Consider the following 124,346-nt stretch of genomic DNA (forward strand, 5'->3'; position numbering starts at 1 on the left):
GGTGTGTAAGGTGGGTAGTGGGGGAGTATGTAGGGAAACTTTGGTGTGGTAATCAACACACTTTAACCATGACTTTCAATGCAAGGCTTATTGTTGCCACAAATGTTTTTTTTTTTCCTTACGGTTATTTAATAAGTTTTATAAACTTCCATGTTTAACCTGGTATTGTTTTGGCTGCTTCATTAGGGCCTATGACTTTCGGTGGGTTTCCAAAAGCAGTTTCAAACAAACACAAACAAAAGGCACCATACCCAGTCACCTTCATGACAATTGAAACACTACGTCAAGTATTAACATCCAAGTTATTCTGTTTTTAGGCAAGCAATTTTAAATAATTGCTTGAACAGGTTTTTGTTTAAAACAAAACCTGTTTAAGTTAACAATGAAAATGAATGGTTCTTATAAGGCACAATCTCTGATGAGGACTCAAAGCGCGTAAAGCACGAAATTTACAAACAAACATAAAAACAATCAATTTATAAAGATGTTTAAAAACAAAAACCTGTTTAAGTTAACAATGATAATGAACGGTTCTTATAAGCCACAGCGTAATATAATGTTTTGTCAAAGAAAGTTTTGTTTAAAATATTGCCCAATTGCATGTAAGCCTTCGGGCAAAGTTGTTTTGAGGAGAAGCAAATTTCAACACATTGGTCCGAATCACTCACGTGATGATGAAATATCCTCATCGTGCTATAAACATGATCAGTATAGGAGCGCTATTAGGCCTGGGAATTTCGTTGCTATATTGAAGTTCTGGCAACACTGTATCATGCCGGTATTCCTATTAAACCCAGGTATATCGATCCACAATGCTAGTATTATTAGCCTTATATTTCACGCGTTGATTTTGAAAAAATTTCAGCCGGTGAAAAATGGTGAAATCAAAACGTGAATTCTGACAAAACTATGATATATCGCTCACGGTGATGTGCGTTAGAAAGTTGGGAAAAATCCTTCATTAGCGTACTATATTACTTTGAAAAGCTAAAAGGTTGATCCAAGAAAAGGAACAAGGGCAGAGTTTAAGCCTATCAAAATCGAAAATCTTACACGAAATGACTGAATTTCACGCCTAAGTTTAACACTAGGATTTGAAAAAAAAAAAAAAGTATCAAGCACTACAATTTGACCTGACATTTACTGAAAAAATGAAAATGATTGCATTTCATTTGGCGAGAAAATTAATTTTACATTGAAAAGGTGTAACTCAAAATTTAGCTCGTTTCAACACCAAATTCGATCGTTTGTATTGCCACATTAAATGACTGAGTGAGCCTTGCTAAACAAAAGAATCGGTTGTCCAGGCTGCTAACTGAATAAGAGTCCTCGAGACAAACGAAATTGGATCATAATTTGTATGAAAAATGAATAACCTCAAAATCATGTGAAATCATGGGTCAAAGGTACAAATTTTGGAAATAAGATTTGAAGCATATTTATATTGGACTGTGACCTAACGACCCCTCGTAGGCACCGCAGGGGGCATAAAAAGTGGAAACAATTGAATTATCATTTCAGGTTTAAGGATGTCAAAGAAACCATTAGTTTCACGAATGTAGCATGAGAAAACCCCAAACCCATAGCGCCATGTACTATTAAACAGATGCCACTTTTCAAGAAATTTCCTGAATTCAGGAAATTTTGAAAGAAATGTACCAATTTCAGGAAATTTGAACCCTACCCTTCCTGTGCAAAAGGATAGGGAAAAGTGCATTTCCAGGATTTTTGACCCTGTATGATCTCATTTCTTTTATTGCTCAAGGGTGCCCACTGATCATGTCATTTTTGACCGCTTCAACATGTTGCGCATTAAAATGTTAGTCATACACAACAAAAGACATCTACTCGACTATGGCCTACGTTTCCATAGTTACACATAAAAAGTTACACAACACAATCAGTTTGTTTTGATTTCAATTTTTATTTTTACATGTTTTTTTTAAACGTTTATCACATTGATGCCTTCTTTTTGGGCATATGCATGGCAAACATGTACATGAGGGCTGGTACACCAAAGCAATTGGTTCCCAGTGATACTTTTTTTAAATCTCTCATAACAGAAAGGTGTACTTTGAATTCAGGTTTGTATCAAGAATACAAGTTTGTTATGGTTTATGCCACAAGTTACCCATATACTATTTCCACCACTGTGAACCCCATTTACTACATATGTATCTAGTTTCATGCTGGCAATTCAATCTCATCGGTTTAAACAGGGTCAGAATTTCGGCGAGATTGATTCTCGCATTGTGAAACTAAATTCTGACCCTGTTTAAAGGATGGGGTTTGAACAGTATTTATTGTGGGACATTAAAGCACATCAGACATCGACTTCTGATATCAAATAATTTAGAATTTTTGAAATTCGCAATGTAATACACATTTTATGGCAAATGATTAAAAATTTATATTTTTGATATTTAACAGTACTCGACAGTAAACTTTATAAATCATCAGATTTATACTTGTAGGTGGAATGAAAAGCCGACGATCAATTGAAAATTTTGACCTTTCGTATTGAAGATATGGATTTTTTTCCCCAAAACACACAAAAAAAATTAGGTCTTTTGGGACAAAAATCCATATCTTCAATATGAAAGGTCAAAATTTTCAATTGATCGTCGGCTTTTCCTCCCAGCTACACACACTTTAAGAATATATCATTAGATTTATGAAATTTACTTCGAGGACTGTTATATATCAAAAATGTGAAAAATATTAAATTTTAATAATTTGTCATAAAATTTGTATTATATCGTGAATTTCAAAAATGAAAATTAATTGATATCAGAAACACATTCTTCGTATTCAGAATGCAATTCAATATGTCTGATGTGCTCTCATGTCCCACAAAAAATACTGTCGAAAAGCTCAAAACGCTCATTCCAGAACCCTTAAAGCTCCTTGATAATAGAATACTGTGTGAATAATGCATGGATCCACATACATTGGACACATTTTAGATAATAACAAAATCTGAAAAACATCTTGAGCCTCAAATTTCAGAGTCAAATTCAATGAGCAAAATATGGGCTTTCCTCATACACCAAATACTCCACATTGATGGGAAAAAGTGAGGATTACGGAGTCAATCAGACTATACTTAAAATATGACCCAATAAAATATGATCATTAAATGATCACCACAAAAAGTTTACTGTGCCACATATAGACAAATCCAACGAGCCAAGTCATGGTCAGGATTTGGTCGGCCATTATTGGTTCCCCGCATGCACCAAACAGGTGTTGTGACTGCTCAATTGGGTCGATTAAAGCCGCTTAAAAGTCGATATTTGATTCTTTTGTGTTGTAAACTGTCATCATTCTTTTGTCTACGTGTAACACGGTTGATAGAATGCAGTTTAAAATACCCTCCAATATCATTTCACATTTTAGGTGTGATGGAGCCGACGGGGACCCAACTTTGGCTGCCATTGAGGTGTAGGAATGTGTGAAATTGGATTCGTCTATACTATCACTTCAAAAGTTGCCAAGTAGTTCTGTAACAATTTTGCTGTAGATTTCCAGGAAGCAACTTATCTATTTCTTCTTAACCTGGGTTACTCATCATCTACATGTATTCTTCCATGAGACCCATGAGACAGAGGGACATCCCACCCGCCCCCACCTGCAGCACTTTATGCCCAAAAATACACCAGTCCCACAACAAATTGAGGTATAAACCATAACAAGGCATGTAAATGGTCAGATGTACACCCTTCCGTCATAATGTAGTTTTCTTAGCAAAAGAGCAAGTTCATTGACAACAAGGTATTCATGGTGCATTTACTACTCTATAAATATAAAACCTAGCTATAGATGCTATCTGCTCCTGGTGGTACATTATGTATTGATGAGTGAACTGAAAACAGGCAACTGCTTGGAAGAAATTTACAAGCAAACAGAAAATAGAAGTGATTGAACAGATTCATCAGGATCGGTATAGTATAAAATTGGTTAACAAAGTTCTTTTTAACGCCAAGATTAACGCTGGAACTACTTCTAGCGTCGGTTGCCATAAAGTGTTGATAAAGACAACAGATGTTGTTGAAATGTACACAAGTAAGTGAACATTCTGGATCAGATACAAAGAACTTGGTTAACCAGAAAATAAAAGTTCTTTATAACCAGGAAAATGTATACTGCACATTTTCATACCTCGTGGAATTCCATGATACATCATACATGATGATTTAGGTTCAGAAGTTGTCCATCTGTTGATGATTCCTTCAAATACCAGGTTTAAATTTGATGGACAAAATCATATAATTATATTCCCAATCTAAAAATCTGGATGCTGACAAGACCAGATCCACTTTTGCCAGATTGTGCATGTGTGTTCCTTAAAACTCCCAAATTTCTTGGTTTGCACAAACTCGTACCTTTACAAATATCTCCTTTTCATTTCGGAAACTCTCGTCTCTTGTCGCCATCTTGGATTGTCACTCATGGACATGCCTCAAAATAAGCCAGAATTTCTTAGGGCCATTTGGGCCCTCGATCTTAAATGTTTGAGGGTCCTCACAAATTTTTGTGGGCCCAAATTTGGGCCATTGGTTTTAACCTATGAACCCCACAAAAAAGTGAGAAAAATTGTTATTTTTTTGCGGGCCATTTGGGCCCACTGGATGTATCTTTTTTGCGGGCCCTCAATAATTTTCGAGGGGGCCAAGGGCCCTTGGGCCCTCCTTATTTCGAGCCCTGCTCATGGAGGCCACTAAATGACCTCCTGCATTTATTGGCAAGAACGCAAAATCAAACTATAATTTGCATCTTTTAGTTTGAGCGTTTCAAAGGTTTGCTCATTCACACACTGTGAATCAAAGTTTGCCGGGCGCAAAGCGAAATAATCCAGAGGTACATTAAAAGTGGCCTCCATGAGTGACACACAAACATGGCGGAGTTTTTACACTTTGATTATCCAGTTCTAATAACATGTGAAATGTATGCTTGGGAATGTAAAACATACTTCTTGTTGTCAGGAACTTCATGTTAAGGTGGTTATGGAGGCATTTTCTAGAAATTAGAAAATGCTTTGAGCATGTTTTAAACAGATTAATTGAGTAGGGTAAAGTACACTGATCAATATGCCTTTTGTTTGGAGCAAATCGGACATACAGTTTCCACAATACATCAATTTATATTTTCTTTGTATCCTATTGTTTTTGTCAATAATCAATATAGTTAATGAGCTAAAAGGACTGCAAAGGGTAATTTTATTTTGCATACTTTTGCCCTGAAACTTGGTCAAAGTGTTTCTAATATGTTCTAATGTATTATATAGTGAACCTGCCCTCTAATTAGCATATTTGCATAATTAATGAGCTAATTTGCATAAATGCTAATTAATTATGCAAATGAGCTAATTTGCATAAATGCTAATTAATTATGCAAATTAGGGGGCGGCTTCACTATATAATACATTAGGACATATTAGAAACACTTTGACCAAGTTTCAGGGCAAAATTATGCAAAATAAAAGTACCCTGAACATTTATGCATGGATTTTTAGCAAAATATTGACAAAAATTATATGTAAATGAGCTTCTCCAGTCAATTTAGCTCATTAACTTTATTGATTATTGATAAAAACAATAAGATACAAAGAAAATATAAATTGATATATTTTGAAAATCGTATGACCGATTGACTCAAACAAAAAGGCATATTGATCAGTGTACTTTTGCTCTACTCAATTAATCTGTTTAAAATATGCTCAAAGCATTTTCTAATTTCTAGAAAATGCCTCCATAACCACCTTAACATGAAGTTCCTGACAACAAGAAGTATGTTTTACATTCCCAAGCATACATTTCACATGTTATTAGAACTGGATAACACAAACTCCTGATAACAAGAAGTAAAATTTGAATTCCGCACAACTTCGTGTTAATGAGTCTCCACTGTACCTCATTGGTTGAATCACATACATTATAACAACCTATCGTGGAATAAATGGCAAAAGAACAGTAATGTGATAATGGGTCTAGTAATTTTTCCTACATAGTAGCTCATCATAGCGCCATCTGTAAAATTTACACTACCATGAAGCAATGGTCAGCAGGGTAAGACAAGATCTGTGCAAAGCGACATCAAATAGTGTGTCACACATATTATATAACAGCCACATAATATACACAATAGTGTTTGTTCACAGCAGCTGATAGGTGTATCCCATCATGCTCTGCGGTACCATAGTAGAACTTTACATGCCATAGAAAGTGTACACAAAATCCCTCACTTCAACGTTCAATTACTCGCTTATATCAGAGGAGCTTAGACTTTTGTTTGACAAAATATGATCTCTAAAGTATTGTGAAACTATCCATAGCTCTCAATATTTAAGCGGCTCTTACTTGTATTTGGTATGAATTTGCTATGGTGCAAGCAGATAGACTGTAATGCATGATGGGATACTCCCTTCAGCTGCTGTGGTGTTTGTCACCCAAACATAGTACTTTTGTTATCTCAACAGAGGCGCAAGTTTCCAGCATAATATTTCTAATCAAAGTCTATGTCATCAGGGCTGTCAACTCTCACGCATTGGCCGTGAGTCTCACGCATTGGGTCACTTTCTCACGCCAAGGTAGTATAATATCACGCCTAGGTATAAATCTCACGCAAAAAGCTGGAAAATGAGTAAAATCTCACGATCGTCATGAATAATTTGTTGCTCGACTTCGCTTTTCACATTCCCGAGCATTCAAATAATCATGGTACAAAACGAACATTGGAGTCGGCAAATCCCGGTACGCCTCTGTCTCACGCCAAGCAATTCCAAAAAGTTGACAGCCCTGATGTCATTCTGAAAGGATCAATTCTACACTTGACTAGATGACTAATCTTCATTTTTAAATACATGGTGTTCTGTTCTCAAAACATGTGCAAAACACCATGAATTCTCAATCTTAATTGACTAGAAGTACAATGATCTAAACTTAGCAGTTTTAGCAATGTAATATAGACCTGTACTAGAGTTTCATTGTGTATAAATTATGATAGTTGATATTCCAAGCTATATATTTTTTTAAGTCTACCTTCTACCCATACTTTTGCTTTTTACCTACATGCGTACAAATGTACAATAGAAATCGGTGTTAGGCATTCTGGTTTTACATTTTTTTTCAAATAAATTACTGTAATCATAAATATATTCTGCATGTCACCACACTTTAATGAATAAAAGTGTAATCTTCTTTAAAATCTGGAAACAATCTTAATCAGAAAACAACCCTCTCTAGCAAGCAACCCATACGATAGTTGAGAGAGGTTGAGATTTCTTAGGCCTTGGTGCTAACGCAGGCCTATAGCCAGGATTTTTTTGCTTGTGATCCAGAATTTATGAAAAGCGTAACCTTTTCCTACATATATTCGCTAACATACAAAAAGTGGACGTAAACCCCTAAAAATGGACCTTTTCTGGCCAACTTGAATCCCTATGTTATAATTTGACCCTTCTTGTATTTGGTATGAATTTGCTATGGTGCAAGCAGATAGACTGTAATGCATGATGGGATACTCCCTTCAGCTGCTGTGGTGTTTGTCACCCAAACATAGTACTTTTGTTATCTCAACAGAGGCGCAAGTTTCCAGCATAATATTTCTAATCAAAGTCTATGTCATCAGGGCTGTCAACTCTCACGCATTGGCCGTGAGTCTCACGCATTGGGTCACTTTCTCACGCCAAGGTAGTATAATATCACGCCTAGGTATAAATCTCACGCATAAAAAGCTGGAAAATGAGTAAAATCTCACGCATCGTCATGAATAATTTGTTGCTCGTACCCCCGCTTTTCACATTCCCGAGCATTCAAATAATCATGGTACAAAACGAACATTGGAGTCGGCAAATCCCGGTACGCCTCTGTCTCACGCCAAGCAATTCCAAAAAGTTGACAGCCCTGATGTCATTCTGAAAGGATCAATTCTACACTTGACTAGATGACTAATCTTCATTTTTAAATACATGGTGTTCTGTTCTCAAAACATGTGCAAAACACCATGAATTCTCAATCTTAATTGACTAGAAGTACAATGATCTAAACTTAGCAGTTTTAGCAATGTAATATAGACCTGTACTAGAGTTTCATTGTGTATAAATTATGATAGCTGGTATTCCAAGCTATATATTTTTTAAGTCTACCTTCTACCCATACTTTTGCTTTTTTACCTACATGCGCATACAAATGTACAATAGAAATCGGTGTTAGGCATTCTGGTTTTTACATTTTTTTTTCAAATAAATTACTGTAATCATAAATATATTCTGCATGTCACCACACTTTAATGAATAAAAGTGTAATCTTCTTTAAAATCTGGAAACAATCTTAATCAGAAAACAACCCTCTCTAGCAAGCAACCCATACGATAGTTGAGAGAGGTTGAGATTTCTTAGGCCTTGGTGCTAACGCAGGCCTATAGCCAGGATTTTTTTGCTTGTGATCCAGAATTTATGAAAAGCGTAACCTTTTCCTACATATATTCGCTAACATACAAAAAGTGGACGTAAACCCCTAAAAATGGACCTTTTCTGGCCAACTTGAATCCCTATGTTATAATTTGACCCTTCTTGGTATAATTTTCACCTGAAAATGGACCTTTCTGTTAATTTGGAGGAGGTGCATTGCACCCCCTGGCTACAACGTCACAGCCTGGAGAATGATATTGAATATATTTTGATGTACGTAAGCCCCAATGCCTAATCTCAACCTCTCAATTATCAGGGGCAGAACTTTGGTGATGTGTGCCAGTATCAAGTTGTTTCAAACATGTGACAGTCTGGTGAAATGATTCTCACCTGTTACGTGTTGAACAAAGTTTATATGTTCGAGACATTTCCATATCAAACTCGGGATTAAAAAAAGATAAGGGGAAAAATAATTATACAAAACCTGTGGCCATAGCCTGTAAATGGGCCATATACCAGTTGAAATGTATACACCCCTATGGAAGACATGACCTTAATCTCCCACACAGAGTGTGAATTTCTAAATGGGGTTACCTGAATGGGTGACATCATTTGAAATCTACACTACCCTGTATGTGGGAGATTTCAAAAGGTCACAACCTTGTGGGTTACATTACCGTAATGGGGCGACACCATTGATAGCGACAAAATTGATATCTACACCATCCCCTGTATGGGTGATTAAGATCATGTCTTCAATAAGGGGTGTATGGATTTCAACTGGAATATCCCAACATTGACCTGATGATTGTTTGGTATACATTTCAATGTCATCAATAAACCAGAAGTCCTAATCATGTGCATATAAGAGTGACAATACAATGATCAATAGGTTCTTATGTACAATGTTACATGACATGGGTGGCATACACCACATACACAAAATTGAAATTATTATAAGTAGTTGAAATACTACCAGTTTCCAAATAAATCATAAAAATTACTCAAACATAAAATGATACGTTATTCATAACACATTATCTTATTGCAAAACACAAAGAACCCTGGATTCTTACATTTCACAAAAAAATAATGGGCTATTCCAGTTGAAATCCATATAGTATTTCAAATGGAGTCACCCATTCAGGTATCCACATTTGTGACATGATCAAGGGGAATGAGTCACATGTCGACCCTGGCAGCCCTCGATATAACCCACGGCACCCATGGCATTTTGCCGTGGGTGCCCATCCCCACTGCCGTAATGCCCTCAAAATATGTCCTTTACCCAAGGCAGTCACTTGCCGTGCCCTCTAATGAAGTTGCCGTCGGTGCCTCAGCCCTGCCCCTTCATTATAAAATTATCTATCTATGATTGTGTGTGTTTTCTTCACTTTTGAGAAATTGCCTCGGTGCCCTTCTCAAATTTTCAACAGTTGCCATGATGCCCTCTTGAAATATTACAAACTGCTGTGCTGCCTTGCCTTTTCAGTGAAAATCCAAGGCAATTATCAACTTGCCCTAAAAAGTTGCCATGCCCCTTCAGATCCTTAATTCGAGGGCTGGACCCTGGTCCAAAATTAGTTTTACACATGTTTCTAAAGAGGATATTTAGGGCTTTCAGAAATTGAAATTCCCATGTTGATACGACTTTTCTTTGTGAAGTTACATTAATTTATCAATCGCTGAAAACAATATAAAACAAAAGAATTTTAACACTTTCTTTGCCAATATCTCAAAATTAATATTAGCGACATCCGACTCATTTCCCTTGATCGTGTCACATTTGTGTGGGACATTAAGGTCATGTCTTCCATAAGGGGTGTATGGATTTCAACTGGAATAGCCCAACAAACTGTAAAACAAATCAGATTTGTGAGTTTTGCCGATTTGCAATTCTATGCCTGTTTCTTTCTAGGATCTGTGGCCTGATATGACATGCTGAATTTTCTCATAAATCCATTTTGAGATAACCAGAAAAATATGTTTAACTCTTGCAGTTCATTAGGCTAATGGAAATCATAAGAACCCCAATTGCCTGCCTGCATCATATGTAATGACCAAATAACATGTACTTTTTCTTTACAGATTTGGGGTACCTGTATAAAACTCGGCAACCCTCATGAAATAAACAAATATAATGTGTTTTACAGTAATTCAACAATAAAACATGTCTATGTTAATAATAAACTTAATGCATAGACTGGTTTATATTAGTTCCTGGGATATAATATTGGATAAACTATAACATATTAAACATTACACTGTAAATGGGAACTTTACACAAAGATATTAGAAAGCACTATATTGTAATGAGTCCTTGTTTGTGGTTACCTCTTCTAAGCCTCAGAAGCTTTCAAAACTTTGCATGTACCAAATCCCGCGGGGCGTATACACACATGTGAAAGGGCGATTTGTCCGTATGCTGGAGACACAACCGTGTAACATGGTGTTACTCTCAACTTGAGATGAGACACACTATAACCTGCTGAATATATGTGTACATCCATATCAAAACGATGCACTTGTCGGCTGCTACATGCGTCTCATAACTCTCATTTCACATAAAAGCTAGGAATAAATACCAGACTCATCTCTGAATGTAGGTCACTTCAAATCATCCCAAGTCTTAGGAATACAGAGAACATTCCTTATACAATTTGACTTGGGGATGATTTGAAGTGACATACACTTGATATGAGTGTGGTATTTATTCCTAGCTATTATTTGAAATAAGACACATGTAGCAGCCGACAAATGCATCATTTTGATATGGATGTACACATATATGCTTAAGTACATAGTCTATCTGAATATAGCTTAAACATGCAAGTACTGAATGTCATCATTAACCCTTGATATCAGCAATATATAGATCTTGAGATCAAATGATTAAAAATTGATATTTTTGATATTTAACAATCCTCGAAGTAAACTGTATAAATCTAATGATATGTACTTAAAGTGTATGTAGCTGGGATGAAAAGCCGTCGATCAATTGAAAATTTTGACCTTTCATATTGGAGATATACATTTTTTTCCCCAAAAAGACCTAATTTTTTTTGGTGTTTTGGGGAAAAAATCCATATCTTTAATACAAAAGGTCACAATTTTCAATTGATCGTCAGCTTTTCATTCCAGCTACATTGTTCAATATCAAAAATATCAATTTTTAATCATTTGCCATAAAATGTGTATTATATCGCGAATTTCAAAAATTCAAAATTATTTGATATCAGAAGGACATTCTTCGTATTCAGAATGCGATTCGATATGTCTGATGTGCTCTCATGTCCCACAAAAAATATTGTCCAAACGTTCACACCCCGCCCCTTAAAACAACCAGCTGTGATTGAACACGTTCAGTAACTGACTAGTTCTTTGTATTGTAAATAAAAATTACATAAAATATATTTATAAAATCATATATATCAACATGCCGACACTTGGATTCTATGTCAAAAATTGGATAATACACTTTACTATGCTTGAAAATTAACTAAATTAATTCACAAAATATATGTTTTACACACAAAAAAATCTTAAGATGGGCTGGTGGCAAAATCTTTACCTATAATTTCTACAAAATTACAATAATTGTATATAAAAATAATGTACCAGAGGTTCCCAAATATTTGACAAATACGTAAATAGTGGTGGACGTATCACACCTATAACCATACAGGTCCTATATGACCTACGTGGTGGTTATGTAATAATCGGATTAACTACCATAGCAATAGGTGAAAACAATTTTTGAATAAATCACGCTGCACTACAAGCAGGTTGCACTCATCACCTGTGTATGTCTGCAATCATAGATTGAATACAATACTGGTCTTTTCAAAGATACTAATCTTACAGTTGTGAGTGATCAGCATGATATGGTTCAATGCAGAGGTACCACATGAACGTACTAGTACAGCGCGGTATATTCAAAAGAATTTTTCACCTATTGCTATTGTAGTTAATCTGATTATTACAAGTACATCACTTAGCCAGTGTATAAAGATGCTCCATGTCTACATATCGTTCAGTATATCCGATTTGCATGAGGTTTTCAACAAATCACATTACACGATAGATCAGGATCATCTCATTGGCCAACAGTTTCATTGGCCAATATGCATAACCATTGCAGTCTCTTTTTATTAGCACTTGCATATAAGGGCCATCAGAAACTGAAAGATTTTGACATAAACATAGTATGGGAACTCTTAATGTTATCAATATAAAATACAAATATGCTATTCCAGTTGATATCCATACACCCCTATGGAAGACATAATCTCCTACATGGGGTGTAGATGGAGTCAACAATAGGTTAAAGGTCATGTCTTCCAGAGGGGAGTATGGATTTCAAATGTAACAGCACAATAATAAGTAGAATGGTACAAGTAAATCTCTCCAACAAGCATCCATAGTTAACACTTCTTAAATTTCCAAAAACAGCTTGTGTATTAGTAGTTCCCTACTGACTGATTCAAAACTGGTATCATATTTATAGACGAATCCAACGAGCCAAGTCATGGTCAGGATTTGGTCGGCCATTATTGGGTCCCCGCAAGACCAAACTGGTGTTGTGACTGCCCAATTGGGTGGATTAAAGCCGCTTAAAAATCGATGTTAGATTCTTTTGTGTTGTAAACTGTCATCATTCTTTTGTCTATGTGTAACACGGGTGATAGAATGCAGTTCGAAATACCCTCCAAGGCCGCATCATTTCACATTTTAGGTGAGATTGAGCCGACGGGGACCCAGCTATGGCTGCCATTGAGGTGTAGGAATGCATGAAATTGGATTCGTCTATATCTGGACAGTTGCTTGGGGACACAAAAAATAACCGATGCCATGATAATATAATATCTTGATTCATCGTTATTACTTTGTAGGATTTCTGCACAGAACTGTTTTTACTCTCACAGACCCTTTCTTTCTAACTTCACACTGGTTTGATGGTCTGATTTTCACTCCTTTTTTGGTCTATATCTCAAATTCATTATTGCCAACTTTGAATTGCTCTAATCAGAACAAGTCGCATGTGTGTTTCTGCAAAGTGCCAACTCACATCACATACATAATAAATGTTGACATTTATACACTGCCTTTTACATGTATCAAATTATTCCGCTGTTGTTAGAATATGTCAGCTGCCATACAATGCCCAACGCATGCTCATACCTTACGGCGGCACTCAATGAACAATATCCATAAACTGCTCCACGTTTCACCCCTGGGTAGAGAGAGGCAAGTGAGGTAAAGCACCTTGCCCAAGTGCACAACACAATGGCACCGCTTAAGCTTGAACTCGCAACCCTCCGATTAGAAATAGAGCCTGTACCACTGTGCCACCACTTACAACCTGGGTGCTTGATGGAGAGAGAAATACTGGACAAAACTATATATCATAATATACAAACTGGAAACAAATTCCAACATGAACAATATTCAAAAAAAGGAAGGCAATAGATGTATTCAAGTCAATATATTTTAAATCATACATACACTTTGGTCACTCACATAAAAAATATTAACAATAATTCATCCCTTGAATTCTTGATAATAATTACAGTGTTTTTAAGAAAATAAAACTGAAATGTTTAATGATGATTTGTAGCAGGTTTTTTTCACATACTTCGGAAGCAATGTTCTTACAATGTTACTATTTCTTCGAAAGAGGGTGGTATAAAAGGCTAGGGATAACCATGCTTGCGAAACATGAAAATGGGTGTTATCACAATGAAAATGAACAAATTCTGCAGATGAAATTATGAACTAACCTTACCAGTGACACCAGGCCTACAATTTTACAAGTATGTTTTGATAAAAAAAAGAAACAATGAATTAGCGCCAAAGAGATTAGATTTAAAGGTTGCTCCAGATTATTACACCCTACGCACATCAAATTCTGTGCTTGTTTGCATGCCATGCATTGTGCCATTGGTGCCTGTTGAGTGCTATACCATTTTTCACCCTGATGTGGCAGTGACGTCAGTGCGCATTACATTGGATGCAGCCTCAAATCGCTGGCATTTGCTCAAAGCATGTTTAAAGACGCCGCAAAGATGCACAAGCGAAACAGCTGCTTCAACGCATTGACATCACTGCCACGGCAGGGTGAAAAATGGTATGCGCAAGGTTTAGTAATAATGCACAAGCTTAAGGCTCAAATTGGACATGCTTGTTTCCCTGGAAAACAGCAGACCAGACCATTGCATACCTGCCAACCCTAAAACCTCAACAAATAGGGACAAATGGGAGAAAATATCTGAAAATAGGGTAATTCCTGAATTTCCTATACATTACATGTACTACAGTCATATTTTTGCAAAAATAGGGACACGTGGTAAAATCGCTCTCTTTTATGCTTTTTGCTTCAGTAAAAATAGGGAGTTCCTATTAAATAGGGACAGTTGGCAGGTATGCCATTGTCAGATGGTAACATAGGTATATTTCACCGTGAAGGAATGGATAGTCTTGCATATAGACCTTTTCCGTAATTGCCCACCTTTCGCCGTAGATGGGGTATGTCACATGACAAAAAATATTGAAAGCGAGGGCAAATTCCATGTTTACTCCATCTACGGCGAAAGGTGGGCAATTACGAAAAATGTCTACATGGGCTTTACCCTGGGCCACTCGAGATGCAATGAACTACTAGGACTACAACTGTCCAGTTTATGCTCTCATTTCCACATCAGTCTGTTCTTTCATTCTGTGCCTATTAGTATGCAATTTATTGTTCCAATTTTGGGCTTTTGCCAATAAATACTGGAGGCATACATCTTGGTGTACTTGTGTGACAAATAAATATGATGGATTTACCATATCAATAAGTACACAGCTATTGGGAGTCTGTACTCTTTAAATCTAACCTCTTTGATCAGGGCAGAACTTGTAAATATTAACATGTCACCAGACACACTGGACTTGAGTTGTGTATATGAAAATTAAATTTTTACAATTCTTTTGGCAAATTTTAAGTTTTCAGTTGTTAGACAAAAATAATTGTCTAATAAACAAAGATTTTATACAACTTTAAAAATGTTCAGATTTTTGTGCAAGGTTTGACATACCAAGTACGCTAATCTCAAACATGTCTTCTGTATAAACCCATGGGCACTACCAGCCCAATTATCAGTCTCTAAAAACAATTTTGATTGGTTACAAAGATGGTAATACCATGTATTTAGCCAATCAGAGATATGGTAAGAATAGTCAACAAGGTGATTTAGCTTCACACTGCTCTGGCGATCTAAAAGCTCAAATTTGATTGGTTACTCAAATGATTATACCATGTAAATAACCAATCAGAGATACTGTAACAATGGCAGTAGTGCCCACAGGGTTAATGCATTGGCTGAAGATTCAAGAGAATAATCCTCAAACCTACAAAATAACCAAATGGCATCCGAACCTGTCATACCCCATACTACATGTATTAAATAACATTATTACAAGTTTGTTTTTTAGTACTTTTTTATCCTTTAAACCAATTCCAATAAGTTGGCTTGATCCACTGTTCTCTCCACTTTACAAATCATATTAAACATATACAAATAATATACAACCAAAATTAGGTTGGAAATATAATACACATAATTAAATGTTGTATCTTTATAATAATCATCTTAAACATTATACATACAGAAATGTACAAAATCAAGTTTGGACTCTAGGCCTATTTTCATACAAAATAATTGACACTATACAAACAGCTGCTTAGTGGGCTGTCTTGCAGGTTGCCTCAGGAAAACAACACACTTAACTTTGGTCATGATGTTTACGGGAGCATGTCTTTATTACGAAAGACTGTTATTCCGAAAGGTCATTTTTGTTAATCCGAAGGACTAATCCTCCAAAGGGTTGCTACTCAGGAGGATCATTACTCCCCAATTTCGGAATAAAGATCCACCATAAATTCGGAGTAATGACCCTTCTGAACCTTACTGTAAATTCAGAGTAATGACCCTTCTGAGTAACAAGCCTCTAGAGTATTGACCCTTCGGAATAATAAACCTTCAGAGTAATGACCCTTCTGAGTAACAAGCCTCTAGAGTATTGACCCTTCGGAATAATAAACCTTCAGAGTAATGACCCTTCTGAGTAACAAGCCTCTAGAGTATTGACCCTTCGGAATAATAAACCTTCAGAGTAATGACCCTTCTGAGTAACAAGCCTCTAGAGTATTGACCCTTCGGAATAATAAACCTTCAGAGTAATGACCCTTCTGAGTAACAAGCCTCTAGAGTATTGACCCTTCGGAATAATAAACCTTCAGAGTAATGACCTTTCTGAGTAACAAGCCTCTAGAGTATTGACCCTTCGGAATAATAAACCTTCAGAGTAATGATCCTTCTGAAAAACGACCTTTCAGAATAACGAACCGCAACCAATGTTTATTATCTTGCTATTGGATGCGTAATACCAGACACCAGGGGCGCATTTCACACAAATTTACAATGCATCTTATTCGCTGTCGTAGTACATGTTAGTAACCATTGGTTACTGCTCCAGGCCTGGGCTCATACACCTGTTCCGAATGTTGATAGGCCATAGGCTTTTGTATTATGATCATTTCGATCAGTGGTTCATAACAAAGAAAGATTCAGTTGACATAGCAACAGTCATATTCTAACGTGCACTACGACAGCGAATAACTAAACCCAACCCAAATACTAACCCATCGGAAGTGTTCCATATGATTTTTATGTTAGCGTTCCCATTGGTTTGCACTTACGATGCATTTTAAAGTTTAGTAACAGGCACCCCTGGTCAGGTAGGCTGTGAAATAGCTACACACAATGCAAGCATGACATGTAGTGAAATAGCTACATGTGACACATGCATGACATGTAGTGAAATAGCTACCTGTAACACAAGTGTGTCATATAGTGAAATAGCTACACATGACACAAGCATAACATATAATGGCATGCTTCTGCATCACATCTACTTGGTTAAATCTACATACACCACACCTGAGGCAAACTGCAATGCTGCATCCCAAATAAGAGAAGAAATCAGGTTCTCCCCACCTTGTATTAACACTTTCTTTGTTCAGCGCCGACAGAAAAATCCAACTCCTTGCTCATGGTGAATGGCACATGCTCATAGCGGCCCAAACCACACACAAACCCTCTGATCACCACAGGTCCTAAGACTGCCCTGCCCTTCTCTCTGATCGCAAAATATTTAGTGACCGCTGCCAGCCATATCTAATACAGCTCAGAGAGGGTAGGTCATGGTTTTAACATTGATTTTTAAGATAAGATCTTTATTGAGCACCCATTAAGGATGAGAAGCAGAGCTAGTCTTTCTCCACCTGGAGGGTTGGATCGTAATTAGAAGTAGACTAAATGGTGAGTTTACAAAAAAAATTTAATATTGATCCACGTTTAACCAGATGAGAACTACCTGCCGCTTGGCCAAAAAGAAGTTTTTAATATCAATTGGACCAATCAGCAACATTGTTAGAATAATTTCACCATGCACAAAAATTGGGGTGAATTATTTGCAAAGCTCCATTCTCATTGGTGATTAAAGTGAATATATCATGTAATTGACCAATCGGAGGCAATGTTAGATCAGATTATTATGAACAAGAAAATGGCATGCTTCACCAGGGGCACTTCCCTGGTCTTACAAGGCTAATTTGATTCACTGAGGTAAATTAACCTGCCACATGGACATGGTTTCTGGAAAGAGCCCGATTTCTTCTCTTATCCCAAATAGTTACATTATTATTACATTGTTTTTGAACATTTTTTAAATCCATCACATGTAGCAAATTGCCTATGTACAGGAACACATATACACACACATTGAGTTATTGAAGTGTTGGTTATCTTCCAATGTAAGGACAAAATGACGACAACAATGGCGGCGACGACGACAATTGAAGAGCTGTGCTGGTTACACCACAATTCACACAATGGATTACAGTCTTATAACACCAATATGAGTTCTGTTTTTTTAAGCAAGGTTTATATCAACATTTGTGAGCAATTTTAAAACCCCATGAGAACTACCTGCCGATTGGCCAAAAAGAAGTTTTCATTATCAATTGGTCCAATCAGCAACATTGTTAGAATAATTTCACCACACACACAAAATTGGAGTGAATTATTTGCAAAGCTTCATTCTGATTGGTGGTTAAAATGAAGATATCATGTAATTGACCAATCAGAGGCAATGTTAGATCGGCAGGTAGTGCTCAGGGGGTTAACCTACAGACCAATATAAACATGTTGCAAAAACACATGAAGTTTTATTGATTGCATAAGTTCATACATTCACAGCTTAATTTTGGACAGTAATATTGGAAACATTTCTTTTAAATATGTCATGGTTTAATAATGTCTAATTGGTATTAAATGAGTCGCATAAGTTGTTTAGTGAAAGCATTTTCAAATTTCTTGTTAAAATATTGGTGAAAATTGCGATTGCCCAAACTTTTGTAACCCACACATTTTTGTTGACCTTACATAGCTATTTATTATGTCAAACAAAAAAATCATGGTTAAAGTACAAAACAATAGTCTGCAGCATATGCTGCAAGTATGAATCAATATAAATCAGATGATCTGTGAAACACTATGAATTAGTAGCAATCTTTTCAAACATGTCTCATGGATCATCCTCAGGGCCAACATACTAGAAATAACAAATTCACTGTGTGATGTAAAGTAATGTCTGCCTTATGGTGAGAAACGTTTAAGGCATTACTGACAATGTTGCACAGGATTTAAACAGCTTCAATGACCATACCTGTTACAGTTCACGGTTTCACTGATCACGACTATTACGCTTCCTCGCATTAACACAACATGTTTGTGTTGAAATTTTATAAAACAAATTTGGTTTTACAAAGGCATAAACTCAGTGACAAACATTTTTGACAATGTTTTTGACAAGGAAGATGCTGAATACAAGCAAAATATCTAGCATTCTGTACATGTACTTCAAGTGCTGGCCAGCCAGCTCCATTTAAGTAGATCAAATTATTGCTAGAAATTATCTTCTTTTTATCAAACATACTCATCTACGACATACGACAACATGTGCGCGGTTTTGTTTTAGTACTGACTCTAGAAAACTTTGCCAGATGTGATGATTTTTGGAGTTGAGTGTATGCGTAAAGAGCTAACTACTCAGTGACTGAATGGACACAAGTTGTTGAACATGTTATAGTTTTCAGCACAGTACTTCAGCAGTCTGCTAATTTAGCACATTTTATGGCGTACACGTAAGTGGGGTTCTGATTGGGTAATTGAATCACGTCATCATCACATCGGCACCTCATTCGCTGGTCAAGCTGCGTAGCATCGCATGACCTAATTCTTTTTATGCGGTATTCAGACAGAGCAGATGGACACCGCTGAAGTAATTTGCTTCGTATAGTAAACCCACTGGAGTACTAGTGTGACATACCATATAAATCAGTAATGTTTGTGTTCACCCCTACATGTATGCCATTTCACTACACATTGGCAAGTTCTTTCAATTTTTGAATTAAGTATAGTCAAAGAGTGTACTGGTTGGCCCATGGCCATATACAAAACCCAAGTCCAAGTCACCAATTCAGCATGTACTCCAAACTTGTCCCTGTATCTCAGTTTGTCACTATTTTTACACCTCTGAGTTCAAATCTTTACAAATTAACTTATATTGGTCTGCAGATTGTATGCTCACATAAAAACAATCAAATACAAAAGCACTGGGATTGTGAGTTTTGTCAACCGCTCAAAGGTCGAAGGTCAACCCGCACTTTTTCGTCCAGGCTCAGCATACCGACGGTTGGATAGAAGCCACCAGCGGGAATCTGGACGTCCCTGCGACCGATAGTTGTACCATTTCTTGTGAAAAACACCTGTTGAAAATTATACAGAAAAAAGCAATTCATACACTTGTTTAATATTAAATAGACGTTGTTGAATGGTTTATAATATGCTTATGGTGCAACCCTAATTTGCATAAATGTTGCTTTTTGGCTGCTACAAAATTGATATTTGCCAGATTTTTTTTTCATGATTTGAAAATCCTGATCATACAACTTACTTGTACTTTGGTTCCAGTTTGTACTTTATCAATATACTCCTCCAGTTCTTCTTCTTCATCTGATAGATACTCCTCGTACTCGTCGTCGTCAGGGAAGTCATAGATTCCCACGTCAAAGTTGTCATGGGCTAATCTGTGCTCCAATTGGTTAAATCTGTTAAACGGTCCCCTGTCCTGCCATTCTTTGACAATTGCTACTTCATCATCGCTATCTCCATCATCGCTGATATAAAATATGTCAAAATAGATAATGCATGAAATGTGTAAGGCAAGGCAGCAAAAAGTAAATGTAATATAAATGCTTTTGTCTTTATATTTTACTTCCTTATAATGCAGATAGGGTGAATCAAGATTAACTGTCAACTAGGGATGCCGCTTGACACAAAAGAACCATGTCACATTTAGCAATTTCACTAAACATGTACAGGAACAATGCTAAATATGTCCCTAGAAACATGTTGTGATCTGTTCATTTTTATGCTGATGTATGTTAAGAGATTGTTCATTCACCGATCATGCCTTAAAACAGCACAGAGGCCATATACCTTTTATAAGTTTGTGCACCAAAATCACTGAATGAGCACTGTAAAATATTAAGCAAGATAATTATTTCAGAATAACTGAATATGTGACCATCCATCTCAAACCGCTCGTAAAGTCGGCAAATTATATTTCGAGTTACAGTCCAAAATGTGCATAAAGCTTGTATTCAAAATGTACCTAAATAATTGTCCTACAAGTTTCTCATTTCAGTCCAGTCAAATACCAATCTTTAATCCTATTGTTGAAGAGGATAATAAGCTTATACTTATAGTAAATAGCTTTAGTCTTTGTTTGCTTTGGCTAAATCCTGTTCAAGTGGTGGGTTAACCAACAATTAACAATGAGAGGACATTCCTGAACCTCCTTGACTTGGGGATGATTTGAAGTGACTGCCAATTATGACCATTTGATATTTAATACCAGCAATCATAGAAAAAGAGATATATAGAAAAGAGATATATTGAAGCACCAAAATAATGTACCTTTTTACTGAAGGAGCAAAGTTTAACAAGCCATAACTCCGCTTCTGGATATCGTTTGAAGTCAAATGATATATCATTGTAATGCTTATGATATATATTTTCTAAACACGGAAGAAAACAAAATTGACCAAGGGGCCGACATTACGAGCATTTCGATGTGGATGGTCACATATATTATTATTCAGAATAATCATCATAATTTTATTGTCATTAAGCTTGTTGACAAGAGAGATATGAGTGTTGTGATCTGTAACCATTTCTGTTTCATTAGCTATGACCACTTTTTATCCACATGTCCCCTTGGTTTGTAAGGAACAATCCCTTAATTATTATGCATAAGACTTACCTGTCCATTTTATAGTCCCTTGGAAACATGATGCCGCATCCCATGATATCACCTTTATGACACCGAGGACCAAATGGGTCACCTACACCACTACCTTTGAAGATTTTACCATCATCTGGGCGATAAAAGTCAACAAAATCAGAAAATTATTTTCAATTTTGATCTATACTATATTGGATTGACAATTTCATCTCTCACATGCTTGTTCACTCACTCACTTAAAATGCTTACTTTATTTAATTACTCACTCAATCTCACACAATCACTCACTCATTCCATGAAAATTAAAAAAAAAATCTTTTACAATCAAGGAAAATGTTGCAACACTCTGGCATACTATTAAATGTAAATTGCCCCCCGTCCCCCAATTCAATGTTGATGAAAGCACTTTTGCCATTGGGCTCTCCAGTCTTCCCAACATTGATTGAAGGGGAATGGGGAGGGAAGGGGAAAGAGGAAAATTTGTACATCTCATCAAACTAAGTTATACTAATTTCACTGAACTAAGAGTTACAACATATTGTCAAGGTTTGCCAACTATTTTTTTCCTTGATTGTAGATCATACCCTCCTTCTCTTTTGCATGATGACTCCCACATACACTTACTCCCTCTCTTACTCACTCACTAAATAAGATTACTTAGTCAATCAATCAATCAATCAATCAATCAACCAATCCCTACCTGCATGGTAAGCAATGGATCCAAAGTTCCACCCTGGATGCCTTTTCTTGGGGTAATCTTTCTTGGCAAGTCCTATGGCTATGTAACAATTCTTCCCTGGGTCCACTATCTCTAACTCAAAGTAATGGTTGGTAGGACTGAGAGGTTTCTGTGCTTGTGCTAAACCAACATCTGCTATGGTCTTCCCTCGACCTGCATAGGCTAGCACCTGTTGATTGGAGGATAAAAGTCAGCAGAAATAAAAGGCAATTAATCAGTAGGTTAACTTTAAAAAACTCAAATTCCCTTTCACAACAGTTGGAGAATTCTCTTGTAAATTAAATCTGTTTTGTATACATGACTTGATAAGCTAAAATACATGCCATATCAATGTCTGTCAATTACATTCATAATCTACATACTCCTACTCCCTACGTGTAAGTATCTATATTGCTACACATGCAATCATACAAAATCTATCACCTTCACTTTTGTCAAATGGACTGCTGCACCTTGAAGCTTTAAAACTCAAGGACTTTCCAAGGTCCAAAAGCATGATTTTCAAGGACTTACCACAACTCAAAAATCATGATGCCGCTCTCCATGCGGCACATATTAACGAAAGTGACAGCTCCTCTCCACTCCCCAAATTTGGTCAACTTTAGGAAAAATTCCAATTTTCAAGGACTTTTAAGGACCTTGTGCAAATTTCCACGACTTTCAAGCCCTTGAAAAGGCATTGTCAAATTCAAGGACTTTCAAGGACCGCAGGAACCCTGGTCAAGTGTTGGACTGTGCTGTTGTGTCAAAATTTACCTTTTGACTGTGTTATTGCAGGCATTGAGTTTTGCAATGTGACAGGTGTGCTGTAAATCGCACGCCTGGATAACCCGAGGTGTGCTATTAGGTGACAAGTGGTTGAAGACAGCTTTGCGTCCTATTGTTATTGCATTGGATTATAGAAGATTACCTCACGACCACAACACTTCTTATCAAGTCCAAAGAGCTATGATGTGCAATTGTTCAGAGTTGACATGACACATGTCGATCGATCATCGATTCTCTGCATTCACAATAACTACTTCGCATACCAAATAACTTCTGTGTGGCCTATGTAAATGTAGCTATGTATGAATGAGCCGACTGTTGTACAGAATATCCATTACCAGACCGGGTTGGGCAGGGTAATCTAATCATAATCTATGAAGCATTGAACTGAATATGTTGTCCTAAATTATAAGCTTAAAACAAGCTTTCAACTTACTAAACATAACAAAAATATAACATAAATAAACAAACAACTATGATTAAAAGTTTTCTCACTAGTTGTGAAAACAAATCTTTCTGGAGCACAAATTTAAAAGTATTAGTAGGCAGTTGCATGCAAGTATCGCGTGATATTTAGGCACGTGGCCTACAGCATGGATGAAAAAATATTAACTTTCCCGGGAAGCGAGCTAAATTCCCTCACAATCAATAGCATGTTTTTATATACAAAAAAGACACACTTTCCCTCCAAATTCCAGCCCAAAAACTAAATTAGAACTTATGATAAAATAAAAAGTCAGAGAAAATGTTTTGTTAACCATGTTCACTTGTTGAACCGGGTGTTGAACTTAGGCCTATGATTAAAATCTTATACAAGTTACAGATAAAAACTTTTTCTATAATATTTCATAATAATTAATATAACACTTAGGCCTATTGATACTACTTGAATAGACCAGGAACACATATAGGGGGGCCTACATTTTATTTTTTTACTTGGCCTTAATATAGGCCTATTGTTACATATCAATTTCTAAATAAATAAATAAATAGAGTTTAAATAGAGTATAATGTTGTGAATAGATTAATATTAAAATATTAAATAAGTAACTCGGAATACAAATAAATAAATAAATAGACATAAAAAGATAAATAAATACAATCTAATTTGCATTTAATGTTTTATTTATTATATTTCAATTTAAACTTTATATGACACCCACACATCCCCGGGATAAAACAAACAACAAATAAATAAATAAATAAAATAAGAAAACAAATTAGTAAAATAATAAATAAATAGGAATAGGCCTAAATAAATAGGCCTAGGCCCCTACATAGGAATAAATAAATATATTTATAAAAATAATAAATTAGTAAATAAATGAATGAATATAATAATATCAGGATAATCATAAGCCTGCAAAATGTTTATAACAAAGTAAAATACGGATTTACAAATAAGTAGGCCTTAAACATGTTAAAGTGAAAAAGAATATAGGCCTACAATTTTATTATAGCCGTGACCCTGGCCTTGTCAGGTCACGTCTTGACGCATAAAGCTGTGCACTCATGCACTGTATATCCGGGACTTCGGGTATCGATTATAACGGTGTTGCTGTGAATGCTAGAACCATTAACAATCGATTGACTTGATGTATCTATAATCCAATGCAATAACAATAGGACGCAAAGCTGTCTTTAACCGCTTGTATTAGGTGTGCTGCAAATCGCACACCTAAATAAACCAAGGTGTGCTTTTTTCAAAACTGGTGTATGACTATGATTTCATTTTCAGCTAAAACTTAGCAATTGTGACAACATACATGTACTTTTTTTAAATGGCCATGGTAAAAGCTCTGGGGTAATGAATGGTGTATACTGCATAGATGTCCCTGGACTTTGGACTTATTGCTAGTGTCATTTGTAATTTTTTTTTTTAATTAGTTTTTTTTTTTTTGGATTTAGAATGTCCCTAGAATGTCCCTGGAACTTTAGAATGTCCCAGGAATTTTTTTTTTAATTAAAAAAAAATTACAAAAAGATTTAAAAAAATTATAAATTCTTGTTTAAAATAGGCAAATTTGTAAATTATGTTCACATAATAATCTATGAATGATTTTAAAATGCATTTGTTTTGTATGCTTCTTTACTTCATAAATAGGTTGTAATGTGAACATCAATTATAAATTTGCCTATTTTAAAAATAAATTTATAATTTTTTATAATATTTTTAAAAAAAAATTAAAAATATTTCCAGGGACATTTTTAAGTTCCAGGGACATTCTAAATAAAAATAAAAAACTTAAAAAAAATTAAAAAAATAAAAATTTTTTTTTTTTTTTTTTTTTTTTTTTTTAGGTGTGCGAAAAATCGCACCCCTCGGCGTATTTTCAGGCGTGCGGCGCGTGCGAATCGCACTCGCACGCCTTAAAACTCAATCCCTGTTATTGAACACATATTTTTAGAGTGCGATCTTATCACAATGGCACTTTCTAACGACGCGGTACACAGGTGATGCTAGTCATCCGTGCTATGGTGCACAACCAAAGACACGCAAGAATATTCTCATTGAGACCAACACGATACGAATGGTAAGTTTTTCAATCATCACTACGAGTATAACACAAATACAAATATATACACAGTGTAGATGACTGATGGATTTAATCTAGTTGACAATTACACCTTCCATCTTTTTTCTTCTTGTTTTTGGCAAATCAAAAGAAACCTAACATCCCACTATTTTACGATTTGAAATTACTTGGTACTCTAGGTCGGTAAAAATGAGCAAGATTTAATCTTTCCTAGAGAAGTCCTTTTTGGAAGGCTGAGCTTTCGGAACTCTAGCGAGTGCCATCTTCAGAGCAATCTCAGCCCTCTGAAAATGACCGCGACTTCTCTAGGGAAAGATTAAATCTTACTCATCCCACTATTTAAATCTTACTCATCCCACTATTTTACCCAATTACCAACTGAATATTCATAAGGCCAAAAAAAAAAAAGTTGTTTGTTTGTCTTCCACCGTCCACTCCTCAGTTTAAGGCCTGACCAAATTTTTTTCTTCAATTTTTTTTGGAATAAATAAAAAATTCAATTGTTTTTTCAGATTTGGAGTATCTCTGGACCTAGCTAGAGCTAAATGCTAGGATCTTTCAAGGTTGAAAATAAAAAGCCCCCAAAACATTTTGTGTCTTCAATATGCAAAGTTATAATTTGTGTTCATGTCATAGTCTATTATTATTAATGACTTCAAAATACATTGGATTTATATCCATTTTGAAATCATTAAAGACTATGACATGAACACAAACTATAACTTTGCATATTAAAAAAACAAAATGTTGTTTTTTTAAGTCACCGTGAATGATTGAAGCTTTTAGCTCTAGCTAAATCCAGGAATATCAAAAAAAATTAAAAAAAAAAAAAAAATTCCGCCCACCCTGCACCTCCTCTTTCAAAGCTGTGGAGGACAAACAAACAATTATTTTTTTGGCCTAATCTATGCCACCATCCCTTATTACCTGTCCATGTACTGTTACATCATGCAATCGTCCCCAGTCATCTTCACAGCTGTCAATCACCATTTCTTCTTCTTGACTCGTCCAATCAGAGCGGGCTTTACAGCGTACTATTTGGCCGGCAGCACACATGCTCACGGCTGGACACATGCCCCTCGCAGGAATAGGTATGACCTTCTTCATTATCTGAATATAACAAACATAATTTATATAGTCTAATGTTAGTTCATACATGTTAGTCGTTAACAAAGTTTAAACTGACTTTCTGCACAATAAATTCAAGTAACCTTGAATTTCCGATGTGTGACACAGTAGGCATGTTCACGATGTTATTATCGTCTATAATGAAAATTTATCGCGATCGTGATAATAGTTTCACAATTTGATGGTAAAAATGTATCTTCAAATGAAAACCGAAAAGCAGGCAGATGACACAGAAGACGACACCGAGAGTTACCAACCCGACAATGGCACCAATGACAATAGCAGCAATAGCGCCACCAAATACAGACTATATATAACAATATTTAACAATATTTTCATGATTTTTCGAAACAGAAAATTGGTAAAAAAAATGTTTTTAAGCTTCCCTCATTATCGCCATTATCGATTATCACGATAAATTTTGCTGGCGATATATGATATTGAAAAAGTGGCGATGAACATGCCTATGACACAGTCACACATCTTCATCAGAAGAAGTCCTATGACGTTGTGTTAGACTTGCCCTGTTCAATTACATTACAATGCCCTCATATGACCAAAAATCACCAATGGTCAAAACAAAAGTCCAACACAACATCATAGGACTTCTTCTGATGAAGATATATGTCATACATATAATTCAAGGTTATATTAATTGATTTTATTGTACTGAAAGTCAGTTTAAACTTTTACAATATAAAATATTATTAATATTGAATGGTAATGAGTAATTGTAAGAATATTGTCATGAGGTGAAATATGGACTGTTCAATTCAACATAGATTTGGTGAGTTGAATTGAACAATTAATATTTCACCAAATGAAAATAATCTTTCCATTGAACAAACTCTTTTTTCTTTTACTTGATTTTATAAATTACCAGGACAACAAAAAAATAAAGAATATCTAATCCATGTTTACTTAAAAAGGAAATGCCCACACCTGTTATAGGTGAATTGAGGTTTTTGAAACTTTTTAGCATTGCCATCTTTGAACTTAAGTTTGGGTGTACCTGTGGGATCCATGGATGGCACATTTTACAAGTACGGTTGTGTATGTTTCTAAACACTGGCAAATGAGGACACATGATAAATCTCTGTAGCAGTGGACGCACAGGAACCGTGGGTGTCCACTGCTTCTTGGACAGTGTTACTAGATTTAAAATAAATTCAAAAGTGTCTGTCCGCAGCTGATGGTGAAAACTCGTATAGCTGTCCACTTTTGTCAGTGGCTATACATACATGTGTGGGGGTGGGGTGCGTATGTGGGGGTGTGGGTGGGTGTCTATGTGTACCTCTTTCCCATTGAGCGTGAAGAACACAGGGCACTTTTCAGTAATGCCTTCATCCATGACTTCTTCCAGCCTTATGCCAACGCCAACACGGTCTCCATTCCTACATGCTTTAGATGCCGATGCAGCACCATTGAAAAACCTGTAAGTAATCAGATAAGAAATGATCCATAAAATGATGAGAGCATGCATTATGATGGGGATGACTGATTATTATAATCATAATAGCCTACATTTTACAAATGCTTAGTGCGAATCTGTTACACAATATTATATAGCACTATATATTTTCTATTTAAATCTCATTTTTTTAATGCTTTTGTGTTTTTGTGCAAAGAAAAGCGCATAACAGGCATTTTCTAATCGTACAATGTTATGTTTTTAGGGAACAAACCAAAAGATCGATGACGTCCTATAAACGTAACTAGTTTCGTTTCTCAGACCGATGTTATCAGACCGATGTTTTTGTACAAACGTAATCGAGTATTTTTACCCCATCCCCCCCTAAACGAAACTAGTTTCGTTTATAGGACGTCATCGATCTTTCGGTTTGTTCCCTTAGCCAAACAAAAGTAAAATAAATTAATATTCAATATAAATTGCATTTTTAGTGCTAGACTTGTTAGGGACTGCACAGATAAGAAATTAGAATTTATAACCTCAAATGGGTTCTATCATAAAGAAATGAATTTTAACTACGATTCATAGCATCAGTATTTCACAAATCATACCTAATACAAAAAGTCTCCTGAACATGAAGCATTCTTTATGTTATACAAATGTGTAGTCTTAGACCAAACAAAATTGAAACAACACCAGCAAATTTAGCTACTGTAACTTATTCATACACTCCTATATCAAAGCAGCCAATCAGAAAAGCTGTTAGAAAAGTATGAAACATGCATTGATTGTGTATATTGTGCACTCCGCGTACTACTCGCAGTGTTTCGTGTGCGTTCGCGTCACGTAGGATTGATTCATTTTTCGGGCGGGTTGATGCATTTATATTTGGTTCTGTTTTCCAACATTTTTAGTGATAATTTGTTATATATAAAAAAAGTAAAAATCATGTGTTTTTTTCTTCTTGTGTATGAAATAGATTAATAAACTTGTATTACTTATTGCTCGAGAAATTAGACAAAATAATGCACTTGCGCTGATGTTGATGCGTCTATTGCACTCCCCCTTCGGGGCTCATGCATTAGACGCATCAACATCAGCGTGCGTGCATTATTTTGTCTAATTTCTCTCCCAATAAGTAATACGCGTTCATTAACCTAGAAACAACACATTATCATTATTAATCCATACATGTGCATTTAAAAGGGCATGACCAGATTGTGGCCTGATTGTAACATGTTATGTTTTCTACCTCCCATTCAGTCCCATCATTCAGGGCTGTCAACTCTCACGCATTGGCCGTGAGTCTCACACATTGGATCACTTTTTCACGGTCTCACACCAAGGTAGTATAATATCACGCCTAGGTAGTAAATCTCACGCAAAAAAGCTGGAATATGAGTAAAATCTCACGCATCATCATTAATAATTTGTTGCTCCTACCCCCCGCTTTTCACATTCCCGAGCGCCGTGGCTCAAATAATCATGGTACAAAATGAACATTGGAGTCGGCAAATCCTGGTACGCCTCTGTCTCACGCCAAGCAATTCCAAAAGTTGACAGCCCTGCATCACTCAAACATTCTTATTCCATGTTCTCAAGCGATTTGGATTGTAGAAGCAAAAATGTGTATCCTAAAGCATTTTCCACCCTGATGTGGCAGTGACGTCAAAGCATTGAGGCAGCTGTTTCGCTTGCGCATCTATACAGCGTCTTTTAAGCGTGTGCATGTGTACGCCAGCACTTTGAGTGAACACTAGCGTTTTTTAGCTGCACCCAATGAAATGTGCATTGACGTTACTGTCTCATCAGGGTGGAAAATGCTTTATTTAGTGGCCCACAGAATAGCACACAACTCACGGGGTGGCAACCATCAAACTACCATAATTTTTTTCATACCGCTAAAACAAAACTTATTCCAGGCTTACAATTTTTCTAGAGTTACCTGAAAAAAATTAAACTTTTGATGGGGTAAAGTGGGGGGGTTGATGCTGTTAATCTGGTCACCCACCTTTAACAGAAGATGTCATACTTACAGGCTTCCCTCATTGATACAGAACCCAACTGAGTTGCCTTCCTCCCCTAGGTGACTATCTAATCTATGGTCTATGGAGGCTAAACCAATCCGCAATGTGTCTTTACCTAACCCAACATTGATAACCTCAACCTGAAAAAAAGAGGAAAAGAAGAAAAATGATCAATAGAGGTTATCCGTGTTCTATAAGCTGCATATCCTATCAGCGACTGCTATACCTTGTTTAGGACTTTCAAAAGAAGTACCTGCATGTGCAACCATGACTGTTTCAAAATAGCCCACCAAAGTCATGCAGGTAACTCCGAGGTTGTGTATTGAATTCCTTTGAATGAGGAATACTACGGGAATCAGCGTCTATTGTTAGAAGTCACACATGAGTGAAGTGGATAACCTCTATTGCTATGTTGTTGTTAATAATAGTATTTGGTTATGAACTTCTCTCTATCTCTCTGTGTCAGGTGATGCTCTGTAGCGCTGCTGTGGTCTTCACAAGAGTCTTGCATTCTTTCAGCTTCACATCATTATGCTGGTTTCATACTTTCTGTCGCTTGCCGCTGAGCGGCTTGACGCTTTATCATGCCGCTTGCAATTGTCTGCTTGCAGAACGGCATACCGCTGAGCGGCAGCGGCGTGACTCTGAAAGCCACTCTTGCCGCTCAGCACCGCTCAACATTGCGAGATGAAATTATGACAATCCAATTTCAAATTGCCAGCAATTTCTAGCAATGGTTTATGTGCATAACATTACTATCACAAACAAGTAAGTACGGTACACATTCAGCGAAAAACGAAATGCCATTTCCTATGCCCTACATCTACTCATTCCTACCTCACATCATTATACACACTTGAGTGTGGTACAATGCTAAATAACTCGAGCGCTGTATAAAACAAAAGTACATTTGCCAGTCAATAGAAATACTGGCAAGGATCAGGGTTGCCAAAAGATTTCAGCCTGAATCGCGGGTCAAATAATCGAAAAGTCACCCAATTTTTCTCTTTACCATTGGTTTCTATGGGGCATGAAACTATCAGAAATCGCGGGAGCCAATGTTGAAAAGACGCCCAAATTTTTTCTTAACCATTGGTTTCTATGGGACAGGAAATTGTCAAAAGTCGCGGGAAAAATCTTCAAAAGTCGCCCAATTGGGCTACCAGATCGCGGGTTTGGCAACCCTGGCAAGGATCACCTTGGATCATGTATTATGTAAGATCAAATTCTTGGCAATACCCTATTTCCTACTGATTGATCCTGGTCTATAAACAGTGCAGTCAACTTTTTTTTTTTTTTTTTATTTTACAGCAGTTGGGCATTTCCACAATAAAGTTAGGGCTGTGCAATAATTATGAGCCCTGGGGAGGGTAAAATTGGGGGGGCAAGAAATTTTGGCGAGCGAAAGGGGGGCAAGCAATTTTTGGCAAGCCGAGAGGGGGGGAAAGCGATTTTGGCACACATTCATGGGGCGCCTTTTTAATAAAACGGTCTAAAAAGGCTTAGAAATACAGTACGGAAACGCTTAAATATGCAAATTTTCCTGCTTGCTGCGCTCGCAACATACATCTAGACCATTTAAGGTTTGCAAATTGGGATCCCAAAAATTTGGCATGTTCAAGGGGGGGGGGCAAAGAATTTTTGGCGAGCCGAGTGGGGGGCAAGCGATGTTTGGCGGGCTGAGGGGGGGCCAGCGATTTTTGGCGAGCCGTTTGAAATTTTACCCCGGGGTAAATAATTATTGCACAGCCCTTACATCTTGGCGTCAAATATTCATCCATGGGTAATTTTTCAATTTTTTCCCAATAAATTTACTAATATCATTTACATGTACGTGCAATTTCAAAAAACATTGATCATACTATTACCGTATTCATTCCAATAAGCACCCAGGGTGCTGAACAAAGTCATTTTGGGTGGGCGCTTATTTTTTGCCTCGTTTACCTAATTTTTTCGTCAGGGGCATTTACTAGACGAATTTACGTATGTTATAAAAGGGTCCTGAGATGTTCTAATAGCTTTTCTGGGTATGCAGAAAATGTATTGCAAGTTTACGCAGGACTTGTAGTCCTGCAGCTATTTCACTGTATCGACATCTATCTGTCACTTCAACATTAATGGTACCCTTTAGCAAATTGAAAATACCCTGGGTGGGCGCTTATTGGGGCATGGGCGCTTATTGGAACGAATACGGTAATAGTTACTGTATTTTTTTTGCTACAAATTTTACAAATTGATAATGACTTTGGTCATAGGCCTGAAGGCCTATGCTTTGGTCCGGTCCATCAAAACGTTCCCTTTTTATGTTTATGTGCAAACTTCAAGTTTATTTGCAATGGTCACACCATTATGTTAACTCCTGCGTATTTGGGCCATATGGAAGAACAGAGCAATATACTTAAATTTCTCTCTGAATTATGCTCCTTGCTGGACTTGATCCAATTTTGTCTGGAAAATAAATTTGATTTGATGGCTGAGTGGCATTATAACCAGACTTTGGGGGCAGCAAAAAGGGAATCATTAGGGGGTGGAGCCGGGGGTGGAGCAATGCATTTTAAAACGTTGACAAGTATTGTTTATTCTTTGTTGGTTTCTACCTTGGGTCCATATTAAGCTTCCCCATTTGATTCCCTTTTTGCTGCCCCCCAAAGTCTGGTTATAATGCCACTCAGCCATCAAATCATTGATTTATTTTCTAGACAAAATTGCATCACGTCCAGCAAGGAGCATATGGGAATAAATTGACAAAATAAACTGGAACAAATAGATTTCTATTGATCATCTGTGAAATTGGACAGATAACCGGACTTGGGCAGTTTGTTTAATATTGAGAGATAGGAAGTAAATTAAGTAAGTTTTTTTACACCTCAATAAATTTTGTGTTTCTACGTGTGTAGCTTGAACAAAATTATTCAAAAAAATAACAAAATACTGATAAAGTACATAGTATGTGTAAAAAAAACCTGAATTGAAAATGTGAACAAATACTTTGTTCAAACACGTATGATCCAGAAAGTGTCTTGAAAAATAAAAACATGAGAAAACTGATGCACAAAAATTGTACTAAATGAAATTGTTGTGGTTAGCCAAAAACCTTGTCCTTTTCAGGATCTGGTCAAATTACAGTTGATATGTGTCTGACTTGAGAATTTAATACGATATTGGCTGGGTTAAAGCATGTTGCTATCATTGAATGTTACTTATTTATATAAATCCTAGTGCATCATTGTTTTAGTAACATTATCTCTATCCCTTACCCCAAACCCTAATCCTGAACTTGGTCCTACCAAAGTCCTTACCCAATTTTGGGCAATATACCGAGAGAAAATTGCCCATTTGGGGCAAAAATTTCTAATTTCTAGGAAAGCGTTTCCCAATCCCCCCAATTTCACTTTACCCCCCAAAAAAAAATCAATTCTGGTGCCGTAAAATCCTTACCCTATTTGTATTTTATTATTTAAACCTTCATATTTGTGACCATGTCAAGCGAAACAAGGACCATATATATGGGACATTGTTGTTTTTGAGTTTATAATGAACTGATATTTACCAATCAAATTTGTATGTTTAATTACCCCTTTAAATATCCGAAGGAGGAAATCTTACATCATTAATGTCATAATGTATGATTTTATAAAATAAAATTGGTTAATTTTTTCAAATCTTTTTTTTGGTCATATTTGTAATGTTTACACATGTCCAAACTTACACCTAAATGGAATCAGGCAGATTTGTTAGTGTCTGTCAGGTCAATAGAGTAATTTTGACATAATGTGATAATTTGCCCATTGTAAAATAAGTCCGTCCCCACATATAGAACTCCATGTTAAATGTCCAAAATAGCCAGTGGAGCTGCTTTCACTTTACCTTCTTATTTCAGTTTAAAATGGACAGAAATATAATAAATAAATGAATGGAGATATTTATTTGGCGGTATATGTCGTAAACAGCCTCAAAGCACTTTACATTTATTCCGCCGTCATTAGAATGTCGGAACCATGTTTGCTGCCTACAAATGGTGCAGGGTTCATCAGTACAACGACTGGGACTACCCCTAACAGCTTCCCATTGCACCTGGGTGGGGTGAGGCAAGCAAGGTAATGCGCCTTGCCCAAGGGCGCAACACGGTGGTGGGACGGGGACTCGAACCCACGCACATGGAGCAAGCTCTCAGATTATGAGTCCAAGGCAAGGCCGTAACCACTGAGCCACTGTGTCCTCTAAACCTTTCCTGACAATTATTACTAATATAATTTTGGCAATATACAAAACAACTACCGTATTTCGTCAAATAAACGCCCCCGGGGGCGTTACATTTTCCCAAGGGGGGGGCGGCGTTTATTCAAGGTCAATTTTAGAACGATAATTCCCGTTAAAATCATTAGGTATAAAAGTAAAAACACACGCGAAAATGACGAACTATGAACTAGAAACACTGACTTCTGGCTCACTTCCGGGTTTCTGATCCAGATTTTCGCCAATTATTGACACTATTATCGACCATGTGCGCAACTTGGTATGCTTACTACACAAGATAGCATGGAAATATTGGCATTTTTGAAACATCTTGGTTGAAAAAAGTGGTGGGGGGGCGTTTATTTGAGGGGGGGCGACTATTTGACGAAATACGGTATTTGATGGATATTATGACTGAAAAGCAAATATGAAGATTCATTGTAATCTTAATACAGGGTTTCTGAACAGTATTACTATTCAAATGAGAAGGAACAAAAACACATTTAAAATGTTTTTGTTTTTATCACGACATTTTCATGAGCAATACATGAACCATTCAATTACCATTCATGGAAACTGAGATTGCCAATAAAGCCACAATGGACGACGTCACACAGTTTTCTATGTTAAACCATGAAACCAGGATACATGTAATGTCTATCCACACTAAGCATGCAACCTTTGGCAATGTGACTGAAAATAAATGAAGCCATGCAGTTTTGATTTCATGAAGCATCACTGTCTCTCTCACTGCTGTCAATAATGGCCAGGGGTAAAATCTTTGTAATACTTTAACTATGAGTTATGCAATGATATTAAATGGACTGTCATATGTGCATTACTTCATCTAATTCTTGTGGTTATATTAAAGGTACACTATGGTCTACGAAAATAACATACATTTGTTATGTTGTTGCCCCTACAATGTTCATGTAAATAAACATTATTTTTTGTAATTTACCTGAAAAAAATTAAAAGGGCAAAAAAGAAGAAGAAGAAAAAATTTAAAGTAAATCATTATCCCAACCATATCATGTGCCTATGGGGTACATCAATGTTGATGTATTTCATTGGGACATGCTGCCCTAAATGGGTCTGTTCAAATCCCTAGACATGGGGGTACACTTTTTCACTGAAGACAAGGGTCCATATGCATTGAAAAAATATCCAAAGACAGGGTATTTTTTTTACAAAAAATCCTTATGGGTCAAAAATCACCCTAGGAATGAAAGAGTATTTTGAAGCAAACCCCATCCCAAAATAATTAAACTCCCACCTCCTGATGTTAAACTGGTCCATATATTTGTGACACTTATGTGTAAAATTAGCCCCCTCGCCCCCCCCCCCAAAAAAAACCCCCACCAAATTCTGGTACCGCCACTATCAGCTAGCCAACATCAATTTCACCGACTGCCCCACCCCTTATTTCCAATACCGGTACTCATGAGACATTTGTAAACAAAAAAACAAATAAACTTAAAATACTTACTTCAAAGTAGTTCTGTCCCAGGGAAAGTTGAGGTTCCATGATACACACACCCGGTTTCCCTGACCCATCTGGGACATACACCATGGTATCATCACGCCATCGTAGCAACACTCTCTCCTGCCACACGTTAAGCTGATGCTGGTTGGCGTGCTGATTCTGTCGTATATCGTAGGCGTTCATGAACATCGGGGGAATGATCTGAGGGCGCCCTCTGCCCTTGTACATTTGTCGTCGTATATTGAAGGGGAATGGTGGGATCGGTGGCTGACCGTCCATGCCACTGTCAAGAGAAAATAAATAAATGAAAACATTTTAAATTAATGAAGTGTATTTAAAAGTGTAAACCCTGTAAAATGAAATTTATTTCAATTCTATAAAAGTGTAAACCCTGTAAAATGAAATTTATTTCAATTCTTTGTCATTTGTTTCTGGAGAGTTTTAAAATGCTCATTAAACTTTCATAGTATATATCACATAATGACATAATTATCAAAAATTATCATAGTTTTTAACAACTGATGAAAGGATAAAGGAAAAGTTGAATTATTTTAAGCAAGTTTGTGTACAGATAAGATAAATATTTCGGAGTTTTAATTTTAAATTCAAATAGCTTGTTTTGTAACTTAAGGTTATTTTAATTATTTTAAACTGTTGTTATTTGGTAGTTCACAGCATCTTACGAATGGTAGTGAGCTTTGGCAAAAACTGCATTGCTCAATTCATAGCGAGCGTGTAGAAGAACTAAAATATCACAGATATACTATTATAGGCGCTGCGGTTCTTGAGTTACGTTGTAAAGAGGGATAAAACAACAACACTTTTGTAAAACGTACATAACTTATTAACAAAATGTAATAACAAACAAACAAACTGTACAAAAGTATCCATGCATTTGGTACACAAATATTTAAGTGTGATGTACTTTTTTTTTTTAAAGAAAGATATTTTCATATTTATGTACAGTATGAAAAAATAAACAAGCCTGACATTAGATTAGCAAATCATACAACTTAGAGGAATGAGTGAGGGGCCTGGAAAAAATGTTTAATTTCCCAATAAGCTAGGCAGAATTTCCTTCCAGAATGACATAATTTCCCTCCAGCATGAGTTATTTCCTTATTTTTTCCTCCAAATCATGAAATTTCTCGGCAAGGAGATTCCCGGATTCCTATTTTTTCCCAGGCCTGACTGAGGGTGATTACATGTATTTAAAAGCCTCCATTTTATGTAACTTGAACATGGGTTAGCTTAGAGTCCTAAGTTTTCTGTTTTACGGAAAACAGAAAAAATCACGGAATCTGAGGTACAACACAGAAAATGACATTTTTGTGTGACAAAATTAGTTAAAGATCAGAGAAATTAACGTTAAAAACAATCATGAGTTGTGTGTGTCAATTTTCATGATAAAAATACTGTTTAATAATACCGAAATAAAGTTATATTACCAAGCCATGAACCCACTATATCCCTCCAAACATCGTAACAGTCGGCCTATTCTCGTGAGAATATGCCAATCAGAGCATTTTGATCGCAATATTTGAACACTTTATTGTGACATTAATATCATTGTTTATACATTTTAAGCTTTATTCATGACACGGATTGACAAATTTTACAACACAGATTACAACACAGAAAGTGGATTTTAGAAAACGGTAAACAGACTCTAGGTTAGCCTCTTTCATGATAATGAAATATCATGATGCAAAAAATATCGTGCCAGAGCTGTCTAGGCCCATGTACATCTGTACTATTTTTAAATAACCAATTACACTTTTACAAAAGCAAAGTACTCGCATGGTCTGTGGGACAGGTGAGAACCACTGGACTATTCCATTTAAATTCCACACTACCCCTGTGGAAGATTTAGTTTTAATCTTCCGCAATGGGAGTATGAGTTTCAAATAGAATTGACGATTGGGTAACTTCCATTTGAAATACTCACTCCAGTTGTGGAAGATGTAGGTGAAGCCATTTACAGTGGGAGTATGGGATTCAAAATGATTAATCCTGACCAATTATATTTGAAAAACATACTCCCCCTGTGGAAAATATTTCCAAAATCTTCCACAGGGGTAGTATGGATTTTAAATGGAATAGCCCATTTCTCTTGCCACCAGAATTAATTTAGTTTATGATACTAGAGGCATCTCGTGGGAAGGCAAATGGCTTATATTAAATGTGTTTGATATGATCAAGCAAATAAAAATAAGTCTGATGTCGTGAACATTGATTTTGAAATCTGACTGAAGCAAATGCAATCTTTTTGTTTTCTTCTATGTACATGTATGAAATATAATTATTAGGCCACATCAAATTAATTTTTTGGTTCTTGTACACAGGGTTTTGAAAAATTAATGAAGGAGGGAGATCCCCCCCCCCAAAAATGGGAATGCTTGCACTAGCATTTGCAAAATTGCAATCCTTTTGACGCTTCCTTAGAAAACAATAAGGTACTTTTTATTTTAAGGTTCTGAGGGGTAGAGAGTATTATAATATTGCCTGATCAACTTTTACCATCACTTTTTTCTGGAGCTTAATAAAAAAAAAAAATTACACCCTGAATCTTGGGAAAAAAATGGACTCAACTCTAGAAAATGATGCAGGAAGTGATAAAAACCAGAAAATTAATTGTGTGTGAACTTAATTATGCTTATAATCCAATTTTAATGTTATTTTAGGTAAAATATAATATTTACAAAAATTATGTGTAAATTGATCATGATAAAATGTCACAATTCTCGCTATTCGCAATAAGGGCGCCGGATTTGCGATGTAATCGTGATGTATCATGGGAAAATCGTGATGTATCATGGGAAAAATTCGACATCAAGTCAGCATAATCTGAATATTACCATGCTATTACATAGGAACACGTGACAATATTTTTAGTTTGTCAATATAACGTATTACACGCATAAATCGATAGAGGAAAAATTAATTGTGCACATTTCAAATCACATTATTAAGTATTATTGAGTATCGATTCGCGTGTAACACCTTTATATTGACAAACTAAAAAAATATTGTCACGTGTTCCTAGATGTAATAGCATGGTAATATTCGTATTGCGCGGACTTGGATGTCGACCTTTTCCCATGATACGTCACGATTACATCGCAAACCGCTGGCGGCGCCCTTATTGCGAATAGCGAGAATTGAATACCGTTGACATTTGACTCATAATATTTTGCTTGATCACGTCACATAAATGGTTGGATGGCTCGCACCTAAATGATTGATGATATCTCCTCCCCTGTAATCGCACAGTAATGACACAGATGAATACTAAATTAGGTATCAACATCAACTCGCAGACAATATGGCCACTTTTAAGTGGCTATTTCGTCTGCTGCTTCAAAAAGATGCAATTTCCAGAATTTGTTGAAAAAAATACAATTTTTGCTTTACCTTTCTATATTCTTGTCCAGTTTATGTTTCATAATTCCTAAAAATCATATTGAAACTAGAGTTATTGTTCCAGAGATTTTAGTTATTTTATCTCGCTGAAAATGATGAATTACAAAAGAATTTGAATGCTTGTTCTGGCCGTATTTCAAATCCAGTCTCTGTGACAAGTGACTCCTTTCACTGCATCGCATTATTACATATGGCTGGCTAGCTCAATTGATTGATGCTGTCTCATCTTCCTCCAAACTCACATTGATGATACAAATATATTCAAAATAAATGCGCAGTATCAGTTCCAACACATTATGAACCAACGCTCTTGACATAAAATCCATAAACAAATCTAAATGCTCAAATGAAATCTGAATGTCAGTCTGAAACAAATCTGAAAGACCAGTGAAGTTAAAGCCAATTTTGAGACTTTTTAGTATCAATAGGTCAAAATACAAAACCTGCAATTGCAAATTATTATTTTTTTTCATTGATTTCACTGATAATCTAATGAAGCATGATACATCTATCTAGTGTTCTGTTTTCATTTTCATACTCAAATTCAATTAAAATGTAAACGAACATAAAGTTGACTTATTAAATTTACATTAAGCCTATATCTGTAACAGATGTATCATTTCACTTGTATTGTAATCAAATAAACACAGAAACAATTCAAAACATTCAAACATTCAAAACTGTAGATCCTGTTATGATGAACGAGGTCTACATTAATTAATTGATTCCATTAATGATACTAAATATGCTAGTCAAGGATATTAAGAACTATTCAAAATCAATGCAGGAAATGAGCCCCTGGTATCATTAACTTAATTATCCAACAACAACTGTAATTAAACAGTTAATGAGGTAATCAACATATGTGCACAATTTTGATTCTGACCTTTCTAAGCTAATAGGTTTTAGTACTTTTCAAAACAGCTAGCATATAGCAGGAACAGTGGCGTGCGCAGCACATTGAAAGTGGGGGGGGCAGGTTGTTCAATTCCCCGAATGGAGTCTGATTAGGAGCAAATTTTGATGTTTTAACGTTTTCCCCCCAAATCCCCCTAATGACCAACAAAAGTAGGGGGCCATGGCCCCCCCCTTTTGCACACGCCATTGAGCAAGAAACATTTAATTCAATCCTATAGTATGTACTATATAGAGCTTGTTCCAGTTCATCAAGGGGCGGGGGTGGTGGGGGGGGGGGAGTGGGCGCAAAGTGACCAACAAACAAGATTAGGACTGGTGGATTTTGTAATGTGGTCCCCTAGCTATGCCTTGAACAAGTGCTAACCTGTACTATAATAATCAAAATATCTCATTCTCGCGATCACCTGAACCCACTCGGTAGTCGGTACGCACAGATATTTGCGTCAAGCGTACAACACAGTGACCATATACCCGCCCATGTGAGTCAAAATATGCTAAGGTGTTATAAAAGTGAACACAGGGGTCAATTTCTAAACTTGGTTATTTTTCTCTGCAACTAACTTCATATGATAGTGTACATAATTAGCTACAATGATATAGAAAGCAAAATATAAGTTGTTGTACATGAACTTCAGATTTTATTTTTTTCGGTTTGGAACTTCAACCTTGCGTACGTCAGATTTGACAGACAAAATATTTCAATTTTTGTGGCATAAATAATAAATTTATCATCAGGAGGTACTCTTTTGCACTTATTTTAATGTAACAAATATAGTTCTTATGAATAAATGTCAAAAAACAATCCAAATAAATAAATAAATAGTTCTAAATGTCTTTGAAAATTGGTTTGTGGTTCATACGACTTACAAAAGGTAAGGTACAACTACAATTAACCTCATTACAGCCACTGGATATCAAAGAATATTTGTAAATTTTTGAAAAAGGTTAAGTATAACATGTTTGCAGAGTTTAAATGAAGTTTAAAGATAGAACATAGTAAATAAGAGGATTAATTCAGATGTGCTTGCGTGACGTCAGTTTGACTGGACACACATGTAAAAGTCGTCAGATTTGACGGACACACATGTGCGTACGTCAGATTTGACAGACAAAATATTTCAATTTTTGTGGCATAAATAATAAATTTATCATCAGGAGGTACTCTTTTGCACTTATTTTAATGTAACAAATATAGTTCTTATGAATAAATGTCAAAAACAATCCAAATAAATAAACAAATAGTTCTAAATGTCTTTGAAAATTGGTTTGTGGTTCATACGACTACAAAAAGGTAAGGTACAACTACAATTAACCTCATTACAGCCACTGGATATCAAAGAATATTTGTAAATTTTTGAAAAAGGTTAAGTATAACATGTTTGCAGAGGTTAAATGAAGTTTAAAGATAGAACATAGTAAATAAGAGGATTAATTCAGATGTGCTTGACGTACGTCAGTTTGACGGACACACATGTGCGTACGTCAGTTTTGACGGACACTTGCACAATTTAATATCACAAAACCTGGCCAATATTAGAAAAGACATTGAATTTTAAAAAGTGCAGGTGTGCTACAAATCCCTTGCTTAAAAGGAGCTGTATATAGTGTGATTTGGCAGATTTACTTGAATTTTCTAGCCTAGATCTGCAATTTACAGTGGGCAATAAATCTGTCCTCCTGATTCTATATGTGATCGCACTCCTCCAAACTCAATCCCTTTTCAATGACCAGCTTACAATAAGTGTATTTGCCTTTAAATTCGAGTATTACATGTAGATGTACATTGCATGGTAAATTTCACAAGTTTGTTATTACATAATAAGAATTCTTAACATATAAGAATTAAGAATTCATGCTTTCCATAGTCAATTTTTTCAGAACCTATCGTGCCATAGATTGCTGACTGGACATGTACATGTAGGTAAGTTATATCATCCAAGTTGCTCCATTTTGCAAACAATACAGCCAGCTACTTTAACACCAATCTAGAATCACCATGAAAATGTGGTTCAAGTTGTTCCAATAATAATAATGGAATTTGTACAATAACATTGTTTGGTTTTAACTTTTTTTTTTCTTTCTTTTTCTTACACAGATAAGTCAACTGTAAAACAAAGAAGACACTCGCTGGTCACAACAATATGAGTGCATTCATCAGTCATAAGAACAAATAACTTATTTACACATCTATGTGCTATAGTTAGCAAGTCAAATTTACCCAACCATTTAGGTGTATACAACTAAGCACTATGTTAAGCCGTGCATGGCAGTGTAATTTAAAGTTCTGCTGCAAACTTGAACTGTCCTCTGTTGCTGATTGGGAATGGGGCAGAAAGAGTTCTTACAACCTTGTGTGATTCATACCAAAGAAGATCTGCGGGATCTGGCCACTTCCAGAACTTGCCAGCTTTCTCTAGGCAATCGATTTCTGTTTCATCTCCTACAATTTGTTTGACTATCCCAGGATAATACATTCCCTTATATTCGGCTAACACCCAGTCACCAATTCTCCACTGCTTATCTTCATAATCTGAAAAATGCATGAAAAATAATTGTAATATAATGTACAATATAATATTATTCTTATACTTGTAGAGAAAATATATATTTTAAGTGTACATTGATATGAAATAAATGCATGTGTAGTAGTACTTGTCATAAATATGTCAATCTAAGATTACTGAAGACAAATCTTACCTCAGCATCTACTTAAGAAAATGTTTCATGCATCTTTGAACTTTGTAATCTAAAGTTATATAATAAGCATATATTTCATAAAGGTTCCTCAAACAGACTTGTCATAAGTAGATACTCATTATATCACAATATGAACCAACTTTTAATCACAGGGTGTACAAATTTACCTGTCTTGTGATTCTGCACTTGATTAGTGAGAGATGCATCCAGGTCTGGCTCAAATTCATCCGATTCGTCACGTTCACCTGAAATAGAGCAAACATTAAATGCCAAATAATGTTACTTAAGCAGGGAGGGTTGATAGCATACTGTAAGAAAGAAATATACTGCAATTGTGATTAAAAGTAACATTAAGTTAAGCACAGGAAAATGCGCGATTTCTGAGAGTAAAATCGCGCCAGTTTCTGAAAATGTGCTATTTTGCGTAATTTGCACATTTTTTAACAAAATGCGCAATTTTTCTCCCCAAAAAGTTCAAATACATGCAATATTAAAATTTTTATTCTTTTTTCCTTCTATATTTTTATGAATTTTTTTGCGACGGCCTATTTTCTATACTTTAAATAGCATGGATTGTGTTGCAGGTCATTGTGGATTCTTTGATTTTTGTAAAAACTTCAGGTTTTTGCAAAGTTAGTACTTGAAAAATGGTTATTTTGGTAAAATCTTAAAATTTGTGGTCGGACCCAAAATGCGCGATTATACCCAAAATGCGCAAATTCCTGCGTTTTTTGTGCATCACACATTTTCCCTGTCCTTACATTAAGTCTTTGCATTTATAACGCATTACACGCGTTTTTTTGTAGGTCATGATGTTATCAGCAATTTTGTATTAACAAGTTTCCACTTTGTAAATAATAAATTCAACATGTACTGTTAATGACATTGAAAATAAAAACATTTCTGACATACCTTGCAACTGTCTGAACAAGTCTTCAATACTTTCTTCATCAGGGAAGGCTTATCTGCACCAGGGAAGGCTCATCTGCACCAGGGGAAGGCTTATCTGCACCAGGGGAAGGCTCATCTGCATCAGGGGGAGGCTCATCTGCACCAGGGGAAAGCTCTTCTGCAGTGTCATTTGGGGAAGGTTCTTCTGATGGTTGGTTTTCATGAGAAGTGGGTATTTCACGATCCATCTTCAATACTTGTCTCTGCCACGGGTTAACGTAAGTTGCATTGGCACAGTTGGTTGGGGACTTGAAATGCACCCTTCACAGAAGCACCCCAGTAAACGACTTTTTATCACACCTGGCGACACACACTTGATGGCATGAAAGGCACGGGTTCCTGCTACTGGCTTCTTAACTTCTCGTTTTCTTTCTCTTTGGATTTCATTTCTTCTGACGAAGAAGAACGTACGGCGTTGTCCCTTGCAACTTTCTCTTGACAGTTCTTCTTTACAGTAGGTGTACATTTCTTCTGCTGTATTAATCACAGCTCTTCTCGAAACAACGGCTCTCCTGACTGCACTTTTTACCACCCCTGAAACCCCATCGCTTGGCCCCTTTCCATGCCTTGATCCGAAATATAGTCTTTCAAAGTCGTCGAACCCCATAATCCTCTGTGGCATAGCTTATGTCACCAAATGGGCCATGGGATTTATATTGACAGCCGCAGCCGTCCGTGTACTCAACTATGTGTTCCAAAGGAAGTCCCCTACTTTCCTTGAGGTGCTTTACAGCGACCTCTTCGAAATGATGCACTGCATGGAAATCGTGCCCTAAATCTTCGCTTATGAAAACCATCGCCTCTTGGACTATGTGGGACTGAGTTGCATCAGAGTGCACACAATTATAATAGCCAAGCGATAGGGTGAACAGTCACTTGTTGAGTCGCCCAATGTGCAGACTGTATTTCATCTTGAGATAGGCATCCATAATTTTCTGCAAAATCCAGTACCAGCAAGGCCCAGTTCTGTGGGAGCTTTGTACTAATTTCTGTAAACATGTCCTGCTGCCAGTTAGCAACAAATACATGCTTGGCTAGAGTTTCGGTTTCATTCAATAGTTCTTCCACCAGCTCGGATATGGTCTTTCTCTGTGTGATCAGAACTTTTTTTGCTTTTGTTTTCCCATTGTGTTCATAAGTTTGAAGTGCCCACTTTCGCCACTGTACCATAGAGTCACCATGAGCTGCTATCAGTGGTGTAAATCGGTTACTGCAGCTTTTCAGTTCCACATTCTGGGCAACTCCTGTTTATGCAGTCAGGTTTTGCATAGTTGTCACCGTCGTTCTTTGGGCACATTGATAGACCAATTAGCTCATACTTATTTTTGACTTTTATGTCTGGCATCTCATACACCTGAGCAGCCCTGTTCAATGACTCCAATTTAAGCAGAATATCAGTACAGTACACAGAGACATTGATTAAGTTTATTTCTGTGTTGAAGGAGGACATTTTCAGGTCTCAGCTTTTGAAACAACGAAAAGCGACTAACAACGGTAACATGATCTGGGTGTTCTTCCTTCCACATTGTGTATGCCTGATCAATAGAGACTTCCATAACCCTTCTCTGTGTCTGCTGTTTCACTGTTCTCATGTACGGCAATTCCCTCGATACCTTCGGTAATCTGTAAAATGACTGTATTTCGTTAATCACCTCCATGCTTGTAGCATCGCTTCGTCTTTTCCGCGACTTTGACATCATATCCTCATCAAGTGATTTTGAAAGCTCCGACAGGTAATTGGGGCGCACATCCAATTGTTTGGCTAAGTGACTTTGCATACGGTATTTCTTACTTATTAGATTTGCTCTCACCAGTAGTCGTCTCTCTTTAAGGGAAGCGGAATCTTTCTTTCTTCAGTTCTTGGACTCTCCTTTTTACACTGTCTGTCATGCACTTTCCTAACTGTAGGGTTCTTTTTGCACTTAATACACCAATACCACGTCTTTGCAATGCAGCTTGTTTCCTCGGTGTTGTGTGCTTTCCTGACACAAAGTCTTCTACTATGGACGCAAATTTTTCTGGATCGTTTATTGGAAATCGTTCCCACAATCTCTTGAATGCCATCCGTTGTGCAGACTTGGATATGAAACCACTAGATGTCCGGGGAGGAGTGCTATTGACTGGACATTGCTTTCCTTGGTTTTCCTTTCGCTTTTCACTTCTCCTTTTTGCATCTATTTCCCTTGCTCGCCTCTTCTGTTGTGGGTTCATCCTAGCTCTGCGTTCTTGTTGTTTAATCCGATTATATTCAGTTTTCTTTTTTTTTTCTGTTCGAGTAAGTACTTTTGACTTTTTTTCTTTTGTTTTTCTTTTTCCTTTGGCAGATTCTACAGCTCCTTCAGAGAGTCGTTTTTCATAGCGTTGTTGTCGAATACGGCCTGTTTCTCTATCTCGTTCTCTTTGCTTTTCTGTTCTTTTGGCTCGTCGTTCACGTTGACGTGCAGCTTCCGATGCTAAAAACTTTTTCCTTGCTTCAGGATCTTGCTTTAATTTTTCTCGCCTATTTCTAGCCCAACGTGCAGAAGATGTAGAAGGTGTATGTGCAGAAGATGTAGAAGGTGTATCTTCATCATTTTCAGGCGAATCATTCTCACGCTCGGCAACATCACACGGTTTTTTACGATTGAAACTCCTCATCCGAATACTCAACACCATCTTGACAACACTAGCCTATATTAAAAAAAGGGGGGGAAAAAAGGTAAGTGTTAGAACACAGGGCGATTCTTTAACCCACATTACCACAAGTGTCACTGCTTTCTTTTAAAATGTCAAAAACAAATGCAAAATGATGTGATTGGACGCCCTGTGTCTACTTTTATTGTATTTTTTACCCACTTCCCAAGCAATATAAAATAAACCTCGCCATGTGAACATCCCCACCAGAGGCTCAGTTTTTTATTATGGAGCCCAGACTACCCACCACTAAGACCACTTTACTAAGACCTATCAGAACCATTCATGTGAACACCCCCGCTGGAGGATCCGTTTTCAAGTTATGGAGCCCGGACTACCCACCACTGAGACCACCTTACCAAGACCTATCAGAACCATTCATGTGAACACCCGGTAGGTTGACCTACAAAAGGGAAAAAAATGTTTGTGTTTTTAATATGCATAGTGATAATTTTTGTTCATGCCATACTATGAACACAAATTATCACTTTGCATATTAAAACACAAACATTTTGTAGGTCAACCATGAATGATCCTAGCATTTAGTACTAGGTCCAGGGACACTCCAAAACCGAAAAAAAAATTTAAAAAAAAAAAAAAATTTTTTTTTTTTTTTTTTTTTTTTTTTTTTTTTTTTAAATCCGGAAATTCCAGAGCACATAAAAAAATCCGGAAATCCGGAAATCCGGAAGTGTGACATCTCTGACCTATCAGAACCATTCATGTGAACACCCCTGCCGGAGGCTCCGTTTTCGAGTTATGGAGCCCCGACTACCACCGAGACCACTTTTCCGAGACCTATCAGAACCATTCATGTGAACCCCTCATGAGGCTCCATTTTGAGTTATGGAGCCGGACTACCCACCACTGAGACCACCTTCACGCAGACCCCCCCAGGCTCCGTTTTGGAGCTTAATAATTCAAGACTCAAACAAATTATGCACACAACCCCCCCCAAAAAAAAACCTAAGCAGCCCGATTAATTTCAAAAGAAGTCCTCATTATTTTTGTTTATGGCAGAAGTGGCTTTATACGATAAGGCTATAAGCACAATTGGGCTACTAAATCAGGAGTTTGGCAACCCTGTTGAAGCGAGTGAGCCAATGATCAACAAAGCCTGGTGCACCACTAGACTTGAGGTAGCGCAAAAAAAAAGAAGATTGGAAAAACTGTCCTTGGCTGGCTTGGCTTGGGTGCCGGCGCACGTGGCACGTCTGTCAACAATCTGACGAACGTGCAGCACATCTGTCAACAATCTGACGAACGTACACGGAATAAGCTTTAATTTTGTTTACACCAGTTTAATCACAAATGCGTTCGTTAAAGCACATCGTGTATATTGGGGCTTTCATCTAGCATCTTGGTGGAGAAACGACAACAATATCTTTAGCGAGGTAGCAAATATCAAAGTTTAAAAATAAAATGGCTGTCAAACCCTGACGCACGCCCAGAAAGTCTGTAAAAATCTAACGTACGCATGCAACGTGTCCGTACAAAAGCATTGGTGCGAGTATAAACACAAACATCCTCGAGGCAAAGCCCCGAGGCAGTGCGTAAATCGTGGTTTAAATTACTCTAATTTACACATGGACTGGCTCAGTTTTGTCTATATATACCGATTTATCAGTTGTAATATATTTTCAAGGAAATTTATACTCACGTACGTCAGAATAGTCGGTCGTCAGGTTTGTTGACAGACGTCACTATGCAACTTGTCATGCCGCCATTGCTTGTAATTTTGCCAAGAGCTGATGACGTTCAACATCCGGGCACCTATTACATCATGTGACGTTGTATTATAAAGGCTGGTCTGGCTTTGAGCAAGAAATATGGTCGTATCTTAAGTACGTCAGATTTTGACAGATAGAAGGAAGAAGTTTTTAAAACCATGATAAAATCAAAACAAATTGTAGCCTAAGAAAAAAATGAATATAGTTCAAGACAAAATGCATTTCGTTATAGGTTGACCATTGTGGTTTTCATGGTAGACACTGTTTAGTGAAGTTACGATCGTTTGTAACTGAACCACGAGTTTGACAGACATACCTGACGTACGTAAGGGTGAATTTCAATTTGTTTTATTTATAACATTAATCTTACTTAGGACCACGATATTTACATTTTTGTAAATTATTTTTATGTACTTTTGACCCACCTATCATGTAGTTCTATTGGGAATCACAATAAAACAGTATGAGCTGTTGGGAAAGAGACGTCACTGCATGTTCAAAAATCAATGATGAAAAACGTGGAATTCAGAAAACTTTTTTTTTTTTTTTCAAATTTTTAATGAAAAGATCGACTCAAAACTGTGTGTGTTGTGTCTTTATTAGTTATTTTTGCCTCTGAACTTACAAATAAATCAATTCCTTACTCATAACATTAAGAAAAAAAGAAATGAAATAAGCATATTTCTTTGGTTGTAAAATAACGCCTTAGCATATTTTGACTCATATACACACTATGGAGTAAGCCTGACTGTTTAAAAATTGACCAATCACAGCCTATATGGTCGGTGCTAGGCTAGGTCAGGTCAAAGGTAGATCTATCACGATCATGTTCTACAAAAAGCATGCTTGACACAGTGTCCGCAGTAGGTATATGCTCTTTAATTTATAACATTTTAATTATGTACTGTATATCGTCAGCCTGCTACGCTAAATGCCCAAGTCTTTTTTACATGTTTCTCATTTGCAATTTTGATTTTCTGAGTAATAAACCCATAATTCATCAAATTTCCAGCCGCATTCTTCATTAACTTGTGGAATGCATCAAAAGAGATGTATTCCACAAGTTAATGAAAAATGCGGCTGGACATTTGATGAATTATGGGTTTATTACTCAGAAAATTAAAATTGCAAATGAGAAATATGTAAGAATGACTTTATAGGCATTTACTTTCCTTTTGAGCTAATAGTCTGAAATTAAACAAAAAATTGTGTGCAAATGTCTAGTAAAATCTTTAGGTCTAGTTACATAAAATTCTGCCAAATTGAGTGGATTCACTCCAATTACAAATAATGTGAACAATTTTACAGCAAATTCAACAAGTTCAGTGTTTTTCAACCTTTTTGTGCGATATCCACTTATTTACCAAGAAAACACCCCTTTCCAACAATTCTGTCATACTATGGTCTTGTATTTACAGCAAATGCCTGCCTTCCCTGGAAATATATATTGAAATCCTGTTTTAAATACTATATTTGCAAGCTGAACTGAACCATAGTCCATATTCCTAATGTGTTTTTATTGTGTGAAAATACATGGGCATGGCAAACAGTCACTACAATGTATTTCAAGCTTGATCATGTTGATACAGCATCTAATACATCAACACATTTCTTTCCACAAACATAATGATTCACATCTCTACATGTACATCATCCTTTATATCAATTTGCACGAATATTAAATGTGTTGTCAAGCTATTTTGATAAATAAACCCTGACATATGATATTGAATCGAGGAATGAATAAACAAGAGATGTGCTGATAATAAGATGCTGTCTGTTTCTACTCTAAATAAATAAAATAAAAAATAAAATAAATTTTGGATTCATAGCGCCTTTCTCCAGATCTTAGAGGACTCAAAGCGCTGTAATTTCGCTGCAATGGTGAATCATCACAATCAGATCGCATCAACTAGGCCAGTTGCTGCCGAACGGCGAACACCTATCCACATTTAGATTGTAACATCCACCAATTATATGTGCAGCTCCCCAAATTCCATTGGGTGAAGGAAGTTTTTGATAACCAAACAACTAATCACCGAATTTTGCGATACAGGAGGAAACCGGAGATCCCGGAGAAAACCTGCGAGAGCGAGCATGGAATCGGGATAAACCAAGTGCATAGGAGTCCTGGGCCGTGCCGGGGCTTGAACCCGCGACCTCAGTGGTGCAAAGCGAGGGAACTACCGCTGCGCTAACTCGCCCTCTCTATTCACAGCTCACATACTGATGATGTTTTTTAAGAGTACTGGAAACCGGTTATTCATGTAATCAGTAATTTTACACAAAATTAGGATTAGGATTAGAATTTGGATTAGGATTAGACTTAGGGTTAGGTAGGATTAGCTTACATGAAATAATTACATGAAGGATCGATCTGCCAGACTACATAATATCCATGGTAGGGCCTAGATTTCATCTTGGTTTGCGATAATCAAAATCCATCATAGTCACTGCACTTACTGTATGATACAATGAGAGAAGTTGATTCTTGCAACGGAATCTTATGAGAATCATTACGAGAATCGATTCTGTGATTCTTGTCAAAATCTAGGCCCCGCATGGATTATATGTAGCACATCAATTTCACAGACTCCTAGCACCTCTTTAAACTGGTATTACACATTTCCATGTTTCAACCCATATTTCCCATTCAAAATTGACTGTATCATATTAAAATTATAAGGCCAAAAAAAAAAAGGTTTGTCTCAAAGCTCACAAGTGGTTTGAAAACAAATGCGAAATGCGATTGTTTTTTTAATTCCCGATATGGTATTTTGAGAAAAAAGTCTGATTTTTGCCGAATTTTTCTGGAAACAAGAGCACCAATGGCGCTGTGGCTCTACGCTTTTTGTGGGAAAGCAATTGTTCTTGGAGTCGAATGCGCAACAGGTTGGTCGGTCAATTTTTAAACCTTTAGTTTGAAAAAATTCCCACAAAAATTCAATACGGTCCTTGAAACTCGATGCGGAGTCAATCTTCAACATTTTTAGCAATTTGACCTCAGATGACCCCTGGGTGACACCGCTTGACCCTGAAATGACCTTCCAAAAATTTGACTCCAAATGTTGACTGTACCCACCAAGTTTCATGCCCATATGACAGTTTGTGCTAATTTGACCTCAGATGACCCCTGGGTGACACCGCTTGACCCTGAAATGACCTTCCAAAATTTGACTCCAAATGTTGACTGTACCCACCAAGTTTCATGCCCATATGACAGTTTTGCTAATTTGACCTCAGATGACCTTGGCCCACTAACCAATACAAACTTGTTCTGCCTGGGGTCAAGATGCACCCACCAAGTTTGAGGAACATGTGACCCCACAAAATTGTGCTCCAAATGTTGACTGTATCCAGTTTCATGTCCATACGACAGTTTTTTAGTAATCTGACCTCAGATGACCCCTGGGTGACCCCAAAATGACCTTCCCAAAATTTGATTCCAAATGTTGACTGTACCCACCAAGTTTAATGTCCATACGACAGTTTTTAGTAATTTGACCTCAGATGACCCCTGATGACCCCAAAATGACCTTCCCAAAATTTGACTCCAAATGTTGACTGTACCCACCAAGTTTCATGCCCATACGAGTTTTTAGTAATTTGACCTCAGATGACCCCGGATGACCTCAAAATGACCTTCCCAAAATTTGACTCAAAGGTTGACTGTACCCACCTTCCATGCCCATACGACAATTTTAGTACCTTCCCAAAATTTGACTCTAAATGTTTACTGTACCCACCAAGTTTCATGCCCATACGACAGTTTTAGTAATTTGACCTCAGATGACCCCTGGGTGACCCGGATGACCTTCCCAAAATTTGACTCAAATGTTGACTGTACCCACCAAGTTTCATGCCCCTTCGACAGTTTTTGCAAATTTGACCTCAGATGACCCCTGGATGACCTTGACCCACTAACGAATACAAACTTATGCTGCCTGGGGTCAAGATGCACAGGACCTGGGTACAGGGATCTATACAATGATTTTTTTTTTTTTTTGGGTGGATCACCGTTTAGGCATTTTACACATAAAATACACGTAACCCACACACAACGCAATTGAATAACAGACCGGTACTACACAGTGCCGCTGGTTACCAGTTGTTCTCATTTATGTAATCAGCAATTGGAGCCTACAAAATGTGGTGCATTTATAGTGTACGGTACTAATATCGGGAATTGACACAAATTTTACGGTAACAAAATCAGTCATACCCAGAAAGGATAAAATTGAATTAATATTGTACGTGTGACTTGTGAAAAGATGCATCCACGCACCAAGTTTGAGGAACGTGCTTCCCTACTATACTAGTCCGAGGTGCTCTGACTATAACACTCGGATCGCCTACATACATCGAATGTATGGAGCCGTAACTCACACATACGATGGGTGTACCGATCGCCATGCAATCTACGTTTAGTAGGCCAGTGGGACAACGGAATCACTACGTGAACGAGCTACTACTAGTCTCCGAGAAAAGAGGCAGACACAGACAAACAGATTCTAGTGAATTAAATAGTATGATGATCAGTTGTAGCAACTACAAATTTGAACGCTTGTCAGGGGTCAAACCCCACCCTTTATATTTCCCCACACTTTTAGACAGACACCCACCCTTATGCAGTGTTTCTGACCAAAGCTTACAGCATTACTTTATCAAATTCGAAGACTGAACATATCGGCGCTTATACCGCCGTTTCATACAGTCACTTCCGGGTCCATTTTATCACTATCTGCGCCATCAATCCATTTCAGAATCCGAATTAATGCAGAATTTATCCTCATCTATCACATGATTTTCTTATTCATCTGAAACATTTGCGACATAATATTGGCAAACTGCATCAACACTGCAATCATCTTTCGAAAAGATACGACCTCAGATTGATTGTTTATCATAAACACTATCACATGGGCGAATGGCAGAGGGCTGAGATCCTGAATTAATTGCAATACGTCAGTCTCTATAGACTCTCTACACAGCCGCTGTGTTCCGCTTCGTTCCACTTCTAGTGTGAGCGAGCGGGCCAAAGCGACTGGTGTAGAGACTGAAAATTATATTCATTCATAAAATGAATATAATTTTACGGGCGATCCATTCTACTATGGGTGACGTGCATTTAAATGAAAACATCAGCTAATTAATTTCTGACATTTTCTTTCCAGATTTATGAAGAAAATATGAATGTTTTTCAACAGATCATCAAATTACTTTATTATATTTTTTTTTTTTTTTTTGCGTTACCCACACGCTTTATATATTGCTCCCACGCTTTTTAGAAACCCACCCTTTATTCCGCAAAATAACCCTCACCCTTTTCACAGATTTTCAGAATTCCCAACCCACACGTGCACAATGATAATGAATAGCCAGATGACCTTCGCTGCCGAGACGTTTTCAGGGTTGTCAAACCCGCGATTTGGTAACCCAATCAGGCGACTTTTGAAGATTTTCCCCGGGACAATTTCCTGCCCCATAGAATACAAAGGGTAAAGAAAAAAATTGGGCGACTTTTCGGTTATTTGACCTGCGATTCGGGCTGAATTTTTTGGCAACCCTGGTTATTTAGCGTTAATTTAACTCAATTACTACGCCGCTGGTCTCTAAATATTTTGAAATGTTGTCCCATGGTGACGAAACTCCGAGAACTCAATAAACAATCCGGACAAAGGAATCATCCAATCACATTTCTATCCACGTGAGATCACCACAAAAATTCATGATAAAAGGTCACTTTCCCAAAGAAAAATAGTGCAATCCGTCAATTCTTAGAAGCTTAGAATCCAATTTGATGACTATATATAATACACAGAAAAAGCCTTAGTATAAAAAAGCAGCGCCGGAAGTTGCCGAAAAATGAGGAAAATAATATCTACCATCTAGCGGAACTGCTTAGGCTCAATAGCTTCGCTAAGAGCCAAAAACCAAAAAAAACCCAACATTTAAAAAAAAAAAACCCACAAATTTCCGCATTTCTTTTTTTCAAATCTCGCGATTTTACAAATGCACACGCAAGCTTTGAGAAGAACCTTTTTTTTGTTTGGCCTAAGATTTAACAAAATAGATAGTACATTTCATCTTTGTGTAACCTGTGACATAATATTTTGGACCTTATTCAATGTCTACCAGGAGGAATTTATGGAAGTGAATCAATCTGAAATGTTGCAATGCTACTAAGATTTCCCAAGTAATTAGCATGGCACCTGCTACCTGTCTCGTCAAATGCCGTCTTCTAATACCTCTCTAATAAATGAGACCAATGTAGAGCAAGTCAACCCCATGGATTGCACACTGGCCATCAGCTTCAGTAACTGTCCTCAGTTGCAAGTCAACATCCACCAAGACTTCAAATTTCAAAGTAAGGTAACTAGATCTTCAATATTTTGTTGTAAAATCTAGGTGCATTTTACCAGTATAATTTCATGTATTAAATCAGCTATGTTTTGGGGATTTGATGTTTTTCTTGTTTAAAATTTCATGCCAAATTTATACTTTTAAAATTCCTTAATTCCACAGGTTTGTTTTTCCATATCTCTGGCAATTTTGGAGGCATGGGTCATGGAAGAAACATATAACACCCCTTTCTTTTCATGGGTATTTTTAGAACCAAGCAACCACATCTCTATTGATTCCAATACCTATGTCAAACATTTACAATATTCTACATAATGCGCACTTTCTTTGGTACGCCCATTTCCTTTTTAAAGGAATTTTTATTATTATGATAAATTGAACTTTACTGTCTGCTGCACTGAAATAAAATAAGAGTGCTAAGCATATTTCAAAACAAGACAAAAATAGATAAACACACCACCATCCATGCATGCATGCGGTGGTAGTATATGAATTATAAAGAATAGAGCTGGGGTACAGAGATTCATTTCAAATATCTGGAGCTTTTTCCTCTGAACAATTTTATGAAGCTATCCCATTGTGACTAGCTTGTCCCGCAGGTTTGGTTTGTATTTTGAAAAGTCATCAAAAGACTCATAATTTTTTGGATAATGGTTAATCTGTAAACTTCATCAAGTTCATGATCAGCTTTTGATGAAAATTATGACAAGTATGTGTAGTATATTTATGTATTTGATGCCTGCATATTTCATCAGATTTGATCATCGACAATGTAAAAACAAACAAACATATTTTACAAAAAAAAAATAACAATTCGAAATGAACTAAAACTTGTTTCTGATAAATACATTCATCATTTCTTGCTGCATTATAAAACCGAAATATGCCGAAAATCGATTTAATCTCAGGGTTAAATTGATGCTAATTGTCAGACTTTCAACCATCTTCCATCGTCCTCAATACAGCTAGCTAGGCACAACTCCGGGGAGAACAGGTTATTGGCGAGTTAAAAATAGGCGAAGTTAGAAAAGGCGAAGTTAAAATGGCGAGTTACCCCTGCAGTGTTTTCCGGAAAGTCCACGTGGCGAAGTTAAAATGGCGAAGTTACCCCCTGCAGTGTTTTCCGGAAAGTCCACACGGCGAGTTGTGAATTTCCGGAAAGTCCACATGGCGAAGTTGTGAATTTCCGGAAAGTCCACGCGGCGAAGTTGTGAATTTCGGAAAGTCCACATGGCGAAGTTGTGAATTTCCGGAAAGTCCATGTGGCGAGTTGTGAATTTCCGGAAAGTCCATGTGGCGAGTTGTGAAAAAATGCAGTTTTGGTCAAAATTCAAAAATGATTATTTAAAAAATTGATACCATTAATGTATTCTTTGACTCATGTCCGTTCCATATTATACTTTATCATATAAATAGATATCAGCCTTGATTTTAAATACTGCAATCAATAGTTATTACAAATACCATTAATACTGTACAAATTTGCCTAGGCATTATGTGTTTTGACTTTGGCACATACAATTTGATTTTTTTTTCTGTGTGTGCAGTATGTCCTAACTAGTTTTTGATGGTAAAAACAAAAGGATTTCAGTATCAGTAGAATGCACAGTGACCGCCACTGATGTTGATGAAAATGTATTTGTATGATTTTATTTCAAGAGTAGTGAGATATGATTAGGTTTCTTTTATATTAGTGGTTGCTTGTATATATCCGATTATTCATGGTACATAAAATAGTTGAGTAATCGATCAATTGACTGATTATGTGTTGTGCCCCTTTGTGTTGTGTTTTTTTAAAAAGTGTTAAAAAGTTTTATGACTTTTATTTGTATAACTTTTTCGGATTTTATTTATACTAGAAGAAGAGGGCTATATGCACAGGCGAGAGTAGCACTGTCTCTATATATTAATTCCCAAGATCATTGCAAGCCCGAGAGAAATATATGATAAATGGAAACTAATTTTGCTGATTTTGGACTAGCAGCTTTAAAAAAAAACCAGTACTTTTAAGTACACTGTGACATTTTTAATTCACTGTTGGAACTTCATCATAGTCTTGCTGTAACTCGCCACCGGGACTTCATAGTGTTACTGTAACTCGCCACTGGGACTTCATAGTGTTGCTGTAACTCGCCACTGGGACTTCATAGTGTTACTGTAGCTCGCCACTGGGACTTCATAGTGTTGCTGTAACTCGCCACTGGGACTTCATAGTGTTGCTGTAACTCGCCACCGGGACTTCATAGTGTTACTGTAACTCGCCACTGGGACTTCATAGTGTTACCCATGGGAATATCTAAAAATAGCCTGACTCTGTGGGGGGTAACTCGCCTTTTTAACTCGCCTTTACCTAACTCGCCCATATTGTAACTTGCCTAAAACATGCTCTCAACTCCGGGCAAGTTACATCTTGCCACAGACAAGACCGCTGTTGTGGAGGCCATGCACCTTCTCCTTGACCTAATTTTAGACATTGGCTGGCAAGCTCACTCAGCAGACATTGATTGTAATTTTTCCCACAATGCACTTGTAATTAAAGGGATTTTCAGTGATTTTCTATACAAACTATAAACTGCACCAAAAAAACATAAAACAATTATGTATCAGTGGCATGGCCAGAATTTTTTTCGGGGGCAAAGGGGGAAGAGCCTCCGACTGGGGGCATTTTCACCTAATTTTGGCTAAAAAGTGGCTTTTCAACCCTCTTGGGCAATTGGGGGCAGAGCTTCTGTCTGGGGGAATTTCCCCCCCATGCCCCCTCCCCCGGTAGCGCCCGCCAGCCCGCCACTGTGTATAAACATATAAGCCAATTTAATCATAATATCTTGTCGGTATTTCATACAGCATGGAAACCTGTTTGTCTGGTTTAAATGTAATTGTTATCTGCGATGTTTAGTGTTAACTATTGTACATGTTCATATCGTACTATACCAAATTTGATAGCCTCACTCATGTGATTTAAGAAAAAAAATGGACGTAATAATTTTATCTACGAAAACACTTTCATTCATCTTCATGTTGATGGTAGATTCTGTCTGTATCAGATTGCTTTCGCATTTGCCATTCGTCCACTGCAGTAGCATCTATGACCCTGTTCACATTAGAACATTTCTTCATTCGACGAAGATAAGTTAATCTTGATTAACTAATTAAGCATGCGTACACATTACGCTGAATGAAGCCCGAACGAAGACATTGCGCTATACACATTTCATGAAAATTAACACAGCTCGAACGCAGCTATTAACGCCCGGCTATTATTAAAGCCGGCGAAGGTCACTTGTCACATGATCACTTTCCTTCGTCGAACGAAGCAAGCGTACACATTACAAAATTAGCTTCGTCGAACGAAGTATTCCTTCGTCGAAACAACCTTTTTAGCTTCGTTGAACAAAGCAATTTAAATCTTCGTCGAAGTAAGAAAAGTGCGTACACATTAGGACAAAACGATTTTTAATCTTCGTTCGAGGTTCGTCGAAAGAGGAAAATTTTCTAATGTGAACAGGGTCTATGCTTGTTCCAAAAATGCAAAATTATCTGACTTAGGGTGCTGATGATTGTTGAATGATGATAATGTTTATAAGGCTGTGTAGGGGTGGGGGAGGAACCATCCCCCTTTAACGCGGCTGTGTACTCTAGCCATTGTTTCTTTCTCAAAATTGAGTTTTTATGATGATATGTTTGTACTTTGTTATGTTTTTTATAAATACAAGGAATGAAAATCCAGATTTGTAAACTCCAACTGCAATATTTTAAGGATTTTATTTCACTATTCCACTCGTGTTTGAAATTGAAAAGGAAAGAAAATCTTTGTTGTACCAGCAAGGTACACGCGCGTAACAACTCATCGCGTATGCGTATCGCGCAATTTGTTAACGCACAAATACGCGGCGACGACACGCAGCTTATCTGCATGCGCGGGCGCATCTTATGGAAACACCACGGAAGCACTGATTTCACAAAAACCTAGTGGTCAAATGGCTCCGTTTTAGCTGATAAAATGTGGGTTTTTCAAGTTCTTTCCCCGATTTAAATATCAAGTTATGAATGGATTTCGCTCAAACTTCTCAAGGGGCTGTGGATTTACCCGATGTTCACGTAATATAAGTTACAAAACGAAAACTGTCGCATTCTCCTGTGAGATTCGATGAAAGTGCAAAATGAGACCACTTTAAACTTCAACGGCCATTATTTCAATGTTCATTTTCTCGGTAAAATGACGATTTAGGTACACGATAACTCAATAAATACAGCATCTATAGGTAAGCAAATATGATCATCGTAAAAAGCATGATCGACTCAAGAAACGGTTTTCTCATTTTTTATATTTTGGTCTATTTCCGATTTTAGGCATCATTTTGTGCAAATAGGCGTTTTGAGTTTTAAAAGTTCATTTTGATGCCTTATATGGTCAATATCTCAAAAAATAAGGCCAATATCAAAAAAATAAAAAACCGTTTTTGGAATGGAGCCTCAAGATTGAGCTAAAAACAAAATAAAATATTTTGGAAAAAGTGTTTTTTTGTTATGATGTACCTAACAAATATTGCCAAAAACTCACTTTTTTGTGATTTTCTCCAAAATTGTTGTTTTTACCCCAAATCTGTATTTATATTAAGATTTATTGATGTCTTGCCTTCATAAAATTGTATACTTTTATATGTTTTTGCGCGAATAATTACAAAGTTATTGCACTTTTACTACATGCATGTCTGAGAGTACACAGCCACCTTAACCATGGTGAGAATTTGTTTTTAAAATTTTGTTTGAAGGTATGCTATAGACCGACTGTTTCATAAGTATGGTCTCTCCAAAACATACGGTAATAATTTTTTTATTGAAATGAAGGGTTCTTATTTGTTGGGTTTGAAACAAATTTATGGAAAGAGGTACTGACTGAGAAGTGAGTATACAACCTGTCTCAAAAAAAATTGTGCAAGTGAAAAGCGCCATCTTTGGTAATTAGAAAATACCGTTGTGACATGATGCTTACATCAACGTCAAGGGAGCAGGAGTAGCTTTTAAGTATTGTTGTTTCATTCATTTTGGTTTTGGCAATCCAGAGTTCTGCTTTACTAAACACAAATGTATGAAAACCCTTTTGTGCCACTTTTTAGGAAATTGATATATCCAATTAATTTACCTGTACAGTACAGTTTAAAATAAAAAGAACATTCATTTGAAGGATTAGAAATGATTATTTAACAATTGCTCAGTATAATTGTATTGAAGACGAGGGCAGCAAGATAGTACATTGCTACACGTGCCGTCACACAAGAGGAAGGGGGCTCTGAGTGACCCATGTACACGAACAATAATGTTAAAGACTAAACTGTAAAATGGACTATATGACCCATGTACAATGTACACGAACAATAATGTTAAAGACTAAACTGTAAAATGGACTATATGACCCATGTACACGAACAATAATGTTAAAGACTAAACTGTAAAATGGACTATATGACCCATGTACACGAACAATATGTAAAGACTAAACTGTAAAATGGACTATATGACCCATGTACACGAACAATATGTAAAGACTAAACTGTAAAATGGACTATATGACCCATGTACAATGTACACGAACAATATGTAAAGACTAAACTGTAAAATGGACTATATGACCCATGTACACGAACAATATGTAAAGACTAAACTGTAAAATGGACTATATGACCCATGTACCACGAACAATATGTAAAGACTAAACTGTAAAATGGAGTTACTAAAAGTATAATAACTGTTGATGTCAAGCAATGTCGGATTCAGCTGCTGCACACTCGGAAAAGTGCTTATGATTTGATGAAAATCATCAATGAATTTTAAATCTTTAGTGTAAAATTTCAAACCTATAACTATGATGTGCAATATTTCGTTCACAAGGTTTTAATTTTACAACAGAGTTTGCAATATTTGTCTGTCTTTAAACATGTCTTGAGTGACAAAGAGAGCAGTATTTACATTGATTTTACAGCAGAATGCGATAATATGTATTTATCTTTTAATCTGTTTTAGATGGAAAAAGAGAATCATTATACCTGTATCATGATAAAACAGTAAAAACAATTTTGAATTGTTGCGTAATCGATGCATTCTTTTGATTTCATGAAGGAACTCTTGATATAATAAACTTGATGCTATCTTTGCATGTACAGCCCTCTTCCCTAGTAAAAGTGGCACAAAGTGATTTAACCCTTTCGTTGTTAACTAAACATATCACAAGTCTAAAACAAGCAAATTGAACAGAACAAACAGCATTCGAGAGCCAAGATTGCGCCCATGACGCTGATATAAGCATCATGTCACAACAGTATTTTCTAATTGCCAAAGAGGGTGCTTTTTACTTGCACAATCAGGGTCAGAAATTCAGCCAGAATCCGAGAATCCCATTCTCGCAAAGATTCTCGTCAACAAAATTGCAAGAATCTAAATGGATTCTCGTAAATATTTCAGTTTATCATACAAAGTTATATGGCAAGAATCCATGGATTCTTGCAAAATTCCACTGGGAGAATCCAGAAGGATTCTTGCAATTGGTTGCAATTTCTGACCCTGACAATTTTTTTTTGAGACAGGCTGTATTTAAATTTTAAAACATTAGAGCAAAAATTATCCAACATTTCCATGACATTGTGGTCAGGCTGACATAATTTTGGGCAAATTAGGAAACTAACCAACTACAAACAAAATTGCAGAATTTGCATGCATACTGTAGATGACTTCTTGATTTTGAAGTGCTTGCAACTTGTACAATTTCTGCTGGTGTATAAACAAAATGAGCTAAATGTTGCATCCTGGGATTGTTCTGCTACCTGACTGCCCTGGACTGGTTGGTCGGTCAGTTGTCCAGCAAGCTTACTGCATGCTACAGTAAATATTGCTGGCAAGCATGCATGCCACAAGTCTAAAGTTATTTTGGGATGGATGGATCAATAGCTAGAGAGGCCAGTCAACAGACATGTTGTGATGAATTTTAAAACGGCATTGAATAAAATACACTTTCCCTTTTTTTAACTATCACTTTATACATTGTTTTGTAGGCTCGAGACCTACTTAGACAAAACACATTTCTCAACAAGTGTATCCAAAAATGATAGGGATGTGTGCTGTCACTAGTATGCGATACACTCCTGTGGGAGGGGGGAATACTCGCGTTTAGTTTGGGTAGGGGTGTGCCACTGAGAATTTAAAAGTGAACCCAACAATATATCAATTTACAAAAGTCAAAAATTTCGGCCAACTTTAACACAAATTGTCATAAATTTGACAACTTATTAAAAATAAATTAAATTTTAAAGAAAATTTGAGGCAAAATTGGACTATTTTCTAAAAACCATTCAGAAAATTTTGAAAAAAAAGGGCCCATCCATATATACCAAAATTGGTCTGGAAAAATGGGTCATTGATAAAAGGGATGTAAATGCTACCCATGTTTGCAGCACATGACTGCCTGGTCAGTACATTTTTTTGGGGGGGGGGGGGCACACAAAGACATACTAAGTAATCTAACACACATAAACACACATCCATACCATGAACACTCACAAATTGTACAAAGACAGAAGCATTCAGTGTCCCCTTAAACCCTGGTTCAAATTGATCATTCGCTAGTATGCGCATGCATGCAACTGCAAGTAACAATCACGACAGGCAACACAACAGGGTTGAGGGTAGCTAGCTACTAGTACTAGGGCTCTTCAGATCTATTTCTAAACCTTGTAGTCATTCTCAATACCCCTACAAATTCATGAGGCTGTTAGTTTGCTAGCTGGCTCTCAAGTCTGTCCCATGCTTGCTGAGTGCTTCATTTATTGTGTAACCTGACAGATGTACCTTAGCTAGGTTTACCTGAGCACAGCACATTATGCAATGCTTGTCAATTTATCTAAAGTCTGCACAAAAAGTAACACAGCTGTTATAAATACGCCTATACAATGTAGCTTCAGAACTGATTTATTGTTTCCACAATATTTCTGCATAGAAAGAAAGATGATTTATTTACGCGCATTTTGATACCCAATTTGTCAAATGTCGTTCAATATTAACAACGCAATAGTGCCTTTGAAGAAAAATACCCGAATTTAAAAGTTGCAGTTTACAGCGATCAATGGTTATTATGCAAGCATTGTGGTACATAAAACCCTCCATTTGACTTCAAATCAATACTCTTTAAGGGGGTACTACACCCCTGGCCAATTTTGTGCATATTTTTGCATTTTTCTCAAAAATTATAGCGTATTTGTGACAATTAAGATATATGCATGTTGTAGGGGCAAGGACTACAACTAGTGCTCTGAAAATTCAGCAACTCAAGGCAAGTAGTTATTGATTTATTGATCAAAAACTGGTTTTCCTTCATTTTTGACTGCAGCTCCACAACTGCTGTCTGTGCGAAATAAAATTTCCAGTGCAATAGTTGTAGTCCTTGCCCCTATAATATACATATCTTACTTGTCACCAATGCGCTATAATTTTGAGAAAAATTCAAAAATAGGCACAAAATTGGACAGGGGTGTAGTACCCCCTTAAACACTGTTGTGTTGTTAATATTGAACAAAATTGGACAAATGGGGTATCAAAATGCGAGAGTTAATAAATTGTCCTTCTTTCTATGTTGAAATATTGTGAACACAATTATTAGTTCTGACGCTATAGGCGTATTTATAATAGCTGTGTTACTTTTTGAGCAGTCTTTATATCAAATCAATGGACAGAATGAAGATTGTGGAATTACAAAAGGGAACTATTTTTCAATCCAAAATACATATATATGTCTGTATACAAGAAGTACCGGTACATAAAGAGACAATTTTAAGAATTTTTGAATTTACACATATGTGACTTGATCAAGGGGAATGAGTTGGATGTCACTAATTTTGTTTTTGAGATATTGGCAAAAACAGTGTTCAAATTCTTTTTGTTTTATATTGTTTTCGGCCATTGATAAATTGCTCATAACTCGGTAACCAAATGTCCGATTTTGATGGGGTTTGCATCAAAATGTAGCATTTGTAAAACTGCCAGAAAATGATGTAAGAAACTTCTAATTGAAAATTGCCGACATGTGACTCATTCCCCTTGATCATGTATGTATACACACTTGACACAGTCAGATCCTGATTCCAAACAGCACTAATTTGTTTGGATTATCCTGTTTTGCCAAATGAAACATGTACTGACATCTAGCTATTTAAATGTTAATCCTTTCATTAGTTCTGACTGGCAATTAAAGTCAAATTTGAATATTTTCACAATTTGAGGGAAAATGGGCAAAAAACATGCAATTTTTCCAATAAGTACAGGCACAAAATTCAAAGCCTTGGCACAAGCCTAAAACATTCAAAATTTTGACTATAAGGCCAAATTAAAAAAGGTTTATCTCAAAGCTCCCGCGCGCATTAGTTTATTTAAAACCCACATTAGGAAAATTCTTTTTATTTTTTTCCCAGAAAAAGTGTAAAAAATACGATAGAAATGCTGTTTTTACAATTTTAGACCCTGCTCTTAGATTACTTCACTTAATAGCAGCATCACTTTATTGTTCAATACAACACTTCATACAGTAATACACGCAATGCTCCAGGCATTTCTGAATGGCCTATCTCTTGCCCAAGTCACCCTGTTTATTCAAAAGTGCACTTATTTTTAAGGAAATGAGGAATCAATAATTTATGCTATTAGTTTTAGTGCCAGAAATGTTGGAAAAAGGTTTTGATTGATAATGTCAGAAAAATTCTCAAATCATTTTACAATTTTTGGCAACCCTGTATGTTTAACACAAGGGATACCAAACTCTTTCTTCCTAATTTGTTTGAAGGGCCTATGCAATGTATTTCTGAATTCATATTTATTTTGAGCTTTCAGAAAAGGAAAATATGTGGTTGACCATGACAAGAAAGATGCTAATTTTGTTGACGTTCCACCAGGTATATTTCTCACCCACCCTGTATTATGATGTTATACTTTGTTGATTTGGCATCCTTTGTAATATAAGCTTTCCAGAATTTCCCAGAAATATATACTAAATATAAAATGTATTCATTACGTGTTGTGTTGCAGTGAATCAAAATTGTTGATATTTTTCTCATTTTACATAAATGTTACACAAAAGATGACCAATTCATGACATGCGACCACTTGGAGAAGGCTACATGTAGAGGAATTCAGCTACAGTTTTTGTCAGAGAAGAATGGCACTTGTCTACATTTTGAGAGTACATGCAGAGCGTAAACACAGAAGTGGGGTTCAGGGGTCAATTTAGAAAATAATAGTTACATGCACCACTGCAGTTTTTCCTTGAATCACACCATTTTACATGCACAGGCAACATTTTACATGCACAGTTCAATCTTACATGAAGTGAACACTAATTAGCTCCGCGTATGTCGCTCATTAACAGGGCACTCGCGCCAATCTGAGCAAAGGACTGCCGTTCTTTCTGAAACCCATTGTAGTCTAGCAATAGCCAATACTAGCATCTTGTTCAAAAAGTTCTAACTATAGTATGAACAACCGATAGCTTGTGCCTTGTGATACTAAAGTTAGGTGCAAATATTTGAGCTCAAGTCACGTGCCTGTACGCAGTTGGCATACAGGGCACAATGTCATAAAACTTCTTCAAGTTAATTAGGCCAAAAAAAAAATTGTTTGTTTGTCCTCCACAGCTTTGAAAGAGGACGTGCGGGCGGGCGGATTTTTTTTTTATTTTATTTATTTTTTATTTTTTTTCGGATTTGGCGTATTTCTGGACCTTGCTAGAGCTAAATGCTACAATCATTCATGGTGACTTAAAAAAAACACATTTTGTTTCTATAATATGCAGTTAAAGTTATAATTTGTGTTCATGTCATAGTCTTTTAATGATTTGGTGGACTTTTTTAATTTTCAACCATGAAAGAGGTCCAGAGATACTCCAAATCTGGAAAAAAAATTGAATTTTACTTATTTTTATTTTAAAAAAAAAAAATTAAAAAAAAAAAAATTGGTCAGGCCTTCATCTGAGGAGCGGGCGGTGGAGGACAAACAACTTTTCTTTTTTGGCCTTATTGTCTCAAAAATATATGAGGATATTGTTCTTGACATGTATTAGTGACACATTGTGCTATAAATTCCTTTATCAATTCATCATGATTGCTATACCAAAAACGTTATTTTGTGTAAATTTTTCTGGCGTGATCGTCAGACATCACAGTCGCCATTGTAATACTGATCAACAAATGGTAGTGCTGGGCTCACATGTTCAAGAAAATACAACACCGGAAGGGTGTCACCATCAATTTGCAATGACAAGTCAAAGTTAGCCAATTGGGAGATAGATTGATTTGCCCAGGGTTGCATTTTCTCAAATATTTTAAAATGGGCGACGCTGTTTTCTAATTGGTCAGTCGTCAAAACAACTTTGATCTGCAAGAGGACTTATCCTGTATTTTAGTTGACAGCTTTCGTCCATGATTGACAGTTCTTGAACATTTCAGTGCGCAAATTAGTCTTAGTTCCAGACGTGCAAGTACACATACGATTGTAACGCAATTTGAAAGTATGTTTATTTGTTTTAGGAAAGAAATGTATACCCTTTTCATTACATTTTGTGTTATTGAGAATTCCAATTGAATGAACGCAGCTTTCAATAGCGTTACGATTTTTTGCGTACACCGCGCGATGAATCCAACCATGCCAAAGCACAAGTTTGTGATTGGTTAGCATTGTATCTAAGGTCGTGCGTTCGTGTTATACAGGGACGGATTTAAGCAGTGGCCCTGTGGCCCGGGGCCAGTTGATTTTGCCTCGGGCCAGTAAACTTCAACAATGCTGGCCCGGCGGGCCACTAGATTTTTGATCCTGATATAACTCATATGACTGAGCAAGATATAATCAGTGATGGACACTACAGCTCAACTACATTCGACCTTGCATGATTTTTGAGTTGACACAGTCATGAAAATAACTATAGATACTTGACAGACCATTAGTAGCCCAGTTCTGAACCTTTTTCATTGATCATTCATAACAATAGGTATCTGATGGATCAGTGAAGATAAGAAGGGATTATATAATATATCCGTAACCTTGATATTATAGTACATCTCGAGGAAAAAGTGCAATGGACATGTTTTCATTTTATGTTTCAAATATCCCGCGCATGAAAATTGAGTATTTAACCCAAAATGGAAAATGGAACAATTTATTGGAAATCTGTTTTAACAGATTTTTTGACATCTTTTTCTGCACTGTATTATACCTAAATTAAGAAATTTGATAAATATTCAAAGAAAATATAGGTCATCCAAAAAATGTTGATTTTTACACATTTTGGGGCAAAAAAGGAAAAATAAGCAAAAATATCAAAATCTGTTTGGTTACGGGCATGGGAACATGCTTCTTTATTTGCACTTTTTGCAGTAGAACATATTGAAAAAGTTGGGCCAGTAAATTTATTGCAGGGCCAGTAGATTTGCCGTTTCACTGGCCCGGAGGGCCAGTAGAAAACTGAAATCTAAGTCTGTCCCTGTGTTATAGTTTGAAATACGCGATATATGATCGCGGTTGTATCGAGCACAGCTGTTGAAAGCTGCGTTCATTAAAATGGAATTCTTACTATAGTAGAGAGAAAATTAGACGCATTCGTTACTTGTTTTTTTGATTTTCGAGCTAATTTTATGTACGAAATAGGCACATTTAAACCGCTACAGTACAAACGACAGTCCGTCTTGATCAAGTCTAACATCGTTAGCCTAAAATCTCCTTAATCTTGAACGACTGTCGAGGAAGTCTATTTCGAACTATTTTTCCAAGATGGCGCACATCGACTGCCAATTATTCAGACCCTTTCGGACCCAAATACAGCTTATTTAGCCAGTCTCATCATGGGGTCATCGCAGAGAATGTTTTCCTAGCATATTGAGGTAACTCCTCAGCTACCGTACTTGGTTTTTCAGAATATGATCAGTAATAGAAAGAAACGATCAATTGTTCATCGTTTTTTTTTTAAAACGATGACGTTAACATGCATCACCTCTTCCACAGAAAATACACTCCTACACAGCGCTAGCCCGAGGTACTCACACCTCTGTCACTACGATTTCCACTTTCCTTCTCCGTACGAAGGTCTCATGTGGTCTGCGACTCCTGAGCAATCTGGTCCAGGACCACCATGGGTAGGCCTACACATAAAATACCACTTTTTCTCGTATGTAAATACCACTTCCTACCATTCCTCACGTGAAGATGAGACTTAAACAAAACATATTTGGTGCATGTTCGTAAATTTTGAGCAGATTTGAGGATGTAAAAGACCAGACTTGTGACTGTTATCGTCGCCGTGTTTTGAATTCTTCCTATAAATAGATGCCGTCAGTGTGACGTCATCACCGCGACGTGAGTTCATGGTGCCCTAGTGAGGAAGGGACAGGGCCATGATGTTTCGGGCTAACACAGCGCATGCCATCGCATGCATGAATCATGATCGCGCATATTGGCTGTGTCAGTGTGGCCAAATTGGTCAAGCTGGGAGATTCCACGTTTGTTGATAGAAAGACAGCTTAGGCTAATAGAAATTGGCACTCCATTCATGTGGATAATAATAAAGTTTAAAACATGTAGGCCTAGCGTATGTCCGGCACTTAGGCAGGGTGATTCTTTGTTGGATTATTTTGATCCTATTTGTGACCTCTTCTCATAATTTATTACTTTCCTTTTCTCACGTGTCTGAAACATCGAGTCGTAGTACCGTCCATGCGAACTTGGATGTAAGCTTAAGCGCTTAGGCCTACATGTTGACGCAAATTCAAGAAAGTACAAAACTTGGAAGTATGACTATATCCTGGGACTATATCTGCCTCTGTATTTTGCAAACTAAAACAAGAATAGGGCCTACTCTATTAAATAAATACGAAAATGAGAGTAGGCCTATGACTGACTTAATTTAGATGCCAAGACACTGAAACTGATATCGTAAAAAGTCACACCGGCGGCGCTTGCACAAAGTTATGCCGTACAATGGTTTACTCATCACATGTATATCGCCATGGTCGGGGCACGTATGTAGGGCTATTTGCATGCTTGTCATGGGTCGACCTGGCTAAAAATCCTGGCGCTTATGGGCGAATGTGGCAACCCAAAATTTACGGTCGACCTGGGAAAAAACGATTTACGATAACTTAGGTGGTCTATCGTGTGCGATGCACGCTATTTTTGGTCGACCTGGGATTTTTTTCTCCCAGCTTGACCCAAAACGCGTCAGTGTGTGACTGACTTCAGCTTCATTTGCGCAAACGTTAACGAGTGGCTTATCCTATAGTATATTAGTACTCGAGAATCCTTGGTATTATAGAATTTTGTACTCCAGAACCTCAATCCTTTATATTATTTCACAAAGTACAAGGAAATGTTTTCAAATGTGTAAAGTAGGCCTACATCCATGCATCACTGACAGTGACATGCACTACGAAATGTGTACAGTACGAGTACAGGCCAAGCAAACATTTTGCCAACAAGCACATCAAAACATCGTGTTTTTTGGTTTATCTTTAAGTGTCCATAGACAATATTTCGGCTTAACATAAACACAAGTTTTCACATATTCTTTAGAATTGAGTAAATTATAAACTTACCGTTTCTGGAGCCACCGATTTGTTAAATTTCTAACCGTTGCAACATGTCCCACACGTCACTTTACCGCATACATTGCGATTGTAAACATGCACCGGCAAGAAATCGTCAGAAGGCAGCTTTTTTGTTTCTTTGGCAAAAGGAGCAGTGAAGCGCAAAATACAAAAGGTGCATTTACATTTATACAGGAATGTAAATAAATAAATAAATAAATAAATAAATAAATAAATAAATAAATAAATAAATAAATAAATAAATAAATAAATAAATAAATAAATAAATAAATAAATAAATAAATAAATAAATAAATAAATAAATAAATAAATAAATAAATAAATAAATAAATAAATAAATAAATAAATAAATAAATAAATAAATAAATAAATAAATAAATAAATAAATAAATAAATAAATAAATAAATAAATAAATAAATAAATAAATAAATAAATAAATAAATAAATAAACCTAAAGAAAAAAAGAGAAACAAAAAAGAAAGAACATAAAAAATGGGATTTCTATAGTATTTTCTTTCCCTATTTTATAGCCTCGTTTCTCTCTCTTTCCTTTTTTTTTACATATGTCCTTCCAAATCTTTTCTTTTCTGTTTTGTTCTAATCTGAAAAGATTTTGTTCTTCTTTTCTTTTCTTTTCTTTTCTTTTCAAATCATTTTTTTCTTTTCAAATCTTTTCTTTTCAAATCATTAGGGACCGATCATTATTTACGGCAGGGGGTAATGGGCATTTTGGAAAAAATATCGACACAAAAATTCGCGTTCCCCCCTCGCGTCCGCTCACAAATTTCAGATTCCCCCCTTGTTTTCCAGAATTTCTCCATTTAAAACTTAACATTCCCCCCTCCTGGCTCAACAAAAAAATTCGCGTTCCCCTCAAGACAAAAAAAAAATCGGATTCCCCCCTCAAAACGCCCATTACCCCCCTGTCGTAAATAACGATCACTCCCTTAATTTTCAAATAATTTCTTTTCGAGTCAGCCTCAGGGGGCTACTCACCGCTATTCCAGCCGACCCCGATTCTGGCCTAGAAAAATACAACACTAAAAAATATCACCCTGTTTTGCCAAATAAAACATAGCTCTTTCAAGACATAGGGCCTTTTAATTTTTTTTTTTGCATTTTTTGCATTTTGTGAAGAAATTACAAAAAAAATTGGACAAAGTGGTATGCAAAATGAAGGGGCAAATCTTCTCGTTTTATTGGTGGTATCGGTATCAATGTAGCTTACATGCTTTTACAGATAGAAGCCAAAAGGAGGTACATCACTGATGATTTAAATTCACTTCATTTTGGAAAGCTTACTATCAACGGATTTCGTTAAAATTTTGGATATGTGTTGCTAACACATTAGGGAAATAAAGTTGATATGTAAAATGGGAATAAGTGGTTCCTGATTTCTTTTATGACTTCATGAACTTGGTGCTCCACAACTATCAAAAAAGGAACTGGTTAAAATGCTTCTATTTTCAATGTTGAGCTATATTTTGTATTTTTAACTTGCGACATTATTGCACTGAAACTTAATTAAGCCATAGGTAACAGGTTACAACAACCATACTACAGCAATGATGAAAAAAATTGTATTTCTTGTCGCCTATACAACCATATTGGGTAGTTTTCCGTAAGCTTATCTTTTGTGATTTTGGTAACTATTTTATATTTATTTGTGAAATCCGTCTCAACTAGGCATTCTAAATTGTACTCACCATTTACATCCCAAGGTATATTAGTATATCCACCATGCACTTCTCGATATATATCCAGTTAAAGACAGAATATCAAAATTATGCCTCATATGATATCACAGACTCTCACATGTGTATTCAAAATTGATGCTTAAATTTGACCTGAACCAATTGACCTATAACCTGACATACGGTGACCTAATAGCCTTTTCTTCTCCTAACAACTAATGACTATGCATCCATTGTATAAGTGTTTATTTAATTTATTCAGTGTTATATCATGGTAGGTATTTTGCATGCACCACTATAGATTTTCTATAGAGAGTATAACAAAGGATTTAATGTATTCTATTCATGTACCCTACTTGAACATTTTGTAAAGAATAAATTATGGTTTGTTATGAAACACAGATCTGAGTTACTAGGTTACAGTAAACAAAAAATATACAGGGCTAAAAATGACTTACTAAAATGGTTGAAAGTCACTTTATATGTAGATATATTTTATAAGTTCAGGACATGAGGTGATAAACATATATATGTACTTAATAAATTTGCAAGAAAAAAAAGAAGAGGGGTACTGATGAAAATCGGGGTATTATATCGCCTTAAGGCCCTATGAACTTTTGACACTGACCTGACAGTTATTAAAATAACTGTCAGGTCAGTGTCAAAAGTTTGCTTATAACTCCAAATTATAATTTACAATGAATCTCTTCACAAATACCATATACCGTAGCATAGTTCTAACTGGCAACAAAAAGTCATATTTTAATATCCCGGGTTTAATATTTGGTCAATTGGAAATAATGGCCAAAAACATGGGGTTTTAATAATGGTGTAATCCTGTGACAATCAAGCTCAAAGACTTGCACTTGGACTAATTTCAGGATATATATTCTAATTTTTGGAAAACACATTTTCTAATATCTTTTAAAACCAATTAATATCAAAATTAACATAAAAATCTATAAACTCACAGCCTCATACTCCAAGTCTTTGAATCATATTTTTTGTGCCTGCAATTGTAATAGGTATCAAGCAAAATTGCATGTTTTTGGTACATTTCCCCTCAAATTGCTACGGTAACTATTCAAATTTCACTTTTAGAACTAAATTAAAGGATTAGAAAGCTATGTTTCATTTGGCAAAACAGTACTAGTAATACATTTTTGTGCTATTTTTGCCAAATCCAAAGTTCTGTATTTTTCTGGAATAGGGAGTAGGCCCCCGGTAGGCCCGGGGGAATAGGCCTAGGCCTAGGGTCCTCAGTCTTTGCACCTTTTCCTCTGAATAGGCTAAGATTAATTTTCTAGGCTATCTTCGTCTGTCTCCTTTCCCCTTGCCAATTTGATTCAAATCAATTTAATGTCCAGGGAAACATTTCCTGATGTATTCACAGTATTCCTTTAAAATTTGAATTCCTGGCAAAAATAGCTGCCTTGTGTGAGTAGAGTTCAAATACAAATGAGATACAATGACGTAATTGTTTCAAATTTTAATTCATTAAATTTTAATGTAATATAGATTTTGTGTAAAATATAATTGAATTACCTTGATTGAAAGACATTCTAAACTGATCGGTTTGTGGTTGAAATACATGTACAGTATGGTGCGAATTGAACTTTTTGGCTGATGAGAATACAAGAGACTTGATTGTTAAAATTAAATGTACATGAAAATTAGATGACTCATTTCAGCTGGCTCTCTGTTCAATACGCCTTAATTCACGTCAGAGAATAAACTGGGAATAAGTAGGAACCACTTCCGTTTTATAGCCTCATCCTTCAGAAACAAAGTTTGATTGGTAACGACAAGTAACATGATTTGGCAGCCATCGATATTTAATGGTGATGAGAATGTTAATTTATGATTGCCTTGGAAAAGAGACGCTTCTTTGACAGAATCCTTGATTGTTTTGGTTCGTTGGTCGTTGATTTTTGACTCTGATTATTCATTATTTACACCCGAAAACGGAAGATGGGTTGTTTGTTTTCGCGATCATCAAATGATGCGCCTAAAGAAGAGGAAACACCTAAGGTTTTCAGCTGGTGAGTATAAGCTTACCAATTTGAATTTTTTTGCCAGACGCCCGCACACTTACTTTACGAGGAACCCATACCGTAGTAGCTCTGCACAACGGTATGGGATGAAGTGTATACAAGGCTCCTGTAGCTTAAAATAGTTGGATGTTTGTCATAATATTAATTACACAGCTTCTCTTATACTTCTTGCCTAAACTCCTATGATTGAAATTGTAATTAATACTCGGATACTCCATTATTTATCCAGAATAAATATAAAAATTCATTAACACATGATCCACATCGGTGCACCAAAACTGAGATGGCACTTCAGTGCAAACTTAGATAGGGCAGCACCAATACGAAAATGTCATACAGATAAACGATGTGTCTGTTTTGCCCGTTTTTTAAGTTTGTGTTGCGAACTACCGCACACTGCACTGGTCACTGCACACCACAGAGCTAGAGGAGAGAGAAAACAGAGAAAGTACCACCAGTCAAAGTCCCAGTGTATTGTATACGGCGAGTTCTCGCATATTCATGATAGATCGTTGCGTGCTTTCGCAATTACGCGATAGACCATGAAAATACGTGGTAATTGCGCTCAGTCTCACCTGTCGCATTTCATGGTTAGGGAACAATCGGCCCTCATTATTGGATGATGCGGAGTCTCCGAGACTTTGACTGGTGGTACGCGCTCTGTAGTACTCTGTGGGTCACTGCACTGAGTGAGTGACACGCACTGCAGCTGCAGCTGGACAGTAAATAACAATATATTGCAAGGAAAATCATATTTCTTTAATAATGTTACTTGTGTAATTTTTTGTTATTATTTTGATTTTAAATAAGAATCACAAAATGTTCTGGTATGTATGAACGGGCAGGCAGCCCCTCTGCTCTGCAGTGGCATATTTCATTTTTTTTCATGTTTATTTGACAAATCGACTGACATCACAAAATACAAGATAAATCAAGCATTGAAACAACATACAATATATTAGGCCCTTCGCACTTGATTATTAGTTTCCTGTTTACCACCCTCGTCCAAAATTGAAAATCGCAAAATAATTACCGTATTGGTCCGAGTATAGTCCCACCCGTTTTTTATGTGAAAATTTTTCACAATTGGGGGTGGGATTATACTCAATTTCAACAAAAAAAAAAAAAATTTTTTTTTTTTTTTTTTTTAACTTTATTTTTTTACGATTTTGGAGTGTCTCTGGACCTAGACCTAGATGCTAGGATCATTCATGGTTGACCTAAAAAAAAAAAAAAAAAAAAAAAATTCAAAAGATTTTGTAGTTTTAATATGAAAATTGATACTTTGTTTTCATGTCATACTCTATTAATTATTTCAAAATGCATTCAAATTCAATGCATTTTGAAATCATTAATAGAGTATGACATGAATACAAATTATCAATTTTCATGTTAAAAATACAAAATATCTTGAAATTTTTTTTTTTTTTTTTTTTTTTTAGGTCAACCATGAATGATCCTAGCATCTAGGTCTAGGTCCAGGACACTCAAAACCGAAAAAACTTAATGAATAAACTTTAAAAAAAAAAAATTTTTTTTTTTTTTTTTTTTACAATTTCTGAAATTTTTGAAAAATGGGGGTGGGATTATACTCGAGCATGGGACTATACTCGGACGAATACGGTAATTATTTTATTTTTATTTCTAATTTTCTCCTCTAAAATAACTTTCAACTACTTCTACTTGCCATTTTCTGACTTTAATAATATCAACAATAATGATGAATGAACAAAGAGTACAACTCCACCTTCACTTATAAATAAAATATTGTTGTGAAATAATTAAATGCCAGCTCTAGTCAAATTGAGTCAATAGTTGCTTGTAATAGTTCAAACTAAATAAAGAAAATAAAAGATAATTAATAATTAAAAGTCACCTCGTCCCTTTTTCAAAATCTTTAACAGGAAACTAATAATCAAGTGCGAAGGGCCTAATCAGACAAGGCCGCAACAAGCGGGTGGCCGGGGATGCCATGGCCGCCCCACTTTTTAGAAATTTGTTATGTTTTTCTGTATATCTTTATTTCCGTTAGGGCATATATTTGTATTTCGCCGCCCCACATTTGTCATGGCCGCCCCACATTTTACAACCTTGCTACGGCCCTGTAATCAGACACCTAATTGTCGAGATGTCAGGATGACCCATAAAGTCTGGCTATTACAGTGCAAACTTAATTCCAATGGGTCAAACAAACAGGTGCCCGGAACAAGGGAAACAACCGTTTACTTTTTAGTACATGTAGGTATGAAATTGAAAGGTGAATTCAAATTTGCCATCAAACCTCATCATTTTAAATTATATCAAATGAAAGCCCTTGAGTAAAGAAAGCCAAAACTGAAAACCGTTTTGTCATAGCACTTTACGTAGCAAAGTTACATCTTGTCAAAGATTAACTTTCATCAAAAATATTCAGCTAACATTTTAAAATGCATGAATTAAAATACAAAACAGCATAGTCTCATGATATAGTCACGATAGTGCAGCTTTTCTATATGTGGAACTGCCATCACAATCACAATCCCTCTAAAATTCCATGTGTGATTGTCTCATCACAAAAAACAATGTTCAACATACATGTATGGGTCAAGTGAAATACCGGTATACATGTATGTAGACAATATTTATGTACCCGGTACCTTTCCTTGCAAATCTTTTCTTTTAAATTTTCATGTAAATTAAATTGTGTTTGGGCCCCGGTTTAGGCCAATTTGGCTGACTAGCTATGTGTTTTAACTAAGGTTTGCCTCTCATACCTATGTTTAGACTTTTTAGTCATGACAATATATGAATGAACCCTAGTTCGCAACGCAAACTTGAAAAACCAGGCAAAACAGACATCATTTATCAGTATGACATTTTCGTATTGGTGTTGCCCTATTTAAGTTTGCACTGAAGTGCCATCTCAGTTTGGGTGTAACAATTTGGATCATGTGCCAATGAATTTTTATTTATTCTGGATAAAATAATGGAGTATTAATTACAATTTCAAGCATAGGAGTTAAGTACAAGAAGCTGTGTAATTAATATTATGACAAACATGCAACTATTCAAGCTACAGGAGCCTTGTATTTTTTAGTGCAAACTCTAATTGAAACCATGCAAAATTGCATTGCACTAGCTTTTTGTATGATACACGTTATCCCATTGTGCAGAGCTACTACGGTATGCGTTCCTTGTACTAAATGAACCCCCTAATTCAGTTTTGCTTTTGTGAGTTGAAGAAATCTCAAAGTCTCCCGAGTAATGTCGCTTGTCACATGAATGTGTCAACCAATTATATCTTACCAACTGATATTTTTCTCATATACCTTACCTTTTACTTCCAGTTCCAGAGGTGAATTAATTGGCCAAATCGGCATTGGAAGTTTGCAATGCATAATTTTTTGTGAGACAGTTTTTGCAGTTTTGGGACTCTGACCGGAATGTTGCAGAGGGATGAAATCTTGTAAAATGACTAAAAACTGTCTGTCTCTTGTTTGCTTTAAAAAGTACAAAAATGCATTTTGATAACTAGTGACATTTTAAAAGAGGGAGCACCACCAAATCACTCCAACATTTCAGTGAAATTTGTGTAAAAATAGTCCACCGCTTATTTTAGCTTGTTGCAGCTTGTTGCAGCTTGCTACAGCTTTATTTTCAAAACGTATCTATAGTCAAAATTTGCCTGTTTTCAGCTCATTTGTTTCCAACAAGTGTCAACATGAAGAAAAAGTCCCAATGTTTTATTTCAGAGATGGAGTTTTGGCACGAATTTGAACAATGTCCATGCAAAAATTAAGTGATTTTTTAGGGTTAAATTTGCACACTTTTTCTTTGCGGCAAAATAGCAAAAAAAGTTAGTGGTTAGGCAACGAAAAAAAGAAACCTTGTTCTACGGGCGGACGGACCTTTCAAGTAGGGTCAGTTGGTCGGCCTTTTTTTATTTATTTATTTTGTGGAAATGACCCCAAAAAATCACCAAAATCTGTAAATAATTTGCAATTTGAGAAAATACAAAAAAAAAATTGTTCCTGAAATGTCCGAAATTTGGGTCAGCATTCATTTGTACAGGAATTTTTTTTCCCCAATTTGTTCAAAATCTGGGTCGGTTGGGCCCGTAGAACAGGGTTTTCTTTTTTCGTCGCCAATGATAATAAATTGTCAATTTTTCGTCGTACAATGATGGCCCATGGCCTCTAAATGTGGCCTTTAATAGTCCTGACCCCAGACGTCAGAGTTTGTGTGTATAGTACAAAGCAATTTATAGAAAAAAGACTTGGGGTTGAATAAATTACCAACTTTGGATGCTCACAATTGTGGCGTTTCACAATACGATGTGCCTCCAGTGGTCGCTGGGTCAAGGCCAAAATACGCAGTACATCGTGGGAAAATGTCGACATCCAAAGACCGCGTAATATGAATACCATACAGGAACATACATCATTCCCGGACTTAACTGTCATTATAATGATGTTACATGTGAATGCACACTAAAACAACAATTTAACTTGAACTTGAACACAAGATATTTATTAAATTACAAAATCAGGGCTCTGACAAAAATTATTAATGTGAAACTCGACTGCCAGGTTATAACTTACAAAGATATCTGCACATACACTTAAGGGGGTACCACACCCCTGCCCAATTGTGTGCCTATTTTTGCATTTTTCTCACAAATTATAGCGCATTGGTGACAAGTAAGATATGTATACAGGGGCAAGGACTACAACTACTGCACTGGAAATTGTATTTCAGCACAGACAACAGTTGTGGAGTTACAGTCCAAAATGACCAATATTTGATCAATAAATCAATAACTACTTGCCTTGAGTTGCTTAAGTTTTCGGTGCAGTAGTTGTAGTCTTTGCCCCTATAATATACATACAGGGTTCAAAAGAAATAACTCCCCCCTTAAAATTACAAAACATTTCTTTGCATAACTTGACATATATTTTGTTGATTTGAAAAATTCAAAAAGCTGTGAAAAGAGGAATCGCTTTTCCACCCTTCCAAAGTTGTTTCATTTGCAAAAACAATATTTTTGGTCAAAAATAATCACATTTTCCAAAAAGGATGCTTTCAGAAAAAGTTGCACTTTACATGTACTACATTATGTACAAAACATTATCGATATTAATGTTAAGGTTGATTTAATTCTTGTTTTTTTTCCTTCACCTTTCTGTCTCTGATCCTTCAGGCACCCATGCAACCATCATTCAGTGCAAAACAAAGATTTGTTGAACTTAATTTCGGCGTAAAATGAGATTTTCTTTGAAGTTTCTAATCAGTAGTTGTTTCAAAATGATAAAATCACTAGGGAGGAGAAATGAGCTCTCCCCGCATAAATTTGACCAAAAGGGTGAACATTTACCTGTACATATTGGGTCAGTTGAAGCATCTTGCATTTTGATTTAAAATGATGGCTTTCTTGGATAAAGGTGTAACACTCATGATATGGCCACAAGAGATTGGCTGCATGCAGGTAATTGGCTGAATGCTGACTTCCAATCTCCAATATTTGTTGGCCATTTCTTCTTTGTCATATACGCCTTTATTCAAGAGAGCCGTTGCTATAGATCTTTGCAACTGTTTCAGTCTACAATTTGCAAGTAAATTTTTCATCTCTTCAAGCCAGCGAAAGAAAATAGCATCACACTATAAACCTTATTTTTACTCCTATAGTGATTTTACCATTTTTGAAACACCGACTGAAAACCCCATTCATGTCAAAATTCATGTGAATGAATCATTGTTTTATACTGAAAGATGATTGCATAGGTGACTGAGTAATCGGATACATAAAATTTAAGACAAATTAACTAACAATTTACATTGATCACGTTGATATCGAGAACGTTTTTGTACATTACATGTATAGGATGTTGAAAAGTGCAACTTTTTCTGAAAGCATCATTTTTGGAAAATGTGATAATTTTTAACCAACAAAAAATGATTTTCAAAAAGAAGAAAATTGGGAGGGTAGCAAAAAGATTCCTCTATTCACAGGTTTTTTAATTTTTCAAATCAACCAAATGTATGTCAAGTTAGGCAAAGAAATATTTTGTAATTTTAGGGGGGGGGGAAGTTATTTCTTTTGAACCCTGTATCTTACCTGTCACCAATGCGCTATAATTTTTGAGAAAAATGCAAAAATAGGCACAAACTTGGCCAGGGGTGTAGTACCCCCTTAACTATATACCCGAAATTGGGCTAGCTGGCAGGGGCTATGCAATAATTAGGAGTCTCCCCCTTCAAATTTCCAAGCATGTCAAAAATGCTTGACCCCCCCCCCTCGGCCTGCCACCCCTCTTGGCATCCCAAAATTTTTTGGCCCCTCCCTTTGCACATGCCAAATTTTTGGGATCCCAATTTCCAAACCTCAAATGGTATATAGATATATATTGGGAGCGCATTGAGTAGGAATATTTTGTCTCCCCCAGGGCCCAGGGGAGTAGGCCTACTTAGTACAAATGACCATGTACGGGGACGTGCCGCAAATATGGTAGCATTTTCGTCCTTTTGGTATATCAATGACCACTTTTTCTTAGACAATTTTGGTATATATATGAATGGGTCCTTTTTTCAAAATTTTTTCAATTTTTTTTTTCGAAAAATAGCCCAATTTTACCTCAATCTAGCCAAATTTTCAAAATTTGTAGGAAAATGTGTAAAAACTACGACAATTTGGGTTAAATTTGGCTGAAAATGTTGACTTTTGGTATATCAATGGGTCCAAATTTCTTGAAAAATAGGTATATTTATGGGTCCCTTTCAAATTCTCAGCCGCACACCCCTACCAAAATCAAACTTGAGTACCCCCGGTCCCAGGGTTCATAATCATTGCACAGCCCCTGAGTAGTGAGTAGACACTTGTATACATCTTAGCAAGGTATCCATTATAGTGTCTTTCAGGGATAGTCACACTGCCCTCTATTACACATATTTATATTGTATAGTAGCTCATTCAGGCACAGGGGTGTAGCCAGCTTTCTTGGTGGGGGGAGGGGCAAAATAAACATTTCGGGATAAAAGATGAAAAAAAAAATTCCGGTTCCATCATTTTGACTTGGTAAATATCGATGGAATATATCATGCCGGTTTATTTAGAGAGACTGTACATGTTAAAGTCTTGGAGCTTCAAAAAAACCAACAAAAAAAACCCAGCAAGTTTATGGGAAAATATGGGTAGTTGCAAAAAAATTGGTATTACTATTTTGACCCATGGTAGGGTGACTTTTGGTGGAAAACAGGCTCCTTGTTCCTTTTCTTTTCCTTTGCCTTCCTGATTTTCTCTTTCATTTTTTGTTAGGGGGGCACAATTCTCTTTCATTTGTTATTAGGAGTACACTCTGCCCGTTGGCTGCACTACTGTTCAAACATGAGATTTTCCAGCTAATCAGCTGAATTTTGCTTTTTGGAAGCCCAATTTTGAGTCATCTAATGGCCAATTTCATGCCGTATTCCAGCTTCTTTTTGTACAACTTCAGCTTTTGTTAAAAGTAAATCTATTTATAAAAGGCACAATTGCATTCACCATTTGCACACAGATCTTGGTCCCCTGCCTGCTGCACTCCCCCCCTTCCTATTCAAAATGAGAAATCGGGAAAATTTCCATAAATCAAGCCAAAAACGCCAAATTTTAGCCAAATTGTTGGTTGTTTGACCCCTAAAAAAAATCATAGCCCTACCATAGGGCCTTTTTTACATACTACTTGGAGACACCTAAAAACCCCAGTGACAGCTAGCTCACACCCAGTGAAGGTTGAAGGTGGCCAGCAGGGAAGACTCACCCCAGTTTTTAGCCTGGTGGAGAGTCACAACGTTTTTCTTGTGGCTGCGAATCGCCATGATTTCTCGTCAACGTGTGCGTCTTGCCAACATGTGGATCCCAGCCGTAAGGATGTCTTCATGTTACGCGTTCCAGGTGCGCTTTGTGTACATATTTTGTTTTATGGAGAATCAATTGACTCTCGCAAAATTTAAGTTAGGTGATTCTCCTCAGCTGCGACAAATTTGAGGCCCTGCTTGCTAGATGGGGTCAGTCAGTCTGGATCTCAAAGAGACAGAACGACCCTAAAAATCACATGACAAGAAAGCTTGAAAAATCAAGAAAATGTTTTTGTCACTCACTATTTCTGACATATTTTGAAAATGTTCTGATCCTAAAAAAATATTACCGGTGTGTACCATAATAGTGTACACAGTAATGAAAAATTAAAATGAAAACAACCAATTTAATTTGACCTTGCACTGTTGCAAAAATAAATCCAAATGGGACTTGATATTTTATGCAATAATCAATGTTTCATAAAATGTTTGTCTGGGGCTGCATACAGCTGCTCTGGCAGTTACCATGGTAATACTGGTTGCCATGGTAGCATATAAGCAAAATGCAAGCTGTGTAGAGAAGTTGAGGAAGTGCAACTCAATGCACTGTATTAGTATATTGTGTAACCGGAGATGTATTTTTTGACATCTTGTCCTGTGTCGTGTTTATAACAAGGCTAACACATGGAAGCCAACAATAAATGGCGATCAAATTTTATAATTACCGGTATTATGCATAATGCTAAATGAATACTGAAGAGTGACTTTCCAATATTCTGCATTATAGTGCATGGACTGTGGACTATGATTGTCAGCTTGTGATGTGAAGCCTGAAGATTTTTTAAAGGGTTGTTGTTTATGGTTTATCACAGTGAGAGCTCTTCAATTCAGTCAGTGTGAACAACAGATCATCCTGACATTTAGATCATGATTGATACTACTTGCTTTATTTCACTGAAGCATGTTTAATCACAGTGGGTCATTGCAAACATGGTCTCTGTGATATATTGTGAAGACACAGACATTGATGAGCATCAGCATTTCATATTATTAAAGTGATAGCAATATGCCAGAGAATAAACTTTATTCATAATGGATGATATATTTACTTTTGGATGTTGAGATATAAGTATTTATAACCAGATTTTCACCAGGAAGCTGTTGTTAATGTTATTTACACATTCATATAGCTACATGTATGTAGAAGTTCTGATCCACTGATCTAATGTACCAGGATATTTGATGATTGGTCTTATATATGCAAATGAATTCAGTGTTGAACTATTCAGCTTAACAACTCTTTATTTACACATGATTCAATCATGACTACTACTGGCATTGTCATAAAACAAATATTCAACACAGTCCATTCAGTGACAGTTCTACCTGTTGGCTGTTGCTAGTGACAATTCATTATAGGTGAACGTGCCAATGCTTCAGAATTACACATGTACCTGTACATGTGTAGGTGTGCAGCCATTAGCAATTAATTGATTTTTATAATTAATTAACATACCAACGTGAGCTGACGGATGCATGATTTCTTTTACATCGGAGTACTGAGTCTGCAAAGAATTGTCTACTGAATTTACTGGCTTATCATATAGGCCTATCATAGTAATGTAATAAATGCACACATATATGACTGTGCAATCTGAGCAGATTTTACCATGGGGATACTATGTTCATCTTCTTCACTATTTTGCTACCATGAAGATTGAACATGATCTTGAATTGTTGCCCAATGTCAGGAATTATATTTACATGCAGACATCATTGGAAGGAATGCAGCCATATGGTACAAAACTGCATTTTTTTGCAGACTTCAAAAGTTCAAGATGTGGTTATCTGTGTATGGTGAACTAAAGAAATGTAACATAACATTTCTACCAATTCTAACAAATTATGACAATTCTTAAAATGGTGCATCAAATTGGTGCGGGAATTGATTACTGCTTCATATCCAAATTGTTCAAGAAGTGGATGAATATGTATTTTGATTGAAGCCATCTTTATAGGAGTTAAACCAGACAATTGACTTTACTTTATTGCCCCTCTTCTCTCTTCATTATCTTGAGACAATGACAGTTCCTGTTAATAAAATTCTAAGACAATGACAAGCGTGAGTTCTTCCAGGAATTCTTGCACGGTCGGTATACTCAATGTGATCTCTCGTTTGACTCTTTCTCCCAGGGACAAGAAAGATCGACCAGACCCTAAGGATTTTACCATCGAGAAGCTGAATGGAGAGACAGCTGGCAGAATACCGGGGAAAATAAATGGGCAGCAGTTTATTATTAACCAGTGTGAGGTAAGATGGGGAAGAAATGTTAAAGAAAATCAAGATTGCTGGAATCAAAACAACGCTTTCATCAAGTCAAAAATTGATGCCCAAGATTATTTCTAACATGATGCCCTAAACTGGGTTTTGGAGAAGAACAGCAGTCCCTTGCTCAAATTGACCATGGTAATGAGTGACATACGATGATACGTGGGGCTTTGTGTTTCACTTCAAAGGCGCCAATATGCACTGATCAACAATTTGATGCACAATCGGCCAATCAGATTATCGGTCAGATGATTGATTCAGCCAATCAGATCCCCACTTCCGTGTTTACGTTCTGCACAGCCCTCGAATTAACCCACGGCACCCATGGCATTTTGCCGTGGGTGCCCATCCCCACTGCCGTAATGCCCTCAAAATATGTCCTTTACCCAAGGCAGTCACTTGCGCGTGCCCTCTAATCAAATTGCCGCCGGTACCCCAGCCCTGCCCCTTCATTATAAAATCATCTATCTATGTTTGTGTGTGTTTTCTTCACTTTTGAGAAATTGCCTTGGTGCCCTTCTCAAATTTTCAACAGTTGCCATGATGCCCTCTTGAAATATTACAAACTGTCGTGTTGCCTTGCCTTTTCAGTGAAAATCCAAGGCAATTATCAACTTGCCCTAAAAAAGTTGCCGTGCCCCTTCAGATCCTTAATTCGAGGGCTGGTTCTGCACGCTCTCACAATGTAAACAAGTGCCGTTCTTCTCTGACAAAAACTTAAGAAACTCGTATACTTCAGGTATTCTTCAACTGGTACATTTTGGTGACCTTCTGCAAGTTGTCTTTTACTTATTAAATTGCTTTGAAAAAGTTGACCCAGAAATGTTGATTGTTCAGTACATAATAAAGTGTTAGAAACTTGTGGGATTGGATGGAAGGATTATATATAACTTTCTAGAGAAGTGAAAGAATTTTTGAGAGGGCCAAAGTAAAATGTATGTATGTATGTGAGGAGTTCAGATGCAAAACACAATATACACCCCATTTTAATTTTCAAACATCTGCCCTACTACTTTATAAAAAAATCAAATACCGTATATATATGACCCACTCTGACATAAGTCGCATTCAGCCATTTCGAGATACGGCAAGTCAAAGTTGGGATAGGGGTGAAAATCCTTGCAGATTTTGTTTTTCAGTTTAATGTTTACTTTAAACTACCATTGAAAACAAAATATTCTTTTACGTCACAAGCACCCAAATCTAGCATTTTCTGAGCATTTTACAACTTTGCCATTTTTCTTGCATTTGCCTTTTCTTTATGTGTTGCTTCCCCCCTTCCCATTGAAATACCGTAGAATGAGGACCACATGTCCCAGAAACATAATTTTGGTATCAAATGCAAGCTGAAGACCTATACTAAATGATGACATCAAAAACTCAACTTTCAAAATTAGTGACTTAATTACATCTGGTTTTGTGGGAGCAGGTCACATATTTTTGAAACTGATAATTTCTTATGTTCTTTATATTTGACAAGTTATAATTTGCTTATCTCAAATCAAGAAAAATGGATATTGATTTTTGCATCTGATCTGTACATAGAGAATGTAATTTAGTGTTTGGATGATGTCCATGTGGTTTATGTACGCCAGGTCTCTAAATGCATTTGTCATTGACTTTAGGCCAAAAAATTGTTTGATTGGCGTAACATGAAAAAAAAAAATTAGGGTTGGTAGGTAGGGATTTTTGTTTTTTACTTTTAAAGCTGTAAATTGCGTTTGATAAAGGCCTTGGAAACTTTTTTTTCTTCTTTTTTTGAAATTGAATTAATTAATTTTTATATTTATTTATTTATTTTTTGGCAAAAAAATCTATGGTCAGGCCTACTTTAGGGTCGGTCAGGTTACGCCAATCAAACAATTTTTTTAGGCCTTATTGAATTACTTGTTATTTTCTCCATTCCACAGGACTGTAACATCTACATCTTTGACCACAATGCCACAATCACAGTAGATAATTGCACTAATTGCAGGATATTCATTGGACCAAGTAAAGGAAGGTAAGTTACCAGGTGCTCAATTATATTACACTTTGCCTGAATCCAAATTGATTCTCACACACTTATCTGTAGAGAATCCAGTGAGGATTGACTGATTGTTGTAACTTACTGCATGCAGAATAGAGAATCAATTTTGATTCTTGCAAACTAACTTAAGGGCTGGGGTATGAACGTTTGGACAGTATTTATTTTGGGACATTAAAGCACATCAGACATATCGAATTGCATTCTGAATACGAAGAATGTCATTCTGATATCAAATAATTTTGGTTTTTGAAATTGCAATTTAATACACATTTTATGGCAAATCATTAAAATTGATATTTTTGATATTTAACAGTACTAAAGTAAACTTTATAAATCTGATGATTTATACTTAACGTTTATGTAGGTGGGATGAAATGCCGACGATCAATTGAAAATTTTGACCTTTCGTATTGAAGATATGGAATTTTTTTCCCAAAACACCCAAAAAAAATGAGGTCTTTTTGGGAAAAAATCTATATCTTCAATATGAAAGGTCAAAATTTTCAATTGACCGTCGACTTTTCCTCCTGCTACATACACTTTAAGAATATATCATTAGATTTATATAATTACCGAGGACTGTTATATATCAAAAATTTGAAAAATATCAATTTTTATAATTTGTCATAAAATTGGTATTATATTGTGATTTTCAAAAAAGAAAATTATTTGATATCAGAAAGACATGCTTCGTATTCAGAATGCAATTCGATAGGTCTGAGGTGCTCTCATGTCCCTCAAAAAATACTGTCGAAACGCAATAAACGCTCATTTTAGATCCCTTAAGGAGAATCATTTAGGAGACTTGATTATCTGACTGTCATTGAATTTGAATTGATGGTAATGGTACGGTTATTACTTGAAATGTTTAATTATTATGTTGTGTGAGGGGTAGAGTTATGGGGTTGGGGTGGATATTAATTTAGCAACACGTATACCGTAAAAACTTGATAGCTAGCATATGTACTTACTGTCGAGCACTTTTGAAAACATGAAATTGTACCAAAGTACGGCGCTTTGCTAACTGAGCTAATGGGGTTGAGACACGCATTTGCAGGTTTATACCTGTTCGTATAACTATGCTATGTGTATCGATGATTTGCTCAAAACCCTTTGCAATTTTGTGTATGGGGCTCTTCATATTTGCATGTTTTAAAAGCGCTTGATAGTAAGCACATATGCCAACTATCGAGTTTTTACGGTATTTACAGTTAAACCTTTTTTATTCACCAATGATTGAACCAAGCATTGGCCAGAAAAGTGGAAATCAGGATAAATGAATTGAAAAAAAAAAAAGATTTTATGCTGGTTAGATTCAGTTTACCTGGAAAATGTCCTTTGATGGATTGGCTTGGTGATTGAAAAATACTTTATGTACATTACATTTTATGTCAGTCCCAATTCAACAATAATTAGTCAAGGGTCCATTAGAAACCAATTAGTCACATCATAGTTTGAGTTCTTTCCTTGATCTTACAGAGACAAAACTGTAATTTAGTATCAATGCATTCCATTAGCAATATTTGATTGTTTCCTTCATAATGCAGTAAGTAAAAATAAATGAATAAATGAAGAGTTAAGCTAGTGTTACTGTCAAAGAGGCTTGTAATGTTTGTGCTGTTTAAGGGATCCGGATAGCAACGTTTGCACAGTATTTTTTGTGGAACCTAGCACATCAGACACATCAAATTACATTCTTAATATGAAGAATGTCCTTCCCATATTGAAGATATACATTTTTCCCCCAAAAGACCTTTTGGGGAAATAAATGTATATGTGATGTGTCATGTCAAAAGGAGACACTTTTGGGCAGGATCAGTAAATGGAGAAATAGCAAAAACTTCGGTCCAGGGGAGATTTTTCACAATTTGGGTTTGTTGTGAATTTTTAATATTATTAATGTTTAAAATATTGTCTGATAGTTTCAGACTGGAATATAACTGGCATCTTGTATTTTTTGAGACTCTCAACATTGTCAATAATAGTTTTAAAGGCCGATATCTCAATTTCCAATTTTATAATATACCATAACTTACAAACTCAATATCTTCGCTTAGGAATGTCCAATTTCATTGGGGAAAACGGCGTTGTGGGGCAAAATATCTTTATATTTAAGATATATGTAAAAACCTCAAAATTGATAACCTGCTCAAAAGTGTCTCCTTTTGACATGACACGTCACATATCTTCAATATGAAAGGTCACAATTTTCAAATGATGGACATCATTTCCTCCCAGTAGCATATAAGTACATAATCATTAGATTTATAAAATTTACTTTAACAAGGACTGTTAAATGTCAAAAATATAAAAAATACCAATTTTTAATAATTTGCTATAAAATTTGTATTAATATCACAAATTTCAAAAAAATTATTTGATATTACAAGGACATTACTTGTATTCAGAATGCAATTTGGTGTGTCTGATGTGCTCTCAGGTACCACAAAAATACTGCGCAAACATTGCTATCCGTTCCGTTAAACTACAATAAATTTATCACTGACAAAAAAGAATAGAAAGAAAAACCACTTGAATGGAAGCTTTGAATCTGCTGTTTAAATCCCTACTGGTTCTGATGATATAGTTTTCACTTTTTGTTTTACTTTTTTATACTCTCTCATTATTGTGTTTGTGCACCCATGTGTCATTTTCACTCAAACACTGAAAAAATGAAGTAATATTTTATTTCTAAATTAAACTTAAAAATAAACAACCACATCTTGCACTTTTTTGATACAAACACATTATAATGAGTACACCCTGAATTGATTTGAATAATATTGAATTGTTTTTCAGACCATACATAAAAGTCAAGATTCGGTAGCAGACTAATCAATAATACCGCTTGGTAAATTTGTAAACAAGCTTGCATTATATATGTTGCCAAGAAACAAAGTGGTTTGAATTTATACTTCAAAATTCATCTGATATATAATCAAGCCAAATAATCCATTTTGTCTTGAAAATTGATTTTTGTTTTTTACTTAGACTAACAAGGGCCTTTTAACAAATGCTAAATGTTACAGTAATCCAACATTGAATTTATAGGTGACCCGATCTGATCCACTCAGGCCAAAGTCGGAAATTTTGAAAATTTAGTTACTACCATTACTATCTTGCTCAGTATAATCAATCTGAAATATAACTTATTCTTTTATTGTGCTTATTTGTTTTTGCAGCATCTTCTTACGTAATTGTAAAGACTGCAAGTGTGTCATAGCGTGCCAACAATTCCGTACCAGAGATTGTCGTAACATGGATGTGCTTTTACATTGCGACAGTCAACCAATCATCGAAGCAACAACAAAGATAAGATTTGGATGTTTTCGTTATTATTATCCAGAGCTGCTTGGTAAGTACATTATTAAAAGGTGCGATGATAAGATATTGAAAACTAAACATTTAAACAAAATTCTGGAAAGGTGACGAAAAAACAACAACCCTGTCTTACAGGACCGACCGACCCAGATTTTGCATTTTGGACCCAGATTTTGCATTTTGGGAGATATTTTAAAATTTGGCGTAGGCCAAAATTTATTGATTTTGACATTTTCAAAATATGTTTGCAAAAAATTATAAAATTGTTGTCAGATTTGTTAAGCTTTCGGTGATATTTTATGGTTATTTTTGCCTCCAGAAAAAGAGAAAAATAAACCCAAACCGACCGACCCTACTTGAATTGAAAAGTCCATCTCCCCGTAATACAGAGCTGTTTTTCCAATCACCTAACCCTGGTTTTATCCAATCTAGTGGTGATATTGCCACTTGAAAATGTAGAGAATTCTAAAGCGCCGCTGGTGTAATGCATGGGCAGTTTAATTTGGGCACGCTTTAGGGCCTCTGGTGGGATCCATGGGCAACTCCCAAGCGTATCCAGGGGAAGTGCCCCCTGAAAGCTCATGGATTTTAAGCCTTATGATATGGCTTAGGCTGTCCTTGGACATGGTTTCTTGATTAACCCTAACGCCCTAGCTGCTTTTTGGCAAGGGGGGAAGGAATGAAGGAAGGAAGAGAGAAAGAAGAAGAAGAGAAAACTTTTTTTCTCGGGTGCGGTTTTGAACCACCGACCCTTCGGGCGCCAGACACGTGCACAGGCCTACCTTGCCACGGGGGTGTAGCTTTGCCGGCCAAGCTTTCCGTGACCAAATGACTGTTCGCATGATGACGCAATCGCATCACATGTGATACTTGCCTGTGCATATGCTTTGTGAACTGTGTTTTTTGTTGTTTGGTATGGTTAGGGTTAATCAAGGTACAAAAACATCTTTTTTCCCCCTTACTACATGTAGCTGCCGTGTGCCATTTGGAATGCCACTTCGCCATGTGTGTGTATACAATGTACGCCTCCAGTTGCGCAACCCTGATCTAAACAGGGGTGTGAGAGTTCCTCTTTCCAGCTGATTTCCTCGTTTTTTGTTGCCAAAATTTTACGCATTTTCTTTTATTTTCAGCCCATATTTGGCGTTTTTACCCTGATTTTACACTGTTTTTCAGTGTTTTTTAGTTATTCTCCTCGTTTTTGGTCTGTGGTCTCTCACACTCCTGTCTGAACCCCAAATATTTACAGTTCAAAGGTTCACTTTCCTGCACAGAATCGGCTCTACGAGTTTCATCCCGAGTCCAATAAGAACTAAGTTAGCTCTTTGTAATGTTAAAATTGTAATGTATGCCCCTTTTTAATTATAACCTGACGATTTTTATTTGCAGATCAATTTAAAAGTGCTGGTTTGAGTGTGTACAACAACACATGGAGTAACATTCATGACTTCTCACCAGTTCCAGGGGAAGATAACTGGACATTAATATCTCAGGTAACATGTGTATTTTTGTGTGGGCCGTATAAAATTAATATTTTGGTTCTCGTCCCCTCCCTCAATTTCTGGGATTTGTCAGATTTTTTTTATAGATTTTTCTATTTTTTTAGACATTGGAATGACTTATGAAATCTTCATACATATAAATAAGTTAATTAGAGAACAAGCATCACTTCCAAGTATTTTTGTGGTACTCTAGGGTTTATCTCTCAGAATTTCACATTAATTTTGAAAAAAAAAAAATGGGGCCTCATTTCCTCGAGCACTGTTGGAGAAGACCGAAAACTACTGACAATGCTAATTTTACATTGAAAAAAACCAAAAACACCTCCCTCCCTCATCAATTCATGAAAATCCTCTGGACGAGAACCAAACAATTAATTTTATACAGTGTATGTTGGTGTATGTAATTACCCACAAACATGATGCAAATTAAAGTTAACTTAGACCTGCAAAAGAGGACACATTTTTAAACGTAGACATACAATCCATATTTCTTTTTATGGGCAATGGACCAGAAATAACTAGTGATGTGGTCGACATGGCTTATGTCGACATAATGTCGACGTCGGCACGTATGCCGACATGTCGACATCAAAAAATCATGTCGACCAAAAATTTTTTTTTTTTTTTTTTTTTTTTTTTTAGTTTTCAAAAAAAAATATTTTGGCCAGAAAAGCAAGTTATAGGCCAAAACTGACTTGTTATTCAAGGTTTGAAACCAGAGAAATACTGCTACTAAAAAAAAAAAAAATGCCAATTTTTTTTTACAAAGTTGGATGAACTTGTACATTTTGATTACCTTTGCTTCTATTGAACAGTCAGGGACACATTGAATTAGTATGCATTGCTAGCTGTTCAATAGAAACAAAAGTAATTAAAATGTACAACTTTTTCAACTTTGTAAAAAAATTATTTTTTTTTTTTTTGAGTAGAAATATTAATAAGGTTTCCAACCTTGAATAACAAGTCAGTTTGGGCCTATAACTTGATTTTCTGGCCAAAAATATATATTTTTTTTTTTTTTTTTTTTTTTTTTTTTTTTTAGAATTTTTTTTTATGTCGACACACTGTCGACGTCGGTATACGAATTATATCGACATGTCGACAATAAAAAACGGTGCCGACCACATCACTAGAAATAACCCATAATGGGTTTGATTCAAAGTTCCCCCTTGTTACACTGTTCCACTATTGCCTGTAAATATTTATATTCATGTGTGAAAAAAAATCCTCAGTTGGTGGTAAGACAGAAACACAACATCCGTATTTGCATAAAGTTTGTTCGGCTTATAAAAGGCGACAAAAATAAGACTATTAGTGGGTTTTTAGCGGGTTCGCCGTCGGACAAGTTTAGAACTGTCAAGCTTTCGTCAGGAGTAGCTCTGACTTCTTCAGGACAAAGTACCTAAGAATGAGACATGTAGACCGCCCTTGTCTACTGATGACTCTGAAAAGAGCCGTTTGCTCACGGCATCTTTCGGCAAGAAAAAAGATTGCCCATGCCCATATTATCGCCGTCCATGCGGTACGCAAATAAACGGTTACCGCCCATCCCTAATACATTGAAAGCCCACGTAACTGCACGTAATGTAGCCCGAAATGGCAATTTTTTACATTCTTCCTAGAAGAAGATTTCACAAAGAGGTTGTAATGTTTTAGCTTAATTATAATATTTAAAGTGTTTACTTTACATTTTTTAATGAATCGTCCCGGGGCCAAAAAAAAGTGAAATGTATTTCATTCGAGCAAAATACACCATGTTAGGTGGTTTATTGTTTACTCTTGACAGCTGTTTGCAGCTGTTGTTGATTCACACCCAATTCAGCGTAATTGGGTGTAATATTGCGATAAATTGGGCGTTAATATTCATCGACGACGTTCGCAGACGTAACAGTAAACGTATGTGGGTGCACTATGTTCTACATTGGGCGGAAAAAGTGGACACTCGGGTGTATTCAGAGTCCGACTTCAGACGCACATGTGATGTTGTTTCTACGATTTTCTTCATGTAAATCCCAATTGATCCGTAAGTAAATCACACAATTAAGTAATATATATAGGCTTTTATTGTCTCAAAGTTTAACCATATTACTTTTTGAACGATCGTGGAGTGCACCAGGCCGGTTATAACGCTTGGAAAAGTGGGACATGTTTATAACTTGTTGACTTGTCCGGAAAGCTTATAATTTTTTTCTATTGACAGTGCAGTATCAGTATTGCAGCACAGTCAGTCAGCTGATCAATATTGCAAAACAATCACGGTAAGCTTTACAATGCGCAGGGCTGTCAACTTTTGGAATTGCTTGGCGTGAGACAAGCGGTGTACCGGGATTTGCCGACTCCAATGTTCATTTTGTACCATGTTCGAGAATGTGAATAGTGGGGGGTTAGCTCGTAAACGTAGATTGCCTGGCGATCGGAGTGTTATCGTCAGAGCACCTCGGACTAGTGGGGGGTAGGAGCAACAAATTATTCATGACGATGCGTGAGATTTTGCTCATTTTCCAGCTTTTAGCGTGAGATTTACTACCTAAGCGTGAGATTATACTACCTTGGGCTTGTCGTGAGAAAGTGACCCAGTGCGTGCAGCATGAGACTCATGGCCAATGCGTGAGAGTTGACAACCCTGAATGCGTACATCAGATGTGCATGCACTCTGCATGTGGGAAATACAGGAATAAGATTATGAAAATGGAGTAGAATTTATGAATAACCATTTCATGATTTACAGAAATCACACATGTTTACTGTCATGACTGTCTTACTTTGTCGATCAACGTCGACCCTGTAAACGTAAAGTCCTCCCGAGTTCTGTACGTCGGCCTGTATCAGGGGTAATAAATTTTAATACATATTTTCTTCATTATCTATTATCATGTTCGGATGCATGATGATGTAAGAATTGATTGAAAGACGTTAAGACGCTGCACTCACGTCATTCGTCACTGGCAGGCTGTCAACTCTCACGCATTGGCCGTAAGTCTCACGCATTGGGCCACTTTCACACCAAGGTAGTAGGCCTATAATCTCACGCCTAGGTAGTAAATCTCGCGCAAAAAGCTGGAAAATGAGTAAAATCTCATGCATCGTCAAAAATAATTTGTTGTCCCTTCACAGTGTCATGCTTCAGCGATTTCAGCTATATTTCGAATGCAATGGTCTCTAGCCTCGAATGTTATCAGTGAGCAAATTTGTGGCTAGAGTAGACTTTTGAGCAAGCCACGCCCTGTATGGAAGTCGATTGACAGAGACGGGAAAATTGTTGTTTAATGGGGGAGCTCTCTGATCAAGCCTTGAAATAAGCAGGCGCTGGGAGCAAATTTGCTCTCGTAAGGCCACCAATTGCTCCTGGTTCTTGTAAAATTCAGATGGACCAGGAGCAATTTTTCTAAAACAAATTGCTCCTGTTGCACTTGATGCAGTAGTACTGGTATGCTGTATTGTATATGCACAAAAGGGTTTACTATTTGAAAATTGCTCTTGTTTGTTCAGAAATTGCTCCTAGTTCTTGTAAAATCCCAGTGAACCAGGAACAATGTTCAGAAACAAATTGCTCCTGGTTCCAGTCTGCTTATTTCAAGGCTTGTCTCTGATACAAAGATGCCCAGCTCGGCATGGAAGTCGAAGGGGCCTATGGGGATTTGACGTACAGTTCCCTGTAGTTGCCAGGGTATCCGAGACCTGGTCATACAATTAGTAGCCCCATTGATGTTGATGAGGTACATTGTATACCAACAAAGAGTACAGTTTTTGCAGTTTATTTACCGTAACTATGTTCCATTTGCCACATTGTTATTTTCAGGTGTCATCCAATAATGGAAAGTTATAGTTGCCATTATACCAGAATAGGCCTACTGCAAATTGATGGAGTGTGATTACTACGTTTATGACTAAGTATCGGTATGTAAATGCAAGTTTATAATTAACAATGTGTTGCAATTAAAAACAATAATTCTAGACAACAACAACAAACAAAAAAACCTGTTCTACTGGGCCAACGGTCCCATGAGATTTTTTGTGGGTAAGAAATATAAAAAATCCTGACAGACCAGCCCTACAAAAGTCCTTCCGCAGTAGAGCAGGGTTTGTTGATGTTGTCGTCTAGAATTATTGTTTTAAATAGTTTGCAACACTTTATTGTAAACATGAAAAAGAAAAGGTGACTAAGGCATGCATTTTCGAGTTATTTTGTATCTGGGTACCCTACACATTTTTCGGGCAGGTAATCGGGTACCTGAAATTGCATAATTGTGTCCCTGGACCTAGAGCTAAATGTTAGGATCATTCATTGCTGATTGACCCCCCCCACCCCAAAAAAAAAAATCTACCACAACATTGTTTTTGTCAACCATGAATGATCGTCATATTAACTATTTAGCATAGGTCCAGGGACAAAACCAAGAAAATAAATAACATAAATAATATAAAAAAACATGCTGCTGACTCTCTTACCTGGGTAGTGAAATTTTGGTTGGGTACCTGGAAACCGGACCGAAAATGCATGTCTTAGCGGTGCCTCAACAATGGCAAAATGGGCCAGGAACATGAGCCTGGATCTTGTCAGGGACTTCAACATGGGGCCAGGACTTTGTAGGGATTCACCATTCAAAGAGTTCATCCTGTTTGGAAGTCAGTGGACAGCGACTAAGTCACTTGGGAAACTTCACCGTGCGCCGGGATTTAGTCGGGGACTTACCATTCGATAAAATGCCCTGCCCTGTGTAGAAGCTGGCAGGGCCTTGTGTTGGATTTGTAAATTTTCAAAATTAACACTGTCCATGTCCCTGTGTTGCCCAGGGGACAGTGCAGTGTTACAATAGAGAAGGTGCATTATACAAAGTAGATGAGGGAATATTAATAGAAGCATTAATGAAACTTCCATTGCATTGGTTAGATATGTTTGGGTTCTTACAGTATCGGTTTACAAGAAATTAACCAATTTCCATTTTTATCCTTTTCATTTACACATGATGCAGGTGTCCAGAATTTGATATTGATTCAGCATGAGTGTGGCTTGACATCGCTGTATTCCTGGACGCCATCGGGCACCGATCTGCTTTGTTACCAAAATGGGACTTGTTTGGTCTTTTAACAATACGAGCACAGTCAATTACAATCATGGATGTACATGTACCATTATGTGCAGGATCCATTCAACCAACTACTGGTGTATCAAACACAGAGCCATGTACACACAAATTCCATATTCTGGGCCATTTTTACATCATCGTTGGGCAGGAAAAACCTCATATGTGTCATTGGCCCTGAACATGTTTAAAGCAAAACCTCCTATGTAACCTCTTTGCAGTTTTGTTTTAAACATGTTCAAGGGCCACAAGTACATAGGAGGTTTTTCCTGCCCAGTGACGATATGTAATTATGTAAACATTATAAAAAATAAGCGCCCACCCAAAATGACTTTGTTACGCGCCCTGGGTTGTTAATGGAATGAATATGGTAGGAGAAAATTGTTCACAGTGGACAGATATGGTGGATTATTGAAAATTGTAAAATATTCCTGTTTCAAAGGAAAAATATTATAAACTATTAAAATTCAGTAACAAGTTAGACAATCTGTCTTCAGTTCCAGTTACATCGTACTTTGTGTCGTTCACCCACACGGTCTTTGTATACCATGTATACTGCCCTATACATGTGTGTATTGACACTGTCAGCTATGGTGGACTTCAGCAACCATACATTTAGCACCTACAGGAACAGAAGAATGGATGAGAAGACAACAAACCAATTTTATTTGAGAACATTATGGAGAAATAATGTCATATGCAAGTATACCCCAGTATGCTTGAAAAATGAATGTGCAGCAATTTACAATGCATGTATTATTGTACAATGCACTTTGAATTTAGTAAAGGGGAAATGAACATATCAACATATGTACACATATACACATACATGTGAACATATTGAGCTAAATCCTTGCTCCACAAATGCATTTAGATGGATCAAAGAAATACTGATACAACTTGTGTCAAAGTTTTTTCAGGAAAGCCCATGCTTTAAGGTAACCCACCACATGGGTAGCATCATGTGACTAAATTGTGCCAGCTGTTTTTTCAGGAATTTTTAAAATTCATTTTATTGAGCCACAATCAATGATAAAATTGGAAGACAAACAAATTGTGTATTTGTATCTTTAATTCTTTAGTGATTATTGCGATAAAATTGAAATTAAGAATTTGATTTCAATGTTCCGTACCTTTTACGCAAAGCTTTATGAGGCCTAAAATCTCGATAAATTCCTTCATTTATCAAGATTTTAGGGCTTGTAAAGCTTTACAAAAGGCCTAAAATCTCGCTTGAATTGAAATTGAGAAGTTTTAAAGCAATATTATAACATTTTCAAATAAAATAGATTAGCATTTCTTTGCCATAAAATGTTAGGTTTTACTGTCAGATATATCCCTTTTATTTTTGAGCGAACAACTACGGCAAAGCAAAGAAAATTGAATTTACTACCAGCGCACATATGTCGCTAATACGTACCACTCCTTCGGTCATGTTGTGGTACGACCCTTTGTTTGTGTATATCACCGCCCAAGCATACGCCGTGACGTACTGTGTGTTATGAACATCGTGTATGAATTCGACTAATAATTCTATCGTAATAATAAAGCGCCGGTTCCGGCGTTTTATTCAAAATCACGGATTTTGACAAAACTACAGCACTTAGAGTCTTGATCTTTGCAGAGTACATTGGTTAAATAAAGTACTATTTAATGGTGTAAAAAAAAGGAATTTTAAAAATTCAGTGAGGGCGTCTTCCTCAGCAAATGTTATAATATGGCTTTAATTGATTTTAATGTCCCGTAGCTTTTACCCAAAGCTTACGATGCCTAAAATCTTGAAAATCTTCAATGTGCCGTAGAGTTTACGGAACGTGGACAATTTTATCAAGATTTTAAGCCTCGATTTATTAGGCCTAAACTCTCGATAAAATTGAAATTGAGAATTTTAGTTGATTCCAATGTTCCGTAGCTTTTACGCAAAGCTTTACGAGGCCTAAAATCTTGATAAAATCCTTGATTTCAATGTGCCGTAGCTTTATCGGAATATTAAAATGGAGAATATTATCTAGATTTTAGGCCTCGTAAAGCTTTACAAAAGGCCTAAAATCTCGATAAAATTAAAATTGAGAATTTTAATTGATTCCAATATTCCGTAGGTTTTACGAAAAGCTTTACGAGGCCTAAAATCTTGATAAAATCTTTGATTTCAATGTGCCGTAGCTTTTACAGAACTTTGAAATCAAGAATTTTATCGAGATTTTAGTCCTCGTAAAGTTGGCCTAAAATCGAGATAAAATTGAAATTAAGAATTTAAATTGATTTCAATGTTCCGTAGCTTTTACATAAACTTTACGATGCCTAAAATCTTGAAAAATCCTTGATTTCAATGTGCCGTAGCTTTTACAGAACTTTGAAATCAAGAATTTTATCGAGATTTTAGTCCTCGTAAAGCTTTACTTGGCCTAAAATCGAGATAAAATTGAAATTAAGAATTTAAATTGATTTCAATGTTCCGTAGCTTTTACACAAAACTTTACGATGCCTAAAATCTTGAAAAAATCCTTGATTCCAATGTGCCGTAGCTTTTACAGAACTTTGAAATCAAGAATTTTATCGAGATTTTAGCCATCGTAAAGCTTTACTAGGCCTAAAATCGAGATAAAATTGAAATTAAGAATTTAAATTGATTTCAATGTTCCGTAGCTTTTATGCAAAACTTTACGATGCCTAAAATCTTGATAAAATCTTTGATTTCAATTTGCCGTAGCTTTTACAGAACTTTGAAATCAAGAATTTTATCGAGATTTTAGTCCTCGTAAAGTTGGTCTAAAATCGAGATAAAATTGAAATTAAGAATTTAAATTGATTTCAATGTTCGTAGCTTTTACGCATAAACTTTACGATGCCTAAAATCTTGAAAAATCCTTGATTTCAATGTGCGTAGCTTTTACAGAACTTTGAAATCAAGAATTTTATCGAGATTTTAGTCCTCGTAAAGTTGGCCTAAAATCGAGATAAAATTGAAATTAAGAATTTAAATTGATTTCAATGTTCCGTAGCTTTTACGCAAAACTTTACGATGCCTAAAATCTTGATAAAATCCTTGATTTCAATGTGCCGTAGCTTTTACAGAACTTTGAAATCAAGAATTTTATCGAGATTTTAGCCATCGTAAAGCTTTACTAGGCCTAAAATCTAGATAAAATTGAAATTGAGAATTTATTGATTGTTCCGTAGCTTTTACACAAAGCTTTACGATGACTAAAATCTTGATAAAATCTTTGATTATCAATGTGCCCTAGCTTTTACAGAACTTTGAAATCAAGAATTTTATCGAGATTTTAGTCCTCGTAAAGTTGGCCTAAAATCGAGATAAAATTGAAATTAAGAATTTAAATTGATTTCAATGTTCCGTAGCTTTTACGCAAAGCTTTACGATGACTAAAATCTTGATAAAATCTTTGATTTCAATGTGCCCTAGCTTTTACAGAACTTTGAAATCAAGAATTTTATCGAGATTTTAGTCCTCGTAAAGTTGGCCTAAAATCTAGATAAAATTGAAATTAAGAATTTTAAATTGATTTCAATGTTCCGTAGCTTTTACATAAACTTTACGATGCCTAAAATCTTGAAAAATCCTTGATTTCAATGTGCGTAGCTTTTACAGAACTTTGAAATCAAGAATTTTATCGAGATTTTAGTCCTCGTAAAGCTTTACTTGGCCTAAAATCTAGATAAAATTGAAATTAAGAATTTAAATTGATTTCAATGTTCGTAGCTTTTACACAAAACTTTACGATGCCTAAAATCTTGAAAAATCCTTGATTTCAATGTGTCGTAGCTTTTACAGAACTTTGAAATCAAGAATTTTATCGAGATTTTAGCCATCGTAAAGCTTTACTAGGCCTAAAATCGAGATAAAATTGAAATTAAGAATTTAAATTGATTTCAATGTTCCGTAGCTTTTATGCAAAACTTTACGATGCCTAAAATCTTGATAAAATCTTTGATTTCAATGTGCAGTAGCTTTTACAGAACTTTGAAATCAAGAATTTTATCGAGATTTTAGTCCTCGTAAAGTTGGCCTAAAATCGAGATAAAATTGAAATTAAGAATTTAAATTGATTTCAATGTTCCGTAGCTTTTACATAAACTTTACGATGCCTAAAATCTTGAAAAATCCTTGATTTCAATGTGCGTAGCTTTTACAGAACTTTGAAATCAAGAATTTTATCGAGATTTTAGTCCTCGTAAAGTTGGCCTAAAATCGAGATAAAATTGAAATTAAGAATTTAAATTGATTTCAATGTTCCATAGCTTTTACGCAAACTTTACGATGCCTAAAATCTTGAAAAAATCCTTGATTTCAATGTGCCGTAGCTTTTACAGAACTTTGAAATCAAGAATTTTATCGAGATTTTAGCCATCGTAAAGCTTTACTAGGCCTAAAATCTAGATAAAATTGAAATTGAGAATTTATTGATTGTTCCGTAGCTTTTACACAAAGCTTTACGATGACTAAAATCTTGATAAAATCTTTGATTTCAATTTGCCCTAGCTTTTACAGAACTTTGAAATCAAGAATTTTATCGAGATTTTAGTCCTCGTAAAGTTGGCCTAAAATCGAGATAAAATTGAAATTAAGAATTTAAATTGATTTCAATGTTCCGTAGCTTTTACATAAACTTTACGATGCCTAAAATCTTGAAAAAATCCTTGATTTAAATTGATTTCAATGTTCCGTAGCTTTTACGCCAAAACTTTACGATGCCTAAAATCTTGATAAAATCTTTGATTTCAATGTGCCGTAGCTTTTACAGAACTTTGAAATCAAGAATTTTATCGAGATTTTAGTCCTCGTAAAGTTGGCCTAAAATAGAGATAAAATTGAAATTAAGAATTTAAATTGATTTCTATGTTCCGTAGCTTTTACGCAAACTTTACGATGCCTAAAATCTTGAAAAAATCCTTGATTTCAATGTGCCGTAGCTTTTACATAACTTTGAAATCAAGAATTTTATCGAGATTTTAGGCATCGTAAAGCTTTACTAGGCCTAAAATCTAGATAAAATTGAAATTGAGAATTTATTGATTGTTCCGTAGCTTTTACGCAAAGCTTTACGATGACTAAAATCTTAATCAAATCCTTGATTTAAATGTGCCGTAGCTTTTATCGAGATTTTAGGCCTCGTAAAGCTTTACTAGGCCTAAAATCGAGATGAAATTGAAATTAAGAATTTAAATTGATTTCAATGTTCCGTAGCTTTTACATAAAAAACTTTACGATGCCTAAAATCTTGATAAAATCTTTGATTTCAATGTGCGTAGCTTTTGCAGAACTTTGAAATCAAGAATTTTATCGAGATTTTAGTCCTCGTAAAGTTGGCCTAAAATCGAGATAAAATTGAAATTAAGAATTTAAATTGATTTCAATGTTCCGTAGCTTTTACGCAAAAACTTTACGATGCCTAAAATCTTGAAAAAATCCTTGATTTCAATGTGACGTAGCTTTACACAGAACTTTGAAATCAAGAATTTTATCGAGATTTTAGCCATCGTAAAGCTTTACTAGGCCTAAAATCTAGATAAAATTGAAATTGAGAATTTATTGATTGTTCCGTAGCTTTTACGCAAAGCTGTACGATGACTAAAATCTTGATAAAATCTTTGATTTCAATGTGCCGTAGCTTTTACAGAACTTTGAAATCAAGAATTTTATCGAGATTTTAGTCCTCGTAAAGTTGGCCTAAAATCGAGATAAAATTGAAATTAAGAATTTAAATTGATTTCAATGTTCCGTAGCTTTTACGCAAACTTTACGATGCCTAAAATCTTGAAAAAATCCTTGATTTCAATGTGCCGTAGCTTTTACAGAACTTTGAAATCAAGAATTTTATCGAGATTTTAGGCATCGTAAAGCTTTACTAGGCCTAAAATCTAGATAAAATCCTTGATTTGTAATGTAAAATTTTATTTGCTAAGACTAAAATCTTGATAAAACTGAAATGAAGAATTTTAAATAACTTAATAGCCAGCCACCCAGCATTTCCACTGTGTATAGATTAAGCTTACCTACATGCTGATGTTACAGTCAATGTAGGCTAGTGTATAAATCACTGTAGAAGTCCAGATTTAAAATAAAATATAAAATAAAAACACTCGAAAATGTCTCAAACGTGTTTATATTACTAAAATTTGTGAAATAGTATGGCTATTCTGACACAAAAACCTAAACGGTTTCAACAATCAGACGTGTTTGTATGCACTGTGGTGGTCTTTACACTGCGCCGTAATCATGGCTGCGGTGACATGCATAACACGCGCTGTGTAATGTAGATATGCGAATTGCCCCGTACTATAATGGCGATTTCATGCGTAAATACTGAACAAATCATGCCAAATTTAATCATCTTGAAGTTCTGTCCCCGGCGCACTTTTAGTATTATTGGAAAGTGTGTAGTGTTCTTTTCCATTTCCATACCACACATTCATATTTCTTTGTTGTTTTTTCTTTAAATTGATGAAATTCTGTACACTATTCTCGGTAAATTGAAAATGTTAATATTGTGCGCGCTATCGGCGGAAAACACGTCTGTCAGCGGTATGATTTCAACGCACAATTAATAATTTGTTTAACTCTTAATATTTATTATATAGCAATTTTACAGCAAAATAAAGTTATTACTACATGCAAATTGCAACGTTAGGTAATTATTTATTTTATTCTTTGAGTTTGATGCATTTTTCCATCTGCCATTTTGTGCTTTCGTTCGTTTTTTCTTGGGCTGCGGGGAGGCCCTTGTTTACGTCATTTGTGTGACGTTACAGTAGTGCTTTCGCGAAATCCCTTACTGGAGGAAACAATTCACTCACCAATAAATCCAAATACTTTATTATCGAAAATGCGTGTATTGGCGATGCCGTGTGCTGAAGACTGCCCCTTGTCAACAGAAACTAGCAGATCTCGCCTATCTGCTGATTTTGTAAGTTTTGGTGGCTCTGAAAAGAGCCGTTCAATGAAGACTGCCCCTTGTCTACAGAGAACTAGCAGATCTCGCCTATCTGCTAATATAAAGGTTATAAATAAGACTCATATTGATATAGAATGGCATGCATGCTGTTGGGCGCAATGCTTACGTTAGTTGTGTGTTGCGTAATGCGTAACTGGCACATGCTTATGTGAATTTACGCGGGCGTGAGTTGGGACTTTATTGATGCGCACAATAACAAAAGCTGAATAATTTTATAAACCGAACCAATTTTAGTACTACACTTAGTACTACACATAGTCCCCCATACATGTAGTAGATTGCGATTACATGCAGAGGGAGTTTACATGTATGTAATGTGTATACATGTATATATCTCCATGCACATGCCCATAATGTGTAATTTGTTCTTCTTTAAATACATATTTAGGATTCCAGAAAATTTCAAATAGCTGAATGTTACATTTTAAAATCTGATACATATATAATATCAAGCACCCAATCCAAATTTGGAAGTAAACTGAAAAACAATTTTACTTCATCAAATGTGGTCTCTTGATTTTTCTGCAGAAAACCTGCAAAACTACTTTTCTGCTATATTGCGCTTTTCTTACATTTTCATTATTCATTACTACTTGTCGGCAGGATTTTAAAATGGAAGATTACGTGCCAGCTCCAAGCTCAGAAGAGTTTTCCAGTATGAAGATCAGCACAGCCCCTGATGATAGCGTAGTGCCATTTACACAGGGAAACAAGAGGAGAAAAGCTGAACAGGTCAGTTGGGTGATGCCCTATAAATGAAAGTCTTATCGTAAGGATCCTGACCCGTCCCCTCTCCCGGATATATTTTCTTTTGTTTTGGTTTATTTCTTATTTAACCTGGGACACTCTATCAGTTGAAAATGTGTGAAATGTTGAAAAGTTTCACTTAAAATCATAAATACTAAGAAGTACGATTGTGAACAAAAAGTCCTTTTGGATGAAAATGGAAGCGACCGGTCAAACCTATTTGCATTTATATAAAAAAAATCATCCAAAGAATGATTGAGGGAAAACGCAAGAGAGGTAGATCTGTAGCTAGCTGGCTTGACGTCATCAAGATTATCACAAGTCTGAGCATCACAGAGGCTACTAGGGCTGCTGCTGACCACATTCGATGGTATACTGTCATACAAACGTACCACACCTGCATATGTGTATGCAATGTGACCTTAGAGAGAGATATGCCTTTTTATAAGCAGGTTGTATAATGTTTGCATCTCTTGAAATGTGTGTATACTTTATTATTTCCAAAGCAGCTTATTATGACTAAAAAGTAATTTCCATATAAATAGTATATTTATTGATTGGTTTCTTTTATTTTGACTTAGGCCTGCCTTGTTGTGTTCTTCAAAGATGATGGATCAGAAGAAAGGATCAGGAATTTTGTCAAAGGAATAACAAAGGAGGTGAGTGTGGTATATACACTAAGCAGGGATGTGAGAGTTCCTTGTTTCCGTGGATTTCCGCGTTTTTTGACTCCCTAGCCCTAGCCCAGCCATTTTATTTATCAAATTTTGGATCCATGTGTCTGCATTGTTATGAAGATTATATAATTTCCACCGATCATGTGCATTGTGCATTTTATATGAATGAGACTAAATTGCCGGTTATGGAAAAAAAAGAGACAGAGAAGAATATGAAAGTATTTTGCATACAATATTGGACTAGGTTCTTGCATATACTGACAACTGTTACAAGCTGGCTAGAAGCTCAATTATACATTAATTAGTTTTTGTCAGAGAAGAACGGCACGATTGTGCGTCACTTCGTTGGTCGGTGGCGCCCTTGAAGTGAACACAAAGCGCCGCGTATGTCGCTCATTAACAGGGCGCTCACATCAATCTGAGCAAGGGACTGCCGTTCTTTTCTGAAACCCAGTGTAAAGTCCGATGTATACTCCACTTCGCGACCGCGATTTCGCAGGCCGCGAAGTAATTTGAGCTGAAATTTTATGAATTTCGTTCGCAGAGCAGGTTTCTTCGCTTTGCGGAGAGTTGGATTTGGTTCAACTTTTGGGGGGTAGGCCAGCGAAGTTTCTATATGAAAGCACAGAGCGGGCAACAATTCTTTGCGATACTCAGCGATATTTTGATGAAGTATACATGAAGTGGAGTATACATCGGACCTAAGGAGGCAAACTCAGTTTTATGTTGTCTGATATATCCCCATGATGAGACCCAAGGATGGGCAGTACGTTATTAAATGTAACCAACTATCAGGGCTTGGCAATATCTAATCCTATTAACAATAACCAGCGTTCGAAATTTTGGTTGTCCGGTTGCCCGGGACAACTAAAAAAGTCGCCGGACAACCAAAAATACTGATTCGGTTGTCCGCCGGACAACCATAAATCTAGCCAAAAGTCACATTTGTAGGCCTACGGACAACCAAAAACTTAGAGACAACCAGAAATTGTAATCTGGTTGTCCGTGGGACAACCATTTATTTTTCCTAAATTCGAACACTGACAATAACCATTGATACTTGTCACACATTTTTGCAGGGTTCCTGTACATTAGTGCAATCTAAAGAAATAGAGATAGACGGGGATGATACTACTCGTTTATTCGTAGAAGATCAACAACTAGCAGATGCAGCTGGAAAAGGTAGGTGTAGGCTGCAATGAGCTATTCCATGTAAAATCCACACTACCCCTGTAAGAGATTTAGCTAAAGTCTTAGTGCCAGCTTGGCTGAGCTTCACTTCTTTATTTATAATATATTTTCTCAGGTATGTATCCTCTGCAGACCTGAAACTTTTCCTCTTTTTAGCAGATTTCCTCTTTTTATTCCTGAAATTGACCCATTATTTGTTATTTTCAGCCCAGTTTGGGCTTTTTAGCATGATTTTGCGCTATTTTCCTTTTTTTAAACCATTTTCCTCTTTTTCACAAATGGTCAGTTTCGAGTCTACCGCTGTGATCTTCGCATTTAATATAATATTCAATGTCTCACATTGACTGATGTCTTGCTAAAGTTTGTTCGGTTTATATAAGGCGGAAAAAATATGACTCATAACAACGCGTATTGATATAGAATGGCATGCACGCAGTTGAACGCAATGCTTACGCTAGTTTCGCAATGTGTGACTGGCGCACGCTTATGTGAATTTATGCGAGCGTGAGTTGGGACTTTATTGACGCACGCAGTAACAAAAGCCGAATAATTTCTGCCTTATATGAGCCGAACAAACTTTAGGATAGGCCGCCCTCTCTTAATAATTGACATTTACATCTGTTGCTTTTTTTCTTCCAGGTCCAGTAGTAAGTCTTGAATACAGTGGTGCTAATGCCGTCCAGGTATGCCAGGACGTGTTACAACCCCTCATAGGGGAATCAGTGGTCTTTGTCTCAACAGCAGATGAAGCTGGTAACAAGGTCATGGAGAATTGGAACAATCATCTGGAATGCCAAATGGGCATGTGATATGGTACAAGATTAATACTTAAACAATGGCCTATTCCATTTAAAATCCACACTCCCCTGTGGAAGATTGTGGAAATATTTTCCACAGAGGGAGTATGAATTTCAAATGGTATGAACACATTAGGCAGCTCTAATTGAACTTCATATACACCCTCTGAGAAAGATTCAACCTGAATCGTTCACAGAGGGAGGGTGAGTTTCAAATGGAGCTGCCAAATGTATTCATTCCATTTGAAATGCATACGCCCTCTGTGGAAAATATTTCCAAAATCTTCCACAGTGGGAGTGTGAATTTTAAGTGGAAGAGCCCAACCAATTTCTTCATTCCATAAGTCTTATCATGAGATGGCAATTCACTACACTGACAGTCATAAATTAATGTCTGTACTATGTCTTGCCTTGATGGACTGGTTGTGCAAACCTGTTTGCAATATGATCTTTTCCATATTAATCTATGGATTATACATCTAGCAATTCCCATCATGTTTTAAAGGAAAGTCTGACATCCTCTACGCAGCAGGGAAACATGTTGTATGGTAATGAAATGGTGTCTACCAAAATGTTAAGATGTAATTATTTTCTTTTTGTAAGATTGTTTTTGTAATTTTAAGTGCCAAATGGTACCTCTTTTGATTTCTTTTACTTTTGCATTTGTAATATTAACTGAAATTACTGATTGGCTGGTTTGATGCATAAACATGATTTGTGATATTTTTGACTTTGTATTCTACACACACATCCACTATATATGGAAGACACAGGTGAAATAATTCCTGCTGAATATCTTACAGCATGGCCATCACAGGAAAAACCAAATGTGCAAGTTAGGGTCAAACTGACCATGTATTAGTCCTATAAGGTACAGGACATGGTGGATGGCCTAGAACATAAGACCCTAAATGTAGGAGTATTCATGCGTTCAAGGGGAAACTTAACTACTACTCATCAGGGCTGGAAAAAATGTGGACGATTTTGGAAATATCTTCCACAGGGGGAGTATGAATTTCAAATGGAGTGAATACATTAGCAGCTCCATTTGAAACTCACCCTCCCTCAGTGGAAGATTCAGGTTGAATCTTTCTCAGAGGTTGTATGAAATTCAAATGGAGCTAGCTGCCTATATGTGTTCATTCCATTTTAAATTCAAACTCCCCCTGTGAAAGATACTTCCAAAATCTTCCGCAGGAGTAGTGTGGATTTTAAATGGAATAGCCCAATTCATTCGAGAAGGTGAAGAAATGCAAATGTCAATTGTGCCTTCTATATGAACTGATGGCAGTGTAATTTTTATCTAAATCAGTCCATAATTTCATCTGTGTCTTCCACAACATGGTGCAGAAAGCATCTGACACGACCCATTATTACAATATGTATATCTTAAGCTTATTAAGTTTCTGTATTGTAAACTTCCATGCTTGTATACTTGTTTATGATTGGGCTTATATTTCTGTAACCTTTGACAAGCGCATAATACTGTGATGTTGGAAAGCTAACAATACGTACAGCGCAAAGTTCATTCGTAAATTTCCACTCGCAACAGCATATCGCCTCAGCAGCCAATCAGAGACAAGTGCGCTTCAATGCAGTAAATGGGTGATGTACGCTTAAGATACGCTTTCGTCAAAAGTTTACAGGAAAAGATTATAGCAGTGGAGTGTTCAAAATGCTTTTATTTAACTCTCAAGCTCAGCATCATACTATAATGGCATGATGCAGTGGATTATACATTGTGTGTAGGTTACTGCTGATGCGCAAAGACTGCACATATGATTGACCTCCAGGTGCCTGCTTTTTACTTCCTGGCAGAGCTGCCATAGCAGGTGTATTTGTATTATTTACCCATTTAACATTGAATAGACAGGCATGTATGGTTTCCTACATGTAACATAACATGCCATACTTGCATGGTTATCGGTAGCGTAACTTAGAGTTATTTTGTTTCTTATAGCAGGGACCGTGTATAAAGGGACTGGAAACAGGATTATTGATAGCTATTGTCAAGCTATTGTTATCAGATTATCTTTTACGACCTTCGATTATATGCGATGTTTGAATTTTATTATTTACTCATGTTGCCCTACAAAATATCAAAAACACATCAAAATATTCCAATATCTTTTAAAGTAAATGTCAAATTGTGTAAAATGTCTATCCTTTGTCAAACACAATTTCTGTGTAGCATGGAGAATCATTTGCACAGGATTTTGGAGACAAAATGTGATAATTTAGTGGTGATACAGAATGCTAGAACAAACAAAATTATATTTTTTCTGGAATGTGTACACCGTACGCTTGGTATTCCTACTGATTTCGATACTGAAATAATTCTTAAGATGATGTTCTTTGAAGATTTATGTTGGCATTTCTAGAGTATGTCATTATAGGCAAACATGTAGGCTCATCTCGCAATGTACAAGACAAGCCACGCGCTGTGTTGTAACTGTGCTTGGATTCATACCAGAGTCTATTGATCAACATATTATTCATGCTTGCTCAACTGAGAATAATTTGTAAACCAGCAACTCGCATGGTACAATGGGTGGAAGCCGTTTCCAGTCCCTCCATACAAGGTCCCTGCTTATAGCAATTGATAAGTTGCCCCATAACTTGATATGAACCAGAAGTTCATGAGGTCTGCAGGGTTACAGTGTTTGGCAGAGAAGAACGGCAGTTCTTTATATTTTGAGAGCGTACACAGCATAAACATGGAAGTGTGGTTCTGATTGGCTGATTCAATCGTCTGACAATCGTTACAATAGACCGATAATCTCAGTTATCTGATTGGCCGAAAATGTCGCTCATGAACAGGGCGCTCGAGTCAATCGGAGCAAGGGACTGCCGCTCTTCTCTGAAACTAGTGTAATAAGTGATGTTTAAAAACACTTGGAATTGAATATTTTCAAGATTAAGACTCATTTCCATTGATTGTGTTACACATATGAAGAGCTTAGTTTCAAAACCCCTTACATCCACTTGCCAAATCACTGATATATGGGGGTTTGCAACAAAAGCAGTTTTTGGTGGGATGCTTGGGTGAGCTGCTTTTGTTGAAAACTCCCTTATATCAATGATTTTTTTGATGATTTTTTGATGTGTTCTCAAAATTCGGCAAGTGAATGTAAGGGGTTTTGAAACTATAAGCTCTTACATCTCAAAAGTCAGTCAAAATTAATGTGAAACAGTGTTATTATACATGTTAAGTTTAAATTCAACAGGGTTGGCTCAGTATTGGACAGTGACTACCGCTACATGTATTTATTATATATTGATTTTAAACTGTAAATATTAAGCAACGTATAAAGATATTTTCATCATTTTTGTGTCTTCTATGTATAAGTTTTTTTGTGCATTCAGTAAGATTCACAGTATAGTGTGTCTCATCTGAAGTTGAGAATAACGCCATGTTTGATTTCACATTGGCAGATTCCAATAAATGCGTTTGAGTTGAGTTACCACCGTATGGAAAAATCATGTTTCTACGCATGTGTATACGCCCCGCAGGATTAAGTTAGGGTGTGCAATTCAAATCTGCCGCTATAAAATCCAGCATGGGGTTACTCTCAACTTGAGATGAGGCACACTATATAAAATTCTTTACATTCCCTTCCCATGAAGTACAATGTTAGTCTCATGCAACAAAATTGTTGCCATTGGGCTATTCCATGTAATATCCACATTCCCCCTGTGGAAGATTTTGGAAATATCTCCCACAGGGAGAGTATGAATTTCAAAAGGAATGAACACATCAGCTGCTCCGTTTGAAACTCGCTCTCCCTCTGTGGAAGATTTGGGTTGAATCTTTCTCAGAGGGTGTATGAAATTCAAATGGAGGTGCTAATGTGTTCATTCCATTTAAAATTCATACTCCCCATGTGGAAGATATTTCCAAAATCTTGTACAGGGGTGGTGTGGATTTTAAATGGAATATTGTTGAGATCTACTGGAATGTAGTTCGGATATAAAAGGTATCTAGCATGAGTAAACTCTGAAATTACAGGTTCACATTTAGTTAAGGTGGTACACACCCTGTGGTAAATTTGTGACTATTTTTGCATTTTCTCAAAACTAATAACACACTGGTAACAAAAGTTATGTATATTATTGGGGCAAGGAATCCAATTACTACACTGAAATTTCAGTGACACAAGACAAGCGGTTCAGTATATATGATAGGAAATGGGGTACATTCTTGCGGTACCTCTTTTCTTATCATAAATAACGAACCGCTTGTCTTGGGTCACTGAAATTCCAGTGTAGTAATTCGATTCCTTGCCCCTATATATAACTTTTGTTACCACTGTGTTATTAGTTTTCAGAAAAATGCAAAAATAGACACTAAATTTATCGAGGGTGTAGTACCCCTTAACTGGCATTCATTTACTGTCATATATACAGCCAGAGTGCCGACTGTTGATTTTCATGGAGCTGTGATGGACAAAAGGCAGTGCATATTGCATAAACAGTCTTTTTATGATTTCAGCAAATGCAACCTTGATGCTCATCATTTCTATTCACCATGATCATTGAAGTGGTAGAAAATTGAATAGCAGTGTGTATTGCACAACAGAAATGAATGCATACCAAATCTTTTGAGTCAACTTTGCCCATGTTTTGATGGAATGAGCTCATGTCCGAGGTACTCTGTCTCTTGATGAGCTATATTTTATTATGTCTGTGGCAGTGAATTTGAAATGTGTCTTCTTTAAGTTTCAAGTTGTTGTTTCAAAGCTATAAACATAATCATGCATTGATACTTCAATGTCTTCTGTTATGTACAGTTAGGATCACTATGAAATGTTTTGATATTGTAAGCATACTAAGCAAACATATATATAATCAAATGCAGTAAACCTTTGACGAGCGCGTATTAAAAATATACATCGCGTATTTACTGCGTTGGACGCACTTGTCTCTGATTGGCTGCTGAGGCGATCTGCTGCTGCAGAGTGGAAATTTATGAATGAACTGTGCGCCGTACGGGTTGTTAGCGCCGAATTTGCAACATCACGGTAGTCGCGCTCGTCAAAGGTTTGCTGCATTTGACTATATAGGTACTGTTGGCTGTTGCTCAAACAACAAATTACCTTGTATGAGGCAGTTCAATTTATTTCTTTCTTTCATTGCTCCTCATTGGTTAATTACATGATATAAATCATCTGAGTAACGAATCAGAATTGAGCTTTTAGATCTCTTGGCCATTTCAAGCTTAATCCCACTCAGCCCTACTGACTATTGTTACCATCTATGATTGGTTCAATACATGATATGGGCTTCTTTGAAACCAATCAAAATCATTCTCAGAGGCCGATAATTCTGCTAGTAGTGCCCATTGGACTAAAGGATATAAGAGTATGATGTAAAAGTAGATATTCTGGTTAAGTTATCACTTGAAAGTCTAAATTTCATGAGTTGATGAGGAATTTAATTTTGTAAATAATACAATACAAGTTCCTTTTTGCCTCAAGGGACATCGAGAATGTTTTCTTTTATAAATAAGTGAATTGATCAGTAGCTTGACTAGCTTGGTAATTCTTGTTTCCTTGACCAACTTGAGGGCAAATCAACTTGTAATCATATAACCTCAATTACTAACTTGCTCCATTGCAACTCTTGCACAGTACTTCGCTGATGTAACATAAGAGTGTACACATACTAAAATCTCATTACAGCAAATTAAAACACAACCATGACCAAAATCAACCTAAACTCGCATATAATATTGCATGATTTTGTAACAGGAGTTTTTTAAGTCCACACCACATGCTAGCTAAAAGCAAAACCAAAAAAAACCTTGTATATGTATTCATAACCTTGTAATATGTATTCAAAACCTTGTATAGTACATGTATGTATTCAAAAGCTTGTAGAATTTCTTATCATTGTTCAAAAAAAGCTTAGCATGAGACCAAAATGATTTTGCTCCAAAATATATGTATTCTTATGTACATTTAAAGATAATCAGTACTTTATGTTTAATATGTGTCTTCTTTCTTTTCTTTTTTTCTCAAAAGAAGCAAAATCACAAGATATTAGATTTTATTTTCTTACTCCTCTGCTTCAAACCCAATATATTCCCTTGCAGACTGTAATAACTTTTTGATAAGACGACGAAAAAAAGAAACTCTGTTCTACGGGCGGACGGACCTTTCAAGTAGGGTCGATCGGTCTGGCTTTTTAAAAAATTTTAAATGACCCAAAAAATCATCAAAATCTGTCAATATTTTGCGATTTGGGAAAATACAAAAAAAACAACTTTGTTCCTGAAATTTTCTAAATTTGGGTCGGCATTCATTTGTACAGGAAAAATTTGTTTCCCAATTTGTTCAAAATCTGAGTCGGTCGGGCCGGTAGAACAGGGTTTTCTTTTTTCGTCGCCTAATGTATTTAATTGATTTTTTTTACAGTGTAGATTCTTATTTATGGGTTTAGAATCAAATTTCAAAATTGATTGCTCTGAAAAGTACTTGTTTGAAATTGTTTACAAAATTAGTATTAATTGTGCACGTATATATCTTTACCAAGTAAAAATTTGTCCATTATGGTCAATTTTTGCAGACTGAATAATGAACAAAAATCAAAATTGACCATTGTCAACATAAGAGTCATCGTGATGGTGTCGCATAGGCTTTTATTTTATGAGACCGGCAGAAAACTGGTTGTAACCATTAAATTAAACAATGTTGGTTTCATTGTGCGTGTTTCTACTGGGGAACGGTTGGCGGGTAATGCGGTTTAGTTTAGAGTGTTACCCGTTAATGTGCTTAGTGGAAACAGATCGGTTCAGAGTGATGCAGTGTGGACACCCGGCAACCGTGATCCACCTCTTGAGGTAGATCATATGGTGTGACACCCGGTATTTCTGCCAGTGGAAACACGCCGGTTAACGGTTGCTGGGTGTTGAACTTCTTTTATGTACATTTTATGTATCACATCGTGACCTTAAAAGCAGTTTGGAGGTCAGGAAAACAGTTTCAGTACTTCCGGTACACACCACATACCTTATTTTAAGCATCAGTAGGAACGTGGTGGTTGTTGCCTGAATCGGATTGTGAGTTACCAGGTAATACCGGGTAAAAATACAGAGTGATCAGTGTAAACATGCAGAATGTCCTGTCCTGTCCTGGAATGACCTATAGGTTTATGTTCTACTAAGTTTAGACATACGGTGTTAACTCCTCTAGATCACATATAGAAGCATGAAAGTTCATCTGTGTCGCTAGATATCATAAATTGTTTTTTGATCCTATCGTGATGTACTTTTTAAACACATTTCTTGTTTTCACTAGAATCTAGTTGCTTGAGACCAATAGTGTAATCTTGAAGTAACCATTTGTGTCTTAATTTAATGCTGTAATGTTTAATTCAGCCTAATTTGTTTATTTATCATGTTGCTTTATGTATTGATTTTTTATTATTAAATGCTTTTGTAATATAATTCTGTAAATGTTTTGTGCATTTAAAATGTAAAGTTTGTACATTCAAGTATTAGGTATTTTATATGTATATGATATGGTCCTTGTAAAATATATAATAATGTAAAGTGTGCAATAGGCATGAGAGTGTATTGTGGTCTTCCAGTTGAAATCCATATACCCCAATGGAAGACATGACCTTAATTGCCCACACATAGGGTGTGAATTTCAAATGGGTTTACTCTGAATGGATGACTCTATTTGAAATCTACACTCACTGTGTGTGAGATTAAGGTGGTACTACACCCCAGATAAATTTGTGTCTATTTTTGCATTTTTCTCAAAAAACAATAACACACTGGTAACAAAAGTTATGTATATTATAAGGGCAAGGAATCCAGTTACTACACTGGAATTTCAGTGACTCAAGACAAGCGGTGCGTTATTTATGATAAAAAAAGAGGTACCACTAGAATGTACCTCATTTCTTAACATATATAACATATGTTCCCACTTTTTAAGATTCACTTTGCATCGGCCAGTACCAGCTCTCAATCTGTTGAGGCATTTCCATTCAGCCCAGTTTGATTTGGCACAATAGATGTGGGACTATTTGCGTAATTAGGCTGGTTTTTGAGAAATTTACTGTGGCATAAGTTAAAACATTGGGGATGTTTTGCTTATTGTACTGAATAAGTTGCAAGATGGCAATTGTCAAAATTTATTGCTATCTAAAACCTGTGTTTAACCAGTTTACACAAGTTTTCAAGTTTATTTTTGGGCCGTCTCTTAATTCTCATGCCTGTTGCATAAATCAAAGATGTAAATTCTAAGTATTATCTTCACCTTGATGTTTATACATGGTACTACACAACATTTAAAATATTGTCTTGCACATGTTTTGAGTATGTAACCTTTATTTGTATGATTTGTTTTGTACTGTTATAAATGCATTATTATAGGCAATGCCTTTGAGATCAAGCCTTTAAACCGTATCCAATCATTGGCTTATCATGAAAATAAATATTAATTTTGAATATATTCTTGAAGGTGAGTGGAATGGCAGAAGCCATTCTTTTCCAGTTTTAACCATTTAACTAAAAAAGTACAGTGTACTTCTTTAAGGGATGGGGTATGAACGTTTGGACAGTATTTATTGTGGGACATTAGAGCACATCAGACATATCGAATTGCATTCTGAATCGAAGAATGTCCTTCTGATATCAAATAATTTTGATTTTTTTGAAATTGGCAATGTAATACACATTTTATGGCAAATGATTAAAAATTGATATTTTTGATATTTAACAGTACTCGAAGTACATTGTAAACTTTATAAATCTGATGATTTATAATTAAAGTGTATGAAGATCCATATTTTCAATATGAAAGGTCAAAATTTTCAATTAATCGTCGGCTTTTCCTCCCAGCTACATACACTTTAAGAATATATCATTAGATTTATCAAATTTACTTAGAGGACTGTTATATATCAAAAATGTGAAAAATATCAAATTTTAATAATTTGTCATAAAATTTGTATTATATCGTGAATTTCAAAAATGAAAATTATTTGATATCAGAAAGACATTCTTCGTATTCAGAATGCAATTCGATATGTCTGATGTGCTCTCATGTCCCCCAAAAAATACTGTTGAAATGCTCATTCTAGATCCCTTAATATTTATACATATCTTACAGTAAATGAGTTAAGGGAAGGGGTATGAACGTTTGGGCAGTATTTATTGTGGGACATTAGAGCACATCAGACCTATCGAATTACATTCTGAATACGAAGAATGTCCTTCTGATATCAAATAATTTTGATTTTTCGAAATTGCAATGTAATACACATTTTATGGCAAATCATTAAAATTGATATTTTTGATATTTAACAGTACTGAAGTAAACTTTATAAATCTGATGATTTATATTTGAAGTGTATGTAGGTGGGATGAAAAGCTGACGATCAATTGAAAATTTTGACCTTTTGTATTGAAGATATGGATTTTTTTTCCCAAAACACCAAAAACAAATAGGCCTTTTTGGTAAAAAATCCATATCTTCAATATGAAAGGTCAAAATTTTCAATTGATCGTCGGCTTTTCCTCCCAGCTACATACACTTTAAGAATATATTATTAAATTTATAAAATTTACTTCGAGGACTGTTATATCTCAAAAATGTGAAAAATATCAAATTTTATTAATTTGTCATAAAATTTGTATTATATCGTAAATTTCATAAAATGAAAATTATTTGATATCAGAAAGACATTCTTCGTATTCAGAATGCAATTCGATATGTCTGATCTGCTCTCATGTCCCACAAAAAATACTGTCTAAACGCTTTCATTCCAGTTCCCTTAAGGAAGCCAATAACCGCATTCATGTTTTCATAGGTCTTGTGATTCTTGAGTTAAGGCCAGTTATAAAATTTAAAGTTTTGGGAATTTTCAATCTCTGGCTCCTGAGAAAAATCATGCACATGGGGGCAGAAATGACACCAATTAAATCAAACCTTGGGATCTCCTTTTTAGAACCCTCTTGTGTGTCATCTTTATTTGTCTCAATATTTGAGTGCAAACACTGCTAGGTTCGTGATTTGTTCATCAAAACTTGGGACATTTTTAGCATTAACATTAGCTTTCTTATCCTGAAGCAAATGGCAAAAACATACAACCAATTACTTTCTCAACCTTGCACTGATTTTGAATGTGTGATGTATAGGAATGTTCTCATTGCACACATTGAGAATAAGGTTTTTTTTTCTAGGCACCAAGGATTCAACTATTTTCAAATGTTCAATGAATCTGTTTGCTATTGGAATAACATATTCATTGTTGTAAATTTGTGAATATTCTCAGTCATCCAGGTAGATAAACATAATAAAATGAATATTAAATCTGTTCATCTGGACTTACTATTTTTTGATAGTGACAGTATCGCGTCTCATCCAAGACCAGGGCTCCGCAAATAGGGCGGTAGCCACATGTGCGCGCCGTGGCTTCCTGAGTATGCCATGCGCCGTTTAGATTTTTAAAAATAAAATAAATAATGCGATTCCCATGTTATCCTTGTAAAGACAGGCTAAAATAGTACAAAATGTTGCACCAAATGGCGTCATTTGCACCTCAAATTAAAAAAAATCTATAGCTTCAGAGGGGAAACCACCCTCTGACTCCCCAGCGTTTTAGCAGCCATTGAGTGGCGCTTTGCAGTTTTTTTTTAATTTCATGTGGCGCTTCAACAAATCTATTTGAGGAAGCCTGTCCAAGACGCATCATCAGGCTGACTGATCAGGTTGTTGACTATCAAGTGTGTCACAGGTCAATAGTCAACAACCTGATCAGTCAGCCTGATGATGCGTCTTGAATGAGACGCGATACTGTCGCTATCAAAAAATAGTAAGTCTAGATGAACAGATTTAATATTCATTTTATTATATTCATTGTTGTCTTCAAAACATCATTTATTGGGCTATTCCAGTTGAAATCCATACACCCTTATGGAAGACATTACTTTAATCTGTCACACAGGGAGTGGGAATTTCGAAATGGGGCTACCTGAATGGGTGACTCCCATTTGAAATATACAATTTCTGTGTGGGAGATTAAGGCCATGTCTTCCATTGGAGGTACTTGGATGTTAACTGAAATAGCCCATTAGTTTCATTACACCAGCTACATGTATGATGTAGGCTACAGTTTATGTTCTTATTTCATGGGATGGAGATTCTCCAGCCACACTGGATGACCAGGATGGATTTCTTACCTATAAAACTGTTTCATGTTCTTCTCATAGATATCTGTTCAATGTGATATTTGCCAAATAAATAATATAATTTGCAATAGTGTTGATTTCTGTCTTTTATTGACCTACTGGTAAACTCAGTAAGTACTGTTATATATCAAAAATGTGAAAAATATCAAATTTTAATAATTTGTCATAAAATTTGTATTATATTGTGAATTTCAAAAATGAAAATTATTTGACATCAGAAAGACATTCTTTGTATTCAGAATGCAATTCGATGTATGATGTGCTCTGATGTCCCACAAAAAATACTGTCAAAACGCTCATTCCAGATCCCTTAGTGCCCTTTCATTGCATATTATGCTTACACTCACAAACACAGGCCAGAAACTTGGCAAGAATGAAACAACACACAAAATATTTTGCTTTGTAATAATGACTCTTTTAATATGAACATATGGCTTTTAAAATATCACATGCTTTGTTTCAAACTAGCTATCATATGAAAGTTTTTTTCATAAAATTACTACACACAAATCTTATTTGCTGTTCTATTTATCAGCCCTCAATATTACAACATGGTGGAACTAATTAGTAAGTAGGTCAAATTTTATACAATATAATAATTGGCTTTAATAATCTATCTTGGCTGGCAACGGACTAAAAATTATATTTTTTACCATATTAGGAAAGTGACATTTTCTAATTGTCAACATTTTGTGCTCCAGATTGCCAAGTCCTAACACTCAGCCTAACCCATACCAAAACAATAATAATTACACCTTGTACATTCTTTTTGGTGTCAAAACTTTCAAAAGTATTTGTTATTCAATCTGTATCAAGTCAAAGTAAATAGACCTTGGAAATTGGAGGTATGAAAATAACCTTTTCAGTATAATGTGTGTGTAAATGCTTCTTTGGCACGCCAACTGCTGCGCGATTTGTACTTACAGAGCGCAACACGCTCTTTACGCATCACATTTTTTAACATGCAGTGAGTATGACGCAAAGCATCGACCACCGATTCCATAGACCCTCCCTCGGGTCCGTGGAGAACGACTGGTAATGTAGATTACATAGCATTATAAATCAACCCAATACACGGACCCTCCCAGTCTGTAGGCAATTTGACTTCCAGCTCCCACAAACTGCTGGAAGTTCACTTTTACGGATTTGGAGTCACGCAATCTTTCTATATACCACGTCCATGTTTTCACTACATTAACGTTTGTGTAGGCGACTAAACAACGATATTGTATCCGACCAATCAACGCAGCTTGGCAGAAAAGGCTTCCCTAGCTAAATAATGTGCAAACATTTGCAAACCGCCATGCGATAATGTACGCATAATATGGACAATAGGCCTAAGTCCGAGTCAGTGGTTGCCTTTTATTATTGCTTGCGTACCATGGGTCTATCAGACGCGTGCCACTTGAGCTCAATACCTCTCAGTTGTTGACAAGTGTCCCATCCGATCTTGCGTCACATCCCGCGGCATAGCTTTGTGCTACCATATTTGAATTGAAACTGGGGCGGGGCTTTCGTAATTGACATCGGAATCACCGTGCTTCGTTGAACGAATATTTGGAAGTGAGATCTCTAACAGATTGGACCAGTCTCGGAATCAGCGCTAAATGGACTTTCGCGTTCACTTATAATACGAGTATATTTCTATATTGCTGCATGGTTGACTGTGGTGGGTGTAATTAGTGGCGTCGATTTGTGGATGAAGAGGAATGGGTTTTGGCATTGAAGAAAATAAGGGGGGGAGTTGGCATTTTTTTCATAGGGCATTACGTAATTATTTATTGTTACATTATCCAGAGATGGAACCGAACCGAGACTGGGGGCCAGTCTACCGATTCCACAGATTTGGTTTGTACTACTATGTGGACAGACTGTAGGTCTAAAGTAAGTTTGTTGACGAAAAAGTATTTGCCATCAAATATTCGATGTTGAATAATACCGCCACCAAATATTCGATGTCGTATACTATCAACACCAATTATTCAATGTCAAATACTTTTTTGTCAACAAACATTCGTTCGAAAAATCAAAATAACTTGAAAACACTGAATAATGAAAATTTGTTGCATTGAATATTCAACGTCCGCTATGAATCGGCCCTTACAGTTTATGATCCTCACCTGTAAGACTTAAAAGATAGCATTAAGGTTAGGGTCATAGTGGCATTATCTATTCATTTGATAAGTCCACAAGTTCTGTTTGAATGAAGGTATTGAGGTACCAGCTCAAATATGCGAGTTGATACCTCAACAACCCACTCAACTGGAACTTGGGACATCCAATAGACCCTTTCAGAAGAACGCTGATATGTGCGCGCGCCCATCAAAGCATATTCAACCAATCAAATTTGTGGTGGTGATTTGAATGCCTTGGTGTAACAATCATACTACGTCATGGGATCATTAAACACTTGCCCTTGGTTATTATGGTGTTTTTGTTTACTGTACCGGTATGCCCCATCTTTTTTTGAACTAATTTTCCAAAGATTTAGGATCAGCTACTAAAAAGTGAACAGGCATGATCTTGTGACATGAAAATCTCTAATTCTTGATCATGAGAGCCAATTTGGGTACGCAAATATATTTGTGTCGAGCGTAGGCCTACTATGCATGACTGGAGCAAGCACAGCTTTTGAGAATTGATTGGTCGTCGCTAGGAAAAGCTGAGGTTCGGTCATGCGATTGTGTTATTCCACAATAAGTACCCAGAAGATACATCCTCTCCTGAGTTTTAATGTTATGGTTTTTAATTGTTCTGGCATTTAATTGTTCTGAATCTTACTTATTGTTAACTATTATGATTTCTCTGATCATGCTAATTTACTTCTCTTTATAATTAATACTTATAGTCAAGAGAACCATAATCATGTTAATGGAAGATGCAATGTATCATTGAAACTAAAAATAGCCTACAAGCTATTTCACGAAATACTGTCAATATACTGTCAGACAAGTATAAAATTGACAACTTATAGTAGCTTACTCTTTACTTCTTCTGTACAGAACAGACCATCTACTTGGACGATACAAACTGCAGGACAGCTGAATATATGTTTGACATCAATAGCCTCTGATACCTCAATTGAAAAACTACCAATATGGTGCAACTAACAAGCCAACTGAAATCTTGAAAATGGTCAGCAATTAGAATGATGCAATCTTTTTCCTTTGAATGCATTTTCTGCAATAGGTTTACATTTCCTGAACTCAGGAAGCCTACTAGTATGTAACTTAGTGAGCTATTTCAGATAATCCCCCCACCTCTAGAAGATGCAGGGGCACCCAAGAGGATTCCCTCCTCATTCGCCCCAAAATAATATTTGAATTTGTGTTCTGAATATCATGCAATTATCCTTCAAATCTCTTCAAGTTCTCTTCAGAATGTTAAAACCTCATAAGCCTAGTATTTCTGTCTGCAAAAGTAATGATTTCTTACATTGCTTGTAAACATTTTTTCCTTGTCTATCTAAATTTCATGATCAGAGTTGATATAAAAAGGATTATTGGGTTACATCATTAATCAACTTACACAATTATCACTTCTACATGAAAATCTGGTTTCAAGCTAACCAAAACTTTGTTCTTAAAAATATGAGGTACAAATTCCAGACTTTGGCATGTTTTTATATTTCAAAAATAAAATAAATTCCAGATCTGATTGGTTATTCTATTTTTGAAAAAGATGAAAAACATCTTTAACATAAAGTAGCTTTAGCCAGCATTACCAGGCAACTAAATTACTTGCATAATGGCTGTATGCCTACAAACACACAACGAGGGGTCAGAGCCAAAAGGCCGTAAGTACAAAAACGACATGTAATAATACTGGGGGATTTGTACTTAGGGCCTTCTGGCTCTCACACATTTCATGCATAGTGTTGCACTTATAGGGCTTTACATTTCTGCTGATAACAGTTTCTGTTGCTATAGCTTGCTTATGGCTATACAATCATAAGGTGCCCAGTGTTGTAAAGGATTATTTTGGTACCAAAAATGTACTTAGGGCCTTTTGGCTCCGATCCCTCGACATACTTGCTAAAAGATGCAAGTACTTGATGTGCTAGCTAGTAGCTCGCATGAACATATCATTTACGAATATTGATTTATCTCTTTTTTTAAATTCAAGCTGATACCTGTTCTAATAATCAGTGGCGGTATGCTTATCGAGGGCAAATTCCCCGATAGAACTCTTACCCCCTGTTTCACTTTTTCCACTTTTTGCGGTAATTTTGCGAAAGTTTTCTGAAATTCACTTTGCCCCCCAATGCCCCCCCACCGAAAAAAAACCTGGCGTCACCACTGCTAATAATTCAGGAGAATTCATGCTTAAAAAGAAAGAGATAAATCGATACAGCACATATTTCAGTAAACATAACTTACGTATAAAAGGAAAAAAGAAACATTACAAAATATAAATATATAAATAAATAAGTATAACAACCTGTTATAATTACAACTAATATTTGACAGGAATAAATAAATACAACATAATATATGCTTTAACAATTGCACAAAACATAATATAAAACAATTGAAATTGCTGTGCTCACATATAGCATAATTGCCAATTGAAAATGCTATAATGCTCATATATAGCATAATATAGCTTCACAGCTGTAAGCACCAAATAGCACACAGTACTTTGTGCAGAAACAAAGCATCAATATAAGACGGGAAGATATTTTGATGAATCAAGTATGGTTAACCTTAATACCGACCATGCTTATTTGCTCTCATAAAGTTAAAGAATAAAGGTCTGTATGTTGGTGGATTTGAAGAGCTCCAAAACATATTACTGCACACCAATTTTCTCAAAAAAGTCAAAAATCTCGAATATGTGATGCGACCAACTGGAGTTGAAAACTAAACCAGATCTGGTCCAATCAGGCTAAAGTTGGCAATAATGAAACTGAGATATAGGCAAAAATGAGGAGAATAAAATAATAAAAAAACCATAAGAAAATGGATATATAAAATGTTCATAACTTTGCAACCAAGTATTCAAGTTAGTAATAGAAGTAACTTAATTTTTTTAAATAATTTCTGACTTTAGCCTGAGTGGATTGGATTGGTTCACGTATTATGTACTCTATTGCCTCATATTATTAAGTATACTTTTTTTTAACTGTATAAAAGTCTATATACTATACAAAATTATCTGACATAATTAACAGAATTTAACTTCAAACTAAATTATACATCTGTAAAAGCACACAAATACATTATTTGTACCATTTTCTTACACATATATACACACTATAGATTGTTTACATAATGTTACAAAATACAAAATAACAAAATTCGGTGGTTAAGCAGTTGTATTTCAATACAAGTATTACTGATACTGTTTTTTTGTCATAAATGAATAACAATATTTGTCAGTAATTAAAAAAAAATATATGTTATACAACAAAACATGGTCAGGGGCAGATTTAGAGGGGGGTGCACCTGGCACGCTCCCCCCTAATTTTGGCAGAGCGGTGCCGCGCCCCATAATTTTGGCAGAGCGGCGGCTGACTTGTGTGGGCGCCAAGCCGGCAGCGGTGGCTTGGCGCCCCCTATTGAAAATTCCTGAATCCGCCCTGATGGTTCATAACTTATGATCAAATTACACATGAAAAATTAAAATAATACAATCACTTCAATGTGGCATGATCACAAACAAAGAAGATCAATCTTTACTATTTTTTTAACATTTTGTTGTCTGCTTCACATACTGTCTAATCTCAAAAGGCTGCCTTCTGTGATTTTTATTATCATTGTTGCATATATTGTTAAATCAGCATGCTTCTTCCTTTTATGATTAGATGGCAAGAAGACAAAAAATCACAAAAGGCAGCCTTTTGAGATATGAGAGTATGTGATGCAGACGACAATAGCTGTTATCTGATGAAGACATATCTTACTGTGGCAATCTTATTACCATGAAACAAACAAGAAAGAAAGAACCAACCAATGACATGTACAAATGAACAATTAAGTACACATTTACAGATTCCTATATACAATGCATGAGGAAGAAGCATTCTGAGTTGCATAAGAAAAAAAACTGCATATGTATATAATACACATCAATTGACATCATACTAAAGAAAGCAGCTTGCGATAACAAAATTCACTAGTGATCAAACGCAAGTATAACATTTTTCACCCTGTGACATGGAGTGATGCCAACACGTCAAAGCAGCTGTTTCGCTCGCACATATATGCATGTCTTGTGGGTTTGTACGCCAGCGGGGGTGTGTATGTCAGCGTTTTGGACAAACGCTAGCGATTTGAGGCTGCGCCCACTGAAATACACACTGACATCACACACGACCGACCCTACTTCAAAGGTCCGTCCGCCCGTAAAACAGGATTTTTTTTCCTGTTGCCTTAATGTATGTTATTTCTATTACTGATTTGCTTGCACATATTATAAAGTCCTAGATCAAACCTATACAGGTTCTCCAGTGACATCATCTACATTTTGTTGTACAAAAAGTATTTTTACCCTTAAAAAGAGTGATTTGTTAAAGACAAAAAAACTAAATTAACAATGAAGTAGTCTATAGATCATTTGTCCTGCATATTTTGGTACCTCATTCGGCATGATGCAACTTTATTGATCAATCAAATTGATCGTGTATGAGCCGCATTAGTCTGTCACACTGTAATGAGCCTGTTACAAAGGGCAGCATGAATTGCCCTGAAGGCTGAAATATCCAAATTTGTCACTTTTGTCAACCATATCCCTTTTATTTTCAAGTATAAATACTTTGTGTGTGCAGTATAGATGTTTCAAATCAACATTAGGCTTATAAACATAATATACATCAAATTGCATTAAGTAATCATTGCTATGGGTTACAAATATATATAAGGATGTGATCAGTGATTTGTATTTTAGTTCTCTGAATTTAGTTCTCTTAAAAACAAACTATCATTTTGTGGAACATAGCTACATAAATCACATCTGATCGGAAGATTGCTGGATTTTTTTCTTTGATCATTTTGCTTAGTTAGAATTATACCCTGCCATTATTCTGTTTAATTCAATTTCATCAATAACTACACTATTGATATGCTGGGTAATTTAAAAAAACAATGAAACTCAACTGTTGGGAAAAATCTTTTGTTAATTAACTCTCTCCACAGGGTTGTCGACTGCGGATGACAGGTTTTTAATTTTTTTTTAAATTCTAAAATTTCAGATGTAAATTTTTATGACCATATTTGGAATCAGCATGAAAAATACATTAAAATGAGTGCAAACAAGCCTAGTATTGGTTCAAGTAGGTAAAAATACTTCAGTGTAACACTCCATGAAAAAAAAAGTCCACCTCTTCCTATCTGATGCAATCATGCATTTCTTGAGTCTCAATAATAACCTAAGAACCTCAAATTTGTATTTCT

At 36.0% G+C, this 124,346-nt stretch overlaps 3 protein-coding genes across 3 annotated transcripts; 1 reads left to right on the forward strand and 2 right to left on the reverse strand.

Annotated features, from left to right (window-relative positions):
- Positions 1 to 16,243: 16,243 nt before the first annotated feature.
- Positions 16,244 to 69,616, reverse strand: LOC140165893 (SPRY domain-containing protein 3-like). The gene is made up of 9 exons (XM_072189238.1): positions 69,526 to 69,616; positions 36,159 to 36,438; positions 30,443 to 30,573; positions 28,290 to 28,428; positions 26,795 to 26,977; positions 22,524 to 22,731; positions 21,842 to 21,956; positions 20,471 to 20,693; positions 16,244 to 20,282 (listed from the first exon to the last, which is right to left on the reverse strand). The coding sequence occupies exons 2-9, from the start codon at positions 36,432 to 36,434 to the stop codon at positions 20,148 to 20,150; spliced, it is 1,410 nt and encodes a 469-aa protein (XP_072045339.1). The 5' UTR covers positions 36,435 to 36,438; positions 69,526 to 69,616; the 3' UTR covers positions 16,244 to 20,147.
- LOC140166682 (uncharacterized) lies at positions 45,539 to 48,924 on the reverse strand. The gene is given in 3 exon segments (XM_072190180.1): positions 45,539 to 45,992; positions 45,994 to 46,814; positions 48,482 to 48,924. Coding segments are annotated over 2 exon segments (1,260 nt in total). The 5' UTR covers positions 46,800 to 46,814; positions 48,482 to 48,924.
- A 3,426-nt stretch (positions 69,617 to 73,042) lies between the features above and the next one.
- On the forward strand, positions 73,043 to 109,796 carry LOC140165891 (protein XRP2-like). The gene is made up of 9 exons (XM_072189236.1): positions 73,043 to 73,274; positions 83,289 to 83,406; positions 85,335 to 85,426; positions 88,636 to 88,808; positions 90,164 to 90,267; positions 102,938 to 103,066; positions 103,663 to 103,740; positions 104,838 to 104,940; positions 105,589 to 109,796. Exons 1-9 carry the CDS (start codon positions 73,204 to 73,206, stop codon positions 105,756 to 105,758), a joined length of 1,038 nt encoding a protein of 345 aa, XP_072045337.1. The 5' UTR covers positions 73,043 to 73,203; the 3' UTR covers positions 105,759 to 109,796.
- The last annotated feature ends 14,550 nt before the right edge of the window (positions 109,797 to 124,346 follow it).

Source organism: Amphiura filiformis, chromosome 12 (genome assembly GCF_039555335.1).
Source record: "Amphiura filiformis chromosome 12, Afil_fr2py, whole genome shotgun sequence".
In the NCBI taxonomy this organism is placed as follows: Eukaryota; Metazoa; Echinodermata; class Ophiuroidea; order Amphilepidida; family Amphiuridae; genus Amphiura; species Amphiura filiformis.

Coding starts and splice junctions, on each gene's coding strand:
- LOC140165893 (XM_072189238.1), bottom strand. CDS start 36,434: ATGGACGGTCAGCCACCGATCCCACCATTCCCCTTCAATATACGACGA. Junction 28,429..30,442: donor TGTATCAATGAGGGAAGCCT/GTAAGTATGACA, acceptor GATTACTTACAG/GTTTTTCAATGGTGCTGCAT. Junction 20,694..21,841: donor AGGGACTATAAAATGGACAG/GTAAGTCTTATG, acceptor ATTTTATATCAG/CGATGATGGAGATAGCGATG.
- LOC140165891 (XM_072189236.1), top strand. CDS start 73,204: ATGGGTTGTTTGTTTTCGCGATCATCAAATGATGCGCCTAAAGAAGAG. Junction 73,275..83,288: donor ACACCTAAGGTTTTCAGCTG/GTGAGTATAAGC, acceptor TCTTTCTCCCAG/GGACAAGAAAGATCGACCAG. Junction 88,809..90,163: donor TTATTATCCAGAGCTGCTTG/GTAAGTACATTA, acceptor TTTTATTTGCAG/ATCAATTTAAAAGTGCTGGT.